This window comes from Staurois parvus, unplaced genomic scaffold, assembly GCF_062004578.1.
Source record: "Staurois parvus isolate SC_StPar_1 unplaced genomic scaffold, SC_StPar_1.0 ptg000640l, whole genome shotgun sequence".
Classification (NCBI taxonomy): Eukaryota; Metazoa; Chordata; class Amphibia; order Anura; family Ranidae; genus Staurois; species Staurois parvus.
The window spans coordinates 295,809-428,982 of NW_028318436.1; the positions used below are offsets into that span (position 1 = coordinate 295,809).

Consider the following 133,174-nt stretch of genomic DNA (forward strand, 5'->3'; position numbering starts at 1 on the left):
GATGTAGTAGTAATGATGACGTACTAGTAGAAGTAGTGATGATGATGAAGATGATGATGTAGTAGTGATGATGATGTAGTAGTGATGATGATGACAATGTAGTAATGATGATGTAGTAGTGATGACGACGTACTAGTAGAAGTAGTGATGATGATGTAGTAGTGATGATGATGTAGTAGTAAAGATGATGATGATGTAGTAGTAGAAGTAGTGATGATGATGTAGTAGTGATAATGATGTAGTAGTAATGGTGATATACTAGTACAGTGGTTCTCAACCCTCCTAATGCCGCGACCCTTTAATACAGTTCCTCATGTTGTGGTGACCCCCAACCATAAAATTATTTTCGTTGCTACTTCATAACTGTAATTTTGCTACTATTATGAATCGTAATGTAAATATCTGATATGCAGTATTTTCATTGTTACAAATTGAACATAATTAATTTTACATTTTTACATTGATTTTACATTTACCCTGTAATTATAAGTCATGAAGTGTTTTACCTCCAATACTGCTGCTTTTAACACAGTAGCTGCTCTTTACACGTGTGACTGGTCCACATAAGTACATTATGGCGCCAATCCTGTCACATACACCTGTATTTGTACGGGGTGTATGTGATGGGGTTGGCGTGATGATGTCATCACGCCAGGTACTTGTATGTGGGCATATCTGCATGTGGGCGGACCTGCCTGGAGATGGATAGAGGAGCGGTGTCTCGGTTCCTAAGACCATCGGAAATATGTGTTTTCCGATGGTCTTAGGCGACCCTTGTGAAAGGGTTGTTCGACCCCCAAAGGGGTCGCGACCCACAGGTTGAGAACCACTGTACTAGTAGAAGTAGTGATGATGATGAAGTAGTAGTAATAATGATGATGTACTAGCAAAAGTGATGATTATGAAGTAGTAGTAATAATGATGATGATGTACTAGTAGAAGTAGTGATGATGATGTAGTAGTGATGATGATGAGTAGTAATAGTGATGATGATGTAGTAGTAGTGATGATGATGTAGTAGTGATGATGATAATGATGTAGTAGTAGTGATGATGTAGTAGTGATGATGATACCGATGTAGTAGTAGTAGTGATGATGATGTAGTAGTAGTGATGATGTAGTAGCGATGATGATGATAATGATGATGTAGTAGTAATGATGATGTAGTAGTGATGATGATAATGATGTAGTAGTAGTAATGATGATGTAATAGTAGTGATGATGATAATGATGATGATGTAGTAGTAGTAATGATGATGTAGTAGTCATGATGATAATGATGTAGTAGTAGCAGTAGTAATGATGATGTAGTAGTAGTAATGGTTATGTAGTAGTGATGATGATAATGATGTAGTAATGATGATGATAATGATGTAGTAGTAGTAATGATGATGTAGTAGTGATGATGATAATGATGTAGTAGTAGTAGTAGTAGTAATGATGATGTAGTAGTGATGATGATAATTATGTAGTAGTAATGATGATAATGATGTAGTAGTAGTAGTAGTAATGATGATGTAGTAGTAGTGATGATGATAATGATGATGATGTAGTAGTAGTAATGATGACATACTAGTAGAAGTAGTGATGATGATGTAGTAGTGATGATGATAATGATGTAGTAGTGATGATGATAATGATGTAGTAGTAGTAATGATGATGTAGTAGTGATGATGATAATGATGATGTAGTAGTAGTGATGATGATGTAGTAGTAGTAATGATGATGTAGTAGTAGTAATGATGATGTAGTAGTAGTGATGATGTAGTAGTAGTAGTAATGATGATGTAGTAGTAGTGATGATGATGATGATGATGATGTAGTAGTAGTAGTAGTAATGATGATGCAGTAGTAGTAATGATGATGTAGTAGTGATGATGATAATGATGTAGTAGTAGTAATGATGATGTAGTAGTGATGATGATAATGATGTAGTAGTAATGATGATAATGATGTAGTAGTAGTAATGATGATGATAATGATGTAGTAGTTATGATGATAATGATGATGTAGTAGTAGTGATGATGATGTAGAAGTAGTAATGATGACGTACTAGTAGAAGTAGTGATGATGATGTAGTAGTGATGATGATAATGATGTAGTAGTGATGATGATGATAATGATGTAATAGTAGTAGTAGTAATGATGATGTAGTAGTGATCATGATAATGTAGTAGTAGTAGTAGTGATGATGTAGTAGTAGTGATGATGATGTAGTAGTGATGATGATGTAGTAGTGATGATGTAGTAGTAGTAGTAATGATGATGTAGTAGTAATGATGACGTACTAGTAGAAGTAGTGATGATGATGATGTAGTAGTAATGATGATGTAGTAGTAGTGATGATGATGTAGTAGTGATGATGATAATGGTGTAGTAGAAGTAGTGATGATGATGATGATAATGATGTAGTAGTGATGATGATAATGATGTAGTAGTAGTAATGATGATGTAGTAGTAGTAGTAATGATGATGTAGTAGTAGAAGTAGTGATGATGATGTAGTAGTGATGATGATAATGATGTAGTAGTAGTAATGATGACGTACTAGTAGAAGTAGTGATAATGATGATGATGTAGTAGTAGTGATGATGTAGTAGTAATGATGACGTACTAGTAGAAGTGATGATGATGATGATGTAGTAGTAGTGATGATGTAGTAGTAATGATGACGTACTAGTAGAAGTAGTGATGATGATGATGTAGTAGTAGTAATGATGCTGTAATAGTAGTGATGATGATGTAGTAGTGATGATGATAATGATGAAGTAGAAGTAGTGATGATGATGTAGTACTGATGATGATAATGATGTAGTAGTAGTGATGATGATGTAGTAGTGATGATGATAATGATGTAGTAGTAGTGATGATGATGTAGTAGTAATGATGACATACTAGTAGTGATGACGTACTAGTAGAAGTAGTGATGAGGATGTAGCAGTGATGATGATAATGATGATGTAGTAGTAGTAATAATGATGATGTAGTAGTAGTGATGATGATGTAGTAGTAGTAGTAGTAGTAATGATGATGTAGTAGTAGTGATGATAATGATGATGATGTAGTAGTAGTAATGATGATGTAGTAGTAGTAGTAGTAATGATGATGTAGTAGTGATGATGATAATGATGTAGTAGTGATGATGATAATGATGTAGTATTAGTGATGATGATAATGATGTAGTAGTGATGATGATAATGATGTAGTATTAGTGATGATGATAATGATGTAGTAGTAATGATGATGTAGTAGTGATGATAATAATGATGTAGTAGTAATGATGATGTAGTAGTAATGATGATAATGATGTAGTAGTAGTAATGATGATGTAGTAGTAGTGATGATGATAATGATGATGATGTAGTAGTAGTAATGATGACGTACTAGTAGAAGTAGTGATGATGATAATGATGTAGTAGTAGTAGTAGTGATGATGATGTAGTAGCGATGATGATAATGATGTAGTAGTAATGATGACGTACTAGTAGAAGTAGTGAGGATGATGTAGTAGTAGTAATGATGCTGTAATAGTAGTGATGATGATGTAGTAGTGATGATGATGATAATGATGTAGTAGTAGTAATGATGATGTAGTAGTAGTAGAAGTAGTGATGATGATGTAGTAGTGATGATGATAATGATGTAGTAGTAGTAGTAGTAGTGATGATGTAGTAGTAATGATGACGTACTAGTAGAAGTAGTGATGATGATGATGTAGTAGTAGTGATGATGTAGTAGTAATGATGACGTACTAGTAGAAGTAATGATGATGATGTAGTAGTAATGATGCTGTAATAGTAGTGATGATGATGTAGTAGTGATGATGATAATGATGTAGTAGAAGTAGTGATGATGATGTAGTAGTAATGATGCTGTGATAGTAGTGATGATGATGTAGTAGTGATGATGATAATGATGTATTAGTAGTAGTAGTAGTAATGATGACGTAGAAGTAGTAATGATGATGCAGTAGTAGTAATGATGACGTACTAGTAGAAGTAGTGATGATGATGTAGTAGTGATGATGATAATGTAGTAGAAGTAGTGATGATGATGATGATGATGATGATGGTCTCACAGTAGCAGTCAGTGTGCCGTGTCCCGGGTTGGCGGCAGTACGCGGTGCGGCAGTGAGGAGGCAGTAGAGAGCTGCGATGATGAGTCCCTGGGAGGGGAGAGGCGGCAGAGCCACATTCCTCCTTCACCCCCCCCCCCCCTCCTCTCCTCCCCCTCCCCCCCCCCATATTCCACTCCTCTTTCTCCCCCCAGCCTCTTCCTCCTCCATCGTCTCTGAAGCCCGGATCCCCCCACACAGCACCCAGAAAGCGGGGTGACCCCCCCTGTCATCGTCCCCCAGCGCCCCCACCATGCGCCATCCATCCGCCGGGAGCGGGCAGTGAGTGTCGGCGGAGGAGCCGGACTCCCAGCACAGCGCCCGCCGGGGATCCCAGGCGGCTTCCAGCCCGGACAGGCAGCGCTGTGAAGGACTTGTGGAGGAAGGGATCGACTTGTCCAGCCAGGTCGGAGGGGGAGGATCCGGGGAGAGGCAGCGATTGGTGGAGTTGTTGGCTTTGAAGGACAAGACTGACTGGGAGATCAGGAGGGAGAGACCGAGATCAGCCCAGGATGGATGAACAAGGCAGGCTGCTCCAGGCCAGGGGGGTCGGCATTCCAGGGCACCCCATTCATGGGGGGCCCCAGACCCTCACCCCCCACCCCATGCACGATGCCCCTGCAGACAATGGGGAGCCCAGGAAGCAGGACATTGGGGATATTCTGCAACAGATCATGACCATCACTGACCAGAGCCTGGATGAAGCTCAAGCAAAGTGAGTCCGGGGGGAAGGGGGGGGGGTGTGAGGCCTATAGAAGAACTGGATCCACTATATATATATATGTATTTGTTGTGTGATCACCTAGAGAACATCGCTTTCCATCTGCTCAGCCACAGGAGTCATACAGACACTGTAAACTTTCTACATTGTGTTCTTTTTACTTCCGAATTAAGATCAAAACTTTTTAATGTCCAAATCAAGTCACACATGCCTGGCAGAACTCATGGGGGGGGGATTATCTGTTGTTGGGGTTTTTATTTTTCTAAATTTAAAAAGCTATATTTTACCAATCCTACACTTTTGTACGTTGTTTTCTTTTTACTTCCTAGATCAGATCAAAACTTTTTAATGTCTATAGTCATACCTGGCAGGACTTTTATGGTGCAGAGAAATGTTCTCCATCAGGACAATTAATATGACAAAAATGTTCGAGGTTTTTTTTTGTTCATTTTTTATTTATTTTTTTGTAATGTCATGCAAAAGCTATTAAAAAGACATGTCCTAATGAATTAAAAAGCAACACGAGATCAGAAAATGTGGCAAGTGCTGGCCCATAGAATCACCAGGAGTCAAACACCACTGAACAGATAACATCGTGGCATATATCGAAAGTCAAACAGTATTTTATTTATATATATATATATATATATATATATATATATATATATACACAGTGTATGTATATATGTGTGTGTGTATTTATATTTATATATATATATATATATAATGTGTGTGTGTGTATATATATATATATATATATATATATGTGTGTATTAGAGATATATATGATAGAAATATAGTCTTTGTACTTTGAACAGCTATTGTGCGAAATAAAATAAAAAAATCAATTTTATTATATTGACTCTTCAGTAATATTTTTTTCTCAGCACCCTAAAAGCGCCAGCTGTTATTTTTGACTTCATAGATATTTGAATATTGGGACACAGTGCTAAGATTTGTCTCTTGGCCAAGTTCACTTCTCCAAAACTTTTTAATGTGTATATTAAATTATTTGTTGACATAGAGTCACGAAGTCATCTCTACAGACAAAGGCTGATTGGGCTAACTAGTCCCCATTATATGAAAGGTATATATTGGAGCCTGTATATTGCGCTCACCTGTTTATTATTATACAGGATTTATATAGCGCCAACAGTTTGCTCAGTGCTTTACAATATAACATTGCTTGTTCTGTATTGTGTATAGAGCATTGCTTTCCCTGGAATAAGTGTTCACCTATACTACCTTGCTTCCCCTGTAATGTGTGGTCACCTATAGGACATGGCTTCTTCTATATTGTGTGCTCATCTATAGAACATTGCCCCTTTTGTATTGTGTTCACCTATAGAACCCTGCTTTTCCTACATTGAGTGTTCACTCATAGAACAGTGCTAGGCCTCTATTGTGTGCTGACTTACAGAGCATTGCTTTCCCTGTATTGAAAGTTCACTTATAGAACATAGCTTCTCCTATATTGTGTGGACACCTCCAGAGAATTGATTTTTATATTACTTGCTCACCTATACAACATTCCTTTCCCTGTAGTTTGTGCACACCTATAGAATGCTACTTCTCCTGAAATGTGTGTTTATCTAAACAACATTGCTTCCCCTGTAATGTGTGATTGCCTATAGAACATTGCTTTTCCTGCATTGAGTGTTCACCTAGAAAACATTGGTAGGCCACTATTGTGTGCTCACCTATAGAACATTGCTTTCCCTGCACTGTGTGCTCACCAATAGAACATGGCTTTACATTTTGTGTGCTCGCCTATAGAACATGGCTTTCCCTGCACTGTGTGCTCACCAATAGAACATGGCTTTACATTTTGTGTGCTCACCTATAGAACATGACTTTCCCTATACCGTGCTCGCCTATAGAACATGGCTTTACATTGTGTGCTCGCCTATAGAACATGGCTTTACATTGTGTGCTCGCCTATAGAACATGGCTTTACATTTTGTGTGCTCGCCTATAGACATGGCTTTACATTTTGTGTGCTCGCCTATAGAACATGGCTTTACATTTTGTGTGCTCGCCTATAGAACATGGCTTTACATTTTGTGTGCTCGCCTATAGAACATGGCTTTACATTTTGTGTGCTCGCCTATAGAACATGGCTTTACATTTTGTGTGCTCGCCTATAGAACATGGCTTTACATTTTGTGTGCTCGCCTATAGAACATGGCTTTACATTTTGTGTGCTCGCCTATAGAACATGGCTTTACATTTTGTGTGCTCGCCTATAGAACATGGCTTTCCCTGTACTGTGTGCTCGCCTATAGAACATGGCTTTCCCTGTACTGTGTGCTCGCCTATAGAACATGGCTTTCCCTTTTATTGCGTGCCCGCCTATAGGACATTGCTTTCCCTGTATTGTGTGTTCACCTATGTAACATGGCTTTCCCTTTGTTTGCTCACCTATTGAACATTCCTTTCCCTTTTATTGCGTGCCCACCTATAGGACATTGCTTTCCCTGTATTGTGTGCTCACCTATTGTACATTGCTTTTACTTTTTATTGTGTGCTCACCTATAGAACATGGCTTTCCCTTTGTGTGCTCACCTATAGAACATGGCTTTCCCTTTGTGTGCTCACCTATAGAACATGGCTTTCCCTTTGTGTGCTCACCTATAGAACATGGCTTTCCCTTTGTGTGCTCACCTATAGAACATGGCTTTCCCTTTTATTGTGTGCTCACCTATAGAACATTGCTTTCCCTGTACTGTGTGCTCACCTATAGAACATTGCTTTCCCTGTACTGTGTGCTCACCTATAGAACATGGCTTTCCCTTTTATTGTGTGCTCACCTATAGAACATGGCTTTGCAAGACCCATCCCTGGGTGCTCCTTGGTTGTTCACTCAACATAATTATTTATAAACACATTATGAATGTTTATACTTTTTCAATTTTTTACTTCCTAGATAAGATCAAAACATACTTTTTTTTTTTTTTTTAAGTGTTTGCGCTTGTTTAAATTCAGTGATCCAATCCTCTCTACAAACAAAGGCTGATTGGTCCAATTTAGCTTTGGCTCAGTCCCTATTTATAAGAAAAGCATACATTGGAGCCTGTATTTTGTTCTCACCTATGTTGTGTGCCCACCTATAGAATGCGGTTTCCCCTGTATTGTGTGCATACCTATAGAACATTGCTTCTCCTGTATTGTGTGCCCACCTATAGAACATCTGTTTTCCAGTATTGTGTGCCCACCTATAGAACATTGCTTCCCCAATATTGTGTGCTGACCTATAGAATACTGTTTCCCCTGTATTGTGTGCCCACCTATAGAATGTTGCTTCTTCTGTATTGTGTGCCCACCTATAGAATGTTGCTTCTTCTGTATTGTGTGCCCACCTATAGAATGTTGCTTCTTCTGTATTGTGTGCCCACCTATAGAATGTCGCTTCTTCTGTATTGTGTGCCCACCTATAGAAAGCTGCTTCTCCTGTATTGTGCGACTCCCTATAGAACATTGCTTCCCCTGTATTGGGTGCCCACCTATAGAATGTTGCTTCTTCTGTATTGGGTGCCCACCTATAGAAAGCTGCTTCTCCTGTATTGTGCGACTCCCTATAGAACGTTGCTTCCCCTGTATTGGGTGCCCACCTATAGAATGTTGCTTCTTCTGTATTGGGTGCCCACCTATAGAAAGCTGCTTCTCCTGTATTGTGCGACTCCCTATAGAACGTTGCTTCCCCTGTATTGGGTGCCCACCTATAGAATGTTGCTTCTTCTGTATTGGGTGCCCACCTATAGAATGTTGCTTCTTCTGTATTGGGTGCCCACCTATAGAAAGCTGCTTCTCCTGTATTGTGCGACTCCCTATAGAATGTTGCTTCTTCTGTATTGGGTGCCCACCTATAGAATGTTGCTTCTTCTGTATTGGGTGCCCACCTATAGAATGTTGCTTCTTCTGTATTGGGTGCCCACCTCTAGAAAGCTGCTTCTTCTGTATTGTGTGACTCCCTATAGAAAGCTGCTTCTTCTGTATTGTGTGACTCCCTATAGAACGTTGCTTCCCCTGTATTGCGTGCCCACCTAGAGAACGCTGCCTCCCCTGTATTGCGTGCTCACCTATAGAAAGCTTATTCTCCTGTATTGTGTGACTCCCTATAGAACGCTGCTTCCCCTGTTTTGCGTGCTCACCTATAGAACGCTGCTTCCCCTGTTTTGCGTGCTCACCTATAGAACGCTGCTTCCCCTGTTTTGCGTGCTCACCTATAGAACGCTGCTTCCCCTGTATTGCGTGTCCACCTAGAAGAAGCAATGTTCTATGTATTGTGTGCCCACCTATAGAACATTTCTTTGCAAGACCCATCACTGGATGATCTGTGGATTCTCGCCCAACATAATCATTTATAAATACATCAGAAACTTTTCTACATTGTTTCTTTTTTTTTACTTCCTAGATAAGATCACTACTTTGTTTATAAATATAGTATCAGTGATTTGTTTAAATTTGGTGACCCAATCATCTCTATTGGGCCAACTTTGCTAGACAGCCCCCATTTATAAGAAAAAAAAAAAGACAGGGAGTCCCTCTCACAATGCAGGAAAGTGGGTCTATGCTGAAGTTTGACCCTTTGTGCTAGTACTGATAATAGAATTTCTACATGTGTATAAACACAAGCACATGGTCACAGAAGATGAGACATTTGGAGGGTATGCAGTCTGCTGTACAGCCTATTGTTCTATTAGCTGCCATTTTAGGCTACAGGAGGCTTAAAAGTGACAGTTGGCTGTTCTCCTTCTATTGGGTTACTAGACCGGAAGTGAGTTGGAAAATACTTCCCACTATCCTGGCTTCATTTTAAATATTTCCAGTCCAAAATTTCTTAAATTTTGTATTTATTCATATTATATATACTGTGTATGTATGTGTGTGGTGAGAAGAAGAGAAAAAACAAACAAACTGCAAGTTCCAGCTTGTCCTTTTGACACTTGTGTTTGCTGGAGGGGTCTTAAGTTACCACAAATTGTTGTCCTTCAACCCATATCATTAAACTGTCCTTATCACCCACCTTTCTCCAGGCCATTACATGACACAATGCCTCCTCATTTCACTTGCAGTAAAGATCTAATTGCATTTAAAGGGCATTATTCAAATAGGTTCCATTTGTCAGTAAATGCAGAGCATTGACGTTTTTTTTTATTATGTTTATTTGCCCTTTAAATGTGCCAAAGGCAGCTGTTTACCCCACAAAAGTGTGAAAAAGTTTGGAACTTTTAACAAGGAGAAGTTTATCTTCACAGCTGTGTCATGTAATTATATCAATTAGCATTTTAAATGAATTTGTGGCTCTAAGGACATAATGAGACGTAAATTAGTGTGTTGTGTTATGAATGGGTGTATGTTATGTACAGTATGTTGTGTGTGTGTATGTGTGTGTGTGTGTGTGTATATATATATATATATATATATATATATATATATATATATATATATATATATTTTTTTTTTTTTTTTTTTTAATTTATAATATATCTATATCATACATAGCGTTGAATGTGGGTGTTGTGGTTTTTTGTTTTATTTTTTTTTTATTGTTTTGTTATATGTAATTTTTTCAATTATTTTTTTTTTTTTTTGACTAAACTTAGCAGAACACCTAGGTTCACACTTGACTTTATTTCTAACTCTTTCTAAACGCCTCTATATCTTTCACAGGCATTAGACAAGCATTTGGGAAGCATTTTTAACGCTCCCCCAATGTCCTATGCACAGTTTTGAGGTGGTTGATAAGTGTTTGCCAAGCATTAAAACCGCACCACAAACGCCTATAATGAAGTTAAATGGTCTTAACGCCTGGCTACTGCCTTGCAACTTCGCCAGGCGTTTGAGGAGCGGCACCATAGACTTGAATGGGAAGCTTCAACTCCTCCTGGCTTGACATGAGGCGTCAATTTTTCCGCAATGCAATGCGACGCTAACGCTTCAGTGTGAACAGCACTGTGTGCTGCCATGTGCAAAATTTTCATAGGTGTTTGAAAAGCCTTACAAACGCTTCCCAAATGCCTGTCTGATGCCTGCTGACAAAGCTAGTGTGAACGGGGCCTTAGGGCCTATTCACATCAGGCGCAGTTTGTTAGCTATTCCAGCGCAGTCCCACCGCAAGGCAAAGTAAAATACCTTGTCTCCTACCTGTCCAAATTGCAGATAATCTGTGCAGCAAGCATTAGATCTTTGGCTTGATTCACACATCACGATTTGGAATTGCAGATGGAATTGCCCCGATTCTGCTTTTGAGGGCAGCACAGTGGCTAAATAGTTAGCACTTCTGCCTGGCAGTACTCGGGTCAATGGTTCGAATCCCAGCCATGGCACCTCCTGCCTGGAGTATGCATGTTCTCCCTGTGCCTGCGTGAGTTTCCTCCGGGAACTCTGGTTTCCTCCCACACTCCAAAGACATGCTGATAGGTTAATTGGATCCTGTCTAAATTGGCCCTAATATGTGTATGTATGAATTGTACGCCCCTTGAGGGTTAGGGACTGATGTGAATGTACAATATATATGTAAAGTGCTGCGTAAATTGACTGCGCTATATAAGTACCTGAAATAAATTCCAAATCGCATGGTAATTGGTGCACAAAGTGCGTTTGGGTGCCATTTGTTCTAAATGGCACCCCAAACGCAGTGCAATTTTGCCATGTGAAAGAATCGTGCTACAATCACGGCAAAACTGGTCTTTAAAAATCGCGTGAAGCTTGTCGCCCAAAAAGGAGGAGGAGCTAGTTGTGGGGGCCAAATGCGCATAGGGTAACCCATTCAAGTGAATAGGCTGCCCTATGTGTGACACACAGAGTTGTGTGAAAATTGTCCAAACACAAAATTGCGAGTGGAAACGCGAGTTCCCGCCACTCAAAGTGTGAATGGGGCCTTAATGAAATGTCACAGTGCAACTTTTGATTAAAGTTTAACAAAAAAAAAGTAAACAATGCGATGTGCCGCTGTCATCCTACCTCATGAAAGTGGATACATTGCCTTTAGGGCTCGTTCATACTATGTGCGGCAAGCACTGGATAAATGCAGGCCACCACTAGGGTACATGGGAAACAATTGTTCTCTATGTGCCTCATTCACACCACTGTGCTGTTGTGCATTGGCATGAATGAAGTTTCGCTATGTGCGGGAAAACATAGAAAAGATGATTATTCATTGGATGATATGAATGGGCCCTAAGTGAACCTGGTAACAAAAGAATCAAGATAAAAGGCTTACTAAGATCGTTCATGAATATTTGTCAAGGGGTCCTATAAGACTTTTGTTCACACATGAGTGATGCCACATTGCGTTTTTCACTTTTTGTGCATTTTTGTAACATGTTTTTGCACTGGCACCATTTATTTTGAACTCCACTACAAAAACACGCCAAAAAAACTCATGCACCAAATTTTGCAGTGTGTAATTTGCCACGATTTTCGTGCGAGAATCATGGCAAAATCACACTGTTAGGGGTGCCATTCAAAAAATAATGGCACCACACTTGAGTTGCAGGTTTTGCTCCAATTCTGGAATTTCGATGGGACAAGCAGTCTTTGAACACCTCTGACTTGTTTACTTTGGGGGTGGATTAAGTTGGGTCTGATGGGTAGTTTTGGCCTATTGCTGCTGGTTTCACATTTTAAAGGATACATAACATGTTCCCATAGCTGCAGCCACATCAAAGCCACATATCGGTGCCCGTCATTGCCTCCTATCAGTGCCCATCATTACTGCCTATCAGTGCCATATATCAGTGATGCCTTTCAGTGATGCCTGTCAGTGGCCATCAGTGCCTCCTCATAAGTGCCGCCTATCAGTGCCCATCAGAGCAGCCTATCTGTGCCTAACACTGCAGCCTCATTAGTGCAAATAGTGAAGCATAAAAATTACTTACTTACAAAATTTTTAGCAAAAAATGTTTAGCAAAAAATAAAAAACCCAGTAGTGATTAAATACCACCAAAGGAAAGCTTTCTGTCTAAAAACAAAAAAAAAACAAAAAAGCTAAAAATTTCATTTGGGTACAGTGTTGCATGACCGCACAATTGTCATTCAAAGTGTGACAGCGCTGAAAGCTGAAAATTGGCCTGGATAGGAAGGGGTGAGAGTGCCCGGTAGGCAAGTGGTTAAGATAAGCCACTGTTTGATGTTTCCACGATTCTCTCCTTTTTAGTGGCATAAACATGCTAGGTAAGTGGCCTCTAATGCCACCCTTAAAGTGAACCAGTCAGACGCTTTACATTTTTAAAATCAAAAGTCTCTGAAGATTTAGACAGACCTAGAAGGCATCTACTATTAACTTTTATTTGCTAGAAAATGACCTTTCTCTGAAACTATATCCTTTTATTTACTAGGGAATTGTCTTCCCTAAATCAAATCTTCTCTCCACCAAATGTCGTCTCCTTGTCCAAACTAAATGACTTTAGGATGTGCTTGTGGAACGAGACAATGAAGGTTGGTGCAGCTTTGTCCAGGTCAGTTACCTAAGTGACCATGTTGGTTGCTTACAAATGATATTGTACTAACCTCTCTGGTGGCTCATGTCTCCTACCATCGCTCTCTTCCAGTGTTCATTCAGACTTCTGGAAGTCTCAGATGCTTGTATTGCGTGACACACTATGGCTCCTTCCTTCGACCCCCCTGCATCACGGGTGTCAAACTGGCGGCCCTCCAGCTGTTGCCAAACTACAAGTCCCATGAGGCATTGCAAGATTGACAGTTAGAAGTATGACTCCCAAAGGCAGAGGCATGATTGGACTAGTTTTGCAACAGCTGGAGGGCCACCAGTTTGACACCCCTGCCCTACATCAATAGAGAACTCAGCAATGATGTAGGGTTCAAAGGATAGATGCACAGGACACCATGAAGGATATGGGCATCCAGCACATTTGAAAGTATGACTTCTGAAGGATGTGATGAAGGCTACAATGAACAGGGGTTGGACGTGGGCTGTCAGCTAGAGCTCTTCTATTGTATGGAAGTTACTTTCAATTCATTCAAGTGACTGATGGGGTCATTTTAGGCAGTAAAACTAGTTTCAGGGAGGCACACAGAAGAGTTGGTAGAAGGCATCTTTTGGTTTTTGCTTGGATAGCAAAAATTGATTCTAGATGTTTGCTGGTCTTCAAATGATCTTCAAAAAATCTCTTGTATGAAACGTTGATCTCTGTAACTGGGGGAGTCCCAACGTATGAACAACCGGTCTTTCTATCTTAGGATAGTCAAATGATCTAATGCCATACCTCTTGAGAAGAGGAGATTAAGGGAGATATGATCAACATGTATAAATACATCAGTGGTTCATATAGTGAACTCGGTGTAGAGCTATTCACCCTGAGGTTATCACAGAGGACAAGGGGGCACTCTTTACGTCTGGAGGAAAAAGAGATTTAATCTCCAAACACGGAAAGGTTTCTTCACAATAAGAGCTGTGAAAATGTGGAATAGACTCCCTCAAGAGTTGGTTCTGGCCAGCTCAGTGGATTGCTTTAAGAAAGTCCTGGATTCTTTCCTAGATACACAGAATATAACTGGATACTAACATTTATAGGTAAAGTTGATCCAGGGAATATCCGATTGCCTCTCGGGGTTCAGGAAGGAATTTTTTCCCCTGCAGGAGGAAAATTGGATCGTGCTTTGCTGAGGTTTTTTGCCTTCCTCTGGAAGAACTGTGGGTATGGAATTATAACTTTTTTTTTTTTAATGGTTGAACTGGGTGGACTTTTGTCTTTTTTCAGCCAGACTAACTATAACTGTGTGCATCCCCTGCACCTGGAAGCATTGTTAAAATATCTGGCACTACCATTTGTGAATTTTTTGATGCAGCTTTTTTTGGTAGAGCAAGTTGGTGGTGTTTTTGGAACATTCTGTTGAAGGAAAGATCCTCATATCTATGGCTAAGAGCCATGACACCTTCGTGATTCTGCTGTTGGTGAGAATTGCCAAGGAGACGTGTCCACTTAATGGAGTCCATTTTTGTCTGATTTTTTTGAATGCTGCAGAATTTCACCCGCTAGTGAGGATGACCTCATAGCAAAAGGATAAATGGTATGCCAGCATTTTCATTAGATTGACTACTACAACCAGGGTGCCCTTACATAGATCAAAATTTGGTCGTTCAGATATGCAGGCCCTGATTTGCCTTTCTGCTCCTCTAAATGCATGCATTTTCATTTCTGGCTGAAAATATTGTACTCTTGGGTTGATTTACTAAAACTGAAGAGTGTAAAATCTGGTGCAGATCTGCATAGAAACCAATCAGCATCCAGGTTTTATTTGTCAAAGCTTGATTGAAAAAGCTGAAGTTAGAAGCTGATTGGCTACCATGTACAGCTGCACCAGATTCTGTGTCTGGCTTATCCTGAAGTTGAATTTATCTCCGTGTTTTTTTTAGTAGAGAGATACATAGTGATCTACAGATAACCACTAGAGGGAGAATCAAAGAATGTTTGTAGTAATATGACAGGCCTACTAATATGAACCAACAAACATGTGAAAAGATAAAAAGTCACATTCAAAGACTACATTCAGGTAAAAGGTGGAGTGAAAACTTGAATGTGTAATCTTTGATGAGTCACTGTACTGCCCCTTTAAGAAGTTGGGTCACCTAGTGCTGTATTTTCTCCCGAGAACAATAGATCTTTTGTGCATGCCATTAAATCCTGGTAAAGAGCACAGCACTCACTCCGGAATCGCTTAATATAGCCTTTACTTCAGCCTGTTGGCCGCTCCAGGTATTCGGTTGCATAATTATTGACATTTAGTTTCCCCCCTATAAAGGGCATGTTGATGACAACATTACTAATCCCATAAAGCTATGTTGTTGTACCAGACTGGCAGAACTTACATTGCTGTCCTTGTAGAGCAGAGATATTAATTCACTCCATAAACCTTAAGGAACCCTCGTTGATCCTATAACATGTCTCTCACATTACTTGTGCTTTTGCTTGGTGAAGGACATGTGTTCTGTAATTTAAAGCCGAAGTTTAATCTGCTCATATTTTGCCTTCCTTTGTTCCTTCTCATCAACATGCTAATGAAATTTTTATTAAAGATTTTCTGTTTTCATTAGATACCTTATTTTAGACGCAGTAATGCCATCACTAGGTCCTGGTGCTTCTCTATGTAATGCAGGCAGATCATGGCTGGTGGGAGGGGCCAGGAGGGTACTGTACATACCGGTAGCTTTCTGAAAACTTCACAGCTTCTCCTTCTACACATCAGCCTAGGCTTACAGTACTGATGCACAAGACAGTGCTGGACCTCCACTATATGAGCTGATGACGGAGGATGATAGTCAAAAATCAAATCTAGGCTATCCTATGGGCATAGTTCACACCATTGCAGTAAAGTGCAATGCAGTAAAAAAGAAAAAAACAAAAACAAGATCATGCTGCATTTTTCTGAACTGAACCGCTCAAAAAGGCACGCAAACGCACCACCACGCATCGCAGTGCACATAGAAGCCCAAGGAAAGAAAGAAGGAAGTGACTTCACAGGAAAATGCAGGTAGAAAAATACAAGTCGGCCGCATGTAAACGCACATTAATAGGATGCAAATGTACAAAGAAAAAAAATGCGACATGCTGTACTTTTGTCACTGCATTGCAATGGTGGGAACTATGCCCCTAGGATAGCCTGGATTTTAGACTGTCTATGCCACAGGTGTCAAACTGGTGGCCCTCCAGCTGTTGCCAAACTACACGTCCCATGAGGCATTGCAAGACTGACAGTTACAAGCATGACTCCCAAATGCAGAGGCATGCTGGCACTTGTAGTTTTGCAACATCTGGAGGGCCGCCGGTTTGACACCCCTGGTCTATGCAGTTGTAGCGCAGTCAACAATACATCCCACTACAGCCCTGGCTAAAAGGTTTTTGAAAATGACACAAATATTAATTTACCTGGAAGGAAACACGAGCAGTCATCATTGCTTTGCATAAAAAGGGATTCACAGGCGAGGATATCGCTGCTACTAAGATAGCACCTAAATCAACCATTTATCGGATCGTCAAGGAGTGAGGTTCAATTGTTGTGAAGAAGGCTTCATGGCGCCCAAGAAAGTCTATCAAGCGCCAGGACCGTCTCCTAAAGTTGATTCCGCTGCGGGATCGGGGCACCACCAGTGCAGGGCTTGCTCAGGAATGGCAACAGGCAGGTGTGAGTGCATCTGCACACACAGTGAGGTGAAGACTTTTGGAGGATGGCCTGGTGTCAAGTATGACAGCAAAGAAGCCACTTCTCTCCAGGAAAAACATCAGGGACAGACTGATATTCTGAAAAAGGTACAGGAATTGAACTGCTGAGGACTGGGGTAAAGATGTTTTCTCTGATGAATCCCTTTTCCGATTGTTTGGGGCATCCGGAAAAAAAAACTGTCTGGAGAAGAAAAGGTGAGCGCTACCATCAGACTGTGCCATGCCACCGGTAAAGCATCCTGAGACCATTCATGTGTGGGGTTGCTTCTCAGCCAAGGGAGTGGGCTCACTCACAATTTTGCCTAAGAACACAGCCACATCCTCTGAGAGCAACTTCTCCCAACCATCCAAGAACAGTTGGTGATGAACAATGTCTTATCTAGCATGATGGAGCACCTTGTCATAAGGCAAAAGTGATAACGAGGTGGCTTGGGGAACAAAACATCGAAATTTTGGGTCCATGGCCAGGAAACTCCCCAGATCTTGATCCCATTGAGAATTTGTGGTCAATCCTCAAGAAGCGGGTGAACAAAAAAACCACAAATTCTGACAAACTCCAAGCATTGATTATGCAAGAATGGGCTGCTATCAGTCAGGATGTGGCCCACAAGTTGATTGACAGCACGCCAGGGTGAATTGCAGAGGCCTTGAAAAAAGAAGGGTCAACACTGCAAATATTGACTCTTTGCATAAACTTGATGTAATTGTCAATAAAAGCTTTTGACATTTATGAAATGCTTGTAGTTATACTTCAGTATATCATAGTTACATCTGACAAAAAGATCTAAAAACACCGAAGCAGCAGACTTTGTGAAAATTAAGATTTGTCATTCTCAAAGCTTTTGGCTAGGGCTGTACATCTAGTATAAATGTGCCCATAAACTGTATATTTGTTAGGTTTAACATGCAGAGTCTACAATATTTGGCCAAAATACAGTAAAGCTGGACAATAAAAGTAGGCCTATGACCGGTCATTTGAAGACACGTATGATGAGCACAAATACAGATTTGTAAACTGGGGCTCCATCCACATTCGCATCTCCAAATTCTCATGATTCAGTACGACTTTTGTGTGACTTTGATCCAACTTTACTTTGACTGGACAAACGTCACACCAAAGTAGTGCAGGAACTTTTTCAAAATTGCTGCGACTTTTAAGTCACACACATTTGAATGGGTGCCATTGAAAAAAAATGGGCTGTTACTTGTCATGTTACTTTGATGTCCAAGGTCACATGACAAGGCACACAAGTGTGATTGGAGCCTGAATGAGATTTATGTACAATTATAAAAAAAAAAAAGGGGGGGGGAGTAAGTAGTTGTAACTGGGAGGTCATACCATCAAGTAGCCCCATAGGTGTCATTTAAAGCAATATTGAGCATAAAAACAAACAATAGATATACTGCGGCTTAACCCCTTGACGCCGGCGCCTCCTGGCCCTTTAAGGGCTTCAGGAGGCGGGATTTAGGGTCATGTGACTACCGTGACACGCCGTCACATGATCGGGAAAGGTCCCGATTTGAAAAAGGAGATTGGGGCCTTTCCATGAGTACCGGAGATATATGCTGAGAGCGCGCGCCCTGCGTGCTCCCAGCACACATGTTTTTTTTTAATAGAACGCAAATGTGCGGCCGCTCGGCGTCTAGACCTAGACATTTCCGTTTGGCCGGCGTGAAGAGGTTAAAGCAGAACTCCTGGCAAAAGCTTCTTTACATGTCTTTGTTCCTGACCTTCACTGAACTTGTCAGCCATCATCCAGGTCGCTCAGTAGTTGCTCTATAATAGCCTATTCATTTCCATATCAAACTGTTAATTTTCTTTGGTTTTCTGTTTGTAAGACCAGTTACTGCGAGGCCTCCTATTCACTGGTCATGGCACATCCCTTCTGTAGTTCTTTCTCCAGAAAGCAATGATGTAATTCAGCCCACTTGCAGTTATGGGCGGACCAAGACTCTCAGATACATTCAACATGTACTGATCTAGTGTACCTGCCCACATTCACTACAATTCCTTGTGGTTGATGGGAACTGTAGTTTCCTTTTACTACAGGGAGAAGATATGGTTAAATCCTGGCTGTTACACCTCCTCCTTGGCAGAACAGATGTGGTTATCTTTTGAACTACAGAGATAAGGTCTTGAAAATTCAATTAGACTTTTATCCTAAATGGTAAGGATGTCCAAAATATTAACTGTTTAGTGTTGTGCAGGAGTAATGGGTGATTTGTTTTTTTTTGCTTAACCGAGATTTCTTCTTTAATAATCCTTCAATGTGGTGATTGTATTTTCTTTTTTGGGCTTTCTTTAAATTTTTTTTTTTTTTCATTTTATATCCCTCCTGGTAATCCATGTCTGTAACAAACTTCCTGTCTTAGGATGGCTGGGAAATGAAGACACCTTTTTGGATAGCAACATTGTCAGTCTCAGTAGAGGGTAGTTTTAGATCCTCCTTTTTTTTTTTTTTTTTTTTGCCTCTTGGGCTAAAGGTTTTTACATAAAATGAATAAAAGCTGATCATTGTAAACACCCAGGTCAGTAGTAAATGGTTTGTCTCAACCCTCTAACTGCCATGTTAGCTGGACAGCTTGACAGCGCTATATAAGTACCTGAAATAAATAAAATAAGACTTACTAGTCAGATCACCAGGTATAAATAAAATAAAAAAATGAATGTAGCCACCACATCTAAAAATAGATAATAGATGAAATATAATTTTTGGGTTTAATACAACTTTGAGAGGAGAGAGAACGTACTGCTGTACAGGTGATGACAGTTAGAGCTGGTGTTGTCCGGACAGGCTCTATGGATTTTTAACTAATGTCACTACTTACCTGTCAAAACTTACCTTTAAAGCAGAGCCCTCCAGTGGCACATTGTCACCAATGCAGAGGCTTCCATCTTCAACTGGTCTTCCTTCCGGGTTCCCAGGCTGCAGTCACTTGAATGGCCGAAGCTGCGATAGCGTCGCCCCCACATGACGACAGAGCGGTTCCCGCCTTTGTCCGCCTTTATGGTAGCGCCAGATGGTCGATTAGGTGTCCTGGTGTGACACGACAGCCCACGGAAAGGGGGATATCCCCTCCGCTGCTTGTAAAAGCGATCCAGTGGCTAGTTTGCTGCTCTGATCTTTTACAAGAGAGCCAACTGTCAGTTGTAATTCCTGATGTTTGCCCACAGCAAGGCTGAATATGAAGAAAAACTTCTTGTCTAGCTCCCGGGAACTGCATATCCTGGGCATTGGGCTATAGGAATTGCACATCCCTGTGAAGTTTAATACTTATAAAAAAAAAACAAAAAAAACAGGTAGGCTCTTGATATGAGACATATGGTGTTTCTTCTGTAAGAAGATGAACTTTCCTGACTGTCTCCTGGAGAATATACACATTTTATATTTATAGGAGGAAAGCACCCGAAAGAAGCCGGGGGGAAGATACTGGTAAAGGACCTCATGGGCATCGGACTGTTGGAACAAAGTATTTTTTACTTTGGTTTTGCATTAAGAAGGCAATAAACCCATCCATTGAACTGTTTCCAAATACTAGTGCATTCAAGGCATGCTGTGAATAACAGGCACCATTGCTTGTACTTTCAAGGAACTGTCGAGCTATCAAATGGCTGGTTCCATAACTGATCACATGTGCAGCGCCATGATGAATGCAGATCAAACAGAGGCTAAAATGGCAGCTTCCTTGACTGTCAGGCAGTAATCTCCAAACTGTAGCCAGGGGACCAGATATGGCCCCTTTCTTGCTTTTATCAAGCCCTCTGGGCACTAATTCATCCGCTGATACAAATAATAATTCCTCCCACTGTCACCAATGAAAGGGTACAATTCATACAAATTACATCGACGGGGCACAATTCCTCCTAATGACACCAAAGATGGGGCACACTTTCTCCTAATGACACAACAGTAGAGCACATTTACACCAAAAATGGGCCACAATTCCTTCAAATGACACCAACAATGGAACACAATTTCTCCCAATGGCACTAACAATAGGGCCCAATGACACCAACCATGGGGCACAATTCCTACCAATGAGACCAACGAAGGGGCACAACTCCTCCCAGTGACACCAACAATGGAGCACGATTTCTCCCAATAACACCATCAATCGGGCACAATTTCTCCCAATTACACCAATAATAGGTTACAATTCCTTCCAGTGACACCAATGACACCAAAAATGGGGCATTGTTTTTTTTCTCAGTTATGATGGGACCTTTTCTACACTTACTGGCCACAGTCTGCACTCCCCAAAGTCTGAAGGACAGTAAACTGGCCCTTTGTTTAGAAAGTTTGGATACCTCTGCTGTAAAGGATAGGAGGGTTTACTTCTGCTTTAAGTCTCAAACAAGGTTAGCAGTTCTCTCAGCTATCTTCTGTAAAGTACAAAGCAACAGTCCTCTTTGATATGGAGATGAGAAGAGGAGGAGGTGTTTGAAGTCCACATCTGGAGAGCAGCCTATGGTGACAACTCCACCATAGATGCAGTACAGCCAGTCAGCGTTGTCACTCCAGGACAGGAGTGTTAGCGGAAGGATCACCAAGTGAAAATAAAGAGAACTAATGCAGCCACCACATCTAAGGACTCAAAAGTAGAAAGTATGTCACCAGCATACCAAGGCGCTCCAAAGCTTTATTCCGTGATCACATTGTAATGACAGCAATGTTTTGGAGCCGTGCAGAACCCCTTCATCAACCTTGTGAGGATTAGTAAGCTGTAATGTAAATGTTTGTTTTTGGGTTTAAATACTGTGTAACCCAGCTCATGATAAATTATAACTATTGTTAGCCATTCTGGCCTGCCCAGGAATAATGAATACTATTCTCTATGAACAAATCATATTGGCTAGCTGGTTCCCAATGTTGGGTTGCAATTTAGATTTATTGGCCCTTTAACAAAAGAATAAAAAAAGAGTAACTTCAATTACACCAATAAATAGCATCGTCTTTACATAGTACGTTAAGAAACCATATGTTTTACTAAAAATGTAAATGTTTCCAAACTTCCAATAGGTTGGACTACGTATTGCCTCATTGTGTAACATGTACACACAAGTTACAGTGGCAGGCATTAATCCAACAAATATTGTTATAAGACTCCTTTTATTGACTCTATAAAAGTCTTTATAAGCACGCTGTGAATATTCTGTAAAACCCAGAAGACTTGTTTTACAGCATGACAGAGTGAGAGATCAATATAATAATGCACCTATTATAATTTTAGTATTTTCACACGAAGAGGAAAGTGACTTCATCCTTGTGGACCGGAGCAAGGTAGTCTGTCAGTATCCGGCTGGCACGAGGCAGCAAACCTTGTGTGGTTATGTAACAGCTGCCAGAGGTTGGCAAACCTCCTTTTAGATTTGTTGTGTCAGCATTGTGCCAGCAGGCCTAATGTAGGTGTAGCTACAGTGGAATGAAGGTTGTCAGTATGATAGTATAGCAGTATGTTGAGTATGTGAATACCTTTCCTGAAAGCGCTTGTGAAAGTGGAAGTCCACAGGTCGGGAGATCACCAGTTGGGTGAAAGTGGCAATTTTTGACATTCAGCAGAGCAGAAAATCTCAAAGTTTTTTTTTCTTTTTGCAGAGGTCTTAGATAATTGGCACCAAGGCCGGAGTGCACTATATGACTAAGAGCATGTAGACACCACACCAAATATTCAGTGTACCGTATTTTCCGGTGTATAAGACGACTTTTTACCCCTTGAAAATCTTCTCAAAAGTCGGGGGTCGTCTTATACGCCGGTATACGGCATGCTGACACTTTTTAGGGGGGCGGCGCAGTGCCGCTGCTGCCCCCCCCTTCCAACGGAAGGGAAAAAAAGTACAGGGGTGGGCAGGGGCTGCTGTTTCTTACCTGGCTCCGGTCCCATGACGATCCAGTCCAGGAAGCGCGGCTGCTCCTTCATTCAGTTCGGCCACTGGATGTTCGCATGGCTGTTCGGCTCCGCCTCCTCACCGGTGATTGGCCGCCAGAACTGTAGCTCAGGAAAGGCACACAGGCAGCCAATCACTGGCAAGGAGGCGGAGCCGAGCGGCCCCGTGAAAATCGAGTGAAGGAGCAGCCGGTAAGTGTGCCGTGCAGAGGTGCTGCTGCAACCACATATGCTGGCTGCAGCAGCACCATACTGGAACAGGGGTCAGCAAGTGTCATTGGTGTCAGTGGGAGGAATAGTGCCCCATCATTGGTGTCAGTGCTACCAGTGATGGGGCATTATTCCTCCCACTGACACCAACGATGGGGCACTTTTCCTCCCCCCCCACTGACACCAACGATGGGGCACTATTCCTCCCCCCCCCCCCCCCCACTGACACCAATGATGGAACACTATTCCTTCCCCCACTGACACCAATGATGGAACACTATTCCTTCCCCCACTGACACCAATGTTGGGACACTATTCCTTCCCCCACTGACACCAATGTTGGGACACTATTCCTTCCCCCACTGACACCAATGTTGGGACACTATTCCTTCCCCCACTGACACCAATGTTGGGACACTATTCCTCCCACTGACACCAATGTTGGGACACTATTCCTCCCACTGACACCAATGTTGGGACACTATTCCTCCCACTGACACCAATGTTGGGACACTATTCCTCCCACTGACACCAATGACGGGGCACGATTCCTCCCACTGACACCAAAGATGGGGCACTATTCCCCCCACTGATACTAATGATGGGGCACTATTCCTCCCACTGACACCAATGATGGGGCACGATTCTTCCCACTGGTGTGCATTGGAAGAGGGGTAGTCTTATACGGCGAGTATAGCCCAAACACTATATTTTAACAGGAAAAGTAGGGGGTCGTCTTATACGCCGGAAAATACGGTAGTTGTTTACAGTGATGGGTACTATTAAGCGAACCTTAAGTGTTGCAATTTTTCTCTTGTTCGGGCCACGGGATGACTGGCAGAATTATCAGTTGAGTTCCCCATCTATGCTAAACAGTGTATTGTATTCAGCAGCTGCGGCACCTACGGCTGCCTACCATGTTGCTCCCGAACAGTGACTACCTCTGAGAGGACACAGTCACTGGTCAGCCAATCATATTCCACTCGGCTCAGCTGATTGTTAAATCCACTTCTGTTAAGCCGGGTGGTGCTTGCAGAGTCACCCATGGCTCAAATTTCGGCCAATTTAGCAGGAATCTGACGAAATTTGAGCCGTCTATGGCCTTTCTAATTTCTACAATGTACAAAGATATTTTAGACTGTTGTGCACTGCCAACATTGTGGTAATGGTTAGGGAAAGTCCCTTTTCTGTACCAGCATGACCTTTCCCCTGTTCAGAGCAAGCTCAATCAAGACATGGTTTGGTTTGGAACTCAAGTGGCCTTCACAGAATCCTGACCTTAACCCTGCTGAGCACCATTGATTTAGAACACCGATTACAACCCAGGTCTTCTGATCTAACATCAGTATCTGGTTTTACTAATGGTCTTTGGCTGAATGGTTACAAATTCCCACCAACAGCCTCCAAAATCTTGTAAAAAGCCTTCCCAGAAGAGTGAATGATGATGTAGCTGCAAAGGTGAAGCTGATTCCATATTGATGTCCATGGTTTTGGAATGGGAGAACCAACAAGCTCATATAAATGTGATGGTCCGTATCTAAACTATTACCCCGTATTGTGTATCGGCAAAAACGAGCTAAATGTGTTACACATTATGCACACATAATGTGCTTGTAATCATTAGCACAAATGGGCTGTAAAGGTAAACATTGTAGTGTTGAATTGAAAGCCTTTCATTCTTTACTGCCTTGGACAGTAGAAAGTTGAGACTAGTCACCCATTTTGAGAAAGCTGACTTCTCCAGAAAGTCATCAGTTAGCCTCACTGCGTTGTGTTCCAACTGGCAGCTCTAGCATGGCCAGGCCTGCAGAGCTTTAAGGGTAGAAAATGGACATTCTAATATAGAAGACATGTTCTGTAGACTTGTTCTTAAACGTTTAACTTAGGTGAGTTCTGAACACACGGGAGTGGCACACTGTGGTGGGGTTTTTTTTAATTATATTGATAGCTGTGGAGGTTTTGTGGAACTATACAAGTACAAGTTTGATTTAGAATACCTGACAAATGAGTTCCAAGGTTTTGATTATGCAGGCTTATAAAGAAAGCAATCTACAACAACCAATCAGAATTGATCACCTATTGATCTAACTTAACCTCCCTAGCGGTCTGATTATGTCCATATTTCTGTGCTCAAAGGGGTACATTTTTTTGCATGGAAATATGTAGTTTTTTTATTGTAGGCCTGTAATTTTTAGGAATAACTCACTGAAATCTGTCCAAACGAGTCTAGTAAACATCCCGGTTTTATGATAAAATTTGAAACACCAAATCATAAATTATAATATAATAAATAATCATAAAAAATAATGATATAATAATAAATTTAATTCAATAATATAATCAAACCAAAAACACTGAAATTTGAAATATAACTCCAAGTTCGCACATCACTGAGCAAAGTCGCAGAATCATTTTCAGTGTCTGATGACGAATTTCCCCACAAATCATCACTCAATTCTGCAAGTGGTTCTGATTTACTATCGCTGTTTTCTAGCTGGTCTAAAACCGCTTTTGACCTAAAGGGACGCTTTTTGGACGCCATGGACGTTTCTCAGTTTCCAGGCAGAACGGTAAAAATGCAGACGGGACAGGACAAAGCACTAGGGAATAAATGTATGTGAAATGGTTTGGTACAGTAATGTTTTACTATGTGATTTTAGTGTATTTTAGTGAATGTCACTTTTTGTCATTTTCAAATTTCCCGTTGTTCTGTCCCCCGTACGTCCCAATGTCGCAGGGGACGGAACCCAGATGACAGATGCCGGCATTCGCCGGAGGACATTACAGGGGACACTGCAGGAGGGACATCGCGGGAGCGCAGGACAAGGTAAGTGACCGAGGGATCCCGGAGCAGCGCTGCATGGTAAGCCCGAGTGTAGCTCAGGGTTACCGCTTTTTGGTACTGAAACTTTACCCCGAGCTACACTCGGGAATACCGCCAGGGAGGTTAAGCAAACTGATGTCAGGTTGTTATGGGTTACTGGTCTTGACACACCACCATTGTTTGTTTTTTTTTTTTTTGCTGCTTTATTGAATATGCCAGTTGGGATATGGTGTGCTCTTTGACTGTCCATATGTACAAGTAATGTGCCTGAGGTGGGCGGCACCATCCCTCCAATTGTTTCAGCACCCACCACTATTGGCAAGTTCTGTTAGCCATCTGGACTGCAATGTTGACCTCATGGACTGATGCTGAAGCTAGGGATGGAACCTTTTTAAAATAGATACTGAAATATTACTGTATTATTACATGATCATTTCCACAAATTTAGATTTATCGTCTAGTCTGGTTTAAAAAAAAAAAACCCAAAAAAACAGTATCTGTGGGGAAAAAGCCATATGTTATGTCATACGCAATGAGAACATTGAGTCTTCTTCAATGGCCTACTTCCCACGCAGGTCATCAATGAATAGTAAAGGACAGTCGCAGGATAGACCGTATCTGATATGTAACTAGGACACACTTATTCAATGCAGGCAGAGTACACAGATGCTTGTTTTGCAGGGTTGGGCTGTCACGCTCCGAACCCTTAACACACCTAAATAGTACAGAGAAAACACAAGAAGTCGCACTCTTTGTGCATTACCGAAATAACAGATTTATTAAAAGATAGGTCACAAAATAATACTCACAAGCAGACTATAAAAACAGACATAGAGCCAAATCCTTCAGTCCCAAACAATGGCGTCCTGTCCCAACGACTGCCCGGTTGGAATAACTGACGTGTTTCGGGAGAAGAATTCCCTTCCTCAGAGCTGAATCGGAAGGGATTTCTTCTCCCAAAATGCGCCAGTAATTCTAACCGGGCAGTTGTTGGGTCAGGACCCCTTTGTTTGGGACTGAAGGATTTGGCTTGGTCTGTTTTTATAGTCTGCTTGTGTGTATTAATATGTGACCTATTTTTTAATCTGTTTTCATGGTAATGCATGAAGAGTGCGCCCTCTTTGTTTTCTCTTGAGAGTTCCTAGATTCCTCGATCTATAGAGGGCTGCAGTTTTTCGTGTGATACTAAGGAACACGAAGATTTGAGCGCTGTTGTGTTTTTTTTTTTTTTTTTTTTTTTTTTTTACCTCCACCCAACCCTACTGCACTAGCATCTGGTCCTCCGCCCCCTTAGTGTCTCTACCTACCCTTTTATGTGGCTGCCAGGAGAGCCAAGAGAATGCAACAGAGCAGCCATTCTCAACCATGGTTCCATGAAACCCTAGAGTTCCTTCAGAGGGCTCCTTGAATTGTGACTGATTATCCTCTCAGTTGATGGTGCCTGCCTATTTCTGGATCCAGCATTGCTTGGCAGAGCACTTTTGACCACTACTGTAAGTGGGGCATTCTTACTGGCATATGGGGCATATTTCCACTAATTATCCTATTGGCCACCAATGAAATGGGTTTATCGGGGATTCACCAAACCTGAAAATTATTTCAGGGTTCCTACGGGGCAAAAAAGTTGTGAAAGGCTGCTATAGAGTGCCACTTGAGTCTGCTGGGGGTGCCAACCTCACATGCAAGATGGTGGCACCCAGTAACAGTCTCTATGTCTTTGGATGTCTTCACAAGGTATGCTTTTACAGGTAAATAACATGACTAAAATACATTAAATGCACATAGAATGTTAGGAGAAGATTTTTGTTGAAATGAATGGTCTGGCAAAAGGATCTCTTTAACAAAGCCATGCAGAGAGCATTGATGCTGTGGAATAACTCCTAGCAACCAACCAGCCAAGCCCTCGTTCATACCATACGTGCAGAAAAACTGATGGAAACTGATGCGTAGATTTCACTTGCGGAGACATCAGTTTTCATGCATTCTTCCATGAGTTTTATACACATATGTGCAGAAAAAAATCTTCATGTGATACTAGTGTTATGGTGTGAACAGGGCACATAGAGAAAAATTGATTATGTTGTGCGCTTGCAGAACGTGTGCAGAAAAACTGATGTCTCTGCAGCATGGTGTGAACGAGCCCTTACCCTTCTCTGACTGGACGTCAGTAAAATGAAATCTGAGTTAGTTGCTGGTACAGAGGCCTACTACTAGACCACAGTGTAGAGAATTGAGATTTTTGGTTTAGTTGAGAACACTGGTTTATGATGCCAGTGCCTATATGATCTACCCTAGATCCAGGTATGCAAAGGCCAAAAAAACTAGTAATAGAAAAGACACCAGCATTTGGTCATTGATTCTTCATCGATATTTTACTATTATGCAGCTAAAATCCAGACATGACTATGAAAACGGGTTTCGGCCAACGAGGTGTTATTCATAGCTGTGAATGTGCCCAGTTATGAATAAGACCCCATTGGACAAAAATGCATTGGCATCATTGTCATGTCAAGATTTTAGTGTGATAATAAAACATCCAAGGGTCAATTACCAAGTAGCGTCATCTTTAACCGCTTGCAGGAGTCACTGGTGTCCCATCCTAATTGTACTGGGTGGAGGAGGTTTGAGTTTTCCTATGTTTTGTGCTACAATGAAACTAGAGCCTGTGTTGCCATTGGGCTTCTAGTTCCAGTATTTCCAGCAGGCTGCAACCATACCACACTGAACATGCTACAGGACAGTTAGGAACTTTTCATCCTTCAATATATGGTGACACCAATATCAATAATTCCATGACCTTCAGACCTTATGGACAACCCATTGACTTCCATATATGGTGGAAAAACAAGCACAGACATGCTATACAAGCCATTGTCTGGTTCAGTGTTCAGCATTTTGCTTCATTTCTGAGCGATGTGATTCCTTCACTGAGAATTGATTAGCTTATTACTGACCAAATTCACAAAATGGCTGCCTGTTCTGTGATTAGACAGTGGCCCTACCTTCATTTTCCTTGATCCAATACTCACAAGAGGTTGATTTTATTGATTACCGCTGTGCTTCCCATATATCAGAACTGTGCCAGTTTATTACCAAAAATGTATATTGGTCCTCTGTTTGTAGTTACTTACTATATATGAAAATTTCAAGAATTTAGTTTAGTGGTAACCTCTGTCCAAAACATTTAAACATGCCCTTCCTGGCAAAGATCACTTTTTTTTTTTTTTTTTTTACTTGCCTTTTCCCAAGCGTCTTGGATTCCTGTTTATTGCCGACATATTATCATCTCCGGGGCCACTGAGGTCTTCAGGCTGTCGGAGCCAAGAGGGAGCTCTCTGTTGCTTCTTCCATAAGAAGGACTTGTTCTTGGATCACATATTGGCCACTGATTAGCAGGGAAGAAGATGATCAACTGTGACAACACTGATAACTCTCCCCTGCGTACAAAGTAATGCAGCCCTGTGTAGATTCTATTGGTGACAACGTTTGTTCTGAATTCACTGCATGCCCTGCAGCATTGCCACCATCCTGGAGGTGGACCTGGGGGCTAAGATCACCAGGTAGTTTTGGGAAAAAAGGAAACAAAATTTGGTAAGTATGATTTTGAACTTTTATGTAATTTCTTTCTAGGAGTACATGGGAGATTTTCAAATTTTGGGATATAATTGTCAGGGATCAAGTCTGAGAGTTGCTAATCTGTCCATTGTATAACCTAACACACTGTTTCCCAACTTCTGAGAGTGCATAACATTGTCAAATTATGGAGTCCCTTAGTCGGGAAGAATGTAAACGACCACAGAGCTTTGAGGCTTTGTTCACTCTTCTGCCAGCTGTGACCCCATTCCTCTGCCTTGTTGACCCTTGTCCTCTGCCCTGCCAGTGGTGACCCCTGTTTTCTGCCTTGCAGACCCCTAACCTTGGCTCTTCTGACTCCAATCCATCACACTGCTGACCCCCAGTACACTCCCCTGCTAACTCCCCTGTTGACCTCCCATCCTCTGCCCTACTGATCCCCATTACACTGCCTTACCAATTCCTGTATACTGCCCTGCTGACTCCTGTACGCTGCCCTTCAAACTAATGGCCCATATACACTGACCTTCAAACTGCTGACCCTATCCTCTGCCTTGCTGACCCCCATACACTGCGCTGCTGACCTCCCATCCTCTGCCCCCCAACATTTTTTTTTACTGCACCCCCACATTAGACAGGCTAGATCTGGCCCTGCAATGGTTTTTTTTTTGCACGCTATGATGCATTGGCAACCCATTCGTTTTGAATGAGCTGCCTTATCGCAACTCACATTAATGCACCGCAAACTAGCAAATGGGCCCGCATGTTTTCATGTTGCCAGTAATGAGGACTGTAAAACACAGTATGACTTGGCGTGGATGTATCTGAGATCATTCATGTTCAAAAGCCCGTTTCGGCATCTGTTCAATAAATGATGTGCGTGTCTTCCCGACTCTTTTTCCAGAAACATTGACCTAATTATACTTTTATCAAGACTGTTGTCCTAAATATACCAAGTCATTAAGCTTTGCCTATGGCAGCAGTTTTTCTAATGTATTCACAAGGGTCCCCTAAGTGCACCTGAAGAATTATTAGCCGGTCCGAGGCATCGGATCCTACAGAATATTCTATCATTATCTTTCCAGCTGCTGTTCGAAAGAGTTCTGTGTAGTAAATAAAATACAAATAAGCAGTGACAGGCTCTACAAGTATAGTTCTAAGAGGCAGTGCTGGGACCTGTGGTGCCAGCATAATTTTTTGGGGGAAGAGATTTTATAGTGCTTTGATCTTTACAATGGTTTGGTCATTGCTCAACTGGGATGGCAGTATGAAATATCCAATAAAAAACAGTATAGCTTCTGTTTTATTTTACTGGGCCTGGATAGAACAAGAAAAGGGAGAAGGTAAAAAGTATAACTTTACACTGCAGCTTAGGTGATAGGACAGTGGGGGAGAAGGTGAGGGTAACGGAGGGTCATTTGCAGGCAATTGGTGCACTTTTCCATTTTGGTTAAAGTGGAGAATAGTTAAAACCGCACCAGTTTTTGCTATGTGTGTCCCATTGGGCAGATTTCCTTTTACTACCTGCACTGTAGACACAACGGGAAGTAGGAAGAAACTCTCTAAAGTCTCCCTCTTAGATATTGCCGGAACAAGTTTCCCTATTTGAAGCTTTGGTGACAACTCAAAGGGGTCTAGAAAGAGTGTCTCCACCTGAAACCCCCCCCCGTTTTACCACTGCTGACGTGCCCATAGGGGTAGGACTCCCCAAATCCTTGGGAGCAAATCAGAAGTGGTGAAATGCGTCAAAGAAAGGTTGGTTTTCGGGTGGAGAACCTATTGTATGCAGTCACCTTTGCTGGCAATTAACCTTCTCGGCGGTCTGATTATTTCCGATTTTTTTGTGCTGAAAGCGGTACCATTTTTTTGCATGGAAATATGTAGTTTTTTATTGTAGGCTGTAATTTTTAGGAATAACTCACTGAAATCTGTACAAACAAGAGTCTAGTAAATATACCGGGTAGGATAAAATTTGAAACACGAAATCCTAAATTATAATTTTATAAATAATCATAAAAAATAATATAATAAATTTAATTCAATAATATAATCCAACCAAAAACACTGAAATTTGAAATACAGAGGCAAATTCGCACATCGCTGAGCAAAGTCGCAAAATCGTTTTCAGTGTCTGATGACGAATTTCCCCACGAATCATTATCACTCAATTCTGCAAGTGGTTCTGATTTACTATCGCTGTTCTCTAGCTGGTCTAAAACCGCTTTTGACGTAAAGGGACGCTTTTTGGACGCCATGGACATTTCTAAGTTTCCAGGCAGAAAGAACAGTCAAAATGCAGGCAGGGCACAGGACAAAGCAGTAGGGACAAAATGTATGTGAAATGCATTGAAACAGCAATGTTTTACTATGTAATAATCATTTTTAAAAAAATAAAATTTTTTAAAAAATTTCAAATTTGCCGCCGGTTCCGGCGCCCGTACGTCCCGCCGTTACAGGGACCGGAACACGGAAGCCGGATGCCAGCATCGGCCGGAGGAGATGGCCGGGGACGCTTCAGGGGGCACATCGTGGGAGCGAAGGACAAGGTAAGTGCTGCAGGGACTCCCTGAGCCACGCCGCATGGTAAGCCCGAGTGTAGCTCGGGGTTACCGCTCTTGGTACTCAAATTTTACCCCAAGCTACACTCGGGAATACCGCTAAGGAGGTTAATAAATACAGCAAGAGGAGTAAACTTTGGAGTGCAGCTGATTTTTAAAAAAAATATTTTTGATGGAGAGTGTAAACGTATAGTAGCCAGCATCCCGATTGTCCATGTATGATAAGAGGAGCAAATCTTTGGATTTGGGTAAGCGCCTGGATAATGTTTTATGTCAAAATGAAGCATCATAAGCCCCAGTAGACATGTTCTAGAGAGACTTGTGTGTGTTTTGTGTATGTGTTTTTTTTTTTTTTTTGCCTAGGATGGCAGCCAGCACTGAGCAATACCAAGAAATCAACAAAGGTAGCTCCAGCTTGGAGTCTTGTACCAGCCATACATGAATCGAAATTCCATGGGTTCAGTAGGGACCGCCAGATTTTGATCCATGTTTGGGCAGGCTGGTTGTACAGAAGTTGATCTGCTGATTGACTTCTGTGCAACCAGCCTGTTGGAAAATTTCTGCAAGATCAGCACCACTAACTGTAGCCGACAGCGCTGATTAGTGTATTCTGATGGTGGGGAAGTCTTCTCGCCATCAGAACACAGTAGCTCAGTGGGAGTGATTCCCCCATCCACCCAGAATGTTTGTTTGGATGGGGCAATCATGCCAACCTGCTGGTTTGAGGGGGAAAAAAAAGACTAATATATAGGCTGCCTTGGGAGTCCACACTTATTGCTTTTAATGTTGAAACAATATGAAGATAAATGAGTCAACTTGTTTCAGGGGCTAATCCCCCTTCATCAGGGCTTAAAATCGAAATAAAGAAAGGCTTCCTATAGGACTCTTATCGTTAATGGCTCCTAGAAAGTGTCAAATATCAAAATGAAGCATCATCAGCTCCAATGGACGTGTATTAGAGACACTCATGTCTTTATTTTATTTTTTGTTGCCTAAGATGTCAACCAGTACAGAGAGATACAGCAGTAGTTCATAAATGTCAAATATCCTGTTGTATAAGCACTCTTAGAAGAAGATTTATCAAGTGAGTTACTGAAACAATTACTTATTCTGTGAAAATCATGCTCTTTGCGATTTGCAGCAGTTTCCATGCGTCTGGGACCCCTGCGTGTGCCGTCCCGCAGAGCTGACTGCTACAGTTTTGAAAACATCTGTGACAGATTTATCATTACACTTTTTGTCGGTTTCCAGCTGAAACACGTGCACGCCTAAGAAGTGGACAGGGACACGTTTTATGTTAGCGCAATGCTACGTCTAATCATCAGGCTGGGGGGAATTTATGAATCAAGCTGTGATCTAATAGTAAATCTGTCTCATTTCGGTCTCTCTGCTCCTGTGTTGCAATGCTGCGCCGTACAAAACTGATAAATCTCCTCTGTAGATGGGAATATAATTTGTAGCTACTTCACATAAGGTAATGTTCTCCTTTTTATATTTTGTGGCCTTTTAAAACGTACCTGAGGTAAAATAAATAAAAAAAAAAAAACCCTACCTTGTATATTCTGCTGCCTTACAGAAATTATAAAAATGTCAAAATTGAATCATAAATATTTAATATATACAGTGTGTGTATGTATGTATGTATATATATATATGTGTGTGTGTATGTATGTATGTATGTATATGTATATATATATATATTATTTATTTATTTATTTTTTTAAAAATAGGATTTTGGGGTAAAATGTAAGTTCATTTTTAACCTGGTATTTTCTGGTTTTATTTACAGTTCTTTAGTTTACAAATCTATAATGCAGAGGCAACCTTTAGCAGAGCATTTTATATTTAACTGACTAAATAATGGGAAAATATTTTTTAACGCCAGTGCCTCCTGGCCCTTTCAGGGATTTCTGATGCCGGGAGGTGGGGTTCATGATCATGTGATTGGCTATCACATTGGTCACATGATCAGAAAGCTCCCTATCGCAAGTAGCAATCGGGAACATTCCGATAGATGCCATCAAGGCTCCATCCACGCTGGGCGTTTTGATAATGCTGGTAACGTTCACTGTGTAAAGTCATGTAAAAAACGTGAGTTTTTCCGGTTTTTATTTTTAGCGTATTTGCATTAGTGGTTAGCGGCGGTTTTCCCTGCGTTTTTTGCTTTTTTTTTTTTTTGTCCAAAAAAAAACGCTAAAAAAAGCTTGTTTGTGGTGTTTTACCACATTTTGATGCGTTAGAGCATTTTTACAGCTAAAAACTCCTCTAGAAACCCACTAGTTCTGGGGTTTTTTTTCTAGACAAAAATCGTCCCAGCCAAAAAAACATTGATTACAGTCTATGTGTGCATGGACACATAGGATAACATGCTGGGGGGGTTTACTGGCTGTAGAAAAACCCCCCCCGTCAAAAACCAAAAACAGCCCCTGTAAAAACGTCAAGTGTGCATGAAGGCATGGTGCACTCTCTTTGCACAGCTTTGTTTATATTTTTGTACGCATATACAGGTGCATCACACTAAAGTAGAATATCAAAAAGTTAATTTATTTCAGTAATTCAATTCAAAACGTGAAACTTGTATATTCTATAGATTCATTACACACAGAGTGATACATTTCAAACATTTCCTTCTTTGAATTTTGATGATTATGGCTTACAGTACCAAAATTAGAATATTACATAAGACCAATTAAAAAAAGGACTTTTAATACAGAAATGTTGGCTTATGGAAACGTATGTCCGTGTACAGTATAGTATGCACTCAATACTTGGTTGGGGCTCCTTATGCATTAATTACTGCATCAATGTGGCGTGGCAAGGAGGCGATCAGGCTGTGGCACTGCTGAGGTGTTATGGAAGCCCAGGTTGCTTTGATAGTGGCCTTCAGCTGGTCTGCATTGTTGGATCCGGTGTGTCTCATCTTCCCCTTCACAATACCCCACTGATTCTCTATGGGGTTCAGGTCAGGCGAGTTTGTTAGCCAATCAAGCACAGTAATACCATGATCATTAAACCAGGTACTTTTGGCAGTGTGGGCAGGTGCCAAGTCCTGCTGGAAAATGAAATCAGCATCTCCATAAAGCTAATCAGCAGAGGGAGGCATGAAGTGCTCTAGAATTTCCTGGTAGAGGGCTACGCTGACTTTGGACTTGATAATACACAGTGGACCAACACCAGCACATGACATGGCTCCCCAAATCATCACTGACTAAGGACACTTCCCACTGGACCTCATGCAACTTGGATCCTGTGCCTCTCCACTCTTCCTCCAGACTCTGGGACCTTGATTTCCAAATGAAATGCAAAATTTACTTTCATCCGAAAAGGGGACTTTGGACCACTGAGCGGCAGTCCAGTCCTTTTTCTCTTTTGCCCAGGTAAGACGCTTCTGTCTCTGATTCAGGAGTGGCTTAACACAAGGAATGCGACAGTTGTAGCCCATGTCCTGGATACGTCTGTGTTTGGTGGCTCTTGAAGCACTGACACCAGCCATAGTCCACTCCTTGTAAATCTCCACCAATTTTTGAATGTCCTTTTGCTTCACAATCCTCTCAAGATTGCAGTTATCCCTGATGCTTGTACACCTCTTTTCTACTACACTTTCTATTAACATGCTTGGCTACAGCATTCTGTGAACCGCCAGCTTCTTTAGCAATAGCCTTTTGTGACTTACCCTCCTTGTGGAAGGTGTTTTCTGGACAACTTTCAAGTCCACAGTCTTCCCCATAATTGTGTAACCTATTGAACCAGACTGAGAGATCATTTAAAGGCTCAGGAAACCTTTACAGGTGTTTTGACTTAATTACCGGATTAAAGTTTGACACCATGGGGTTTATTTACTAAAGCTGGAGAGTCCAAAATCAGACTCCCTTCTGCATAGAAACCAATCAGCTTCCAGGTTTCATTGCCAAAGCTTCATTGAACAAGCTGAGGTTAGAAGCTGATTGGTTTCTATGCAGAAGGGAGTCTGATTTTGGACTCTCCAGCTTTAGTAAATAAACCCCCATGAGTCTACAATATTGAACTGTTTCATAATATTCTAACTTTCTGAGATACTGAATTTTGGGTTTTCACTAGCTGTAAGCTATAATCTATCAAAATGTAAACGAAAAACGCTTTATAGATCACTCTGTATGTAATGAATCTATATAATATGAGTTTCACATTTTGACTTGAATTACTGAAATAAATGTAACTTTTTGATGATATTCTAATTTGAGCTGCACCTGTATGCAGTCTCTCAGTGCCAAGGCCCACCCACCAAGAGGCCGCATGTATGGGTACTCTCAGCACCAACAAGTTAAATTATTTTTGTCCTTTGTGCCCCCCTCACACTAATGCCGGCCATAGACGGGTCGAAAATCGGCCGATTTTTTTTTTTTTTTTTTTTTTTTTTTCCTGCACTGTTAGTGGGTTAATTGGTCTGCCATTTTTCAGGTTTTTTGTACAGTTTTTTTTTTTTTATCTGTCATGTTGGAAAATTCGCGGCTGATTTTGACAATCGGCCGATTTTCCCGGCGGATCGTTTTACCGTTAAAAAATACGCGCATGAGCCGTGACCTGCAAGGGACAGAAGTTATGGGGTGAACTTTGTCGGCCGATTTTTTTTTTTTTTTTTTTTTTTTTTTTTTTAATATACCGTTGGTAACGTCGGCAGAACGAATGGCCGATTTTTTTTCCTTTTTTTTTTTTTTTGAAAAATCGGCTGATGTTCGACCCGTCTATGGCCTGCATAAAGCTTTTTTGCAATAAAAAAAATGCTATAAAAAATATTTCCTCCTTAAATCCTTCACACCACTGTGCTGCTGGTGTGGTGCATTTTGAAAAAGTCCTACATGCTGCGTCTTTTGTTGTGCTTTTAAAAACTGCAGCTTCCCATAGAGATGAATGAAAACACATCAAAAATGCATCACGGTTTAGTTTTGTTGAGTTTTTTGAGCCGCATGTCCATGTTTCACAGGTGCATGCTGGAAGTCAGGCACCCCAAACAATGTGCCCAAAACGCATCACATGCAGTGCAATCAGCAGTGGCAAATGCCAGTCATGTACAAGTGACACCATGCAACTCACGGTATCGCTCAGCCTCCCCCCATGCTCCCCATTCTCCCCACGTGTAAAGTAGTCTTCTACTCTCCGAGTTTTTTAGCTTGGCATATTAAGCACAATAAAATCAACATTCCCCAGTAAAGTATTTGCTTGACCCCTTGCACTTGGGGCTGAAAGCTGTACTGATTGGTATCCTCATTTAGGGCCCTGCGTGTTCAGGGATGACGGTACGCAGGTCTTCTTCATGTCTGGAGGCACAGGTACCACTCAGTCCAGTGTCCGGCCCAGTCCAGTGTCCGCCTGCTATGGACTTTGACAGGCTGCCTGCAATGGGGCCGACGCTGCGTGTTCCTCCCCGGTGCTCTGCAGTGGGACAGCCCCGTATACAAGGGGCCTTAATATTCTTACCCCAGCAGTTGTAGTTTAAAGCTTTCAATGCTGCTGGCCTCTGCTGTCTCAATGCTGCTTCCCTGAACTTGTGGGCTTCACACAAACGAGTTAACAATGATAGTGCAGTCTGCAGCCAGTCTGTTGTTAGCTTGAAGAAGGGAAAAATGAGGAGCAGGTGAGTGCCTTGCCATCCTAAGCTATGGGGCTGTGTGTTTCTATTGATGTACACAGTGTAGGTAAGCAAAACTATATACAAAGGCGAATTCATAGGACACTGCAAGAGAAAGGAGCCACCCGGAAACCTGGGGGAGAGGTGCCATGCGGTAACAGTGAACACACCGAATCCAGTTGCAATAAGTTTGAAACTTGTATTAAGCAGAATGCCAACGTTACAGAACTCTAGTGGGAGAGCGCCGCTTAGGGAAATAACTTGCAGTTCAATGTAGCTCAAGAAGTGGCTGAAGAGAAATGCCAACAGTGTCTGTTTCAGTGGTCTCTCCCTACACTAGCCACTCGCAGGAAGCTCCCCATTTATGCACCCTTATCTAAACCTTGCTGACTCAAAATGGCCATCAAGGATCACATCGGTGCTGTGTGTTTCTATTGGTGTACACAGTGTAGGGAAACACAGCTCTAGTCCCTGTATACAAGGGTGGCTCCATAGGATGCTGCAAGAGAAAGCAGCTACACTGAAACACCTGGGGCAGCGATCATGGCACCGGCTTATACCGGAGCATAGGCAAGGATTAATAGATAAAGAAACTGCATACTTGGTAAGTGATTAAATTAGCTGCTGAAATTGATTTAAAAAAAATGAGGGTTTAATATCAATTCTATAATATTGATAATCTACCTAAAGGTAATAGGCACATAGTATAGTAAATATACAAATAAACCATTGCTGAGGACTGTAGCAGTTGAGTTGGCCCAGCAGATAAAATACTGATAGTATATACACATCTAATGATCAGACTTCACTGTATAATGATATGGAGTCTGTATAGATGAATAATTGCCCCCGTGGTACAGACACACTGCTATGATGATAGGCCGTCTCTCCACTCCGATAATTACCCAGACCCCCTCCAACTGCCACATACACTGTATAATAAGTCTTTGTTTATGAATAATGATTGTGCCGGTTGTATCATTTAACAGCATCCCTGTACACTGATAATGAGCACGCTGCGCTGGACAGTAACGCGGGATCTATACATGAATCATGATCAGTCTGAACTGTATGAGATCAAGTCTCTATACACAATGCACATATATTAGAGTGGCGTGGTGGCTTTGTAGTACGAATGCTTGATTTGCAGTGCTGGGATTCTGGACCCAACTCCCACTGAGAGCCCTACCTGCTTGGGGACTGCATGACTGTGTTGAAATTGCATACAATATGCGCAAGCAGCTTGTATCATAAACAACTGCCATCTTTTTTAAAATTAAACTAGAAATCTCTCTCACGCTCACTCGCTCTTTTTGCTCTCTCTCTCTTCTCTTCTCGCTCTTCTCTCTCTCACGCTCTTCTCTCTCTCACGCTCTTCTCACTCTCTCTCTTCTCTAGCTCTCTCTCTTCTCTAGCTCGCGCTCTCTTCTCTAGCTCGCGCTCTCTTCTCTAGCTCGCGCTCTCTTCTCTAGCTCGCGCTCTCTTCTCTAGCTCGCGCTCTCTTCTCTAGCTCGCGCTCTCTTCTCTAGCTCGCGCTCTCTTCTCGCTCTCTGCGCTCGCTCTCTCTTCACGCTCTCTGCGCTCGCTCTCTCTTCACGCTCTCTGCGCTCGCTCTCTCTTCGCGCTCTCCGCGCTCGCTCTCTCTTCGCACTCTCCGCGCTCGCTTTCCTCTCTCTTCTCGCTCTCTGCTCGCTCTCCGCGCTCGCTCTCTTCGCGCTCTCCGCGCTCGCTCTCTCTTCTCTCTCTTCGCACTCTCCGTGCTCGCTCTCTCTCCTCTCTCTCCGCGCTCGCTCTCCACGCTCGCGCTCTCTTTGCGCTCTCTCTTCGCGCTCACTCCTTGCGCTCGCTCGCGCTCTCTCTTCGCACTCGCGCTTGCTCTCTCTTGCTCATGCTCGCTCTCTCTCGCTCGCGCTCACTTTCTTCTCGCTCGCGCTCACTTTCTTCGCGCTCTCTTCTCGCACTCTCTTCTCGCGCTCTCTTCTCGCTCGCGCTCTCTTCTCGCTCGCTCTCTCTTCTCGCTCGCGCTCTCTTCTCGCGTTCTCTTCTCGCTCCCGCTCACTCTCTTCTTGCTCGCGTTCTCTTCTCGCTCGCGCTCGCTCTCTCCTTGCTCGCTCTCTTCTCGCTCGCGCTCTCTCTTCTCGCTCGCGCTCTCTCTTCTCGCTCGCGCTCTCTCTTCTCGCTCGCGCTCTCTCTTCTCGCTCGCGCTCTCTCTCCTCGCTCGCGCTCTCTCTCCTCGCTCGCGCTCTCTCTCTCCTCGCTCGCGCTCTCTCTCTCTCTCTCCTCGCTCGCGCTCTCTCTCTCTCTCTCCTCGCTCGCGCTCTCTCTCTCTCTCCTCGCTCGCGCTCTCTCTCTCTCCTCGCTCGCGCTCTCTCTCTCTCTCCTCGCTCGCGCTCTCTCTCTCCTCGCTCGCGCTCTCTCTCTCCTCGCTCGCGCTCTCTCTCTCTCTCTCCTCGCTCGCGCTCTCTCTCTCTCTCCTCGCTCGCGCTCTCTCTCTCTCTCTCCTCGCTCGCGCTCTCTCTCTCTCTCTTCTCGCTCGCGCTCTCTCTCCTCGCTCGCGCACTCTCTCTCTCCTCGCTCGCACACTCTCTCTCTCTCCTCGCTCGCTCTCTCTCTCCTCGCTCTCTCTCTCCTCGCTCGCGCTCTCTCTCTCCTCGCTCGCGCTCTCTCTCTCCTCGCTCGCGCGCTCTCTCTCCTCGCTCGCGCGCTCTCTCTCCTCGCTCGCGCGCTCTCTCTCCTCGCTCGCGCTCTCTCTCCTCGCTCGCGCGCTCTCTCTCCTCGCTCGCGCGCTCTCTCTCCTCGCTCGCGCGCTCTCTCTCCTCGCTCGCGCGCTCTCTCTCCTCGCTCGCGCTCTCTCTCCCCTCGCTCGCGCTCTCTCTCCCCTCGCTCGCGCTCTCTCTCCCCTCGCTCGCGCTCTCTCTCCCCTCGCTCGCGCTCTCTCTCCCCTCGCTCGCGCTCTCTCTCCCCTCGCTCGCGCTCTCTCTCCCCTCGCTCGCGCTCTCTCTCTCTCCTCGCGCTCTCTCTCTCTCCTCGCGCTCTCTCTCTCTCCTCGCGCTCTCTCTCTCTCCTCGCGCTCTCTCTCTCTTCTCGCGCTCTCTCTCTCTTTTCGCGCTCTTTCTCTCTTCTCGCGCTCTTTCTCTCTTCTCGCTCTCGCGCTCTTTCTCTCTTCTCGCTCGCGCGCTCTCTTCTCGCTCGCGCGCTCTCTTCTCGCTCGCGCGCTCTCTTCTCGCTCGCGCGCTCTCTCTCCTCGCTCGCGCTCTCTTCGCGCTCTCTCTTCGCGCTCACTCCTTGCGCTCGCTCGCGCTCTCTCTTCGCACTCGCGCTTGCTCTCTCTTGCTCATGCTCGCTCTCTCTCGCTCGCGCTCACTTTCTTCTCGCTCGCGCTCACTTTCTTCGCGCTCTCTTCTCGCACTCTCTTCTCGCGCTCTCTTCTCGCTCGCGCTCTCTTCTCGCTCGCGCTCTCTTCTCGCTCGCGCTCTCTTCTCGCGTTCTCTTCTCGCTCCCGCTCACTCTCTTCTTGCTCGCGTTCTCTTCTCGCTCGCGCTCGCTCTCTCCTTGCTCGCTCTCTTCTCGCTCGCGCTCTCTCTTCTCGCTCGCGCTCTCTCTTCTCGCTCGCGCTCTCTCTTCTCGCTCGCGCTCTCTCTCCTCGCTCGCGCTCTCTCTCTCCTCGCTCGCGCTCTCTCTCTCCTCGCTCGCGCTCTCTCTCTCCTCGCTCGCGCTCTCTCTCTCCTCGCTCGCGCTCTCTCCTCGCTCGCGCTCTCTCTCTCTCTCCTCGCTCGCGCTCTCTCTCTCTCTCCTCGCTCGCGCTCTCTCTCTCTCTCCTCGCTCGCGCTCTCTCTCTCTCTCCTCGCTCGCGCTCTCTCTCTCTCTCCTCGCTCGCGCTCTCTCTCTCTCTCCTCGCTCGCGCTCTCTCTCTCTCTCCCCTCGCTCACGCTCTCTCTCTCTCTCCTCGCTCGCGCTCTCTCTCTCCTCGCTCGCGCTCTCTCTCTCCTCGCTCGCGCTCTCTCTCTCCTCGCTCACGCTCTCTCTCTCTCTCCTCGCTCGCGCTCTCTCTCCTCGCTCGCGCACTCTCTCTCTCCTCGCTCGCGCACTCTCTCTCTCCTCGCTCGCGCTCTCTCTCTCCTCGCTCGCGCTTTCTCTCTCTCTCCTCGCTCGCGCTCTCTCTCTCCTCGCTCGCGCTCTCTCTCTCTCTCCTCGCTCGCGCTCTCTCTCTCTCTCCTCGCTCGCGCTCTCTCTCTCTCTTCTCGCTCGCGCTCTCTCTCCTCGCTCGCGCACTCTCTCTCTCCTCGCTCGCGCACTCTCTCTCTCCTCGCTCGCGCACTCTCTCTCTCCTCGCTCGCGCTCTCTCTCTCCTCGCTCGCGCTCTCTCTCTCCTCGCTCGCGCTCTCTCTCCTCGCTCGCGCACTCTCTCTCTCCTCGCTCGCGCACTCTCTCTCTCCTCGCTCGCGCACTCTCTCTCTCCTCGCTCGCGCTCTCTCTCTCCTCGCTCGCGCTCTCTCTCTCCTCGCTCGCGCTCTCTCTCTCCTCGCTCGCGCTCTCTCTCTCCTCGCTCGCGCGCTCTCTCTCCTCGCTCGCGCGCTCTCTCTCCTCGCTCGCGCGCTCTCTCTCCTCGCTCGCGCGCTCTCTCTCCTCGCTCGCGCGCTCTCTCTCCTCGCTCGCGCTCTCTCTCCTCGCTCGCGCGCTCTCTCTCCTCGCTCGCGCGCTCTCTCCCCTCGCTCGCGCGCTCTCTCCCCTCGCTCGCGCGCTCTCTCCCCTCGCTCGCGCTCTCTCTCCCCTCGCTCGCGCTCTCTCTCCCCTCGCTCGCGCTCTCTCTCCCCTCGCTCGCGCTCTCTCTCCCCTCGCTCGCGCTCTCTCTCCCCTCGCTCGCGCTCTCTCTCTCTCCTCGCGCTCTCTCTCTCTCCTCGCGCTCTCTCTCTCTCCTCGCGCTCTCTCTCCCCTCGCTCGCGCTCTCTCTCCCCTCGCTCGCGCTCTCTCTCCCCTCGCTCGCGCTCTCTCTCCCCTCGCTCGCGCTCTCTCTCCCCTCGCTCGCGCTCTCTCTCTCTCCTCGCGCTCTCTCTCTCTCCTCGCGCTCTCTCTCTCTCCTCGCGCTCTCTCTCTCTCCTCGCGCTCTCTCTCTCTCCTCGCGCTCTCTCTCTCTTCTCGCGCTCTCTCTCTCTTCTCGCGCTCTCTCTCTCTTCTCGCGCTCTCTCTCTCTTCTCGCGCTCTCTCTCTCTTCTCGCGCTCTCTCTCTCTTCTCGCGCTCTCTCTCTCTTCTCGCGCTCTCTCTCTCTTCTCGCGCTCTCTCTCTCTTCTCGCTCGCGCGCTCTCTTCTCGCTCGCGCGCTCTCTCTCCTCGCTCGCGCGCTCTCTCTCCTCGCTCGCGCGCTCTCTCTCCTCGCTCGCGCGCTCTCTCTCCTCGCTCGCGCGCTCTCTCTCCTCGCTCTCTTCTCGCTCGCTCTCCCTCTTCTCGCTCGCTGTCTTTTTTTTTTTTTTTTTTAATCTTTGGTATGTATTAGCACTGCTGATCTTTTGCAGCCACTCCCTGTCTACATTCGCTCCAGTGATGGCTGCATGACATTTCTTAGCTTGGGTTTCCTGATGATAACCGCAGCGGACTATGGCTGTGCAATATGTGTTGAAATGAGCATTTTAAAGTGTTTGTAAAGGCCTGTAAAACACCTGTGTGCAGCAGTGCCCCCAGCCCCCTCAATACTTACCTGAACCTCATCGCGATCCAGCAATGTGAATGATAGCCTCGGCTGTCCTGGGTCTCTGCCTCCTCATTGGCTGAGACGGCCAAGCCACAGCTCCATATGTGAATGGACAAACGAAGTAGCGGGTGCCCCCTTAGCAAGCTGGTTGCTCTGGAGACACCCGACAGGAGGGAGGGGCCAGGAGAGACTGCAGGGAGCCCTGAGAAGAGGAGGATCCAGGCTGCTCTGTGCAAAACCACTGCACACAATAGGCAATTTTATTTATTTTTTTTTTTTGTTTTATTTCTTATTGTATTTTTTTGTTTGCAATCTTTGTTTTACAAATAAACATTTATTAGACAGCACAATTATGGGTTAGCTGGGGAGACATGACAACAGATGTTGCTTGTTTTGCAGGTTTTTTTGCCTGATTCCTTGCTACACTATATTGCCAAAAGCATTGGGACGTCTGCCTTTACACACATGAACTTTAATATTAAACCCTACGGAATAGGACTGGGATGACATTAAAGTTCTTTTGCGTGTAAAGGCAGACCGACCAATACTTTTGGCAATATAGTGTAGCAAGGAATCAGGCCTGCCCTTTGCAGCTATAACAGCTTCAACTTTTCTGTGAAGGCCGTCCACAAGGTTTAGGAGGGTGTCTATGGGAAGGTTTGACCATTCTTCCAGAAGCAGATTTGTGAAGTCAGGCACTGATGTCGGGGGAGGAGGCTTGGCTCGCAGTCTCCGCTCTAATTCATCCCAAAGGTGTTTTATTGGGTTGAGGTCAGGACTCTGTGCAGGCCAGTCAAGTTCCTCCACCCCAAACTGGCTCATCCATGTCTTTATGGACCTTGCGTTGTGCACTGGTGTGCAGTCATGTTGGAACAGGAAGGGGCCATCCCCAAACTGTTCCCACAAAGTTGGGAGCATGAAATTGTCCAAAATATCTTGGTATGCTGACGCCTTAAGAGTTCCCTTCACTAGAACTAAGTGGCCAAGCCCAACCCCTGAAAAACAACCCCACACCGTAATCCCCCCTCCACCAAACTTTACACTTGGCACAATGCAGTCAGGCAAGTACCGTTCTCCTGGCAACCACCAAACCCAGACATGTCCATCAGATTGCCAGAGAGAGAAGCGTGATTCGTCACTCCAGAGAACACTCCTCCACTGCTCTGGAGTCCAGTGGTGGTGTGCTTTACACTACTGCATCCAACGCTTTGCATTGCACTTGGTGATGTAAGGCTTGGGTGCAGCTGCTCGGCCATGGAAACCCATTCCATGAAGCTCTCTACACACAGTTGTTGTGCTAATCTGAAGGCCACACAAAGTTTGGAGGTGTTTAGCTATTGACTCTGCAGATAGTTGATGACTTCTGCGCACTGTGCGCTTCAACATGCGCTGACCCCGCTCTATCATTTTACGTGGCCTACCACTTGGTGGCTGAGTTGCTGTTGTTCCCAGTTGCTTCCACTTTGTTATAATACCACTAACAGTTGACCGTGGAATATTTAGTAGCCAGGAAATGTCACGAATGGACTTATTGCATAGGTGACAACCTATCACGGTACCACGCTTGGAGTCACTGAGCTCCTGAGAGCGACCCATTCTTTCACAAATGTTTGTAGAAGCAGTCTGCATGCCTAGGGGCTTGATTGTATACACCTGTGGTCATGGAGGTGATTGGAACACCTGAATCCAGTGATTTGGAGGGCGGGCCCAATACGTTTGGCAATATAGTGTGTGATGGCTGGTTAATATTGGGCTTCTTTGAGGGTTCTATCAGCAAAGATACAATGCTGAACATAAAAATAGAAACAAGTACGCCGCCTGCTGGCTCTAAAGGAGAATGCAAGATAATATTTAATATGTCCTGGGTAGATGTTTAGCACTTCCGCCTGGCAGTACTAGGGTCGTTGGTTCGAATCCCAGCCATGGCACCTCCTGCCTGGAGTTTGCATGTTCTCCCTGTGCCTGCATGGGTTTCCTCCGGGTACTCTGGATTTCTCCCACACTCCAAAGACATGCTGGTAGGTTAACTGGATCCTGTTTAAATTGGCCCTAGTATGTGTATGTATGAAAGTGAGTTAGGGACCTTAGATTGTACGCCCCTTGGGGGTCAAGGACTGATGTGAATGTACAATATATATGTAAAAGCACTGCGTAAATTGATGGCGCTCTATAAGTACCTGAAATAAAAAAATAATGTCCTAACTGTCTGATTCTGTTTTATTTTTGATTTAGTCCTGACCATAATCAACAAAAGAAATATGTAGCAAATCACTTGATATTCACTTTTTATTTTATTACCATCCTCTACATAGGAATTATTAGTAACTCTATACTTCTCTCTCTATACAGGAAGCACGCCTTAAACTGCCACAGGATGAAACCAGCCCTCTTCAGTGTGCTCTGTGAGATTAAAGAGAAGACGGGTAAGTGATATTCACCCTCCATATCATGGGTATTTACTGTACAGAGAGTCAGTGCTGCCCATTCAGTACATGAGCAGTGGTGTACCATTTAGATATAAACGATTCATATGATCCCAGACCAGGATCCATATAAAGTCTTTGTATACAGGTGGGAGAAAAAGATCAGTTGAATGACTGACATGTAAAGTTTTGAAGAACATAGAATCTTCTAGATGCACAATTCCGGAATCAACTATATAATAAAGGGGCACACTTGTTACCCTGTAGAATCCCATAATAAGAACTCTCTATTGAATAGAGTATATCAGCATTATTCTACTATTCCGTCCCCTACACTCCACCGAAACTGCCTTACTCAAACTCTCCAACGACCTGCTAACCGCCAAAGCTAATGGCCACTATTCAGTGCTCCTACTCCTTGACCTCTCTACGGCCTTCGACACAGTCAACCACCCCCTCCTCAAAAAAACTACACTCCCTTGGCCTCAGAGATTCTGCTCTCTCCTGGCTCTCATCCTACCTGTCACAACGCTCTTTTAGCGTTATCTATAATGCTACCACCTCCCTCTCACTCCCCCTCTCTGTTGGGGTCCCTCAAGGCTCTGTCCTCGGGCCCCTTCTCTTCTCCATCTACACCTCCTCCCTTGGCCAACTCATACACTCTCACGGCTTCATCTACCACCTCTATGCCGACGACACACAAATCTATCTCTCCACCTCCCACCTCACCCCCTCGGTCTCCGCCCGAATCACACACCTACTGAGCGTCATATCAGACTGGATGTCGCTCCACTTCCTTAAACTGAACCTCTCCAAGACCGAGTTTCTTGTCTTCCCCCCAGCCCAGACACCACCCCCCATTGACTTCTCTATCACATCGAACAACGCTACCATCAAACCCGCCCCGCAGGTCAGAGTACTTGGTGTCATTCTGGACTCCAACCTATCCTTCCAGCCCCATTTTGTACAGCAGCCATTCTGTTGAAGTCCAACCTTCCCTATTGGATCCTTGTGTGGTAATATGATTACCATAGATGGATGTTGAAAGCTTAGGCGAGTTGTAGCTGGGTTGTTCCTTGTCTTGGTAACCAGACAAGGAGCAAACAGTGAAACCCTTCTTGCACCCATATAAAGGTACTCGTCCCATGTTGGTGGTGCTGGCTGAAGTCCTACTGAACCGGTGATTGACCGCTGCATTATAGCGCAATAAGATCCACACGCTCCCCATGTACTTAATGTGCTCTGAAGCCTGGGGCCAAAAAAAAAGTTATTGCGTTGAATGGCTCAATGCAGCCAAGCAATAAGGAGAGCTTTCATTTAAAGCATAACTTAAGCCACCGATATTCCGAAAAGCATGACATTCAAGGCACACCTCTGGTCCTAACTGTCTCGGGTGCCAATTTAAGCATAGCAGCGCTCAACTTAAAGTTGGACTAAAGTCTGTAATACTTACCTCTGCTTCAGCGGTCCAATGCCTGCAAGGTCCGTCACCAGTGTAGGCGTCTTCTCCCCGGCTACTTCTGGAAGATGGTCTTCAGCCATCTTGCTTGGCTGGCACAGGATGACACACAGGGGTTCAGTCCTCTCCGCACACAGGCACCATGCCGGAATGTCACATGCAGCTCAGTGTACATTTGTGGGAACACTGTGCTCAGGCCGGTAGATTTACTTTACTGAAGAAGAGACAATACATGCATTTTTTTTTTTAATTTGAGACTTTGCTCTAAAGCAAAAAAATTGAAGGCATACTATAAGTCCATGGAGGTGCATGACACCTCCTGGTCTCATCTCTATATTTTGCATCTGACAGTTTTATTGCACTCTGGCTGTTTGTATTTCTGGAAGCCCAATACTGATGCTTCAGGTCTAAGCATCTTCAATATTCGAGTCGGTGCAGCTGCTATGCCTGCCCCTCTCCTCCTTTTGTCCAATCACAGAAGCCTTTGTATTATGTGAACTCATTTACGAAATACAAAGGCTTCTCTGAGTGTGCAGTGGATGAGAGGTGCAGTTATAGCTGCTCTGTGTGCCTTTCTCTCCTCACTCACAGCCCCATTAAACCTGTCAGATATAAATATCTGCCTTGCGCCTCCTTTGACTTAACTCATAGTGTGCCTGCACTTTTTACAAAGTGGCTGAATTCCTGGAATTGAGCTTTAAGCTGCCCTTCGCTGCAAAGGATAGGGGGCTTTAGTTCCACTTTAGGGTCATTCACACTAAGTGCATGCTTTAGTCTACATTATGGCCAGCAGTTATAATTTTCTTTTAACTTTATTGAAATGTCAAAGTGACATATTATTATTATTATTTTACAGGATTTATATAGCGCGAACAGTTTGCGCAGCGCTTTACATTACATACATTTCTGTGCACCGTAGCTGTGCTAGGCTGCTTTCACACTGAGGAGTTTTTCAAGCGTTTTTGTGTTAAAGCGCCTGAAAGGCTCAAGAAAACTGCTTCCCTGTGTATGTAAATGTATATCTATGTTTTCACACTGAGGCGTTTGTGGTGCTGTGTAAAAACTCCTGCTTGCAGCATCTATGGGGCATGTTTGGGGAGTTAAAAAAAAAAAAAAAAAGCCCCAAAAACACCTCTTCCCATTGAAATAAATGGAAAACACCTCTGAGAAGTGGTTTTGGTGCAGTTTTAGGTCAGGTGTCCTTTAAAAACCCACGGTAAAAACTCCTATGCGTTTTTGCGGCGAATCAGTGTGAAAGTAGCCTTACGGACAGTGACTTCAGGTGAGCTCTTGTGTGCAGATTATGTGCATTTATATGCAACACGCACTGCAACCCAACGTAAGGCATCTTGATAGTGTAAAGTAGGGAACCAATTGCCTTCTATGTGCCCATGTGGTGACTGGGATTGAGCAGGTGCAGAGAAAGGACCGTCACTGCCTATAGTGTGAATGAAAGTGGAACTAAGGACCTGTTCACACTGCGTTTTTTTTTTTATATCTGCACCTGATTATTATTATTACAGGTACTTGTATAACGCCGTCAATTTACATATATATTGTACATTCACATCAGTCCCTAACCCTCAAGGGGTGTACAGTCTAAGGTCCCTAACTCACATTCATACATACACATACTAGGGCCAGTTTAGACAGGAGCCAATTCACCTACCAGCATGATCATCACCACTCACTGTTCACACTACAACGCTGCCTTGTGTTGAGTCGCAGTGCATTGCAGAAATATTCAGACGTGTTGTATTTTTCTGCAACGCACCAGGTCACCCAAATTCACCGTAGGTTCCACACCAGAGGAGCAGCGGTGCATAGGTATTAATGGATTGTCGCTTTGACATTCCAATAAAGTTGAAAAAAAAATTAAAGTGAATGTGAAGGTTTCTTCTTTCTTTTTTCTTTCTTCTTTCTTTTTTTTTCTTCTTTCTTCTTTCTTCTTCCTTCTTCTTCCTTCTTCTTTCTCCTTCTTTCTTCTTCCTCCTTCCTCCTTCCTTCTTTCTTCTTCCTTCTTTCTTTTTTTTGTAATAACAAACATGTTATGCTTACCTGCTATCTGCAATGGTTTCACACCGAGCGGCCCCAATCCTCATCATCTGGGATCCCCTGACGGCACTCTGGGCTCCTCCTGTATGCCCCCTTAGGAAGCTGCTTCCCGTGGTGCCACATATGCGGGCTCAATCCTGTGCCGCGCTGTGTGTGTCTATTGACGCACAGTGCGTATCGGCCCTACTCCTTGCTCTCTCGTTACTGGATTTGATTGACAGCAGCAGAAGCCAATGGCCAGTGAGGAGGGTGAGAGAGTGAAAGCTCACTGAATTGGGATCAGGCTCAGGTAAGTAATAAGAGGGGTTGGGGGTGGGGAGCTGCACATAAAAAAGGGTATTTTTAACCTTAAAGTTGATCCAGGGAATATCCGATCGCCTCTCGGGGGATCAGGAAGGAATTTTTTCCCCTGCAGGAGCAAATTGGATCGTGCTTTGCTGGGTTTGTTTGCCTTTTTCTGGATCAACTGTGGGTATAGGATTAGAACTATTATTTTATTTTTTTTTATGGTTGAACTGGATGGACTTTTGTCTTTTTTCAGCCAGACTAACTATGTAATGCAGACCAATCATATCATTTCTTTAAAAATCTTACTAGATATAGAAACACTTTTCAGTTGATGTGACTGGTAGCTGATGGCAATGCTCCAGTGTGATCAGCCACAATGGCTGTGCGCTTCTATAGAGGACACCGTCTTATCCTGAACGTGCTGCATGCTGCTCGCTGCTGTGGTATTTGTATGCACACAGCGGGGTGGCTCTCTTTGGCCAGAATCCATTTTAACTGCTCAGTGACAGCCAGCATGGGGCACAGCATGTGGGGTGCAGGCATGTTGCTCTCTAACCTCTCCCCCCCCCCCCCCCCTCTGGCTGCCATGGCAACAGAGGTGACATGCGTGCCCTCTGTCATGTCGCTTTAGCAGGAGAGCGGTGTCTGGCGGTTCACTATTTGGAGTGACGTTGAGCACAGCCCGTCTCTACAGAGCGTTCGGGTGAATAGGAGTCCTGGGATATCATCAGCAAGGTGTATGGTTATTCACCACTGAATGGGGATCATTGGGCAGCTGTCTTGCAGCGCCGGGTTCCAGAGCCCACTTCCCATGTCACCATTTCACTTCTGCCCTTCCCATGCCAGAAAATATTGTGCTTTGATTGGATGGACTCCTGTCAGATCACTTTTCTGAGTATTTTTTCAGATTAAATAAAAAGTTAGCTCTCTGCTGGATAGCTACAAAGCGCTTGTGCGCAGCAGAGCAATCATTTCCTCCAGATCCCCTGACAGTGGGCGATCGGAGACTTAGTTTTTATCAAAGACGTATTTTTACAACACTGCTGCATCAGACGATTGCTGTCCAATGATAGTAAATTGTTTTAGCTTTTATATTGCTGCAGGATAGATCATAAAACCACACGAGTCTTTGCTGCAGAGAAGCTTACAATCTAATTTTATTACTATGATCATACTACCGGTAGAAGGTAGGTAAATTCGCCTGCCAAGCCGACGCCAGCGTCTTCTTCCGGGTTCACAAGCTTCGGATATCTTGAGTGGCAGGAATGATATAATCCCATAGGTGTGCATGGGATTTGACTCATTCTGGCACCAACTTGTGCTGAGAATATACATTGAACTGTGCATGAGCAGCTCATTGTCCATTCTAAAAGCGATTGTGAGACGGAAACTACATTGGTATTTTGTGTCTGTATTTTTTGTTTTGTTTTTTTATTTAGTGGTGTTCATGGTACATTGGTTTTATTTTAGGAGAGCAAGCATGTCCATTCTGCAATAAAGACCAGGTTCACAATTTTAGTTTTTTTTTTACAGTTCTGCTTCAGGAGGCGCCGTTCGTAAAGTTTAGTACATAGACAAGTACCGGTACCTTCATTTTAGCCATGTGACTGTAATTATTGAATCACGTTAGAGTCCACTGAAACGAACTGTCACTTTTTGTGACAGTTATTCTGATGTGTTAGTTTTATGAATTGAACCTGAGGGCATGCAGGCCATACATGGTTCGAATTCCGAGTGATTTTTCATCCGAAAATCGAAAACGTCTATCGCGCAGTAGTCCGATGGTGCCATCAACGATTTCGAAAATCGGCCGACCAAGTCATAAAGGTCATCCCATATAACAGGTGAAACTTCTGTTCCTTCCAGGTCACGGCTCATATGCATATATTCTTTTTGGAAAAACGATCGTACGATTTGATTGAGTGAAAATCGGTCTTTTTCACAAATTTTCCAACATGCCGATCACCGAAAAGGGGAGGACCACGAAAATCGGCCGGTGCCATTGACCCACTAACAGAGCGATAATTGGCCGATTATTCTTCGGCCGAAAAATCGGTCGAAGTTCGACCCATGTATGGCCAGCTTTAGATTAGGTGTCAAGTGCAGGGACGAACTGACAACTCATGGGGCCCCCGGGCAATAGGGGATCATGGGGCCCCTGTGTCCTTGCCCAAACGCAAAAAAGCCTATGAAAAAAGTACCAGGGGCATCTCATGGGGCCCCCTACTGAACCCGGGCCCTCGGGCAGTGCCCAAGTTTCCAAATGGTCAGTCGGCCCCTGGTCAAGTGTACAGTTAAGATAGGGTTAAGCTCCATTTACATTTGTGCGACTTGTCATGTGACTTTGGACACATAGGGGTTGATTTACTAAAGGCAAATAGGCTGTGCACTGAAAGGGCAGTTGCTCTAGATCTGAGAGGAACATGCAAGGAAAAAATAAATAAAACTGTATTTTTGCTTGCAGATGATTGGATGAAAGAAATCATCAGAGCTTCCCCTCGGATCTAAAACAACTGCACTTGCAGTGCACAGTCTATTTACCTTTAGTAAATCAACCCCATAAAGTCTCATGACAAGTCACAGCCCATGTATTTCAGCAGAAGCCAGTCAAATCTATATGACTTTTAAAAGGGTGCAACTTGAGTGCCATAGACTGCAATGTAAACTCTAAAAAGTTTGTTTGAAAGTCACATCTTAATGTCATCAATGCGACAGTTGTGCAACAGGCAAAGCCAAAGTCGCATTCAAAGTTGCATTAAAGTGGCAATGTAAAGTTGCAATGGCAATCACATGACTATGGAGTTGCACAGGTGTGAAAGGAGCCTTAAGTGTTGTTTTACTGTCGGAGACACTTTCCAGGTTAGACTTAAGCTCACTACACACATTACAATCAAGATTGTACAATCTCCTTCAGATTTGCCAACAGCAGAGGGCTGCCTGAGTGGATAAAAATTGATTGGATACAATAGATGGTATTCTAGTACATAGCTTTAATAAATCTAAATTTGATTATGAAAACATTCTATGGTCAGATTGTATCAGATTGTGTATGGTAAACCCTAATGCAGGCCATAGACGGCCGAATTTTCGTCCGCACGAAATATCGGCTGATATTTACGCCGTTAGTGGGGCCAGCCCGTCAGCCGTTTTTCGCAGATCTTCGCGTTTATTTTTATGGGTCATGCTGGAAAATCCACGAAAAACCGCCATTTTTCGTGGAGATTGGTGGCAGCATCGGCAACAAGGCCAACCGATTTTTCATTTATCTGCTGTCAATTCGACCGATAAACGGCCCGTCTATGGCCTGCATTAGGCCAGCCATACAAGGATAGAGTTCTGTCATTCAGCCCATGAACTCAACAAGAGAAAACCAATTGGTTTCTCCATCCATGCTAAACAGCTTGGATGGATGGATCTCCCATGCTGGCTATTGGATTCTGACAACTGGCACCAGCGGCTTCCAATTACACGAACAGCGGCTGCATCTGTTTGGTTGCACACACTGTTCAGCTGACAATTTTCCATTCGCCTTCTTTGATTTCCAGAGGATGTCAGATGGGAGGGTGCCAAGAGGGTCACTCATGGCTTCAATTTTAGGTGGAATTTGCTCTGTGTACCACCAGATTAAAGCCTAGTACACATGATCAGAAAATTGTACGGAAAAATTACCGCTTTCAAAGCGATCGTAAGATAATCTGATCGTTCGTGCACAGCTTTCATCCTATATTATTTGAAAGGGACAAGCACAAATATTTTTCTCGTACGATACCAGATCATACAATTTTTATTTAACCAGTATAGTTCGTCCGAAAACACAATACAAATTAATGACATCACTTCCAATTTTATATTCTGTCGTTCAAGAATTTTCATAACTTTAGTAACCTCTTCACTTTCGATATGAGACTAGCATGAAAAAAAAAAAAGACAATTATTCGTCCGATATTCTCATTGTGTGTATGGGGCTAACCATACACGGTTTGATTTCTCTTGTTTTAGCCAGCAGGCTCAGCAAGAAAAAATCAATCTATTTCCTCCCAAAACAGTATGGAAAAAGGAACCTTCACAATTATTGATGGATGCAATCACTGTTTGGCCAATATTTTCCACCCAGACTTTTGTCAAGCCAGGTGGTTCATGCAGGGCCACCCACGGCTCAGATTTTATCCCGATTCAGCAAGCATCTGCTGAAATTTGAGCTGTCTATGGCCAGATTAGGGTCAGGGTACTTTGCTCTTTAGACTTGTGTTTAGTCCCCAAAGCCCCACGCTTAAAACCAAAGCACCATTGGCTGGACCAGGAGACAATGTCATGTCTGTGGACAGCAGAAATCATCTACAGCTGACAGATCCCACGTGGGTGAATGGCCTAATGGTACCATGCCCTCTTCTATTGACTTGATACACATCCTTAGCTCCCATGTTTCGAGCCATCTATGGCAAGTTTAAGGGCAGGGAACTTTGCTCTTTAGCTAGGTGCCCCGCACTTCAAGCTAAAGCCTTAGTTGGCTGAACGGGAAACAATCTCACACCCGTGGACAGCAGAAAACCTCTCTAGCATGCCCTCCTCCAATAAATGGATGTGCACCCTCATCTCTCATGTTTCAAGCCATCTATGGCCAGTTTTAAGGTCCAGGAATTTTGCTCTTTAGCCTTGAGTTCCAGATGCCCCGCACTTTAAGCCAAAGGCCCAGTTGGCTGCACCAGGAAACAAGCTCATGTCTGTGCACAGCAAAAAAACTCTCCAGCTGATAGATCTCAGCTTCGGGGACAGTGATCAGACAATAGACCAATAGCTTACCCTAAAATAATTGGTACCAGAACTGTCTGCTCGCATGCCCTCCTCCATTCACTTGATGTGCATCCTCATTTCCCATGTTTCGATCCATCTATGGCCAATTTTTCAGCGGAGTTCCAATCACACTGTAAAAAAATAAAGGTCAGCAGCTACAAAAACTGTAGCTGCTGACTTTTAAAAAACAGACACTCGCCTCTCCCACGATCCCACAATGTCCACCCCGCAGCCTGTTTCAACGGCTGTCTGGTGTTCCCGATGCCAGCATCTTCAGTGTGGTCACCTGGCTGTGACAGCTTGCGGTTTCACAGCCGGGTGCCCACTGCACATGTGTAAGTAATGCTGCACTTTCTGAATGGTCCTGTAGTCTTCTGGGACCTGTCACGTGTCCCAGAAGACTATGGGGAGGGAGGTGGGGGATAACGTCCGCTTCCGATCGCCTAGGTAATCACAGAGAAAGTGGGAGCGGGTACCTGTCAATTCCGGGTACACGCTCCTCAAAGGTGCCAATCCTTAATGGGGAGTAGGGGACCAGTCTTTAAAGTGGAACTTCCTCTTTTGGCTGGAGCTCTGCTTTAAGTTTTGGGAACATTTCTCTTTAGCCTTCAGTTCCAGACGCCCTGCACTTTATGCCAAAGCCCCAGTTGACTGGACCAGAAAACAACTTCAGAAAGTCCAGACTGTGGCCAGTGAAAGTAGAAAAGGTCTCAGTCTTGGTGGTCAGTGGGGGTAAAATAATTACATAACACCTGTGGGCAGTAAGAGGTATTTATATTAGTGGAAAGAATAATCTCCATTGTTGATGTCAGTGGGATAAATAGTTCTCCATCTTTGGTGTCAGTGGAAGGAACAGTACCTTGTACCAGTGGAAGGAACAGTACCTTGTACCAGTGGAGGGAACAGTACCTTGTACCAGTGGAGGGAATAGTACCTTGTACCAGTGGAAGGAACAGTGCCTTGTACCAGTGGAAGGAACAGTGCCTTGTACCAGTGGAAGGAACAGTGCCTTGTACCAGTGGAAGGAACAGTGCCTTGTACCAGTGGAAGGAACAGTGCCTTGTACCAGTGGGGGGAACAGTGCCTTGTACCAGTGGGGGGAACAGTGCCTTGCACCAGTGGGGGGAACAGTGCCTTGCACCAGTGGGGGGAACAGTGCCTTGCACCAGTGGAGGGAACAGTGCCTTGCACCAGTGGAGGGAACAGTGCCTTGCACCAGTGGGGGGAACAGTGCCTTGTACCAGTGGGGGGAACAGTGCCTTGTACCAGTGGGGGGAACAGTGCCTTGTACCAGTGGGGGGAACAGTGCCTTGTACCAGTGGGGGGGAACAGTGCCTTGTACCAGTGGGGGGAACAGTGCCTTGCACCAGTGGAGGGAACAGTGCCTTGCACCAGTGGAGGGAACAGTGCCTTGCACCAGTGGAGGGAACAGTGCCTTGCACCAGTGGAGGGAACAGTGCCTTGCACCAGTGGGAGGAACAGTACCTTGCACCAGTGGGAGGAACAGTACCTTGGACCAGTGGGAGGAACAGTACCTTGGACCAGTGGGAGGAACAGTACCTTGGACCAGTGGGAGGAACAGTACCTTGGACCAGTGGGAGGAACAGTACCTTGGACCAGTGGGAGGAACAGTACCTTGGACCAGTGGGAGGAACAGTACCTTGGACCAGTGGGAGGAACAGTACCTTGGACCAGTGGGAGGAACAGTACCTTGGACCAGTGGGAGGAACAGTACCTTGGACCAGTGGGAGGAACAGTACCTTGGACCAGTGGAAGGAACAGTACCTTGTACCAGTGGAGGGAACAGTACCTTGCACCAGTGGAAGGAACAGTACCTTGCACCAGTGGAGGGAACAGTACCTTGCACCAGTGGGAGGAACAGTACCTTGTACCAGTGGGAGGAACAGTACCTTGTACCAGTGGGAGGAACAGTACCTTGTACCAGTGGGAGGAACAGTACCTTGTACCAGTGGGAGGAACAGTACCTTGTACCAGTGGGAGGAACAGTACCTTGTACCAGTGGGAGGAACAGTACCTTGTACCAGTGGGAGGAACAGTACCTTGTACCAGCGGGAGGAACAGTACCTTGTACCAGCGGGAGGAACAGTACCTTGCACCAGCGGGAGGAATAGTGCCTTAAGAGCCACATTCGGCCCACAGGCTGCAGTTTGGAGACCACTGAATTAGAGAATAGTTGGATCAAACCATATACTGTACATGGCTGCTGATCTGTCTTAGATGAAATTTACTATTGTGATCTCTGGTATTCCCCCAGAAAAAGCTTAGTTTATTAGTAGGCGCTATTTTTCTTTTTTGAATCTGCGGAGGTGACCCAAAACAAAAACCCATAAGTGAACAAAAAAAGTTCACTTGTAGGTGCTATGCAGTAATCAAAAGAAAAGGGTTGCGTTGTGGAGTCGCGATCGTCTACCACCTGGTGACCAACTTCCGACTCGTAACCAATTTTGCGTTCATACATTGAGAAACTGGTCACTCTTGGTTTCTGCTCTTTTCACCTCTAAACTGATTGTTTGTTTTCTTATACCATATAGAAGTAGGAATCTTCCAGGATTGCCCCGTTCTCTTAGGCCTAGCAAAAGGCTTACATGTTCCACAGCAAACAGCAGCGGAGTGTTTACACATGTATACAGTGGAGCTGAGGGCGTCCATTAATTTGTATAACAATGTAGGATGGTTCCCCTCCTCCTCCTGCTTCTTCTCCTTCTTCTCCTTTTATTTAATGGTAGTCCCCTCACCCCCCCTGCTGCGAGGCTGGTAATGGAGGGGGGGAGGGCAGCAGCGGATCAAATGTCTGACACTGCACACACACTCATATAATCTGGTGTGCTCTCCCTTCCCATCAGCCATTGCTGCTTCATTTGCTGCCCGCTCTTTCACCGCCGTGTCCTCCTTGTGTTGTCTTTTCTGTTGCTCTACTCTGGTGCATCTCTAGACTATTGTGTATTAATAGTTATATTTATTTTTTTTATGATCTGCAAAAAAAAAACTGGAAAAAAAAAACACAAAGCACCCACCACCGGTTCTGACATCCTACAATGAGAACCCCTCTAAAGCGGACCATACGTGCTGCTATTTGACAGAGCGATAGAACCTTCCATTCCAAATTTTGGTCAGAATTGCAAAGCAGTCCTTGACCCAAAACTGTGGTTTTTATTGTTTAGAAACGGGATGGGATCACATCTGCTGATCAAAAATAAACAGATGGCTTTCAAGGAAATTTTCATTGTTTTTTGCATTCTTTGATGCGTTTTAATCTTACAATATGGAATTTGCAATGTATTGCCCAGTTTTCACTTCAAAATTCACCTAATTTATTTATTTATTACAGGTACTTGTATAGCACCGTCAATTTACCCAGTGCTTTACGTGTGTGTATGTGTATATATATATAATTTATTTATTACAGGTACTTGTATAGCACCGTCAATTTACGTGTGTGTGTATATATATATTGTACATTAACATCGGTCCCAAACCCTGAAGGGGTGTACAATCTAAGGTTCCTAACTTACATTCATACATACACATACTAGGGCCAATTTAGACAGGATCCAATTAACCGGAGTAGAAATAGAATAGAGTAGAATAGAAACCGGAGTACCCAGGGGAAACCCATGCAGGCACAGGGAGAACATGCAAACTCCAGGCAGGTAGTGCCATGGTTTGGATTCGAACCAGCGACCCTAGTACTGCCAGGCTATATATATATATATATGTGTGTGTATGTATGTATGTATATATATATATATATATATATATATGTATGTATGATGTGTGTGTGTGTATATATAGCATGTCTTTGGAGTGTGGGAGGGAACCTGAGTACCCAGAGGAAACCCAGGCAGGCACAGGGAGAACATGCGAACTCCAGGCAGGTGGTGCCGTGGTTGGGATTTGAACCAGCGACCCTAGTACTGCCAGGCTACATACATACATACATACATACATACACACACATATATATATATATGTTTATAGCATGTCTATGGTGCCGTGGTTGAGATTCGAACCAGCAACCCTAGTACTGCCAGGCAGACGTGCTAACCATTTAGCCACTGTGCGGCCCACCTAATGCTGGTGGTCGATCAAACTCATGGGCAGTAGAACATTTTATTTCTAACAGTTTTGTTTGCAGTCCTATTTGCTTTTTCAGGTGACTCAATTGTGGTTGCTGTGGACTGAAAATGGCCGCCACATGTATACCCAGCTTTTTAGGGCTCATTCACTCATGTGACCAACAAAGCCACTGCTCTGAAAAGCAATCCACCACAGGGCAGTTAGGAGACAATATGTTGCCTGCTCACCGCCTGCTTTAACCCTCTAAAAGCCACACCATTACGTCTCAACCATATAATTGCAGGGCAGTTGCGACGCGGACCCATTCACTTGACTAGGTCGTGTTCAGAGGCGGTATCACCTGCCAAGTGCAACATGCTGTTTTAACTTCGGCTGCAAAGGCAGCATGGGTACAGAATTGAGTTTGCTGCTTTGCCATTTTTTTATGTGGGCAGTTGGGGGGGGGGGAGTTAAAACCGCAGCTTAACCACCTGCTTTTGCCGTCACCCGAGTGACCAAGCCCTTATGCTTATTGCCAGCATCCTGTTGATATGCATTAAAGGGGAACTGTAGTCTTTTTAAGGCCTCATTCATATAGAAGCTTAGAGGTACAGGAAGGGTCTGGTGTAACAGTCCTGGCATTTTCCCACAAGTGTTGTGTTGAGCCGTCCATGGAGGTGAATGGCTGTATGCACTTGTCCTCCTATAAAGGTGATGCTTTTTTGCATCTGCATTTACCCACACACACACGTATGGCGTATTCCCCCAAACATAGACGTTTTGTGTCCAGAACTTCCACATGAAGTATATTTTCACAATGGGCCCTGTTGATTAAAATTGAGTTTTAAAGTGCTGTGCAGTTTATCCACCAAATACAAGTCTTCCAGCCTCTTAGCAGTCTCTAATGACATGAAACTCTCACAATGCCTCTGGTAGCCAGAGACCATGTGACTTTTTTATGCCTAGGCTTTAAGTCATGGGTAGGAGTTTAAGAGCTGTGTTTTATATTCATGGCAAGAATGTGATTTGGTAGGGAGGACCTGCGCTCTTTGGAAAGTGATATTTGTTACTAAACCCACAACAGTAAAATCAGTCTGTATATGCAGCAAAGCATGCTTGTTATACTCACTGTAGAACCTAAAGGGTTAATCTGCATCTGTAAAAAAAAGCTGTTTGATCCTGTCTGCTCTGATCCTCCCCTTCTTCTACTGTCCTCAATCCATCTGCCATAGTTAGAGCAACAGTAGCAAGTCTGCACATGCTCTGCTTAGTGTGTATTGCTAGAGAGGTTTTCTTTTTTTTTTATTTTGGGGGGGGAGGGTGCATGTGATCCACACAAGGCCAATCAGGACTGTCCAGAGGGTCAGGGGTTATGCAGCATCCTAGAACAGTTGGAGGAGAATAAAAACACTTCCTACAAGATTAACCAGTGTTCTGCCAGACACTGATAGATGTCACAAGACTGTTATATATTGCTGATGAGAAAAGGTAATAGCAGTTTATATTTACTAAAATAATTGCATTTGTAGTGTGGAAGGCTGGAAATAGCGAATGCAGGATCCTGGGTTTAGGAACACTTTAAAATGATGTTAAGCCCAAGATTAAAAATGTAATATATTGCAGTTTACCAATCATTAAATATGGTGGCTGCATTTGTTTTTCTTTTCTCAGGCTTTTTTCCCTCCTGTTTTCCAGTAACACATCAGCTGTATTAGAGTGCCCTCACTCTGGATGAAGGAACACGGGGCACAGCAGAGAGCAGCATTGTTAATCTGGGGAGAGGGGAGTGTTAGATGGACTAGCAGATATAAAGTGGAGTTCCAGTCTTTTTTTTTTTTTTCTTTTTTTTTTTTTTTAAAGCACCTCCGTGACAGTCGCAGCTTATGCAAATTGGCATAAGCTGCATGTGTAATTGTTTGTCTTCCTTGTTTTTTTTTTTAAAGATACTCACTGGCTCATCATGAGCCTGTTTTTTTCCATCTTCACTGTGGGCATCTGAAGCCCCAGACGCACTTTCTTTCGGGATACGACGCAGCTGGCTACTCAGCCTGCACCTCCCGATTGTGCTTCTGCGCAATGTGAAGAAAGCACGGTGCACTCTTTGCAGAGTGAGGGATACCCGTTGACTTCTGGGATTGATGACAGATACATCGCAGGAACCAATAGGCAGGAGGATGTGACATACCTCGCCGTGACGAGGTACATCAGAAGTGCAGTGCTTCAAGTAGCCAAAAGGTATGAAAACTTTAGGCGAAAAAAAAAAATGTTCCAAACATTGATGGGACAGCAGAAAGCAATACATGGGGCCAAACTTTAAAAATCGGGTGGAACTCCACTTTAACCCCTTTACAGCAGCCGCACACAAATGTGCGGCCTCCCTGCGTCTGGGCCTAGACGCCGAGCGGCCGCAAATTTGCGTTCAGGTAACAAAAACCATGTGCTGAGAGCGCGCGCCGTGCGCTCTCCCAGCACACATGTCCGGTACTCACGGAAAGGTCCTAATCTGCTCTTTCGATCGGGACCTTTCCTGATCATGTGACCGCCGTGATGATGCGTCATGGCGGTCACATGATCCCTAAACTCCACCCCTCCCCTCCCACCTCCTGGCTTCTGAAACTCTTAAAGGGCTGGGAGACGCCGGCGGGAAGGGGTTAAATACCCTAACAAATTGAAACTGAACTCCAGCTCACACTGATGTCATACAAGTAGTTACATAGTTAGTCTGGCTGAAAAAGACAAAAGTCCATCCAGTTCAACCATTAAAAAAAAAAAAAAAAAAGTTATAATCCTACACCCACAGTTGATCCAGAGGAAGGCAAAAAAACCCAGCAAAGCATGATCCAATTTGCTCCTGCAGGTGAAAAAATTCCTTCCCGATCCCCCAAGATTCAATCGGATATTCCCGGGATCAACTTTACCTATAAATAGTTTAGCTTTTTTTTGATAGTTTTACATAACTAAAAGCTGATCATTGTAAGCACCCCAGTCAGTAGTAAATGATTTGTTTCAACACTCCTAACTGATACATTTGTAAGAGAGCTTGCTCATTTGAAAAACAACAGACTTACTGGCTAGATCACCAGGTGAAAATAAAAGAAAGAAATCCTAAAAAAGAAAGCTAATGTAGCCATCACATCTAAGAATTGGTAAGCTGCAATATAATGTTTGCTTTTGGGTTTAAAGCGATAGTAAAGTCCGCTTTGTGATTTTTACCTACGGGTATGCTTATAATAAGGCTTACCTGTAGGTAAAATTAATATCTCCTAAACATGTTTCTGAGATATTCGCTCTTTTTGGCAGCCAGTGCAAGCGCTCTGAAGGAACGGTATACCTGGTCCGTGGCCCGTGACTCCTGCGCGCATGCACAGGAGTGACGTCATCGTGGCTCGGCCATTCAGGCTGCCGCAGCCTGCATGCCCGGAAGACAGAGCGGGTGAAGATGGAAGCCCTGTCAGCGGTGACAGCACACCACTGGAGGGCTTTGTTCTAAGGTAAGTATGTCATAATGTGCTAGAATGTGATGCATACAAGCACATTATGCAATTGCCTTGCAGGTTGTTTTTTTTTTTTTTTTTTTTTTTTTTTAACTGCAGTTTACTGCCTCTTTTTAATATTGCTTTTATTATTCCTTAAATGTCTCTATTTTGCTACAAAAAAAATAAATCGATGGCAGTACTCTTACTTGGGGAATACTATTGGACAATGTACTTAATAATAATACTATTTTACAGGATTTATATAGCGCCAACATTTTGCTCAGCGCTTTACAATATAACAGGAGATAATACAGCAACAATACATATATAAAAAAGTATACAGGCGAGCGCTAGTGAAATTAATGAAGCAGCTGGCACTATAGGTATAGGTAACAATACCAATGAGTATAAGTAAAAAAGAAGTGCAGCACTAAAAATACACAATCAATGAATAAAGTGGAACAGTCAAGTGCAGCATAAATGTGTACATAACTTTGCGCAAGTATAAATACAGCAATAAATAAATGTCCGTGAGTGATCGTGACAATCCGTGTACTAAAGTGCAAAAATTCAATGATAACGATCAAGGTTCTTACATATTAAAATACTATTCCATCCAACAAAATAGCTCAAATAGTGTCCTTAATGTTGATGAAGTGCAATACTTTCAATGTGCAGGATGTGAAAGTGTGAACAATCACAGAAAGGAATCCACCACCTTGGACTGGTGTAACAGTTTGATTAACCCCCTGGCTGCCGTTTCACCTCCAGATGTGACATATATATATATATATATATATATATATATACCAGGGGCAGACTGACAACTCATGGGGCCCCCGGGCAATAGGGGTTCATGGGTCCCCGGTGTCCTTGCCCAAACCCAAAAAAGCCTATGAAAAAGGTACCAGGGGCATCTCATGGGGCCCCCTACTGACCCCGGGCCCTCGGGCAGTGCCCGAGTTTCCAAATGGTCAGTCCGCCCCTGATATATACCTGATAGCATATACATTCTGGTGAGTGTACATCCGTCTAAGGTGGTGGATTCCTTTCTGTGATTGTTCACACTTTCACATCCTGCACTAAAGTTCAAAAATTCAATGATGATGATCAAGGTTATTACATATTAAAATACTATTCCGTCTATCAACATTAAGGACACTATTTGAGTGACTTTGTTGAAGTGCAATACTTTCAACGTGCAGGATGTGAAAGTGCGAACAATCACAGAAAGGAATCCACCACCTTGGATGGATGTACACTCACCAGAATGGATATGGTATCAGGCATATATATGATATGTCACATCTGGAGGTGAAACGGCAGCCAGGGGGTTAATCAAACTGCTACATCCGTCCAAGGTGGTGGATTCCTTTCTGTGTCCAAGGTGGTGGATTCCTTTCTGTGATTGTTCGCACTTTCACGTTCTGCTTGTTGAAAGTATTGCACTTCATCAACATTAAGGACACTATTTGAGCTATTTGTTGGATGCAGTAGTATTTTAATATGTAATAACCTTGATCATTGTCATTGAATTTTTGCACTTTAGTGCACGGATTGTCACGCTCACTCACGGACATTTATTTATTTATTGCTGTATTTATATTTGTGCAAAGTTATGTACACATTTATGCTGCACTTGACTGTTCCACTTTATTCATTGATTGTGTATTTTTAGCGCTGCACTTCTTTTTTACTTACAGCAACAATACAGTTCAATACAAGAGGGTAAGGAGGGCCCTGCTCCTTGGAGCTTACAATCTAAGAGGAAAATGGAAGTACCATGTGACCGCAGTCTTGCGATCACAGGTCACGTGGCCATTGGGCTGTGAAATTCAAAGTGTGTCATGAAGATCTGATCATAGATCTGACACTGATCATTATTATGTAACTAACAAAACACATAAATTCATGGTGTTATATAAGTATCTGTAATAAATAAAATAAATATTAAATGGATCTGGGGCAATCAGGGCTCTGCTCACCAAACTGTAAGGGGCTCTACTATACTCCCATTTCGATCAGTCACTGGAGCTTCTACTACTCTTTGGCACCAGGATTATCTGGAGGTGGAATGGTAACATATAGCTGCAGCATTGAACAGTGGTGTCACCCTCTGCCTATAGCAGCTTTTCTCAACCTTTTCAACACAGAGGTACCCTTGAATTAACTTTCCGGTCTCAGGGAACGCCTGCTAAAAATTACTTTTTCTACAGCTCATGATACATTAGTGTGATGGCTGGTGATGCTCCTTACACCTGTGGTCATTAGGAAGAATTACCTCCTTACAGATGGCTAAAACAAAGGTGTCAGTGGGTACTTATCTGAGAGGTAGAAATTGTTTCTTGCTCAAGGAAACCCTAGGAACCTCTGAAATAACCCTGATTGAGGATCCGTGGTGCATGGGTGTGTAGATTGTAAGAATGGCTGAAGAACATCAAATATAAGCAGGTAAAGCATTCCACATAAACGTATTTTGACTGTGAAATTGCTTTTAGCCACTCCAGTAAAAATGTTCATTAAAAGATTTAAAAAAAAAAAAAAAATGTTTATGGAAAATGTCACCTAATTGCATATCATGGTCGGTGGAAATGATTAACTGCTTCAGGTTCAGGCAGTGCAATTAATTGGTAGCACTGAGCAATTAAAAATTGCCGGTTCAGCTCGCCCCCCTATCAATCAAATTGATGCAAGCGGCCCGATTATTAGCGAGCGATTAATCTTGCACGTGTGAGTGATCAGACATCGCAGTATGGCTCTTGCTTTATGTACTGTGTGTCTCTGATGTGCTACAGCCTGGAAAAAAGATTCCGGGGGGGATGGAGTCTTTGGCACGCTTTGTCTTTCGGTGTTGGGGTTTTGGCATGAAGCATTCCTTGCTTTGACCATCTCCCCTCTTAGGCTGGGCCACGGATGCCACCCTCTCACAGGTCTAAAAGGAGAAAAAAAATAAAGATATATATATATATATATATATATATATATATATATATATATTTTTTTTTTTTTTTTTAATTTTTAGATACGTGAATTGGGTATAAAAACCTATAACAATAAACGTGAAGTTGTTTCATGTATGTTGCACCCCATAGTTTTAACATGTATTTATATAGCATGGACAATTTATACAGCACATTACAGATTGTGCATTCACATCAGTTCCTGCCCTCAAAAGAGCTTACAGTCTACGGTTCCTATCGCACATGCATACATATACAATGTGCAAGCACAGGGACAAATGCAAACTCCATGCAGGTAGTGTCTTGGTTTGAGTTTGGTCATTCAGCACCCAGGGCAAAGATGCCTAAGTGCCCCCCCCCCTTTCATGATGTGCAAGCTTAGTGGATCCTACACTCAGGAGTCACTTATCTTGATCTGTCAGTCAGGTTTTGCATTGTCTCACCCACTCACCCTTTGTCCCAGCCCTTGTCTCACCCACCTACCCCTTGTCCCAGCCTTTGTCTCACCCACCTACCCCTTGTCCCAGCCCTTGTCTCACCCACCTACCCCTTGTCCCAGCCCTTGTCTCACCCACCTACCCCTTGTCCCAGCCCTTGTCTCACCCACCTACCCCTTGTCCCACCCACCCCTTGTCCCAGCCCTTGTCCCACCCACCACTTGTCCCAGGCCTTGTCCCACCCACCCCTTGTCCCAGCCCTTGTCCCACCCACCCCTTGTCCCAGCCCTTGTCCTGCCCACCCACCCTTGTCTCAGCCCTTGTCTCGCCCACCCACCCCTTGTCCCACCCCTTGTCCCAGCCCTTGTCTCACCCACCCACCCTTGTCCCAGCCTTTGTCTCGCCCACCCACCCCTTGTCCCAGCCCTTGTCTCGCCCACCCACCCCTTGTCCCAGCCCTTGTCTCGCCCACCCACCCCTTGTCCCAGCCCTTGTCTCGCGCACCCCTTGTCCCAACCCTTGTCTCGCCCGCCCACCCCTTGTCCCAGCCCTTGGCCCACCCACCCAGCCCTTGTCCCGCCCACCCACCCAGCCCTTGTCCCTCCCGCTCACCCACCCCTTGTCCCAGCCCTTGTCCCGCTCACCCACCCCTTGTCCCAGCCCTTGTCCCGCCCACCCACCCCTTGTCCCAGCCCTTGTCCCGCCCACCCACCCAGCCCTTGTCCCTCCCGCTCACCCACCCCTTGTCCCAGCCCTTGTCCCGCTCACCCACCCCTTGTCCCAGCCCTTGTCCCGCTCACCCACCCCTTGTCCCAGCCCTTGTCCCGCTCACCCACCCCTTGTCCCAGCCCTTGTCCCGCTCACCCACCCCTTGTCCCAGCCCTTGTCCCGCCCACCCACCCCTTGTCCCAGCCCTTGTCCCGCCCACCCACCCCTTGTCCCAGCCCTTGTCCCGCCCACCCACCCCTTGTCCCAGCCCTTGTCCCGCCCACCCACCCCTTGTCCCAGCCCTTGTCTCGCCCACCCACCCCTTGGCCCAGCCCTTGTCTCGCCCACCCACCCCTTGTCCCAGCCGTTGTCCCGCCCACCCAGCCCTTGTCCCACCCACCCACCCATTGTCCCAGCCCTTGTCCCACCCACCCATTGTCCCAGCCCTTGTCCCACCCACCCATTGTCCCAGCCCTTCCAAGGATCCCAGTACTGATGACCGTTAAGCCACCTTGATGTCCATACAGAGATTTGTGTCATGTTTTGAGACCTTTGTTTGACATTTGCTAGTGGTGCAACCAATTTGAGCACCTCTTGTAGTGTTCACATATTGCATTAGAATTGTAGCATCAAAGTCCAACTGAACTTTCACATTTAAAGCAGAACACCAGAATTTTTTTTTTTTTTTTTTTTTTTTTTTACAAAAAAGGAAGTCCAAAAGTCTCAAAGTTCAGCTTAAAATTAGCTACATATATTCTAGGTGCATCAAACCAAAGGGTGTGCAAAGTATTTTCTTTGGAAAGCAGTCACAGCCTTTGTGCAGGGGTATCCCCCTGCCGAATCTGTGCTAGAGCTCTCCAATCAGCAGGGAGCATGAGTTCCATCAGTGGCAAAACTCTGCAGAGAGACCACTGCTTCCACAAAGGGAGCAAGAAACACTGAGGGCTGGTTCACACCTTAGAAACGTAGTCCAGATTAGGGTTGCCACCTCATCCCTTTAAAACTGAACACATTACTCAAGTTCTGTGGCTGAATAAAGTGGTAATTAAACTCACTTAGTGCCTTACCTACATTAAATTAGCCTGTGTAATTAATATGGTTGGTGGCAACCCTAGTCCAGATACGTTTATGCATGTGCGTTTGACACATTTGTGGCGCGTTCCAGTGCATTTTTGATGCTTTCCAGTTCATTTTTTTCCCTCTTTTTCTTCAATTTAAATAGGGAAATTTGCGTTCCAGTGCGGTTTTTGTGGTTCAGTGCGTATTTGATGCGTTTTACCACATTCCAGTACAGTTCTGTGCAGGAAAAATGCAGTCTGTTCTCCTTTTCTACTGCAACCGGAACACACGAACTGCAAGCACTGATGTAAGCTGGGACATGTACAACCATATTATAACCTACTTTCTATGCATTTTGGATGCAGGAAAAAAGCAACTGAAACACATGTAGTTGTGAACTGGCCCTAAAGGCTGTTGCTCTTTGACTTCAGGTTCACTTTAAAGTCATCCTGTGCAGAGATGAGCATAGCATCTGCTGCCCTTCTTCTGACAATTCAGGACAAGGACCCTGTATATGAGAGCTACTATCTAGTGGGAGGGTCAAGTGTTAGAAAAGGTAAAAACTGTGGGGAGATGAGTTGATGGAGAACGTTTTAGGAAATGGTGGGATTGGCTTCCATGAAGAGATGAGTTTTCAGGCATTGCCTAAAGGCAAATAGATTGGAGATAGCTGGACATATTGGGAGGAAGTGAGAGACCCTGAAGAAGTCATAGAGATGGGGGCTAGAGAGCAGGAGGTCTTGGGAGGCACAAGGAGAAGAACAGTGTGGATGATATTTCATGATGAGGTTGGTGATGTAGTTTGGAGCAGAGTTGGTACTGCATGTGCTCTCAGCCCAAGTTTTCTTTAAAAGGATAAGTAACTTGCCTATAGCTCTAGTCTCCTGCCTGTGCTCTGTACATATGAGTGGGTGACTACACGGAAGCAAAGACAGGAAGTGTGGTCCAGTCCAAACAATGACCTGCATATCCAGACCTTGTCCCCCAGCCCTCTCTAAGCTCTAGGGTCTTTTTTTGTGGAAGGAGAACATGGGTGCTGGCTTATCTTTTAAAGCTAAAATAAAGATTGGAGAAGATTTCAAACAGGTGGAGGGGGGTGGTGGAGTTTCTGTCCTGTCATAGACCAAAGATTATCGTTGAGTCCTCAGAAAATGCCTGAGTGCAGGGGCGGACTGACCATTTGGAAACTCGGGCACTGCCCGAGGGCCCGGGGTCAGTAGGGGGCCCCATGAGATGCCCCTGGTACCTTTTTCATAGGATTTTTTGAGTTTAGGCAAGGACACAGGGGCCCCATGATCCCCTATTGCCTGGGGGCCCCATGAGTTGTCAGTCCGCCCCTGTCCCTGACTGGCATGACTTGTGTTGGGTCTACGTCTAGCCCTACCCCGGCCTTTACCAAAGGTTGAAGACTGTATGGTGGGAAGACTTTTCCATCGCACAGCTGCCTTCCTGTCCAATTATTCCCCCCCCCCCCCATATACAATAAAGCACAGAATATAATTTGGGTTTTTATAAATGAGCCTCATTATGTTCCTCTTTTTCGAGCAGGGCAGCAGTTGTGAAACGAGCAGACCGAAATGGCAGGATTATCCGGGCTGCCAGTTAGCGCGTGTTTTATATCCGTGCACGCAGCTGTGCCCCTGCCATGTGGATGCGTGTGTGAGTTCATGAAGACATCCGCGACACACCGCTGCCCAGCTTCCCCATTAATATCTCGGTGTTAATTACATAATTGTGACAGGGCTGTGAGGAAGGGGGGCAGTGTAATTATCTGTTATGAATCTGCTTCATCAGGGAGTGTAAACAAGGAGGATCGTTAATCAGTTCTTGTTAAATGCTGGACAGCCCCCTGAACATACAAACAAAACCTTTATTTGGCGGTCGGGTACTCACGCGATTGGCCACGAGTATCTGCCACTGTGCTAAAGGGTTAAGGGTTGACCACGAACCATCTGTGTCTAATGTATGGCTTGACGCTTTTGCAAAAATAAAAAAAATCTAAAATATCAGGTTTGTTTAATATGGCAGAATCCTTTTACTCTGGCTAAAACAACGTCCCCCTGTCCCCCCCCCAAATGCTTATACCACCAACCTTCCCGCAGCATAGAGGGAAACGGCATATTTACTGCCATTGTTCTGATCAGTGTTGGATACGTCTCAAAGATCCTCACTACATTGTCAAGTTTAATTCTTGCTTTCTGCTATTCCTGTCCCCCATGTGACACCGGTTGGCCACCTAGGCACCAAGTGGTTTATGGTTGGGTGACCAATGGCAATCAGAACAACAGGAGGGAGAGGTACGTTTTTAAACACCAGAGAGTGCCCACTAAACCCATGAGAGTTCTCCTTTCAAAAAGCTAACCTCCTGGGGTAATTACCCTTGTAGTTGGGCAGGCTCCTCCTGCGCTTCAAGTGCTCATTTATGTATAGGGCAGGGGTCTCCAAGCTATGGACTGCGGGGCACATGCAGCCCGATACAAGATTTTATCCGGCTTGAAGCTTATGTACACCGTCTCCATTCTGATGGTCACCTCAATGTAGGGGGACCCTGATGTAAGGTTGGAGTCTGATGTAACCGGAACCTTTGATGGGGACTCTAATGGTGGCCTCTGACATAATGTGGAATCTGGTGTAAGGAGGAACTTTGATGGGGATCCTGATGTGAGGGGGGTTGGGATTGTAGTATACATGCAAATATTTGTAATATTTATGATGTGACCCTCATACTGAAACATTTGGAGTTCCCTGGCCTAGGGCACCATTAAAAAGCAGGTTTGCTTTTCTTTTTCCTTGCTCACCCAGCAGCCTATGCTCCTATCTCTCCAATGTGACATCCTCACTTACAATGCAGCTTTGCTGGCACTGCATTGTACCTGATGATGATGGAGTACCTACGACCAATGGAGCACTGAAGAATAGCTTTTTCAGGGGATCGGTTGCACGGAGAGGAGGAAGCCTGCAAGAGCGAGGAATAAAGTAGGTATTTCTCCTTTTATAATAATACTCTAGAAAAAAATAAATCAACAGATAGATGCATTTCCTGAAAAGGATTGCAAGAGGACTACAAAGTTTTGCAGGGAATTTTCCCAGCTAATGCTGGCCATAGACGGGTGGAATTTCGAATGGAAATTCTTAGGACGAGAAGGTTCTAAGAAAATGTGTTTATTTTTCCAATCAGTGTGTCAAATCAACGCTTGTTTTCGACCACAGTGATGAGAAAATTCAAAGGAGCAGATTGGAAATTTTTTCTTGAACAAACCGTGTATGTGGTTTTTGTCTAATAAAGTTCCTTCACTCCAAAATCAAATGTTAAAATCAAACAAAATCTTTTGAACGACGTTCAATTGTTCAGAGAATTTTCTTAAGACTTTTCCTAAGAATTTTTGATTTAAGGTATATCTATCTATGGCCAGCCTAACAGTTGCTTTTTGCTACATCCCCTACCCTTGGTCATGTGATCTGACGTACGACTAGGTTAAGAGGACGCATGCCATTACACCCCAGCACTGTGCGACAGCTGTCTATAACTTTCTGACTTTTTCCTTTGCATGCCTTGCAAAGGTTTATTTGTGGGTTGCAAGGATGGGTGGGTTGTCACGCTCCAGACTTTGCAGTGGATTCACTTGATATGTATCTACACCACTTCTGCTAAGGGTGACATTGCTCAACTGCCTTTGATTTGGATATTACGTAAATGCAAAGAAAAAAAAAGTTCAGGAACCAATCAAACTTCATCTGTCAGAAATCTGGAAAACTGAAAGTTACAAGGGACATCAAAACTTAGATATAGACTTGAATTCTTATAATTGATTTGATGTTTCACCTTTTTCTACCATAATTTCCTAATGAAAAATGTAGACATTGATCATGTAGATTCTTCTTCTGGTGTGTTGTCAGAGAAATGCAGTTATCACAGAAGGCTGACGGTTGAACTTTTAATTGAGGTGGTGTTTTTAGTTTTTTGGTTCTTTTTTTCCCTGCTTGGTGTTATCTCTGCCTAATTATTGTATAATCTGGTTCATAAAAACTAGCATATGAAAACGCAGAAGAGTCCACAAAATCTACCAGATGTTTCCAGCTGCTTTAATAGCCCTCCTAGACATTGTCTAGTTTCCGTCAGTGTGAGCAGACAGTGCTTTTCACTAAAGACCTTAGGCTCTCCACAGGCAGCATGGAATGTACGATTTGCTAATTCGTCTACCAAAAAAAAATAAAAAAATTCTCTCCCCTTACACCGTAACTCTGTTGTGAGAATGTTTTGCAGAGAAAAATCAGTTGGTTAACCAAATGTATTTATTTATTTCAGGTACTTATATAGCCCTGTCAATTTACGCAGCACTTTACATATATATTGTACATTCACATCAGTCCCTAACCCTCAAGGGGCGTACAATCTAAGGTCCCTAACTCACATTCATACATACACATACCAAATGTTTTTTTGTTTACCTTTTTTGTCTTTTGAATAATCTTTTTAGGTGTCCACTTTTGTATTTTTAACATAATGCACCACTTATAAAGCACATACTCACGCACATAGACATCACAATGCATGGGAGTGTTGAGTAGCAAAAGGTTGGAATACTTTAAAAATACAAAGAGAAAACAGAGTACCATCTCCAGTGATATTTAAGACTTCCAATTTATTTCTTGCCAGTAGTAAAGTTATTGTATTTAAAAGGACCTGTAGCCATATAAGCGCCCTTACCAGTACCAGCAGCCAAGTAAGCGTCATTACCAGTACCAGCAGCCAAGTAAGCACCTTTAGCAGTTCCGGCAGCCAAGTAAGCTCTGTTAGTAGTTCTGGTAGCCAAGTAAGCACCCTTAGCAGTTCTGGTAGCAATACTGGCAGCCAGGTAAGCGCCCGTAAGAGTACCGGTAAGCGCCCGTAGCAGTACTGGCAGCCGGGTAAGCGCCCGTAGCAGTACCGGCAGCCGGGTAAGCGCCCGTAGCAGTACCGGCAGCCAAGGTGAGCGCCCGTGGCAGTTCGGGCAGCCAAGGTGAGCGCCCGTGGCAGTCCGGGCAGCCAAGGTGAGCGCCCGTGGCAGTCCGGGCAGCCAAGGTGAGCGCCCGTGGCAGTCCGGGCAGCCAAGGTGAGCGCCCGTGGCAGTCCAGGCAGCCAAGGTGAGCGCCCGTGGCATTCCGGGCAGCCAAGGTGAGCGCCCGTGGCATTCCGGGCAGCCAAGGTGAGCGCCCGTGGCATTCCGGGCAGCCAAGGTGAGCGCCCGTGGCATTCCGGGCAGCCAAGGTGGGCGCCCGTGGCAGTCCGGGCAGCCAAGGTGGGCGCCCGTGGCAGTCCGGGCAGCCAGGTAAGCACCTAGTTTTGAAAGCATGTACTTTATGTACAAATTATTTTTTGCAAATTCAATTCTTGAGGACCTACCTTTTTGATATACTTATATTCCTTCTGTAGAGGTACTTGTTACTACTATCAAAGAAGAGAATTTTAAAATGATGTCCACTACAGGAACGACCAATATTCTAATGACTGGGGCAGGGAGTGGCAGTTCGAATTATTTTGAACCACGCTCGTATCCCCATATCTCAAGACCAGTGTCTGATGTCTGTGGGTTATCAAGGCACTGATTGCAACATTCTGCATTCCTGCTGTTCTGTATCCTGTCATCCGCATACCTGCTTGGCCATAGAGAAAAGACAGAGTTGTCTACATCACAGATGCTTGAACTTGAAGAGCACCATCCAATCCAACTACACAGTATATTCCTTTAAAATATCATTACATTTATTTTTAAATGCAACTAGTGTACGTACCCGGCTTTGTCTTTCATATTTGCTTCCAGCACAGCAGGACAAACACTTGAAAAAGAGAGGGCAGCACTGTAAGTCAATCTTGTAACACTGCATCTAACATGGGTGGCATGTTGTCAAAAGGAGAGAGAGAGCAGAAGGAACAGCCTGTTGACTTTTCAGTGTGCTGATGCTCCTTCACTGTCCAATCAACAGGGTGGGAGGGAGGTGACAAGCTGTATCATTTAACTGCACCAAAGATGAGGACGGTATAGGAACCCAGCAGGGAATCCTAGGTCACAAGGCTGGTGGAGATTTAACAGGGAAGACCATTCACATATATTTAGTTCAATTGTGTATTTAGCCATGTGGCCTAATTTAAGGGGAAAAATAAAGCACAGTCACAGTGAGATATGGCTACCCCATGTACAGATTTATGATACTGTGAATACATTCAATGTCACTGGCTTTTTGGCCTTTATTAAAGTTCATGATACGCTCCTCTTGTCCATAGAAAACCAATCCCATTCTTCCATTCAGTCTAATATGTAGTGCATTAAAAAATAAGTGATTGCTATAGGCAATAAGAACAATTCGTTCTCTAGGCACTTCGATAAAAATAAAAACACTCCAAATAATCGCTGCTCTGTTTCAGAGCCTCCGGGCTGTTCATATTGTAATGAAGGGATAACGCACTTGTGTAAATAGCACCTACTTCACTACAGATGCAGTGTTCAGACCCCTGACAGCTGCCGTGTAATGTCTAATTGTGGGCCCGCACGGCAGCTGTCAGACAGGCGTTCGGGAAGGGTCTACCGTCCATAACCCTGATTAATAAACATGAAGCTCTTTATTCTTCATGAATGCTCTGGCCTTTCATAGTTTGCTTAAGCTCGTACACCATGCAGGCTTGTTTAACCCCTTTGTGACTGGAGTTGTATATACATTGTGCCTAGAGAGATTTGAATCTGAAGCAATGATGGTCAACCTGGAACCTGTGCACCGCTATTTGTGTGTTGCCAATCTGTTCATCCTAATTCACTGTTGCAGTAGTGGGTTACGCATCCGCAGGAGCCTGCGAGTTGATTGATTCAGCTTTCAGGCTTAGTGCTGGACCACTTAATGCTGGTTGAAGAGATAAAGCACTCCATCCTGATTGGGGACCTGGACCACATGCTGAGTCATGACAGGACACATGTGGCCCACTGAGGGTCTAAAGCAGCCATTCTCAACCAGGGTTCTGTGGAACCCTGGGGCTCCTTCAGAGGTTTCCAGGGGTTCCTTGATCTGTGGCTGACTGACCACCTATTTCATGATGTCTGCATAATTTTAAGGCAAATGCCACCTGGCAGAGCCAGCTGGATGCCACCAGTAATTGTTTTGGTTGTCTGTGTAGTGCCCCTCTAGTTGGCCAGAAAGAGCTAGCTATGTTTTTTTAGTTAGAGGCTGGATAGCAGCCTGGGATGAGTCAACCTTGTTAACATTAGGTCAGGGCTGAGGGCTCTACAGGTCAGTTCCTTGATAGCTCCCTCTGCTCTAGAAGCTTCAGAAGTTTCTAGAAAGCAGTGGGTGGCGGTGAGGAGGGGCTGAACGTGACCAATCCCCAAGCAGGAGGCTTGGATGGGGTCAGGGCAGGCCTTAAGTATTGGAGAACCTGAGAGGAGTGGGTCAGTTTAAGTAGGGTGGAAGGTGGTGTGAGAGGGCTGGAGAGTGGAGCCTGGGAAGGGCCTACCTGCAGGCAGGAGATGGGAAGGAAGATCTCAAAGAGAACAGCCTGGGAAGGAGCCAGCCCACCTTAAAGCCTGAAGGCAGCCACCAACCCACCAAGCTTACAGGAGAGAACTGAGTGAGTAATCCTACATCCCTTGGGCCAGATAAGGGGAGAGGGCAGTAATGTGGCAAACCCAACTAGCTCCTCATCTGGGACAGCTTTGCTAAAGTGGCAGTTTCTGGGTCCCCTTTCCTAGGGATCCCTTCAGGCAGCTGGGTGAAGATTAGGATTCATCTGGGGTCGGAGGTGGTACACCAAGGGCTCTTCAAAGGAGAGACTTTCAATCTTTTTGTCCACATCTGTACATGGTTGCTAAGGAGTTTGTCCTCAGATTTCTACAGTTCCTTGGGCATCCCATACACCCCTCAACCCCATCCAAGTTCAATACCCCTTAATAAAACTACAAAAACAAGCTCAGGGACTGTTTACCATCTCCAGTGTGCAAGTGTGAAAAAAAATGTGTGTTGCCTGGCTGTGCAGGACTATAGGGGGACCCTCCAAAATATCAGGGATTCCTGTGGGGGTAGTGCTACATGTGTAAAGAGTGCATTCTGACTTCCACTGTACAGGGTTACTCGGGACATTCTTAGCACTGGCCACAAATGTAGGGGCATTTCTCCTATTGACCCTTGATGTATTGGTTTCACAAGAGTTTGCCGAGACCTGGAAATGTTTTCAAGCGTTCTTCTGGAGTAAAAAGTCTGAGAAAAGTTGGTCTAAAAGCATTAGCTTTTTATTTTTTCAGTTTTTTAATTTTTTTTATTTACTTGGATATATTGCGTCAATTAATCTCTCCCTCTGCTGCTACACGGTAAAGGAACAAGCAGCCCTGAGAGATCCAGTCTGTGTGCAGCAATTTTATTTGTGTAGAAGACCAGGAATTTTTACTTTTTCCCGATCTGCATACTTTTTCCAGTTTAATAGGTTCCCACCTGACTAGTAAAAAAGGGACCTGTTACCAGCATGGAAAAGGAGGTCATAAGCTCAGTATTTTTCTCCAAGAAAAGTAAGAAAAGGTGACAAGCTAACAGTTTGTGATGTAGAAAGTACTGAAGTCAGCAGATCAACATGTCATCCAAATAAATAACTTTTCAAAAAGAGGTCTTCACTGGCGGGCCCTGTGTTTCTTGTTGTGTGCAGTGCTCCTTGCTGATTGGTTGCAAAGAACTAATCCCTCTGAGTTCACTGGGAAACCAACACTTCTAGAAGTGTCAAACTCTTAGGTCTTCCGCTGCTCTCACTGGTTCCTTCTGTTGACCTCCACGTCTTTGGGATGTTGGGATTTTTATATATATATATATATATATATATATATATATCAGGATCTTTTTACTATGTTGCACATTTTTTTTTATTTTGTAGGTAAAATTATTTGGAGAACATACCACTTGGTTAATAACACATCTTCAGTGCATACCACTTAATACTGAATTTCAGGTGTTTTTTGTATAGTTACGTTGGTCCAGCTTGCACCAATGTACGTATTTGTCATACCTGTGGAATCCCCTTGAAAGCTGGAAATTGCTGTACGCTGCTGCTGTAGACACTGCTACTACAGTGGTTTCCATTGCGTTCCAAGTCCTGTGTCTCCACCTCATCCAATCAGAGAACACTTTGCATTCATTGAAAACATGGAAAGCAATCTCTGAATGGTGCCCATTCCGAGCAAGCGGCCTCATGTGTCTAGTAAGCAGCAGAGCAGCTACTTGGCACAGAACCCAAAAGCTAATGGCAAGCTTCTAGGGGAATTCACCTTTAGGGCTTGGACAACAGTTATTTTTGTTGCTTTATTTTGCATTTTTTTTTTCTTTTTGGCATATCTTAACACAACTTTTTTTTTCTAGTTTTGGGTGGAATGGGGGAGTGGTAAAACCCTTGTCAGATATTCTATTATTGGGGTCTGTGTCCCATCAAGCAGCAGGGACCAAGAAGAATTTTGTCCAATGTGAGGAATACTTTAAAAAGGCGCTCCAGCTGTGTTAGTGTCTATTAAACGTCAGCAGCTACAAAAACTGTAGCTTTTTTAATTAAACACACACTTACTGTACCTGTCCCAGGGTCCAGCGATATGCTCACCCACGCGGTCCCTTCTTTCCGCCACAGTGCCGGCTTCTCAAAGTTGGGCACCCGGCTGTGACAGCTTGCGGCTCCACAGCCTGGTTCCCACTGCGCATGCAGGGGTCGCGATGCACCTCCCAATTGGTCCGGCAGTCTCCTGGGACCTGTGAAAGTTCCCAGAAGACTGTGGGAGGGAGGAGGAGGCCAAACGTCTGGCTCACTTTGCCGCAGCGAACTGAGCCGGAAGTGGGAGCGGGTACCTGTCAAAAACAGGTATCCGCTCCCCCCCCCAAAAGGTGCCAAATATGGCAGTGGAGGGGGGGGGGGAGGCAAATACGTGGAGCTTGCGTTTTTCAGTGGAACTCCGCTTTAGGGCGGCAGTAGACGGTTCAAAGCAGCAGGGACCGGCAAAGATTTGAACCATCTATGGGCAAACTGATTGATTGTACAACCAGCATGTTGGATTTTTACATGTGATTTTTTTTTTTTTTCTTTTTTTTCTTTTTTTTCGCCAGCAGCTAGAGCCGCTTGCCATAATCACTGTGTTCTCCCTGCATCAAACATCCAAACCCCCCCCCCCCCCCCCCAGCCAGGAGAACACAATAGCTCCACAGGAGGGATCCCCCCCCCCCCCCATCAACACTGTCATTAGCATCAATGTGTTGATGGGGAGAATTGAGCTTTCCTGCAATCTGTGGAAATATAACATGATTTACGGCCTGCCTTACAGTTGTCACTGCAGTAGGTGTCCCCATCAGAACATTTTCTCTTTTCCTGTTTCAGTGAGAGTTCAAAATTTTGGCTTTTTAGCTCCTCTGATAATGGTCACCATGACAAAAGGGGGGGGGGGGGTGAATCTCCCCAGCAGGGACATAACACTATAAAAACATGAAAGCATTCATAGTCCCACACTGCTCTATCCAATTGGCTTTAGGTACACTTTAAAGGACCTTTTTTAAATGGCCATCTTCCATAAAAAGATCCCCTGCTGTCACTTTTTTGTTACATCTCTGACCATTAAGTTTTTTTTTTTTCCTCCAGCTTATGCCTGGAGGCAAATGGACCCAGGTCAGGCCTATGGGTAGGCGGATGTAAATGGAGGTGCATCCGTTTACATCTTTAACCTCTAATCCATCATGTTTAGGACTGGAAAAATAGGAAGGGACGCAAATCATTCTGTTTTTTTGGACCTAGGCAGTCGGATGTAAAACAGATGCATGTCTGCCCATAGTCTTAACTTGAGCTTCATGAATGAAATCATGAATTATTATTACAGGTACTTATATAGCCCTGTCAATTACCGCAGCACTTAACATCCTATATCTCACATTCACATCAGTCCCTAACCCTCAAGGGGCAATCTAAGGTCCCTAACTCACATTCACACATACTAGGGCCATTTTAGACAGGAGCCAGTTAACCTACCAGCATGTCTTTGGAGTGTTGGAGGAAACCAGAGAACCTGGAGGAAACACACAGGTAGGGGGTAGGTAGGGTCTTCAGGAGGGGAGGGGTTTTCTCAGCTATGCATGCCTAAAGCTGGCCATACACGTATAGATTTTCATTCCAGAATTTTCATTTCAAAAATATTTGTTTGATTTTCTAATCGTTATTGGGATCAAATCAATGTTCGTTTTCGACAGCAGGGACTGGGAAATTCGAAGGGGCAGGAAGGAGAACTTTTCTCGATCAAATGAAGTTTTGGCCAGTGTATATGGTTATCGTTCAGAAAATACATTCCTTTTAACATTGAATGTTAAAAGCAAAAGACAATTTTTGAACAACATTCGTCCATTCATCGAATGTGCAAAGAATGTTCATACGACTTTTCTTACGAGTATTCTCGTCTGAAAATCTAAAGCGCTTTACATATATATTGTACATTCACATCAGTCCCTAACCCTCAAGGGGTGTACAATCTAAGGTCCCTAACTTACATTCATACATACACATACTAGGGCCAATTTAGACAGGATCCAATAAACCTACCAGTATGTCTTTGGAGTGTGGGAGGAAACCTTAGTACCCGGAGGAAACCCACGCAGGCACAGGGAGAACATGCAAACTCCAGGCAGGAGGTGTCATGGTTGGAATTCGAACCAACGACCGTAGTGCTGCCAGGTGGAAGTGCTAAAAGCTCTTTACTGTGTTCCAAAGATGAAGGCCATTTACATCTATGGTTGGTCTGACAGTGACAGCATGTAGCCATGATTAACCATGATAGTGCAAAGCATGAGTGTATGTGTCTAGTGACCAAGTCTGGTGACTTGGTATAACCCATGAATGATCAGTTTTCTGCAGATAATCAGAGATCTTCACATCTGTCATTCTTGTGACTGCATATAGCCAGAGGCGGCTCTAGGCTTTGTGAGGCCTTAGGCAAAACTTAGACATAAGGCCCCACTCACAGCCCTAATGGGAACACAATACAGGAGATGGTTACTGGATGCAAGTATGGCACAGGAGATGGTTACAGGCTGCGAAGATGATGTGGTTAAAATCTCAGGACCACTCAAAGTCAGTGACACTGACAGATGCCCAGTGGGTGGCTCTCCCTCCTTCCCATCCAGTCCTCCACTCTGGCCACTTGGCTGTTGTTCATAAAAAGGCGTCAAGTGGCGCCATGACGTCACCACATGCTCCCCCTACCTGAGCCCAGTCGCCGTCCCGCAAATGGACATTTATGGACAGGCCATAAATTGTGAAAATGTATGGACTGTCTGTAAATTTACGAATGGTTGGCAACCCTGAGCCCAATCCACCTAAGAGACAGCCCAGTCCAGCTAGGAGACAGTCACAGAGGGACCCACATCCAAGTGCAGAAGCATTAATAGACAAGGCCAACCCTCTGCCCTGCAACATTGCCAAATGCCAATCAATGCCAAGCCATATTTACCTTTACCAAGGCAAGGTGGCTGAGTCTGTACAACTTCTGTGGGCTGGCTCTGCTGTTTTCATAGTCACACCACAGTGCAGCAAGTCAATGACTGTCTGAGGCTGAGCACTAGTGCAAACGGCGTCGCTCTTCCACTTCCACACAGGCTGCTCTCACCTCCTGGGTCCCGCGTATAACTGTGGCCAACAAGGAAGGACACTTTCTGGTTTACAGGGGGAGAGAGGAGGAGTGCGGTTGATATCACTCTGCCTCCCTTCCACTGCCAATGCAGTGCAGCTGAGCCGCCACTCCAGAACTATGGAAGCTGCTGAGCCGACTGGAGCCTGGCCCCTAGACATCACGCGGCAGCAGCACAGTGGCCACCACTCCACTTACTTTTTAGCAGCTCTCCAGAGTCCAAGCCAGCCCCAAAAAGTTAATTAGGCAAATTAGGCAGCCAGGAGACCCCTGTAAGCGCGAGGCCTTAGGCGACTGCCTAACTTGCCTAATTATAGAGCTACGTCTGCATATAACTCTGATTTCCCACAATGGCGCACTGGATCAATGTATTTGATTAGCTGCAGATCATCATGGTTACATGTCATTGTCCTTTGTTGGTAGAAGTAAATGACTGCAAGTCATAGCAATCAATCATGGGAGATGTTGAGGACTATTTCGGTCACATGGCTCGCGCTGCCCAAAACCTTTCACCTTAAAGTGGCTAAGTGGTTAGCCTTCCGCCTGGCAGCACTAAGGTCATTGGTTCAAATTCCAACCACAGCACTACCTGCCTGGAGTATGCATGTTCTCCCTGTGCCAGTGTGGGGTTCCTCTGGGTACTCTGGCTTCCTCCCACACTCCAAAGACATGCTGGTAGGGTAATTGGCTTCTGCATAAATTGGCCCTAGTATGTGTATGTATGAATATGAGTTAGGGGCCTTAGATTGTAAACAAGCTACTTGAGGGCAGGGACTGATGTGAATGCAAAATACACACACACATAAACACACTATTGCCAAAAGAATTGGGCCGGCCCTCCAAATCATTGGATTCAGATGTTCCAATCACCTCCATGGCAACAGGTGTATAAAATCAAGCCCCTAGGCATGCAGACTGCTTCTATAAACATTTGTGAAAGAATGGGTCGCTCTCAGGAGCTCAGTGACTCCAAGCGTGGTCCCGTGATAGGTTGCCTCCTTGTGCAATAAGTCCATCCGTGACATTTCCTGGCTACTAAATATTCCACGGTCAACTGTTAGTGGTATTATAACAAAGTGGAAGCAACTGGGAACAACAGCAACTCAGCCATGAAGTGGTAGGCCACGTAAAATGGTGTAAAGCACGCTGCCACTGGACGCTAGAGCAGTTGAAACGTGTCCTCTGGAGAGGAATCATGCTTCTTTGTCTGGCAATCCGATGGACATGTCTGGGTTTGGTGGTTGCCAGGAGAACGGTACTTGCCTGACTGCATTGTGCCAAGTGTAATGATTAGTGGAGGGGGGATTATGGTGTGGGGGTGTTTTTCAGGGGTTTGGCTTGGCCGCCTAGTTCCAGTGAAGGGAACTCTTAAAGTGTCAGCATACCAAGACATTTTGGACAATTTCATGCTCCTAACTTTGTGGGAAGAGTTTGGGGATGGCCCCTTCATGTTCCAACATGACTGCACACCAGTGCACAAAGCAATGTCCATAAAGACATGGATGAGCCAGTTTGGGGTGGAGGAACTTGACTGGCCTGCACAGAGTCCTGACCTCAACCCCATAGAACACCTTTGGGATGAATTAGAGCAGAGACTGCGAGCCAGGCCTTCTCATCCGACATCAGTGCCTGACCTCACAAATGTGCTTTTGGAAGAATGGTCAAACCTTCCCATAGACACCCTCCTAAACCTTGTGGACGGCCTTCCCAGAAGAGTTGAAGCTGTTATAGCTGCAAAGGGCGGGGCCAACTCAATATTGAACCCTACAGACTAAGACTGGGGTGCCATTAAAGGTCATGTGTGTGTGTAACGGCAGGCCGATCAATACTTTTAGCAATATAGTGTGTGTGTGTAAAGCACTGCATAAAGGCAAAGTTTTTGTTTTTTTTTGGGGGGGGGGTTGTGTTTTTTTTTTTTTTTTGTTTTTTTGTTTTTTTACTTTTCTTTAGAGTGGAGATGGATTAGAACACCCGTCAGTTTTTATTGCAGTCTGTGCCCCTGTTAGAGAGATTCATCCTCTCTATTTGTCCTGTTTACTGTTATTGAAAGTAAAATTCTTGGTTGTCCCCAGGAAAGTAACAGAGGGGAAATCTTCCAATGGGGACACTAGTTCTGGTGACCAGGGGGGCTCCCAAGAAATAACCTTAATTAGCAGGGATTTCCTCTCACTTCCAATGTTGGCTACAGGACAGGACATGAAGGGAAATCTTCCCAATGGGTACAGATGGCAAAAAAGCTGACAGCGGTTATAATCCTCTATTACCCTATTCAAAATGAAAAACGTTTTGCCTATAGTTCTACTTTAATTTGTACACTGCCAGATTACCACTAGAGATGCAATTGTGAAGCCTGAAAATATTGGCCAGTGTACAGTGCAGCTCTTGTTCAGGATGGCACATTCTTTAAAAGGAACTTGACCTTGCTAAAATTTTATTTCTAGTCCCCGTTGATAATTTTTCCTATATTTAAAGTGGAACTTCATGCTCTCAATCAGCACTGACTATTTTAATTCTTCTACTGCTAGCATTTTATGTTCTACATTTCTTCAGTTACTTCCTGGTTTCTGGCCTAGGCAAATGATGTCATACATCCCACTGGGATGATCCCAGGAGTCTTCAGGAGGGGAGGGGTTTTCTCAGCTAAGCATGCCTAAAGCTGGCCTTTACGCAGCCCTTTATATTGTACATTCACATCAGTCCCTAACCCTCAAGGGGCGTACAATCTAAGGTCCTTAACTTACATTCATTCATTCATACATACATACATACTAGGGCCAATTTAGACAGGATCCAATGAACCTACCAGCATGTCTTTGGAGTGTGGGAGGAAACCCACGCAGGCACAGGAAGAACATGCAAACTCCAGGCAGGTTGTGCCATGGTTGGGATTCGAACCAACGACCCTAGTACTGCCAGGCTGAAGTGCTAACCATTTAGCCACTGTGGTGCCCATGAAACCCTACACACGTACAGACACACTATGGGTCTCCATCAAGCCTATGGGACCTGCCAGAGAGCTGCAACATTGTCTGCACATGTGGAAGCTTGCCCCACACATGCGCAGACCTTTGCGATTCTTTGGCAATACCCATAGGCTGGTAAGATAACTGCAGTGATCAGCGCATGCATGGGGGGGGGGCTGCTTTGTTTCTGTGCATGTGTGAGCCTATTGAAACACCAAAATGCTGCCTCCGGGAACATGATGTAGACCTCCTAGGAGGAAGTGGGTAGGTGAACATGTCCTCCTCTGCCTAGGTGAGGATGCACCCATGCAAACAGAAAAAGGTATTTCATGTTAAAATTGTCTTTTTTCCAATTCTGTAAGAGGAAGAGGGGGGGGGGGGGGGGGGCGGAAGAGAGGAAGTGCTATTTGTCGGCAAAGGTCCTTTTTAAGGTCATTGTAGCCACATTAGTGCACTAGCAACAACAATTGATTTCTGTTACTTTATTTGTACTAACAGCTACAGTTTCAGGACAAGCTTTCATGGTCTACCACCTTCTTCCTGGTCCCAGCAACACTTCCTCGAAAGCTTGTCCTGAAAATGTGTGTGTAAAAGGATCCCGGTCAGATAACACAGAAAAATGTGTGACACAAGGATCGGACACGGCGAAACTCATGCCGCCATTCACAAAAATGCTTGCATTTCCCAGATATACATTTACTTTACAGGACATTTGGCTCTACCTGTGATGGAGCCTGCCCCTCTCCTCTTCGCCCCGTCACTTCTTCCCTCCTTCCTTCTCCCAATTTTTCTCCAGCCCGTCTCTCCCGCCCCCCCTCCTCCCGGTTGCTATGGCAGCCATGTTTCCTCTGCTGTTGCTGTGGCGGGAGAAAAGGTCGTCGCTAGGTCGTCTCCACAGCGACGGTGGCTGGGAGCCTCTCGCTTGTCTGAGAGAGGGGATTGGCTGGGAGGGGGGAAGGGCTGGTAAGCCAGGAAACACTGTGCTGGGATAATGTGTGAAACTTATCTGGATAATGCAAAGATTAGCAGGATAAATGCAACTCATTATCCACATGGAATGCTTCAGGTGAGCTGCATGGAGGCAGCAAGATGTCTTCTAGGGCCTGTGCATGGCTGTTGAGCAAGAACAAAATTTCTGTGAAATTACGAGGATGCGTTGGAATTTTTGGCTTGGGAACAGGCAGACTCTAATTACCAGGGAACCTCAAATCCCAGCATGCATTGCAAGACCATACATGGTTAAGGATGATTCATTGCCATCTCTGTAAATGTCTATGATAATCAAGTCCCTCAAAATTTCCTAGTTTTTACACTTCCTTTTATTCTTCTACTAAAGGTTGCCAGAAACTGTTTCAGATTCAATCTGTTAGATCAGGGGTCTCTATACTTTTCACAAAGGACCAGTTAACTGTCTTTCAGACTTTAGAAAGGCCAAATTGTGGCAAGTGGGGGTAAAAATGTCCCGGGCCCAGAATCGGTGAGAATAAACATGGCCTTAGGGTTGATGGTCAGTAGGAGGAGGAGGGAGTGCCCCACCATTGGTATTAGTAGGATAAATAGTGCACCATCATTCATACTAGTGGAAGAAATATTGCCCTATTGTTGGTGTCAATGAGAGGAATAGTGTCTCATTATTGGCAGGAATAGTTCCCCAAGGGCTGGATAAAAGCTAGCAAAAAGCCACATCAGGCCCCAGTGTGGAGACCCCTGTGTTAGATCAAATTTACCAACCACTATGTAGAGTGATGGCCTCCCTAACCCATCCATTCCAATGATATCCCTTTGCAAAACAACCCCCCACACACCTTGCTACAGGCCTTAGCAGCCAAGAGATACATCCCTGATAGGTATGTGACCAGTAGATGAATCATATACACATCTACATGTAATACAGTAATCAAAATACCAAACGGTATAGAAATGTAAAATTCACATAAAAAATGACTTTCAGATAAATGTTGCATTAATAAAATGTATGCTTACTGAGAATATTCTATGGTTTCCTTTAGTCCCATTTAGGGCAATTCTGTAGTTTACCTTTTTTCCCCATTTAGGGCAAGGTGACATGTAAGGGTAGAGTGATAGGGTGGATGTCATGTTCTCCATGTCCCTACTCATTGGTCGCCAAGCAAGGGTCACATGAGAATCCTACCCTGAGGTCTTCTGGGCTACGTTAGGCACTTTGGTTAGGGTCACTGCACTTATCTCTAATAAACTCTCTCAATGTTTCTGTACGTCACCATGGTCACTTGTGCAATTAGAAGGGACACGCAAGAGCCTTTGCCTTCTCCACCTGTCCAGCATATAACCGCTACTTCTCTCCCAATAACTGTACGGGGTCCCGCACTGCACCTAGCACAGACTCCATACCTGCACTTCACTTAACTCTTTTTCTTATGTACCTGTGCACAGGTGGAGGGCCGTAGCAGTGGAGATCTGCTCCCTTTGCTATGGGAGAAGGATTGCTGTGAAGGAGTACCGACAATATCTCTCTCACTGCAAGAGGCTATCTCACCTGTCACATGTACACACTTAAAGACTGTTCCCACTGCCCCTAGCCAGTGGGAACTCTGACTTCGGCACATTACTGGAAATCCCTGACTTTGGTAAAGGCAGGGAACAAGTCTGACAGAACTGAACCAGTAGAACAGCAAAAAGAACCCCCCTCGGCCCCCAGGGTCTAGATTGACCTTCGTTACCCCACTTGTACCTTCGCACTGTATGAACACTTATATCATGCATTTCATACCCCAGTATGTTTAGTGACCAGAGCTATAGACTGTTTGTGCCGGTTACTTGCATTACACCCCTTGAGAAAATTCAGACCAGGCAAAGGCAAGGTTTCAAAAGCTTTACTTGAATAATTTAACATGATGACACAGACAGATAACAGTCCGGAATAAAGTGCAAAGGTTTCCCTGACATACCTAGTCCCTAACTCAGGCTTGTGGCTGCCCTAGCATACCTGCATAGGAAAGAGTCCATCTTTGGCAGAGTCCACAACTGATGTCCTCAGGAGGGACTGCAAGCCCCAACAATCCCCCTAGGCAGTTGGAGCTCTGACTTTGGCACATTACTGAAAATCTAGACTTTGATAACAGCAGGGAACGAGTCTGATCAATCCAAACTGGCTGGAATCGAACTTTTAGAACAGCAACAAGACCTCCCCTCGGCCCGCAGGGTCTGGACCTCCATCCTTTTTATAGCACACAGGACCAGGAGGGTTGGACTCAGGAAAACCCACCATGAAAAACCCAGGGAACACAATTAACTCCCAACTTCCCGGCTCGGGCATCGTTAGCCACTACCTGCCTATAGACGGGCTTCTTGCAAGAGCAACCTATCACAGGTTGATCTTCATTGCCCTAATGGAATTCTTCCAAATTTGAGGAAGCATGTGACCTCTTCGACTTCCTCCAAGATGCAAAGGTTGGGTCTGAGCAATTTCTAGGCCCAGACATGGGGAGAAGAGGAAGTCATTAACCATGTGTAAGCCCTGATATCACCTGATATGGCTCTGATAAGGAGCTTAGGCTTGGTTTGTACTCCCAGCTCCAAAAGAGGAACAGAGTAGCGTGGGAGCCTAAGAATGAGGAGTATAAAAGGGTGGAGGGTTATTCTTTACCTGAATGGGCAAACTGACATGGTCTGCTGGCTGGTTTCTGAATTCTACAGAAATTTGTCCACTCCTGGTTTATCATTTTGCAATGTTTTAGTGAATCTTTGTAAATGTTATTTACATATTTCAGTACATATTCCTAACTCTTTCTAGCTTTTCACCTAACTCGAATCTGGTCTCCACTTCTCCAGGGCTAAGTATTCGAAACACTCAGGAGGAGGAACCCGTGGACCCTCAGTTGATGCGTTTGGACAACATGTTGCTTGCGGAAGGTGTGGCAGGCCCAGAGAAGGGTGGAGGATCAGCAGCAGCAGCCGCGGCCGCCGCAGCCTCTGGTGGTGTCTCGCCAGATAACTCCATAGAACACTCAGACTACAGGAACAAGCTGTCCCAAATCCGACAGATTTATCATGCCGAGCTAGAGAAGTATGAGCAGGTGAGAGAAAACAAAAATTCTGAGGAGGGTAGAATTTTTTTTATACCATGTCAACTTATCCTCCATCTTTGAATTATTTTCCAACATTCTTTCAGTTTCTACCCCTACCTTTCTAATTCTCCACTCAGGCATGCAACGAATTCACCACACATGTCATGAACTTGCTGAGGGAACAGAGCCGAACCCGACCCATCTCCCCAAAGGAGATCGAAAGGATGGTGGGGATCATTCACCGAAAGTTCAGCTCGATCCAAATGCAGCTTAAGCAAAGCACGTGTGAAGCAGTCATGATCCTTCGGTCAAGGTTTTTGGATGCACGGTAAATAACAAAGAGCTTGTAGAAGACATACAGTGGTCCAAATGTACTCATACATGGGCTCATAATGGCCCAAGATAATGGCTAATTGGCTTCTCTGTACCTGCTAGCTTTGGAAATCCACACATATCCTTTTGGCTATTGAAATTCTCTAATGGAAGATACAGTTGTAGACAGGTGCATGTATGCAGCTCCCATATAAATGTTTCTGTTGTCCATCGTGTAAAATAAGTGTCAGACACCCATGAAGAAGAGATGTCACGTTCGATAACAAAATCTGCTGTAGATCAGTTTTCCCAAAGCTGAGGAAGAGAGATGGTGGATGAAAGGCATATAGCCTACTACAGCCAGCCATTCATCATACAATATGCAGATGTAGCCCACTGTTGTTACCATCAGGAAATCCACCATGAGAAATATCATGTAGCCATTGCTGGAGCGCATGTGGGCAGGAAATTGCAGCAAAGAGGCTGCAGGAGATCCGAATCTTTGAGTTGCAACAAAGGATGGAAAAAAGTCAAAACAAGTATTTTATTTTTTAAAAGCGTCCTTTTATAATACACTGCGGTTTCAGCAAGGGATTACATCTTCTGTAAAGAAAATGCTTTGCTTACGTTACCAAACCAACCATGATTTTTTTTTTAGCTCTTTCAGTAGAAAGTTGCTTGTTATGTTCTAAATATATAAATATCTACTTTTATTTTAGGCGGAAGCGAAGAAACTTCAGTAAACAGGCGACAGAAGTGTTGAATGAATACTTCTACTCACACCTAAGTAACCCTTACCCCAGCGAAGAGGCTAAAGAGGAGCTTGCAAAGAAATGCGGCATCACTGTGTCACAGGTAAAATTCAAGTACCATGGCTATTGGCTAATTGGTTATCTAAATCTGTGGACATGCAGATAGTAAAGAGTTAAGTGTTTAACCACTAGCCTACTGGGCACTTATACCCCCTTCCTGCCCAGGCCAATTTTCAGCTGTCGCACTTTGAATGACAATTTCTCGGTCATACAACATTGTACCCATATGAAATTTTTATCATTTGTTTCACAAAAGTAGAGCTTTCTTTTGGTGGCATTTATTGGTTGTTTTATTTTTTACGCTATAAACCAAAAAAGAGCAAAAAAAATATTTTTTTTTCTTTGTTTCTATTATAAAATATTGCAAACAGGTAATTTTTCTCCTTCGCTGATGTGCGTTGATGAGGCAGCACTGATGGGCACTGATAGGCGGCATTAATGATGTGGCACGGATAGGCAGCACTGATGGGCACTTATAGGCGGCACTGATGATGCTGCACAGATATGCAACAATGATGGGGACTGATAGGTGGCACTGACTGGCGGCACTGCTGGGCACTGGTGGGTGGCACTGTCCGTAGCACACAGAGATGGCCAGGTGCGCACCCCCAGGAGGATACAGGAGGGCGGTTTCTGGGAGGAAGTCATATGACGCCCTCCCAGAACTGGAAAACCGCGCTGTAGCCGTCATTTGGCTATAGCCCGGTTGGCAAGTGGTTAAACTACCTTTGTGAAAGAACTTGGCACCCAAACCAAACTTGTGTATTGTCTAGGCTATTATTTATGCTTTACTTATTTCTACAACTCACCAATCAATGTAATGTACAGTGATCTGCAGATCAGAAAGTAATTTCAGGTGTTCACCCAAGACCTGAACATTTTTTTTTTTTTTCCCAAGGGTTCCTTATGGGTAAAAAGTTGGAAAAGGCTGGTATAAGACAGTACAGGGACATAGGATAATTCCAACCCCATAAGCCTCTCTCCACCGTTCCTGCTTTAATACACCCAAATGTTGGCAGTCGGATAATGATGAACATCTGGGGTCTTATTTGTCATTATACAGGAAAAGTGATGGATTACTGTCTTCACAAAGATCTCTGTTTCAGCAACATTAAACATTCATTATATGAGCAAAAAAAAAAATACATATATTTATTTAAATTTTTTTTTTTGCTCATATAATGAATGTTTAATGATATATATATTTATTTATTTTTATATTTATATTTTATTTTAAGGTGTTTTTGTTTTTTTGGGTTTTTTCTAGAATGTATGGTTACGGTTTTTTCCTGTTTTTGCCCTTTTTTTCCTCTCCCAAAGACATAACAAGAAATGAGAAAATTAGTGGAATTACCATCTTAGACACCTGAACATTTGTTCCTGGTTGAAGGCCTCCCCTTACCTCTTGCTCTGCTGACAACGGTTTACATTTCCCATTGCTTTTCTTGTCCCCTGCATAGACACAGAGAGAATAAAGATAAAAACTTGACAGAAGAGCTAACCCTGTATCAAAAACTAAGAAGAAAAGTTTTGTCTTTACATACACTTAAAAATGGAAAGTCCTCCTAAAGCAAACCAGTTAGTTTTACATTGAGGATGATATAGAATGTACATATTACACATACAACGTTTGGTGCATTTTCCTCAGTCCTCCTTTCTGAAAAGCCCACATCCACTGCTTCTATGTAAGTAAGCATGGGAGAGGATTTTGAGGTTGTTAGCACAGGCAGAATATCCATGTGGTAAATAAGGTGCTGTGTTCAGATGCACTGTTTATAGATACATACCACTATGATGTAATATATACTTGATCTTGACTGGTTAAATGTGAACAATTAATTTTGAGTGAGCTGTGAGATCTTCTAAACCATTTCTGCAATGACTACCATGAGTCTTTGTCTCCACCCAGGTATCCAATTGGTTTGGGAATAAAAGAATTAGGTACAAGAAAAACATTGGAAAATTCCAAGAGGAAGCAAATATTTATGCAGTGAAGACAGCAGTCAGCGCAGCCCAGGGAGGTCACAGTGGAGCCAACTCTCCAACCACCCCAACCTCTGCAGGTAGGTTCACTTCCTCCTTCTGGACCAATTAGGGGGACTTGATCTATGAATATGGTCTATAGAGCTGCCAGTTGTAGAAGTAAACACCATCTATAGACAACCACCTTGCACCTGGGCGGCTAGTTAACTTACCCATAACATTAGGCTGCAGTCCCATCTAACTACTGTTCTTTGTTCTTTCTCAATTCTTTGCTTTCTGCATCCTTGACATTTGTATTCCTTATTCTCCTTCTCTTTGGCACCTTAACCCTGTGACTCTTTGCCTTGTAAAATCCTTCTCCTGACCCCTTCCCTCTCTCTTCAACCCTATTTTTCCTCAACATCAACTGTTGATTCCAACTCAACAACCCACTAACACTTGATTCCTTCTGTTTGTCTTCTCAACCCCCGAATGTTTCTGTATGTTCCCTCAACCTGGCTAACATGCATTCCATCTCCTTAACCATAATTTCTATTGCGGCTTCAAACAATTGATATCTTCTCAACTAACTGCCTCATTCCATTAATTTATCTCTGCAACTCTTATTTTTGTTTTATTCCCAATTACCACATGCTCTGGTATTTATTCCATCCTTCTGTCTTCTGAATCCACTTGATTTATTTATCTCTTCTTTGTCTCTTGATTCATTCTGTCCTGTCTACATATTGTTGCCTCACTTTTCTTCATTTTCTCCACCTTCTGACTTTTGTTTCATGTTAACATTTCATTAACCCTTGGACATTTGTTCATCTCCTCTGCTCTCCATCTCCACTCTAACTCCACTCTAACTCGGACTCATGTTTCTACAATACTACACCTATTGTTTTCATGTCAATATCTCCTCACCCTTCTGACATCTCTCTGTCTTCTCAAATCTCCAACCTTCTGACACTTTGTTCTGCCTTTGTCTAAACCTTCTGACATATTGCTTCTTACTCTCTACCTTTTAAAACTCCATCACTTTGCTTCCTCAATCCTCTATATTCTCCTCTATCTCGTTCTTCTCTCAGGTTCTGGTGGCTCATTCAACCTGTCTGGATCTAATGACATGTTCATGGCGATGCAGGGCTTAAACGGGGATTCTTATCCCCCTTCACAGGTCAGTTTTAGGTCCCCTCCACTGCTATAATTTTTTTTTTCTTATTTCTCACTTTTTTCCTTTCTTGCTCTATATGTCTTCTGCTAACCTTTCCTCTGTTGTGTTCAGTAGATTCTTCCCTATTTGTCATTCAGGTGTACTTCTCCATCACACCTTTTATCAAATTTTCTTCACATCTCATTTTTCCTATTCCCTCCTTCTGTATACTTGCTCTGGTTCGCCTTTTTTCAAATTGTCTTCATCTCGTAATCTTTATTTTCTCAAAGGTGGAGTCCTTGCATCACACGATGGGCCCTGGTTACAATGACAGTTTATCAGCAAATCAGATGTACAGCCCTCGGGAGATCCGGGTAAGAACCCAAATATTGATAAGCCCATTTTTCTTTTGTAGTAAACCATAAGTTGCAAAGTAGAAGACTAGGGACAGTAGGTATGGCCCTTGTAATTTTATGGTATGATGGTTTTAGTGCATTTTGGGCCACTTATTGTAGCATTGGCTCCTCCTACATTAAGTCTCACCTCCCTTGTGTACATATATTACCAACATAGGTCAGGGCAGTGAAATCTTAGTGAATTCCTATGTGTAGTCTAAGGTAGGCCCTGTTTTACACTTGAGCTCCATTTACATACCAAAAGCATCTGAATCTGATTTCATGTCTGCCTCTTGTAATTCCCTGTACAGCAGGAAAAGGAAAGGGTATCCAGTAAGAGGAGAGAATAGGGATAATGGCATCAACATCTGCTGCTAATTCAACATCCAGTCACAGACTGGGCAGTTCCAGGACCTGGCTAAATTGTTTATCTGTAGTGTAGTCTGCAGGAGGAAGGGGATGTCCAGAGCCTAGAAGTGCTGTCTGCCTTAATTGTAGAACTAGTTACAAAGAATTGCAAAACAGTTGACATGAATGGTTATCATATATGTGTTTTAACTTGATATTTAATTGTTTTTCTGGAGATCCTCCTAAAAACATATACTGGGGAATTCATAAAATGTGTTGTAGACACTCACTGGAAGTCCCTTGCTCCTCCGAACAACAAATGTCAGTGACAGATTCATGTACCTGTTGGAAACAGGTACATGAATCTCCCAAGAAGTGGGGGGCACTGAGACTGCAGTGATTATACCATAGACCAGGGATGGGCGATTCTTTTTCCCAAGGGAAACTTGGATTGTTGTGGAAAGCCGAACTTAAGTCTACTCAATATTAATTTTGGAACTGGGAAGGTTCGCAAGTACATAAACTTAGAAAACAAACATCTGGCTCTAGAAATAATAGGTCATGAAATAGGCCTTTTTCAGATGGGCGCTTGGGGGCTAATAACAGATGGCTGATTCACGTTTGACCACCCGAACTGACAGGCTAAGGAAGGCATGCTGACAGTGGAAGCAACAAGGGCCAGATAGGGCCAACCAAAGGGCTGGATGTGGCCCTGGGGCCACAATTTGCCAAGGTCTGCCATAGACACACCTTCCTCGGTGCATGTTCAACCCCTTGTTAGCTAGGACACCCCCAGATGTGCAGCCAACAGAATCATAGCAATAGATGACTCATCCCCATTCAGTCACTACTCAGGAGAAAGATGAAAGTAAACAATGGTGAGCACGACACTCAATAAAATGGAATTTGTAAAAAAAAAAGTGGCCATTGCCACTGTAGGAAAAGTATGTCACCAGCATCCAAACATCTTTGTTTACTTTCAGCGGTCGGCCAGGGAATCTTCAGCTGACAGATGAATAGGGGTCAGGGATAAATCATCTAAAGGTGTTACAAAGCTGCTAGCATCCTAGCAACCACGAGCCCTGTGGTGGAAGCTGACACAGTGACACACATGCCTAACATATAGCTATGATCATGCAAGCAAGACCTTTAAAAAAAAAAAAGAAAAACTTGTCTCCAGTGCATCATTATTTGTACCAAGTCCACTTGCAATCTATTTTGTATTCAACAAATGTCTCTCTTTTTGTTTATAGGCCAACGGAGGGTGGCAAGAGGCTGTGACTCCCTCTTCTGTCACTTCCCCAACAGAAGGACCAGGCAGTGTACATTCTGACACTTCTAACTGAGCACTCTCCTCCTCTCTGGGTTTCTCCTCTCTCACCCCTCCGGCAAGCTACGGTCTCTCCTTGAACTGATCTTGGGTCAGCATAGGACAAAAAAGTGTTGGGATTTTCCCTCTTCACTTCTCGTTCAACCCATGCTTCCTCTTACCTCTCTCTTCAAGTGAGCCTCAATACTATGAAACTGATCCAAGACAACAATGACTTTAAAACCTTAAGAGGTTATCTTCTGTAAATGGAGTGCTGATACAGGAGAGCCAACCTAAAAAAAAAAAAGAAAAACCTTGTCTTGGCATTTGTACCCAAAGAGTAACTACACATCCTTTTGGCTGTTCTAAAAAGAAACATGACAAGTTGGAGTAACTTAAGATGGTCACTCTAGAAAAGGACATATTCAGGTATCCAGAAGAAAGGGGAAATTCAAATGTCTCCAAACCTGTTTTCCAAAAACGCCCTCCACTTATACTGTCCAGTGGAGCAATATGAATGTATCACATCATCCACTGTACCAGGGTGACGTTGACAAAGAATAAAAACATCAGTTTGAGAACATAAAGGTGAACATGAAACCCAAATACAGAGTAAATGGGAGAGAGGAGTCGCCGGCAGAGGAGAAATTTAAGAGTGGATTTATGAATAAAAATAAAACAGGTTACATAAGGTGGCGATCCTAAGAGGCAAAAAGGATGACATTTGAGATCGAGGGAAGGAGAGGGGTATGGAAAAGGAAGAAAGTGGAATGGATATGGGAGTAAAAATACCAGAGAAAAGCAACACAGAGGAGGAAAGACAGAAAGTAAGACTTTAAATCTCCTCGCTCCTTCCCTCCAGAGTCTACCCAGAATCCTTTGAGGCTCAGCCAATCAAAGAACAGCGTTATTACCTCATAGCGGCTCACATAACCAATAGAGAAGACTTTTTTTCTGTTTTTTTTTTTTTTTTTTCTGAGTTTTCTTTATGTTCACACGTTCGCAAGTTTGACTACCTCCGAAGGGAAAATAAAATTATATATATATCTTTCACTTCTGCACGGGGGGTGGCAGTAAGGTGTGTGAGAATTTTTGTCTCCCCAAGCCTCTGTCCCTATCCCCCTTTTTTATTTTATTTTTTTTTTTTGTTGGGATGCTGGGCTACGAATACAGTTGATACTAGGAACTTTGTGTTTATGACAGGGTTGGGAGGGGAGGGGGGGGGCTTTATTTTTTCATAATGCTGTTGGAGATAAAGTTACAGAACTGCAGAGGGGGTCAATGTGTGTGGATATCCCTGTTGATTGATACTTTAGTACATACATGAGTGTGTAAAATTGTGTGAATGAATGCTTGGAGAACGAATGTATATTTTTTATTAACGTATCTGATTTCATCCATTGTCTAGATGTCCTAAGCGTACTACAGAAATGTTGTATTTGTGGATGTCTTCTCAAAACTTTTTTTTTTCGGTGGATGCTCAATCACTCACTCACTTTGTAGACCCTGGCAGAAAGTTGTCTACAAATTACAAGCTCCACCTGCCCGTTATGGATGTCCCTCCTGCCGCTGTTTTGGGATATAAGCTGCGAACCGTACAAGGATATATTGGGTGGTTCAACCTTTTCAGTGTCTTCCCAAATCAGTATATTAATTGTGCTTTTAGGCTTTTGTCTGAATGAACTGGTATGATATAGAAACACTACATATGTAAACCTAGATGACAAAACCTATTCCTTTAGACCGCCTACATGTGGGGTTTCAAGGGAAAACTTGGCACTCGTTCCTGGTGGGAAATCCCAATTCTAAGTTGGAAATAGCGTGTTAAGACTAAAAATTCGGCGCACAACGTTTGGTTTGCACTCTGGTGCACCCAAAAACTTTCCTTGAGTATTTGGGCTGTGCCTGATACTGTAGACCTGTTTGTTAACATTACACCCCTGAGAGCACCCCATCCACTAGGTGAGTTTTAGTAAGCTAGGTGCAACTGGTGCACAACACAGAGGTATAAAGTAGTGCAGAGGTTTTGTCAAGTGATGAAGATCTGTTTATTGCCAGTTAGCTGAGGTTTACTAATAGCTAGATACACATTCTACTGTCTATAACAGGGGTCTCCAGTTTTTTTTTAACAAAAGGCCAGTTTATTGCCTTTCAGGCTGGAGGAGGGCCAGACTCAGGCCAATGCGGGTATAAAATGTCCTAGCATGATTGGGAGGAATCGTGCCCCATCATTGGTATAAGTGGAAGGAATAGTGCCCCATCATTGGTATCAGTGAAAGGAATAGTGTCCCGTCATTGGTATCAGTGGAAGGAATAGTGTCCCGTCATTGGTATCGGTGGAAGGAATAGTGTCCCATCATTGGTATCAGTGGAAGGAATAGTGCCCCGTCATTGGTATCAGTGGGAGGAATAGTGTCCCGTCATTGGTATCAGTGGAAGGAATAGTGCCCCATCATTGGTATCAGTGGAAGGAATAGTGCCCCGTCATTGGTATCAGTGAGAAGAATAGTGCCCCATCATTGGTATTAGTGGGAGGACTAGTGCCCCATCAATGGGAGGAATAGTGCCCCATCAATGGGAGGAATAGTGCCCCATCATTGGTATCAGTGGGAGGAATAGTGCCTCATCATTGGTATCAGTGGGAGGAATAGTGCCCCATCATTGATGTCAGTGGGAAGAATACTGCCCCATCATTGGTGTCAGTGGGAGGCATAGTGCCTCATCATTGGTATCAGTGGGAGGAATAGTGCCCCATCATTGGTATCAGTGGGAGGAATAGTGCCCCATCATTGGTATCAGTGGGAGGAATAGTGCCCTATCAATGGGAGGAATAGTGCCCCATTGTTTGTATGAGTGCAAGGAATGGCACCCTATTGTTAAAGGAAGGACTGGTGCCTCATCACTAGCGTCAGTGGGAGGAATGGTGGCCCAATATATTGGGGTCAGTGGAAGGAATGCTTCTCCATCATTAGTGTCGGTGGGAGGAATGGTGTCCCAGCATTGGTGCCAGTGGGAAGGATGGTGCCCCAAGAGCCTGGATAAGGGCAAGCAAAGGGCCACATTTGGCCTGTGAGAGACAATTGGTATATAGGTACAGCTCTGCACATCACAATGCAGTTTATCTCTTCTCCCCTACAGGATCACACCATACACTAAAATTATATAAATTATCCCATGTGCTGGGAGACCTTCAGCTGATGGGGCATACTCTAATCAGTTCAGAATTTGTTTCCAATACACTACTTGAGTCTTGCAAATGATGCTTGGGTATAATGCTGTATTCATTGGTTGTTGGCTGGTCAGATTCGGATAGTCAGAGTCACCTGTAGAAAGTCTATGTAGCTCCAAAATCCTACATAGCACAGGTACGTAATATGGCTGTTGAACTATGACAACATGAGGCTCTTCGAAAGCTGAGATTCCCTTAACCCAAATACACATTCTACTGTTGACAGGTTCAACTATGTATGGGTTACTGTTTGTGGCCTGTGCACATCATGTTAAATTTGCTTGATAATCCAGTTCAACCAAATGATAAACTACCTATAGACGTATCTGATAAAACGTGCAAGGAACAAAGTACGATAAGCCAACCAACCAGAATTTGCTATACAGGAGCTAGAACAGCACAAGATGAATTCTGATGGATACATTTCTTTGCTCATTGCACCTTTTTACTGGATAATATCCTGTAAATTTTTGATCGAGAAAGGGCCTGTTATGGCAACTTGAGGATGGCTATGGAAGGGCAGATTTCTCATTCTGTGTTTATGAGCACCCTAATTCTGGCCGTATGCTCTGTAATTTTGGGGCTGTCATCTTCTGTCAACCACAGCAATCTGACACTTAAACTTGCAATCGTTTGCCAGTTTCAATTGACTAAACAATATAAATTGGCACAGAAAATGGTTAAAATTTTCTTTTAACTGGTAATGATAAATTGGTTTTCATTGTAATTTCTTAGTTGCTAAAAACTGGGGGAAAAAGTAAAGGGGTGAGCAGCAGATTGCCGTAGGTGAAAGCTAATGGTGACACTGAAAACTTCCAAGTGAATGGCCAGTAAGTCGGCCTTGTTCACTTAGGTCACTTTAGTGCACTGCCCAAGGCAGGCCATAGACTGCAAATTTCTTTCCTGCAGCGAAGGAAAGAAATTTGCTTGATTCCCCCATCAACACAGACAGTGTTGGAAAGGGGAATCCCTCCTGCCGAGCCATTGTGTTCTCTTGGCGAGGGAAGCCGTCCCCTCCTGGAAAAGACAGTGATTATTGGTAGCGGCTAGAACAGCCGCTAGTGATAATCACATGTAAAATCCGGCAGGCTGATCGATCGATCAACTTGCCTACATTCAGCCTACCCATACATGGTTCAGATCTTGGCCGATTCCTGCTTAACCGGCTGAGATTCCAACTGTGTGCGGCCAGCTTAAGGGCGCATTTATACAAACATGGCATGGTAAGGCATAGCACATAATTTTGAATGGCAATGCACTAAGGCAGCACACTCACTTTGCACCATGTTGCAACACGTGCGTTGCATTACAATAAAGCGTTAAATCTGATTTTTTTTTGGCACGTTTATGTTCATTAGTACCCCAATTATTTCAATGGGTTGTCTTAATCTATGTGCATTGTCACACCAAAGAAAGTAAATTGGCCCCCCCAAAAAAAAGTGTGAATTGTAAGGCCTCTTGCACACAGGGCATTTTTGCAGCCACTTGTAGAGGCGTCAGGTGTTTTTTTTTTTGTTTTGTTTTTTTTGGGGTTTTTTTTACTGCTTCCAAACGGCCCTCCATGTTATCCTATGTGTCAATGCACACACAGACTTTTAGAAGCTTTTAGTAGCTTTAGCGTTTACCAGCAGAAAAAAAAACCCAGGAGCAGCAGCGTTTTGGCAGAAAAAATGCTTGATGCGGCTAAACGTGCCTAAACACTTGGCGCGTATAGCGCTTGAGTGTTCATTCATTTCAATGGCCAGAATAAATTGTTCTGGCCAATTAAATGAATTAATGCCCAAGCACTCGATGCTTGTAAATGTGCCTAAATGCTTGTAAAAGCGTTACTTTTTAAAAGTGTCAGGCATTTGTTTCTGCACAAACGCTGCTGCCAGAAGGACAACTTCTAGTAGATTTTTTTTTTTTTTTTTTCACGTCCTGTGTACATGAGACCTAAAGTGTTAAAAAAAAAAAAAAAATTTAAAATCAATATACGTAAACTCGTGTTAATAATGCAAATGTTTTAAAACATGGCTATTTAATTCCCATACTCACATACACATGGGCTTTACTTCCTTCATGAACAATTGGATGATGAATCAGCATAATTAACTCTGTCTAGTTGGCAGGGAGGTGATACAGGAAGTAGTACAAGTTAATCAGGAAGTAACTGAGTGATCATCTTGGCTGTGTAAATCGTTAGACCGGATGAGCAGAGTTACAAATCATTTGGTTGTAAACATATATATGAATGAGCTGTGCTTTCCTTTGCCTGGAGATTAACAAAGCCAAAATATGTTACAATTTTAATTTAAAAAAAAAAACAGAAGAAAAAAAACTTTTTTACATTTTCATCAATTTTTAGGCAGCTCTTCAAGCAAAAAAAGGAAAAAGCCTGTGTGTATGAGCTTTATTACAGCATGTTTGTTCAATGTACATTTTAGTACATATTCTGCTGTATTTTGTACATTTAAAAAGCACATCAGTGAAGCAAAACCCATGGTAAAACCATGCGCTGCTTCTAAATAGAGGCCATAACAAGGCTCCATGCACACGGGGCGCTTTAATAACGCTGGTAGCATTGGCTCTGTAAAGTCACGTTAAAAATGCATGTTTTTCAGCGTTTTTGCATTAGCGTTTTACTGCATTTGTGGTTTTTACACAAAAAAGTTAATTTTTTGCAAAAAAAAAGCCCAAAAACGCAGTTTTACTGCGTTTATCAGTATTGGAGCATTTTTACAGTTAAACTCCTCCTAGAAATCTACTAGTTCTGGGGGGCTTTTCTAGCCAAGAAATGCTGATTAACCACTTGCCCTCCTGGGGATTTACCCCCCTTCCTGACCAGGCCATATTTTGCGTTCCGGCGCTGCGTTATTTTAACTGACAATTGCGCGGTCATGCAGCGCTGCATCCAAACGAAATGTACATCCTTTTTTTTCCCCACGAATTGAGCTTTCTTTCGGTGATATTTGATCACCTGTGCGGTTTTTTTTTTCGAGCTATAAAGGAAAAAAAAAAAAAAACCCCGACCGACAAAAAAAAAAAACCAATGACTTTTTGCTATTAAACATGCCCAGTAAAAAAAAAAAAAAAAAATCAAAGTTCATCATAAATTTACGCCAAAATGTATTCTGCTACATGTCTTTGCTCAAAAAATATCCCAATACATGTAAATTAATTGGTTTACGTGAAAGTTATAGCGGTATATATACTGGGATTATTTATTTTTACTAGTAATGGCGGCGATCAGCGACTTATAGCAGGGCTGCGGCAGACTTTCTGACACTGGGGGGAACTGACTTGGTGTCACTGATATCCCCAGTAACACCAATACAGTGATCAGTGCTGAAAAAAAAAAGGCACTGACACTACTAATGGCACTGGGCAGGAAAGGGTTAACATGAGGGGTGATCAAAAGGGTTAACTGTGTGCAGGGAGTGTTTTACTAGGGGGCGGTGTCTGTGTGCTTCACTGTAATCACACTACTCTGGATGGCTGTGCTGTGAACAGCCATCCAAAACAGTGTGCCCGAGCAGGGAGGAGGACTGTTAGTAAACAAAACAATTCTCCCTGTCGGAGATCTTCGGAAATCACTGGGCGCAAGCGAGTAATTACCGGCCAGAACCCGGTGATTGACGGCCACGAATGGCAGCGTGGGTAGGCCCCCTTACCCGGAAATGCAAAATCACACATATATATATATATGTGTGTGTGTGATTTTGCACACCCGTGCCGCCCTGTAGCAGTATTTCTGCTATAGGGGGGTCAGGAAGCAGTTAAAGCCTATGTATGCATGGGCACATAGAATAACATGCTGACGTGTTTACTGGCTGTAGAAAAAAAACGCCAAAAGCCAAAAACAGCCGCTGTAAAATCATCCAGTGTGCATGAGGACTGTTAATTTTATCTTGCAACAATTTTCTCCTCCAAAATTTCAGTTCATATAGATAAATATCCCATAGGCTTGCATTTCTTGTTCTCTCCATGTAACAACTGTAACAACTGCTTATTTAACTAGTAAATATTTTGGACTAATTGATTCTCTTAGAATCTTCTAGTTGGCAAATCTGGGTGTCCTCCATTGTATCCTCTTTCCACAGGACCTAATAATTAATGTTGCTCCATAGCTAGCAATGCCGTAATGGCTCTTTCACATGGGTGACCAAGGGGCAGTTAAAACAGGGGGCTGAGCCATGGTTTTGCTGCCCCCACCTGGAATTCCAACAATAAAAGCCTGACAGGTATGTTCACATGCAGCGGTCGTGATGCTTTGCTTAGCGGCCGTGACATTTTTAACTCATGCTGCAGAGTTTGATAAGTGGTGCACTGCTCAAGTAAAATCTCCTAAACCACGGATGTCAAGCTGGCGGACCTCCAGCTGTTGCGAAACTACAAGTCCCATCATGCCTCTGCCTTTGGGAGTCATGCTTGTAACTGTCAATCTTGCAATGCCTTATGGGACTTGTAGTTTGGCAACAGCTGGAGGGCCGCCAATTTGACACCCGTGCCCTAAACTGTGCACGTGCAGGAGCTATATACTGTATCTACAGGTAGGCCTTATTATGGACTTGTAGGTACAAGAGAAAAATAAAATTACTTTACTACCACTTTAATGGGTGTCTCAAAAGCAACATGCCATCTTCTGGATTCCTGTGTTGTGGGGTGAAAATCCCACCATGTTGGAACCGTGTGCATTAGACAGTTGTGGCACAGTGTGGCGGTGATACCATCTGCTGTAAAACAAACATATGGACAACCATCTATTTTTACTGCCCATGTGCACGAGGCCTTAGTAAAACTGAGGCAAAACACTGCTAACCAGTCAAGTAAGGTTGCCATCTGATGAAAATTGGACTTGGCGACAGTGTTATTAAAGTGGAACTTCACTTTCTCAACCAATATTGACTATTTTGAATACTGCTAGCAGTAGTAAATAGATAGGAACATATATTTACTTCATTTAAGCTATTTTATTTTTTGTTTCTTCAGTTACTTCCTGGTTTCCTGCCTAGGCAAATGATGTCATACATTACAGGAGTCTTCTAGAGAGGAGGAGGGGTTTTCACATTTAAGCACACCCTCCTGCTTGTATGCCTGAACTAAGGGCCTATGGATTCTAGGAAGTCAAGGCTACATGAATTATTTGCCCTTACTCAAGATGGCCACAGCCGGAAATGCTAGGGGGATGTTTTTCAAAGTTCTCAGCAAAATGAAGCATGGAGACATGGATGGATGAGGGAATTTGGCTTTGAATATCAAAAATTGAATGAAATCGCATTTTTGCTTTGTGGTGCTCAGTTCCACTTTAATAGTAAGGAGACCTCAGGGCCATGATTTTTTTTTTCCCCCAGTATAGGTAACAACCCATAGTCTAGGAAAAATGAGAAATCTGGTAACCATTGAAAGATCAATTTTTGTTTACCTTTTCATATATTAAGTCCATATTGTCATATATCATACTGCGGCTATTTTATGGAAACTACAAGTGGAGCCGTTGCCCATAGCAACCATCTTTCAAAGGAAGCGAGGTGTCTGGTTGTCATAGGCAACGGCTCCCTGTTTCAGTTTCATAAACCAGCCCTTTGTTTGCTTTGAAGGATGAGATTTGGTTGCTACGGCCGACAGTGGCTACTACGCGCCATCTGTGTAGAGGATACAGTATGGTGGATTCGGGCCTAGGTGAACACGAAGCCTGCGTGCACCAATACGTGAAGCGTGTGTTGTGGTGTGTACATGTATATACAGAGATAAGTGAGCTTGTTTGTGCGCCTATCTCCACACACAGCCCCCTCTCCCCTGTACAAACAGCCCGGGCCTGGAGAATCCTGGGCTGTCGAAGGCTGAAGGCAGCCATTTTGATGCGTGTTTATTATCATTATCGATTTCTGTTCCTCCCTGTTTTCGTTGGGGGTCTTCTTGGGATTTTTTTTTCTTTGGATTGTTATTTTATGGGGGGGTTTTTAGAATCAGGATATTTTTTTTTCCTTTCACATTTATTAAAAGGAATCACTGAGAAGCCGTGTCTTTGTCTCCTCTTTTATTCTGGCCTCGTACAGAACACATCCCATTGTCTTCCTTCATTTTTTTTTTTTTCCTGCTTTTTCTTGGTCTATATTACAACCCCCTTCTGAGCTCCTATTTTCTCCCTCTCTGTCAGTCCCTCTGTTTATTCCTCTCTCTGCCCCCCCCCCTTTCCTCATCCCTGTTTCTTCTAATGATTTTAGAAATTGCCTCCCTGGTTTCCATGGCGACTGTCACTGTCTTTAGATTCCTTTGTATGAACGCACCCCTCCCCTGTTATTAACCCCTTCGCCACCGCCGGTAAAAAAGACAGCCTAAGTGGCTTCATCTCTTTTTTTTTTTTTTTTTTATTGTTTTAGAATCTGCCTCAATCTTGTCGCTGTATAATGGTCGTTAAAGGGGTAGGACTGGATTGGGGTCGGCTTCAAAAGGCAGCCTCTGTTCACATTTACACTAATGGATCTTTTAATAAAAGGGGCAGAAAGGGTGAATGGCAGCGGGGAACTACCAAGAGACTTGTAAGAAATGCGATGTGGATAGTCCGCATGGAAGAGCGCTCTGGGGGGGGTCAGTTTAAGGGTGGTCTAGGAAGTGTAGAGGCCCCTTTTATATCCACAGATTACATATATATATATATGTAGTGCCCCTTTCACATGATCGATCCGTGTCTGTGTCCGCTACCCTTAGGTAGACATGGACACAGCATGCTCTGCTCTATGGGCAGTCACTGCATAGAGGAGAATGGAGGGTCTGATCGGGTCCACCTGAAAAACAGACAGGCAGATCTGATCGAACTCTCTATGGAGTGACGGATGTAAACAGACTTGTCCGTTTACACCCGCCTACCTCCAATCTGATCCGCTAAAAACAAATGGAAAGGGATCCGTTCCCCTCCACCTGGATGGTTCGGATCAGAGGGCAGTCGAGTGTAAACGGACAGCAGGTCTGTTTACATCCCACCGCCCATACAGCAGAGCAGGCTGTCCACTCTGCATAAGGAGAGCTGACACAGATCTGTCATCTGCCCTCTCCGCTCAGAAGGGGGATCAGCGGACAGTTCCTTCACTGAGCAAGCAGATTCTTCCTGCTGGTTTTTTTTCTTGGGTTCTTCCCGACTGCACACAACAACCTGGACAGTCTTACAACTCAAAAAACAGGCAGGGAATATCATCAGGATTTAGGCTGCTTTCACAAAAAAATCTGCTTTTCTTCTGCTTTTGCGTTAAAACACGTATGACCATGTAATCCTATGGAATGCTTGACACTGATCCGTTGCAGGTCCGCTGCTTTTTTAAATTCTGATTGCTGCATTTTTAGTGTGGTAAAAAATGCACTTCCCTATTGAAATGAATGAAAAACGCATAAAAAACACACCTGCATTGTGGTTTTCGTGCACTTTTTTTCAGCCGCATGTCCTTCAACCACTCGCCTACCTGGCACATATACCCCCTTCCCAACCAGGCCAATTTTCAGCTTTCAGAGCTGTTGCACTTTGAATGACAATTGCGCGGTCATGCAACACTGTACCTATATGAAATTTTTATCATTTTTTTCCACACAAGTAGAGCTTTCTTTTTGTGGTATTTACTCACTGCTGAGTGTTTTATTTTTTGCGCTATTAACAAAAAAAGAGCAAAAAATTTGAAAAAACAAAGTTTTTCTTTGTTTCTATTATAGAATTTTGCAAACAGGTAGTTTTTCTCCTTCACTGATGTGAGTTGATGAGGCTGCACTGATGGGCCTGTATAGGTGGCACTGCTGGGCACAGGTTAGTGGCACTGCTGGGCACTTGTGGGTGGCACTGCTGGGCACCGATCATCAGGGCACTGATCATCAGTGTCGATTCCTGATGATCAGCGCCGATTCCTCGTCTGACTGCCTGTCCTCGGCAGTACTTTGCTCACGCCGTGGCAGACAAAAGGAGAGCAAGCAACTCAAACTTGAGGGACAGGAACAGTCCCAATTCAGCAAAGCTGGAACAGATGCTCAAGAGTTAGAGCAACAGTCACTAGAATCCTACACTCGGGCCTATATTCACAATGGCCCTGGATATTTGGATAATTCCATCCAATATTGACCAGACACTTCTGTGAACTCCAAGGCCAGATCCTCAGTGAACCCCCTTTGATTTGGCGCCAACTCCTTTCAAAAAGTAAGCGCCACAGCTCCCACTGCAGACTTGGGCAACACTGCCCACAAGGGCAGCAGCTCTTCAGGCTGGGGTCTTCTCCTCCTGGCAGGTGCAGACTGACCATTTGGGAACTTGGGCACTGCCTGAGGGCCCAGGGTCAGCAGGGGGCCCCATGAGATGCCTCTGGTACCTTTCATAGGCTTTTTTGGGTGTGGTTTGAGTGTGGGCGAGGACACATGGGCCCCATGAGTTGTCAGTCTGCCCCTGCCTCCTGGACAACAACCCTGCTGTTCCAGCCCGCAAACTATTTAAGCTGTCCTCAGCCACCTACTGGGCATCCTCTTCCCAAGGAATTACCTTAGACCATTTGAATATTCAAGCCCATGGTCTGCCTCTTTCAACCTACATTCTAGAATCCACTAGAAGGCAGACAGAAGCAATCGAGCATGCAGCCACTGACACCCAGAACAGCCAAACATAATCGCACACCCCTGCAATGATCACAGAGGAGCTAAAGAACTAAATTTACCTGAACCTCTCTCATCATGCATTACCGTGGTACACCATGTGTTTATTGTGTAAACAAATAGATGTATACTCACAAATCAAAGGAAAATAAAAATCAGAATATGTAGTCCGCAAATGGCAGTCAATACAATGCTGTGCCCTATTCAGGGACGAGCTGATGTGTTTCGGGAGACGAACCCCTTTCTTCAGAGCTCCAGATTTCCCAATCTTTGAAGGGCTGCACCTCCTCAGCTGGCATTCAGAATTTCTTCCAGTTTGCATGAAGATTTCAGCGCTGGTTTCGTTTGTTTTTGGAACCTCTATAGCAGCCTATTCTAGGAGAGTGTTGCGTATAATAAAATTACTTCATTGCAATAATGCAAGGAGTCAAGTGTCAAGGCCTCATTTACACGGGTGGTAAAAACAGACGGTCGACCCATGTTTTTGCCACCCTCTTAATACCTAACATGGTAGCTGGAGTGGCTTCATGCCTGTGCCATGACTGTAGTGCCTTGCTTCGTAGCCTCAGCAGATTTAGTGCGGTCAGTTCCAGTTCCACTGGAACAATGTGTCTGCACTGAACTGTACTGACACATGGTAAAACACATCAAAAATGCACCAGAACGCACCTAAACACACCGCAATGCACATGTTCTTCTTTAAGATGAAGAAAAAAAAGGGAAAAATTGCACCAGAATATATATATATATATAAAAAAAAAAAAGCATCAAAAACCTACATGCATCCAGAATGCATCCGAACTGCGTTTCTATGGTGTGAATCAGCCCTAAATAGGCAGCACAGTGGCTAAATGGTTAGCACTTCCGCCTGGCAGTACTAGGGTCATTGGTTCGAATCCCTGCCACGGCATCTCCTGCTTGGAGTTTGCATGTTCTCCCTGTGCCTGCGTGTGTATCCTCCGAGTACTCCGGTTTCCTCCTACACTCCAAAGACATGCTGGTAGGTGAATTGGTTCCTGTCTAAATTGGCCCTAATATGTGAATGTGAGTTAGGGACCTTAGATTGTACGCCCCTTGAGGGTTAGGGACTGAAGTGAATGTACAATATATACGTAAAGTGCTGCGTAAATTGATGGCACTATAGAAGTACCTGAAATAATAATAAATGGGTCCTGTGCGTCGCACCCATGGCAATTTTAATTCTCCATGTGGCATTTGACAGGTGGCAATGAAGTCAATGGGACTGCGCCAGTACGCAGAAGCTCTGGGATAGCGCCTAAATGTTTTATCGAGACAATCACATCTCAGCATAAAGTAGCAATGTTTCGGGGCTGCACAGGCCCCCTTCTTCAGACATCTGTCACATGCCTGAAGAAGGGGCCTTGCACAGCCCCGAAACATTGCTACTTTATGCTGAGATGTGATTGTTTTGCTATCTCAGAGATCCTTGGTGTGCTGGTGACATATCACCTAATCTATGCTGTCCCCAGCCAGAGGTCACTGCAACACCCTTTTTCTTTTCAGTCATTTCCAGGAACTTGTGCGCTGGGATTGTTTATCTGCAACCATGAGAAAATGCTTGGCCCATGGTTGTAGCGCCATATTGCCATGCATAATCCCTGGCAGGGAAAAAAAAGCATTCAAGAAGTGGCAGTATCACCTTCTGAACCGCTTCACAACCGTCTCTGAAAAGTGATCAACCGTGGATTGTTTATGAGGGAGGCAGTTAACCCGGCTGTTGCCCGTGTGATAGAGACCTGAGGATGTTCACACAGCTTCTATAAGAGCGCTCTGTGCGAAGTATCTGCAAAGCTTTCAGCTGGCTTCTAGCAGCTTTCTTGAAGACTTGAAAGCAGCCTTCAGCTCTAGTTTGGAGATGTTCAACACAGATCTTTATGGGAAGGCAGGCTGTCAAGCTGCTAGGAGGCTTCAGTATACTTCAGCACTGCTTGAAACTTGACTGATGCCTGCCAGCAGCTTGTTTAAAGTGACAGCCAGCATTTCTATTTAGATCTGTTTAACATCCTTGAATTAAAGCTGAAGGTTGCTTTTAAAGCTGAATTCCAGTAACTCAGCTCCTTTGTAAAAAGTGCAGGCATAGTATGAGTTATGTCCAAGGAGATGCATGGCATCTCCTGGGTTTATCTCTATTATTTATATCTGGAACTTTTATTGCACTCCTGAAAGATAGCTATCATATTTCCAGGTGCAGCTGCAATGTCTGCCCCTCCCCTCCTCCGGCCCAATCACAGAAGCCTTTGTATTAAGTGAACTCATTCACAAAATACAAAGGCTTCTCTGAATGGGCAGCGGAATGGAGGGGCAAGCATAGTTGCGTGCCTCTCTCTCCTCACTCACAACCCCAGTGTCAGTGTATGCTCACACAGAGCAATAAACCTGTCAGATATAAATAATAGAGATAAGCTCAGGAGACGTCATGTACCTCCTTGGACTTAACTCATATTGTGCCTGCTTTGTGTCAGTGGGAAGAATTGTGCTCCTGTCAATGGGAGCAATAGTTCCCAATTTTTGGCATCCATAGAATGAATTCTGCCCCATCCCTGGTGTTATTGAGAGGAATAGTACCCCATTGTTGGTGTCAGTGGGAGGACTAGAGCCCCATTCTTGGTGTCAGTCAGAGGACTAGTGCCCCTTTGTTGGTGTCAGTGGAAGGTATAGTGCCCCTTTGTGTCAGTGGAAGAAATAATATCCCTTCCTTGGTGTCAGTGGAAGGAATAGTGCACCTTCGTTTGTGTCAGCGGGAGGAATAGTATCCTATGGCTGGCGGTAGTTGGGAGGAATAGTATCCCATGGTTGGTGTCAGTGGGAGGAATAGTATCCCATGATTGGTGTCAGTGGGAGAATTAGTGCCCCATCGTTGGTGTCAGTTGGAGGAATAATGCCCCATAATTGGTGTCAGTGGGAGGAATAGTATCCCATGGCTGGCGGTAGTTGGAGGAATAGTATCCCATGATTGGTGTCAGTGGGAGACTTCGTGCCCCATCGTTGGTGTCAGTGGGAGGAATAGTACCGCATCGTTGGTGCCAATGGGAGAATTAGTGCCCCATCATTGGTGTCAGTGGGAGGAATAGTGCCCCATTGTTATCAGTAGAAGGAATAGCGCTCCATCATTGGTGTCAGTGATTAGTGCCCCAAGGGTCAGATAAAGGCAAGTAAAGGGCTTTGCTTTATTTATTTATTTCAGATACTTATATAGCGCAGTCAATTTACACAGCACTTTACATATATATTGTACATTCACATCAGTCCCTAACCCTCAAGGGGTGTACAATCTAAGGTCCCTAACTCACATTCATGCATACACATACTAAGGCCAATTTAGACAGGAGCCAATTAACCTATCAGCATGTCTTTGGAGAGTGGGAGGAAACCGGAGCACCCAGAGGAAACCCATGCAGGCACAGGGAGAACATGCAAACTCCAGGCAGGTGGTGCCGTGGTTGGGATTTGAACCAGCGACCCTAGTACTGCCAGGCAGAAGTGATAACCATTTAGCCACAGAGCTGCCCATGGAGGCCTCTGATATATAGGATGCAATATAACATTGTCTCCTTTAACAACAAGGTTTCATCTTTTCTATTGTAATCTCTGCAATGAAAATGGCGGCTGGTAACAGTCGCTCTGAGCGCCGTCCCTGCGATCTTTTGCCTAAATTGTTGGGGTTTTTTTTCTCTAGAAATGATCTGGGATCTCCCCATATATAACACGGGGCTCTGTGTATAGCACACCTGGGGCCTCTGCTCTCTATAGCTCCAAGGGGAGCGCTTTTCCTGGCACAAAACGGCTCCATAATGAATACTAATTATTCCACAAGTTCGTCATCACCAGTCCTCTAATTGCATTTTAATTAGGCATGTTAATTAGCCTAATTAGCAACAAATAGCAGTGACACTGACACTTCTGATAGCAGGAAGTGATAGATACATAAAACATGATGATATCGCAGACAGATACGGTCTTCTTTAATAACAGGGGAAAGCGCTAGGAGCAGTTAACCATGACAGCCAATCAGAAATTATTTATCTTCCTTCTGATGACATCCACTTGTTATGGGTGTCGCTACTCTTTGCTGCCTTCTAGTGGCGGAGGCTCTTCATGGTAATTAACCATTTGCCTACAGGGCACTTTTACCCCCTTCCTGTCCAGGCCAATTTTCAGTTTTCAGCGCTGTCGCACTTTGAATGACAATTGCGCGGTCATGCATCATTGTACTCATATGACATTTTTTATCATTTTTTCACACAAATAGAGTTTTTTCTTGGTGGTATTTAATCGCTACTGTGTTTTGTTTTTTTTTTAAACTATAAAAAAAGGGCAAAAAAAAGTTTTTCTTTGTTTCTATTGTAAAATTTTGCAAACAGGTAATTTTTCTCCTTCACTGATGTGCATTGATGAGGCTGCACTGATAGGCAGCACTGATGAGGTGGCATGGATAGGCAGCACTGATGGGCACTGATAGGCAGCACTGATGATGCTGCACTGATATGTAGCAATGATGGGCACTCCTAGGTGGCACTGATGGGTGGCACTGACTGACGATACTGACTGGAGGCACTGATGGGTGGCACTGCTGGGCACAGGTGAGTGGCACTGCTTGGTACTTGTGGGTGGCACTGCTGGGCACAGGTGGGTGGCACTACTGGGCACAGGTGAGTGGCACTGCTGGGCACAGGTGGGTGGCACTGATGGGGGGAACTGCTAGCCACTGATGGGCACAGGTGAGTAGCACTGCTGGGCACTGGTGGGTGGCACTACTTGGCACTTGTGTGTGGCACTGCTGGGCACAGGTGGGTGGCACTTGTATGTGGCGCTGCTGGGCACTGCTGATCAGTGCCGATCTGTTTTCTGACAATTGCCGGTTATCGGCAGTACTTTCCTCATGCTGTGACAGCGTGCGGAAAGTGCAGCCAATAACCAGCAACTGCATTTATCCAGTAATCTGCTGTGTCATTGGACACATCTGATTACGTGGTAAAAGGCTGCTGTGATTGGCCTTTTACCACATCACATGATCAGCTGTGTCCTTAGGACACAGCGATCACGGAGATCGCCGGGGGCGTGCGGGAGGACGTGATCTGGGAGGACGTCATATGACACCCTCCCAGAACTGGGTAACCGCGCTGTAGCCATCATTCGGCTATAGTGCGGTTGCCAAGTAGTTAAAGCCTGGAGTTCAGGCAAATATAAAACATCAGATAATGCAGTATTCATTAAAAAACAAATTTATTTTTAAATCCGGTTAGCATAAGTAACTGAATCTGTCTTCCTATCAGCTTACTGCACAAACACACTAGAGTTACAAAAGGAGGAACAGCCTTGGGAACCAATCATAGCATGTTACAATGCCCATTTGCTGATAGGAGGGAAGAGCTGAGAGATGACTAACCTTCTTCCAGAATGAGGGTCTTGGATGGAGTTTAGGGCAAACAGGCAGTGGTGTCAATAGAGTTGGTGTCCCCAGGTGTCGGCCCCGCAAGTGCGACCTTTGTGACCCTGGTAGTTCCACCACTGGTACCATAGCTATAAGGTAGTTGGTTAGATAGTTCCTAATGGCTTTTTCTGTAGTGGTGGTAGCAAGTAGAGGCTACAAGGCCCTCTCACCAGATCCAGCAGCACAGCATCAGTGGTCTCTTCAAACAGGTTTCCACTCACTCTGGGCTTCCCATGAAGACTCCAGTAGGCAGTGCAGCAAGATCCGTATGCTGGTAGTGGCTTGGCAATATGCAGTGCCTTGAAAAAGTATTCATCCCCCTTGAAATTTTCCACATTTTGTCATGTTACAACCAAAAACATAAATGTATTTTTATTGGGGTTTGATGTGATAGACCAACACAAAGTGGCACATAATTGTGAAGTGGAAGGAAAATGATAAATGGTTTTTAACATTATTGACAAATGTATATCTGAAAAGTGTGGGGTGCATTTGTAATCAGCCCCCTGGAGTTCATACTTTGTAGAACCACCTTTCACTGTAATTACAGCTGCAAGTCTTTTTGGGGATGTCTCTACCAGCTTTGAACATCTAAAGAGGGACATTTTTGCCCATTCTTCTTTGCAAAAAAAGCTCAAGCTCTGACAGATTGGATGGAGAGCGTCTGTGAACAGCAATTTTCAAGTCTTGCCACAGATTCTCAATTGGATTTAGGTCTGGATGTTGACTGGGCAATTCTAACACATGAATATGCTTTGATCTAAACCATTCCATTGTAGCTCTGGCTGTATGTTTAGGGTCATTGTCCTGCTGGAAGGTGAACCTTCTCCTCAGTCTCAAGTCTTTTGCAGACTCTAACAGGTTTTCTTCTAAGATTGCCTTGTATTTGGCTCCATCCATCTTCCCATCAACTCTGTCCAGCTTCCCTGTCCCTGTTGAAGAACAGCATCCCCACAGCATAATGCTGCCACCACCATGTTTCACAGTGGGGGTGGTGTGTTCAGGGTGATGTGCAGCGTTAGTTTTCCGCCACACATAATGTTTTGCTTTTAGACCAAAAAGTTAAATTTTGGTCTCATCTGACTAGACCACCTTCTTCCACATGTTTGCTGTGTCCCTCACATGGGTTCTCGCAAACTGCAAACGGGGCTTCTTATGGCTTTTTTTTCAACAATGGCTTTCTTCTTGCCACTCTTCCATAAAGGCCAGATTTGTGGAGTGTACGACTAATAGTTGTCCTGTGGACAGATTCTCCCACCTGAGCTGTGGATCTCTGAACCTCCTACAGAGTTACCATGGGCCTCTTGGCTGCTTCTCTGATTAATGCTCTCCTTAGTAGCAAGGAAATGTCATGGATGGACTTATTGCACAGGTGACAACCTATCACGGTACCACGCTTGAATTCATTGAGCTCCTGAGAGCGACCCATTCTTTCACCAATGTTTGTAGAAGCAGTCTGCATGCCTAGGTGCTTGATATTGTACACCTGTGGCCTTTGAGGTGATTGGAACTGGCTGGCCCAGTACGTTTGGCAATATAGTGTACATAGCGTGTGCGTTACCCTCCCAGCCCCCATTTTAAGGTGGGCCTTGTATGTAAATACATGTAGAGCGTACACATACAGTGGGCCTTTAAAATGAAAAAACTCAAGGCAGGATTGGTAAATCTATGTCTTGGCTAGGCACATTAAATAGATTTATTAACATAAATTTTTTACTTCCTTTGCATGTCAAAGCTTCAAATTTACATTTTGGAAAACATACTTTAAATGTGCGTTCCTTTTTAATGATTGTACATATATTTCCATACATACATATTTTACAGAGTTCAGACAGAATGTATACATATATTTCCTGCCTAAGACAGCCATTGGAACATTTAAAGCTGAACTCCAGGCAGATATAAAACCGCCATTTAGTCCACATTATACTATTCATTATTTAACGGTTGTTGCTTTATTTGAAGTGTACTTAAAGTGATTGTAAAGGATCTTTTTTCTTTAATAACAAACATGTCATACTTGTGTAATGGTTTTGGACAGAGCAGCCCCGATCCTTTTTTCTGGGGTTTTACACCAGTGATCTTGACTTCTCCTGCCTTCTGAGTGCCCTCCCAGGAAACATGGGGTACTCATGCAGGTTCAATCCCAAGCCGCACTGTGTGTGTCTGTTGACACACAGTGCAGCTCTGCCCTACCCCTCGCTCCCTCTTCACTGGATTTGATTGGCAGGTGACAATGGCTCCCACTGCTCTCACTGAGTTTAATGAGGAGGGAGAGAGAGAGAGAGCAGTGTCCGCTGTCCTTGGGCACTCCTCCAGATTGGGATCAGGTAAGCATTTGGGGGGGGGCAGCTGATTACAGAAGGTTTTTTTACTTTAACGCAGAGAATGCATGAAGGCTCCATGCACACTAGCAACCCCAGAACCACTCAAAAAAAATGCTGGGGAAAATGCTAATATTAGCTTCTTATTGCCAACATTTTTTCAGGTCACCACTGACAGCTGAATGTAAACAAAACAGTTGCTAGCAATGAAAACATGAAACAAACAAAAATAGCGTAGGGGTCCCCCCCAATCCTTACCAAGCCTTTATCCAAGCATACAGCCTAGCAGGCCTGGAAAGGGGGAGATGAGCAATCGGCCCCTCCCTCCTGAACCATACCAGGCCACATGCCCTCAACATAGGGGGATGCTTTAGGATTCCCCCCCAAAGCACCTTGTCCCCATGTTGATGAGGACAAGGGCCTCTTCCCAACAACCCTGAGGATCTGCGGGTGGGGGGCATATCGGAATCTGAAAGCCTCCTTTAACAAGTCTCCCCCCCAAGCGAATGAGTATGGGGTACATTGTACCCCTACTCATTCACCAAAAAACTGTCACAAATCAATAAAAACATAGAGACAGTTTATGACAAGTCCTTTTAGTAACTGCTTTCCCGCCGCACTATAGCAGATATACTGATACTGTGCGGCAGGGGTGCGCGAAATCACGTATATATACGTGATTTAGCATTTCCGGGTAGGGGGCGTGCGTACTACACGCGCCGCCATTCGCAGCCACGGCTGTTTATCACCGGGTCCCTTGGGTGATTACCCGCCGGCACCCGATTACTGAGCATCTCTGACGGGGAGGAGGACTGTTTTGTTTACTAACAGTCCTCCTCCTTATCAGCTCGGGCACACTGCTCTGGATGGCTGTGCACAGCCATCCAGAGCAGTGTGCTTACAATGAAGCACATGGAAACTGCCCCCCAGTAAAACACTCCCTGCACACAGTTAACCCTTCCTGCCCAGTGTCATGAATACAGTGTCAGTGCTTTTTTTTTTTTTTAGCACTGATCACTGTATTGGTGTCACTGGGGATGTCAGTGACACCAAGTCAGTTCCTCCCAGTGTCAGAATGTCTGCCGCAGTCTCACTATAAGTTGCTGATCGCCGCCATTACTAATAAAAAAAAATCCCAGTATATATACCACCATTTGTGAATACTTTCACGTAAACCAATTAATTTACATGTATTGGTATTGTTTTAAACATGTCGCAGAATACAGTTTGGCCTAAATTTATGCTGAAATTTGATTTTTAAAATATTTTTACTGGACACGTTTTGTTCTCTAAATTGTTGGTCTTTTTGTTGGAACTGTCTTCAGTTCCTGCTTGTTCTTGGGGCATTTTCCCTTCAGTTTTGTCTTCAGCAAGTGAAATGCATGCTCAATCGGATTCAGGTCAGGTGATGGACTTGGCCATTGCATAACATTCCACTTCTTTCCCTTAAAAAACTCTTTGGTTGCTTTTGCAGTATGCTTTGGGTCATTGTCCATCTGCACTGTGAAGCGGCGTCCAATGAGTTGTGAAGCATTTGGCTGAATATGAGCAGATAATATTGCCCGAAACACTTCAGGATTCATCCTGCTGCTTTTGTCAGCAGTCACATCATCAATAAATACAAGAGAACCAGTTCCATTGGCAGCATACATGCCCACGCCATGACACTACCACCACCGTGCTTCATTGATGAGGTGGTATGCTTAGTATCATGAGCAGTTCCTTTCCTTCCCTTCTCCATACTCTTCTCTTCCCATCACTCTGGTAGGATTACAATATTTGCTTTTAGGAGTAGAGAAAAAACGGCTCATAAGTAGCTGCCAGAAGCTTAAAAATAAGTTAGTGTGCATGGAGCCTTCTAGCCTTTTCAACCATTTTAAAGTAGAACAAAAGGCAAAATTTTTTTCTAAACTTTGGATAGAGTAATGGCGGGTTATAACCCCCGTTTATTTCCCATCTGTATCCTATTAGGGAGATTTTCCTTCACTTCCTGTCCCATAGCCAAAACTGTAAGTGAGAGGAAATCCCTCTAAATTCTTCAACCAAACGACTGATTTAGACATCGAGCAAGCGAGATAGAAATGGCATGACCAAGCGATGAGCAACAGATAGTGGCGGTTTCCATCAACTCAAGTCAAACAATTGTGGTGGGAAACAATCAACTGTATAGGGTCGATCAACTGCGTTTGTGCACCCTAAATATAATGTTTGTTTACGTGTACACCAATTGTAAGTGATCCACAAGGATCCCTGTATGATCGGTTTTTTTTTTCAATTTGGGTAGATTAAAGCCATGTCAATTAGTTGTGCCTGAAAAAAAATCAATCATACAAGGTAGATCAATGGTCTTTATTTGTGTCCTTGTGAATCACGATAGGTAAACTTGTAAATAAACATGTTCCATAGAGGACACAGAAAAACGCCATTGATCGACTCTGTATGTTTGTTTGTTTTTTCTGCCGCGACCAAATGGCTCAGGCCGCTGGAAACTGTCACTATCTGTCACTCATCACTCAGTCATGCCATATTTGTCTTGTTCGGTTGATGTCCAATTCAATCGTTTTGTTAACCTGGATGTCAAATGTTTAATTTAGCCACACTGTGTATGGCCACATTCGTTGTTTTCAGAACACCTTCCACTCAATTCTTTTCCAAAACATAGGAGGGAGGAGGGCTGTGGTCCTCCTAGGAACAATAAGAGTGAAGCACAGACATCACAGGAAGTCAGCTTGTAAGAGTAGGGTGGTGGTTGTTCATCAGGTCCTCCATGTTTCCCTCCTCGTTGGTTGCCATGCAAGAGTCACATGAGAGGCCTACCCCAGGGAGGGTTCTTCTGGGCTACACTAGGCACCTTGTACAGGGCCTCTCCCTCTACTTCACATGCATGGAGTACCTTTGCTTTAATTCCGTTTTCACCAATTTCCTGGGACAAGGCTGAGGTTGCCATCAGGGAATACTTGACCTTAAGGCAGGCCATAACCCTTTGAGATGAATGTACACCACACACAACAACTGTTCTCCAGTCACTCTCGTCCTTGTGTAAATGTACATCTTACCACTGTAGGTTGCAATTAGGCAGGGCGTGCCGAACACTGACCTCAGCCACCTGGCCAGCGCTACCCACTACCAGTCCCGGTAGCAGCATGGAACCCTGCCATTCACATTGGGTGGGCTCCAAGGTGCACTTAACTTGACTTTAAGTCTTAAACTTCCTTCCCTCTTTACAGGATGGAGACCTCTGCAGTGCAGTTCCATTCTGGTTGCTATGGGAGACGGAATGCGGCATAGGGAGTGTTGACAACATCTCCCATGCGGCAAGAAGTAGTTCCACCTATAACAGGCACATGTTTTGACCTTCTGATGCTTGTGACAACCACATGTATACCTTGCACTAGAATGACTTTGAATGTGTTGACTCTTCATACCCCATGTAACAGTGACCCAAGCTGTAGACTAAGTGTGTGACAGTGCCAGTGACTTGCAGTGCACCCCTTTCAAGGACTTCAGTCCAGACAAAAAGGCAAAGTTTCAACGCTTTACTGGACAAAGTGCAACATTACAAGAAGAGTCCGAGTAGACATGACAGTCCAGGACACTTCATAAACAACGGTTAACATCCCAAGTCCCTAGTGCCTACTCCTAACCAGGCTATGTATTGCCCCGGCATACCTGCAGAGGTAGATTCCATATACACAGAGTCCTTCCAAGGCATTCTCCAGCACTGGTGTCTTCAGGGTGAACCCCAAGTTGTGACGACTTCACATCTTGATGGCAGTGTCATCTTTAGGCTCTTTTCGGGCATAGTTCTCGGGGAGCCAGGAAAGCAGGCAAGACCGCGTAACGTGGAAGAAGCAAGGCCAGGCAATCAGCCCCCGATGGTTGCTGCTGCTGCTCTTGAATTACTGTTCGCTTTTATATATACAGATGTAGTGGGTAGAACCCCAGGATCCCACCAAAAAAACCCAGAGAGCTGGGAAAGCATTAATCCCTACCCTCCTGTCCGGGGTAACACCTATCTAGCTAATTCCAACCTACCTACATGCTAACAAGATTTCTGGCAGGATCAACAAGTATTTTGCTGCAGTAAGGATAAGTTTACAGGTGCAGCTAGGTTGCTGATCTGCCTTCGCACCTCATTTCAGAGGCATGCCACAGGTAGCGAGGAGGGGATATGGTGCCTCCTTACGGCCTCTTTTAACTCTGTAAATGCCACAATGATGAGCTGCAACTGTGTTACAAGGTGTTTGCAGGGCATCCCCATTCACTTATCCCAGGGTAGATATTTATTTGGTGTGGGCACAAAGCATAGCTTCAAGATCGCCGCATGTGAACACCGCAGTCCGCTGCCTTCGCAGCTTACTGCAAGTCTAAATGAGCCCTTATTAAACAGATAGAACAAAAGACTAGACTGATAGACTTTGAACTAGCGGGGGCCCTTGAACTGAAAACAGCCAGGGGCCCAAGGTAGAATGAATCCATCGCTGTTCAATAAGGAAATGTCTGACTATATGAAAGAGCTGATAATAATATATACGTCATAAATGGTATTGATCACGTCTCTTGCATAAAGCAGCCTGTAATTAATGTGCAGTGTTCTGATCCTGCAGTGAGGAATGAGCCCACACTTAATATATGATATAATTAAAGTATATGTAATCCCTCACCTTGTAAAACAACCCATTCCATTTAAAATAGAAATAAAAGGCAAAACATTTATGAATATATATATATATATATATATACAGTTGTGTTCAAAATAATAGCAGTCAGACATCACTAACCTGATCAATCACTGTTTTTGGTAGAAATGATATTTCTACGTGGCAAATAATTTACTAGCAGGTGTAGTAGAGTAATAGAAATCCAACAGACTCAACAGTCATGACATGCATACTGCTGATTCTGTGTAATTGAATCACTAATTGAAAGGGACATGTTCAGAATAATAGCAGTGTGGAGTTCTATTAGCGAGGTCATTCATTCTTTGAAAAACAGGTGGCAATGATTGCCCTTATTTAAGGAAGGAAGGCAGCAAATGTTGTACATGCTGGTTACAGTGCATTTCTCTCTGAAATTCTGAGGAAAATGGGTCGTTCCAGACATTGTTCAGAAGAACAGCGTACCTTGATTAAAAAGTTGATTGGAGAGGGAAAACATATAAAGAAGTGCAGAAAATGATAGGCTGCTCAGCTAAAATGATCGCAAATGTTTTAAATGGCAACCAAAACCTGAAAGACGTGGAAGAAAGCGAAAAACTACCATTCGAATGGATAGAAGAATAGCCAAAATGGCAAGGACTCAGCCAACAATCAGCTCCAGGAAGATGAAAGAAGGTGTAAAGTTACCTGTGAGGACTGTTACAATTAGAAGACGCTTATGTGAAGCCAAGCTATCTGCAAGAAGCCCCCGCAAAGTCCCACTGTTGGAAAAAAGACATGCGCTGAAGAGGATACAATTTGCCAAAGAGCACATTGACTGGCCTAAAGAGAAATGGAGCAACATTTTGTGGACTGATGAAAGTAAGATTGTTCTTTTTGGGTCTAGTGGCCGGAGACAGTTTGTCAGACGACCCCCAAACACTGAATTCAAGCCACAGTACACTGTGAAGACAGTGAAGCATGGTGGTGCAGGCATCATGATATGGGGATGTTTCTCATACTACGGTGTTGGGCCTATTTATCGCATACCAGGGATCATGGATCAGTTTGAATACATCAGAATACTTGAAGAGGTCATGCTGCCTTATGCTGAAGAGGAAATGCCCTTGAAATGGGTGTTCCAACAAGACAACGACCCCAAACACACCAGTAAACGTGCAACATCTTGGTTCCAGACCAACAAGATTGACGTTATGGAGTGGCCAGCCCAATCCCCGGATTTTAATCCAATAGAAAACTTGTGGGGTGACATCAAAAATGCAGTTTCTGAGGCAAAACCAAGAAATAGAGAAGAACTGTGGAATGTAGTCCAATCATCCTGGGCTGGAATACCTGTTCACAGGTGCCAGAAGTTGGTTGACTCCATGCAACACAGATGTACAGCAGTTCTCAGAAACAGTGCGACTACAACTAAATATTCATTAAGTGATTCAAAGGAAAGCAAAATCTTCAAACATTTTTCAGTTTATATAGTGAATGTTTGAGTTTGTAAAGAAGAATACAAACACTGCTATTTTTTGAACAGTCTAATATTCACTTTTCTTCAATTTTTTTAGAGGAACAACACAAATTTGATCTATTTTTCTTCATGTTGTGATTTGGAATAGAATGTGTCGTGTTCCCAATGCATTTGTGTGGATGGACATAAAAGCTATTAGAAGGATTTTGAGCTTTATTCACTTTTTTTCAACACACTGCTATTATTTTGAACTCAACTGTATATATATATATATATATATATATATATATATATATACAAACACTTAAAATACCTTCTTTTTTTTTTTCAATAAGAGATCACATACCCACTGTTCTCAGCTGCACGACAGGCTTGGAGAGCTGGAGGAGGAGGAACAGCAGTACACTGCTCTCCCCAGTGAATGGGGTTGTGTCAGCACAAGTCTGACCAAGACTAAACCAACACATGTATGCGCATGAATTCTACTGGCTACCAGAATGAATTTAAATTTGTACCCATCTAAACCCTGTATGCGAATTCAAGCGAGTACTTCACACACCGCTGTGCGTGTTTTATATGCTGGATCTTTCTGCCAGCTTCTGGCAGAAAGAGGGATAGGGGATTTGGTTCCAAATGGGGGACAGTGATGAGCTTGGGTTTGGTCTTCACCTGGCTTGTGACATCATTGAAATTATATGGTAGTGCATCCCTGGCCATTGGTATATGCGCAGCTGCGGAGCAGGGAATCTCCCACCTGCAGCTCATTGGCCTAAAAATGACAGTTGACTTCTGGATTCAGACTGAACCCAAGCTCGTCCCCAGTAAAAGACAGTTATGCAGCAGCGTCCCTAGGTGGGTGTGGGGGGTGCACGCCACACCGGGATGACACCAAAAAGTTTTTACAGCAAGCCGACGATCCCCGCAAGATGGATCGGATCTGCGGTAATACATGGTGTCACCCCTCCAGAGGTGGGCGGTCCCTGTCGTGCACACACAGCCTGGCTCTTCCCCTCCTTGTGTCCCCGTCGCACCCCCTGGACCGGTGTTGCAAGATCAGTTAACCCCGTATAGGTTGCAAGCTGACGATCCCCGCAAGATGGATCGGATCTGTGGATTGGGGAGCATAATGGATTGGAGTCCAATCCGCAGATCCGATCCATCTTGCGGGGATCGTCAGCTTGCAACCTATACGGGGTTAACTGTCCTTGTAACACTGGTGCAGGGGGTGCGACGGGGACACAAGGAGGGGAAGAGCCAGGCTGTGCGTGCACAAGAGGGACCGCCCACCTCTGGAGGGGTGACACCACGTGTTACCGCAGCGGGTGACCCCAACCCTAGGGACGCCCCTGCAGTTATGTATAAAATGTATCCAAAAAGTTAAAAAATTATTATAATTTTTTTTTCCTCTATTAAGTCTTCATGCACACTAAGGCTTTTGGGCGTTCAAAAATGTGCCTAAGATGCATTTTTGCAAACATGTTTAGGCACATCAGACACTCGGGCATTTGTTTATTAAATACGCATACGCAGTGCAGCATGCATACGCAGTGCATTTGCGCAGCAGGTCACATGGCACTGCAGCACCATGCGATTTGGTGTGGCGCGTTTTTTAAAAGTAGCGGATGCACTGCTTTTTGTGCTTTCCGGTACAATTTGCAGGAAATGCAAATAAATGGGTTGTGAAATCGCACTGCAGGAGAACGCGCAGGAACGCGCACCATGTTCTTGTGTGATTCTGGTGTGAAACAGCCCTAAGGGATTTTTTTTTGAGAGCTTAGGTCGAAATGAAGTTCCTCTTTAAAGTGTTTCTGAACCCAGGACCCTGCATTCACTATATTGGGTCTCCCAGAACCCTACATTCACTATATCTGTCTTCCCGGACCCTGCATTCACTATATCTGGTCTCCCCAGACCCTGCATTCACTATATCGGGTCTCCCAGAACCCTACATTCCCTATATCTGTCTTCCCGGACCCTGCATTCACTATATCTGATCTCCCCGGACCCTGCATTCACTATATCTGGTCTCTCCGGACCCTGCATTCACTATATCTGGTCTCCCCGGACCCTGCATTCACTATATCTGGTCTCTCCGGACCCTGCATTCACTATATCTGGTCTCCCAGGACCCTGCATTCACTATATCTGGTCTTTCAGAACCCTGCATTCACTATATCTGATCTCCCAGAACCCTGCATTCACTATATCTGGTCTCCCAGGACCCTGCATTCACTATATCTGGTCTTTCAGAACCCTGCATTCACTATATCTGATCTCCCAGGACCCTGCATTCACTATATCTGATCTCCCAGGACCCTGCATTCACTATATCTGGTCTCCTCGGACCCTGCATTCACTATATCTGATCTCCCAGGACCCTGCATTCACTATATCTGGTCTCCCAGGACCCTGCATTCACTATATCTGGTCTTTCAGGACCCTGTATTCACTATATCTGGTCTCCCCGGACCCTGCATTCACTATATCTGGTCTCCCAGGACCCTGCATTCACTATATCCGGTCTCCCCGGACCCTGCATTCACTATATCCGGTCTCCCCGGACCCTGCATTCATTATATCTGGTCTCCCCGGACCCTGCATTCAATCTATCTGGTCTCCTCAGACCCTGCATTCACTCTATCTGGTCTCCCCGGACCCTGCATTCACTCTATCTGGTCTCCCCGGACCCTGCATTCACTCTATCTGGTCTCCTCGGCCCCTGCATTCACTATATCCAGTCTCCCCAGACCCTGCATTCACTATATCTGGTCTCCCTGGACCCTGCATTCACTATATCTGGTCTCCCCGGACCCTGCATTCACTATATCTGGTCTCCCACAGTACACAGAACATGGAAATGCAATTATTTTTGTACATATAAACTGCTAAATACTTTTTCTCATCAGTAGTTAGAGCAGTCTTGTTACTTCTATCTGTGTCCGCCAGAGCACTGGTTAAATCTTGTAGGAGGAGTTTTCATTCTCCTCTGACTGTCCTATGAGGCTGCATAATCCCTGACCTGCTGTCTGGACAGTGCTGATCACATGCAGGGTCCCAAAAAGAAACTTTCTAGCCATACATACTAAACTGATCATGTGCAGACTGCCTCCTAGGTCTCTGTACTATCAGCAGATGGATTGAGGACAGTAGAAGGGGAGGATCAGAGAAGACAGGATCAAGCAGCCTTTTTACACAATGCAGTGGATTAACTCCTTAGGTTCCACAGTGAGTATAACATGCATGCTTTACTGCATCTACAGACTGATTTTACTGTTGTGGGTTTAGTAACACTTTAAGTAACTAAATATTTACAATGTATCAAAAATCCTTGGAGAAACCACTGTAAGGCCCGGACGTTCCATTTTTCATCTGTCCGTTACGAACGAAAAACGGACACCCGTGTATTTCTATGGACTAGTGGATGTAAACGGATGATCATCTGTTTACATCTGGTAATGTCCACATCCATTAACATCTGTTTTTTGAATGCAAGAAAACCCTATTTTTCTCCCGTTAAAAAAACCCCAAAAGGACGAAAACCTGATGTAAACGGACAAAAATGGATGTAAACTGACAAACACGGATGTAAATCGATGGCAACGGACACAAAACGGATGAAACCGGATGCAAACAGACAAGAAGGATGAAAAACAGATGAAAGAACGGATGAAAAACGATGTAAACTGATGAAACATTGATGTGAACCGATGAAAAACGGATGTGAACTGATGAAAAACGAATGTAAACGGAAGAAAAATCGATGTAAACGGATTAAAAACACATGTAAACTTATGTGAACTGATAAAAAACGGATGTAAACGGATGAAAAACTGCTGTAAATGGATGTAAACTGATGAAAAACTGATGTAAATGGATGTAAACTGATAGAAAACGGATGTAAACTGATGGAAAACTGATGTAAACAGATGTAAACGGATGAAAAACTGATGTGAACTGATGAAAAACATATGTAAACAGATGCAAAACTGCTGTAAACGGATGTAAACGGATTAAAAACACATGTAAGTGGATGAAAAACTGCTGTAAACGGATGTAAATTGATGAAAAACGGATGTAAACTGATGAAAAAGGAGGTAAACTGATGGAAAATGGATGTAATCCAATGAAAAACAGATGAAAAATGGATGTAAACTGATGAAAACGGATGTAAACGGATGAAAAACTGATGTAAACTGATGAAAAACGGATGTAAACAGATGAAAAACTGCTGTAAACGGATGTAAACTGATGAAAAACAGATGTAAACTGATGAAAAACTGATGTAAACTGATGGAAAATGGATGGAAACTGATGGAAAACAGATGAAAAATGGATGTAAACTTATGAAAAACTGATGTAAACTGATGAAAAACTGATGTAAACGGATGAAACATTGATGTAAACTGATGAAAAATGGATGTAAACTGATGTGAACTGATGAAAACCAGATGTAAATGGATGAAAACAGACAAAAAGCGGATGTAAACGGACAAACACATGTAAATGGATGGAAACGGGACACTAAAATGGATGAAAAACAGATGAAAAACAGATGAAAAACGATGCAAATTGATGAAAAACTGATGTGAACGGATGTAAACTGATGAAAAACGGATGTAAATGGATGTAAACTGATGGAAAATGGATGTAAACTGATGGAAAAAGGCTGCAAACTGATGAAAAACGGATGAAAATGGATGTAAACTGATGGAAAACAGATGTAAATGGATGTAAACTGATGGAAAATGGATGCAAACTGATGAAATACGGATGAAAATGGATGTAAAATGATGGAAAAACTGATGAAAAATGGATGTAAACTGATGAAAAGTGGATGTAAACTGATGTGAATTGATGAAAACTGGATGTAAACTGATGAAAAACTGATGTAAACGGATGAAAACCGGATGTAAACTGATTTGAACTTATCTGTTTTTGTTTTTTCGTAAACATGACTGAACTGATGAAAATAAGGGAACGCCCGTGTGAAAGGGGCCTAATATTTACCATGGCAGACAAAAGATCAGGACTAGAGCAGATACAAATCTGACAGTTATATAAAATGTTTACAAATACAACATCTGAACATATAATGAGGGTTATTTACTGGAGAGTACAAAACTTGGTGCAGCTCTGCATAGAGACCAATCAGCTTCCAGGTTTTATTGTCAAAGATTCATTGAACAAGCTGAAGTCAGAAGCTGATTGGCTGCCATGCAGAGCTGCACCAGATTCTGAGTGCTCCAGTTTTAGTAAGACTCCCCCATGACGTGTATAATATGTACATGTATGTGTGTGTATTATATATATATAATGTATTTATTTATATTGATGTATTTGTGTGGAAAGTCTGCGTGTTGTCCTCGTCTGTTCACCGGTGGCCTGTAGATCTTCTCATGATGTATGCAGTAAAGCGACATTGAGGACAGGAGGCCATAGTATCACACACAGGAAGTGTACATACACAACACACGTCACACGCACAGCACCATCCCTCCCCCCACACGGCGTATGATATCATCACACACCACGCTGGCCAAGTGCTGCCATCTGGTGACGTATCTTAGATGTAGCGCAAAGTAATAAAAACAAAATGTATAAAAGTAAATCTCAAACTGATCACTTTAACCGCTCGCCCTCCTGAGGTTTTACCCCCCTTCCTGGCCAGGCCATTTTTTGCGATACGGCGCTGCGTTACCTTAACTGACAATTGCGCGGTCATGCAATGCCGCATCCAAATTACATTTATGTCCTTTTTTCCCCACAAATGGAGCTTTCTTTCAGTGGTATTTGATTGCCTGTGCGGTTTTTATAAAAAGAAAGACAAGTTTGAGAAAAAAACAATATTTTTGACTTTTTGCTATTAAATATGTCCAGTAAAAAAAATCTAATTTTGTCATAAATGTGGGCCAAAATGTATTCTGCTCCATGTCTTTGCGGGAAAAAAAATCCCAATACATGTAAATGAATTGGTTTACGTGAAAGGTTTATAGCGTCTACAAATGGCGGTATAGATACTGGAATTTTTTGTTTTCCTAGTAGTAATGGCAGCGATCAGTGACTTTTAGTGGGACTGCGGCAGGCATTCTGACACTGGAGGGGAATTAACTTGGTGTCACTGACATCCCCAGTGACACCAATACAGTGATCAGTGCTAAAAAACAGCACTGACACTGTACTAATGACACTGGGCAGGGAGGGGTTAATGTGAGGGGCGATCAAAGGGTTAACTGTGTGTAGGGAGTGTTTTATTAGGGGGCAGGGGGTGTGTGCTTCATTGTAAGCACACTGCTCGGGATGGCTGTGGTGTGCACAGCCATCCCAAGCAGTGTGACCAAGCTGACAGGGAGGAAGATTGTTTGTAAACAAAACAGTCTTCCTTCCCGTCGCTGATTGTCTGTAATCACTGGGTGGCAACGGGTATTCACCGGCCGGGACTCGGTGATTGACATCCACAGCCGTGAATGGTGGTGTGGGTAGGGCACACGCGCCCCCTACCTGTAAAGGACAATCATGTATATATATGTGATTATGAGCACCCGTGCTGCCGTGTAGCAGTAAATCTGCTATACGGCAGCGGGAAAGCGGTTAAAGATGTAAACCTAACATTTTGCATTCCTGCATTGAATAAAGCTCAAAATCCTTCTAATATCTTTTATTTCCATCCACACAAATGCATTGGGAACACCACACATTCTATTCCAAATCAAAACATGAAGAAAAATGTATCACATTTGTGTTGTTCCTCTAAAAATAATTGTAGAAAAGTGAATATTAAACTGTTCAAAAAATAGCAGTGTTTGTATTCTTCTTTACAAACTCAAACATTCACTATATAAACTGAAAAATGTTTGAAGATTTTGCTTTCCTTTGAATCACTTAATGAATATTTAGTTGTAGTCGCACTGTTTCTGAGAACTGCTGTACATCTGTGTTGCATGGAGTCACCCAACTTCTGGCCCCTGTGATCAGGTATTCCAGCCCAGGATGATTGGACTACATTCCACAGTTCTTCTCTATTTCTTGGTTTTGCCTCAGAAACTGCATTTTTGATGTCACCTCACAAGTTTTCTATTGGATTAAGATCCGGGGATTGGTCTGGCCACTGCATAACGTCAATCTTGTTAGTCTGGAACCAAGATGTTGCATGTTCACTGGTGTGTTTGGGGTCGTTGTCTTGTTGGAACACCCATTTCAAGGGCATTTCCTCTTCAGCATAAGGCAGCATGACCTCTTCAAGTATTCTGATGTATTCAAACTGATCCATGATCCCTGGTATGCGATAAATAGGCCCAACACCGTAGTATGAGAAACATCCCCATATCATGATGCTTGCACCACCATGCTTCACTGTCTTCACAGTGTGCTGTGGCTTGAATTCAGTGTTTGGGGATCGTCTGACAAACTGTCTCCGGCCACTAGACCCAAAAAGAACAATCTTACTTTCATCAGTCCACAAAATGTTGCGCCATTTCTCTTTAGGCCAGTCAATGTGCTCTTTGGCAAATTGTAACCTCTTCAGCACGTCTTTTTTTTCAACAGTGGGACTTTGCGGGGGCTTCTTGCAGATAGCTTGGCTTCACATAGGCATCTTCTAATTGTAACAGTACTCACAGGTAACTTTACACCTTCTTTGATCTTCCTGGAGCTGATTGTTGGCTGAGTCCTTGCCATTTTGGCTATTCTTCTATCCATTCGAATGGTAGTTTTTCGCTTTCTTCCATGTCTTTCAGGTTTTGGTTGCCATTTTAAAGCATTTGCGATCATTTTAGCTGAGCAGCCTATCATTTTCTGTACTTCTTTATATGTTTTTCCCTCTCCAATCAACTTTTTAATCAAGGTACGCTGTTCTTCTGAACAATGTCTGGAACGACCCATTTTCCTCAGAATTTCAGAGAGAAATGCACTGTAACCAGCATGTACAACATTTGCTGCCTTCCTTCCTTAAATAAGGGCAATAATTGCCACCTGTTTTTCAAAGAATGAATGACCTCACTAATAGAACTCCACACTACTATTATTGTGAACACGCCCCTTTCAATTAGTGATTCAATGACACAGAATCAGCAGCATGCATGTCATGACTGTTAGGTCTGTTGGATTTCTATTACTCTACTACACCTGCTAGTAAATTATTTGCCATGTAGAAATATCATTTCTACCAAAAACAGTGATTGATCAGGTTAGTGATGTCTGACTGCTATTATTTTGAACACAACTGTACCATGTACTTGTATAAAAAAAAGTATCCAGTTCTTTTTGTATTGCTTCCTTTGTGTGAAATCCCTGGTGTTCCTGACAGTCCCTCTGTTTCCTATTTTTAAAAAAAACTGACCACACTAGGCAGGAGAACACACTGTGGTCAGTTCTCTAGCTGTGCTGAGAACTCAGCCTGCTCTCCTCTGATGATCAGACTTGGCTTGACACACAGCTAGTATACTGCTGTTTCTCCTCCCCCAGATCTTATGGAGCTGAGAACAGAGGGAATGTTATCACTTATGAAAAAGGGAAAAAAGGTATAACTTTTTTATACCTATACACAAATATTTTGCCTTTTATTTTGTTATCTTAAACTGAATGGGTTGTTTTACAAGGTGAGAGTTTACATACACTTTAACCACTTTATCTTTCAGTCCTTGCCTATGCTCCAGTTTAAGTGTGTGTGTACCAGGTGCAGTCTGTTTTCTCCACTGTAGGTGGCGCTCGGTCTGAGTGGTACCACAGCCTGGAGTGGAAGTCAAAGGGAAACATTATTATTATTATACAGTATTTATATAGCGCCAGAAGGTTTGTTGAGCGCTGTACATTATAGTGGGGGGACAGAACATGAGACAATACAGTAACAAAACAATCCACGAGGGGTTCGAGGGCCCTGCTCTTTTGGGCTTACAATCTAGAAGTGAGGGGGTAGAGGTACAGGAGGAAGTGGCTGTGGGGGATGGAGTGGTAGGAGAAGTGGAGGAGATCGGCTCTTAAGTGAGGGCGGGGTAGGCTTCCCTGAAGAGATGGGTTTTCAGGGTGCGCCTAAAGGTGAGGAGGGTAGATGACAGTCTGATGGATAGGGGTAGTGAGTTCCAGAGGATGGGGGAAGTCCTGGAGAAGTCCTGCAGTCGGGCCAGGGAGCTAGAAAGTAGGAGGTCTTGTGTGGAGCGAAGAGTATGGGTTGGGTGGTATTTGGGAAACATAGTTTGTTTATGGTTTTCTGGGTCCGTGGAGCAGTGTTCCGGTTGGCTATGCTGCACTCATGTGATCCTTGATGGCCATTTGGGGTCAGCAGGGTTTAGATAAGGGTGCATAAATGGGGCACATTTTGCAAGTGGCTGGTGTAGGGAGAGAGACCTCTGAAACAGACACTGTTGGCATTTCTCTTCAGCCATATCTTGAGCGATGTTGAACTGCAAGTTATTTCCCTAAGCAGCACTCTCCAACTAGGGTTTCTGTAATGTTGGCATTCTGCTCAATACAAGTTTCAAGTTTATTGCAACTGGACTCTGTGTGTTCACTGCTACCGCACTGCTCTGCACCTCTACACAGGTACCATGACCGCTCCCCCAGGTTTCTAGGTGGCTCCTTTCTCTTGCAGTGTCCTATGAATTCATTCTTGTATTTTCAGTTGTGTTTCCCTACACTGCGTGCATCAATAGAAATACACAGCCAATAGCCTAGGATGGGAAAACACTTCCTTGTTCCTCCTTCCTTCTCCAAGTTAAAGTGGAACTTCAGTCTCTCAATAAACTGTGACTATTTTTAATTCTTATGCTGCTAGAATTAGTGAATGATAGAAAGGCATATCATATTTACTTGTTATAAACTTTTTTTTTACATTTCATCCTGGTTTCCATACCTATGCAAATGTCATACATCCCAGCAGTCTTCAGGAGGGGAGGGAGGCCAATGCCTGAGCTAACAGCAGATGGATCCCAGGAAGTAAATGCTACATGAATCATCTGCCCTTACTCAAGATGGCCACTGCCAGAAATGCTGGGGTGTGTTTTCCAAATTAATTTCTCAGCAAATTAAAGAATGGAGATATGGATGGATGGAGGAGTTTGCTTTGAATATTAATAATGAATTAAACAGCATTTATGGTTTGTGGTGCTCAGTGCACTTCCACTTTTAGAAACTGAATAAAGACTGCACTGTCCACTATTTCCTGGAAGTTCAGAGAAGCAGCACTGACAGAGCAGGAGCCAGCAGTATTAGGATCTCATGCACACTGGACGTTTTACAAACTCTCCTAAAAGCCTTTCCTCCTGGTAGTAGCATTTTGGCAGAAAAAAAACTCATGCCACTTGTAAAAGCGTGTAGCGCATGAAGGCGCATTTATAGATGTCAAGCGCTTGGGCATTAATTCATTTCATTTGCAGAATAAATCATTTATTCCGGCCTTTGTAATGAATTAGCTCAAGCATTAAATACGTCTAGTGTTAAGCAATAACACAATAAGCATTTTTGTTCTGTCAAAACGCTGCTGCTTCTGGAGTCGCTGGCAGTGGGGTTTTTTACTGCCTCTAAGGCTCCATTCAGACTGAGCTGAGCGGTTTTTTTTTCATGCTTTCTTGTGCATTTTTTTTAAACAGATTTGCAAATATTACAGTTTTTCAGACGTTTTCATTTAGGCATTTTTACTGAGGCCAATAGAAATAGAAACAGCGGCTGTTTGAACTGAAAAGGCCTGAAAAATTTTTTTTTTTTTAAAAAAACACTCATTCCCACTGTTTAGGTCTTTTCCATTCAAGTCTATGTGGACAAAACGTTCAGATCTCCCTGAAAAGTAGCTCATGTATTGCGCTGTCACCCAATCACATGAGCCCCTAGTGGAAAAAAACCTGGTAATCCTGCCATGAAAGGCCTTGTTCAGGCATTTCCTGTAATGAGGTGACAACTATCTCCAAAATGGGTTACTATGCTGTCAACCATTCAAATGGGCCCCTAGTAGAGAAAAACCTGGTGATCCTACCCTGGAAGGACCTGGTTCATAGGCTTCCTGTAATGGAGTGACAGCTGTCTCCAGATGGGTTCCTGCGCTGTCACCCAATCACACGATCCCCTAGTGGAGAAAAACCTGGTGATCTTGCCATTGAAAGACCTGGTTCCCAGGCTTCCTGTAATGGGGTGACAGCTGTCTCCAGACAGGTTCCTGCACTGTCACCCAATCACATGGTCCCTAGTGATGAGAAACACCTGGTAATCCTGCCATGAAGGGCCTTGTTCAGCTATTTCCTGTAATGAGGTGACAACTATCTCCAAAATGAGTTTCTACGCTGTCACCCAATCACATGAGACCCTAGTGGAGAAAAACCTGGTGATCCAGCCGTTGAAAGACCTGGTTCATAGGCTTCCTGTAATGGGGTGACAGCTGTCTCCAGATGGGTTCCTGCGCTGTCACCCAATCACAGGAGTCTTTAGCGATGAGAAACACCTGGTAATCCTGCCATGAAGGGCCTTGTTCAGGCATTTCCTGTAATGAGGTGACAACTATCTCCAAAATGGGTTACTATACTGTCAACCATTCAAATGGGCCCCTAGTAGAGAAAAACCTGGTGATCCCGCCTTTGAAGGACCTGGTTCATAGGCTTCCCATAATGGGGTGACAACTTTCTCCAAAATGGGTTCCTGTGCTGTCACCCAATCACATGACCCCTAGTGGAGAAAAACCTGGATATCCTGCTCTTGAAGGACCTGGTTCATAGGGGTGACAGCTGTCTCCAAATTGGGTTCCTGCGCTGTCACCCAATCACATAATCCCCTAGTGGAGAAAAACCTGGTGATCTTGCCATTGAAAGACCTGGTTCACAATCTTCCTGTAATGGGGTGACAGCTGTCTCCAGACAGGTTCCTGCACTGTCACCCAATCACATGAGTCCCTAGTGATGAGAAACACCTGGTAATCCTGCCATGAAGGGCCTTGTTCAGCTATTTCCTGTAATGAGGTGACAACTATCTCCAAAATGAGTTTCTACGCTGTCACCCAATCACGAGACCCTAGTGGAGAAAATCCTGGTGATCCTGCCCTTGAAGGACCTGGTTCATAGGCTTCCTGTAATGGGGTGACAACTGTCTCCAAAATGGGTTCCTGCGCTGTCAGCCAATCACGAGTCCCTACTGGAGAAAAACCTGGTGATCCTGCCCTGAAAGACCTGGTTCATAGGCTTCCTGTAATGGGGTGACAGCTGTCTCCAAAATGGGTTCCTGCGGTGTCACCCAATCACATGAGCCCCTAGTGGAGAAAAACCTGGTGATCCTGCCCTTGAAGGACCTGGTTCATAGGTTTCCTGCAATGGGGTGACAACTGTCTCCAAAATGGGTTCCTGAGCCCCTAGTAGAGAAAAACCCGGCGATCCTGCCCTTGAACGATCTGGTTCATAGGTTTCCTGTAATGGGGTGACAGTTGCCTCCAGATGGGTTCCTACGCTGTCACACAATTACGAGCTCCTAGTGATGAGAAACACCTGGTGATCCTGCCATGAAGGGCCTTGTTCAGGCATTTGCTGTAATGAGGTGACAACTGTCTCCAAAATGGGTTACTACGCTGTTACCCAATCACATGGGCCCCTAGTAGAGAAAACCTTGGTGATCCTGCTCTCCATTTCAATGGACTGTCATAAGCGCAAAAAAACACGGCAAAGTGGCTCATGCACCTTTTTGAGCTTTGCGTGTTTTTTAATGGCGTGCTTTGCCACGTTTGTTGCACTTTTTTTGCACAAAGCTGTGTCTGTTTGGCTTTTTTTGGGGGGACATATTCAATGAGGTTGGGATGACATCTGTGCCAAGTGTGTTGTGCAGTTTTATGTTCATGTGTGTTGCAGTAGGCAGCTCATTCAAATGATGCTCATGGCATCTATAGCACACCAAAGAAGTGTATGACCATTTGTTTCAAATCGGGCAGCAGTGAAACTCATGGTACTTTGTATTTCTTTCTTATTCATACTATATTTATTTTTTGTTATTGTTTTTTTTCTCTTGTATTTCAGCATTATTATTCAGTGTCTCCTGTCTTCTTCCTGTTTTCAAATCACTCTATTATCATATATACACACCTGATTCTTTTTTCACCATTGATGCATATATACACCATATTGCCAAAATATTGGTCGCCCACCTTTCCACACACATGAACGTTAATGGCATCCCAGTCTTAGTCTGTAGGGTTCAATATTGAGTTGGCCCCGCCCTTTGCAGATATAACAGCTTCAACTCTTCTGGGAAGGCCGTCCACAAGGTTTAGGAGGGTGTCTATGGGAAGGTTTGACCATTCTTCCAGAAGAGCATTTGTGAGGTCAGGCACTGATGACCTGGATCGCAGTCTCCGCTCTAATTCATCCCAAAGGTGTTCTATTGGGTTGAGGTCAGGACTCTGTGCAGGCCAGTCAAGTTCCTCCACCCCAAACTCGCTCATCCATGTCTTTATGGACCTTGCTTTGTGCACTGGTGCGCAGTCATGTTGGAACAGGAAGGGGCCATCCCCAAACTATTCCCACAAAGTTGGGAGCATAAAATTGTTCAAAATATCTTGGTATGCTGACGCCTTAGGAGTTCCCTTCACTGGAACTAAGAGGCCAAGCAAAACCCCTGAAAAACAACCCCACACCATAATCCCCCCTCCACCAAACGTTACACGTAGCACAATGCAGTCAGGCAAGTACCGTTCTCCTGGCAACCGCCAAACCCAAGCACGTCCATCGGATTGCCAGAGAAGCGTGATTGGTCACTCCAGTGAACATTTGCCCACTGCTCTAGAGCCCAGTGGCGGCGTGCTTTACACCACTGCATCCAACACTTTGCATTGCACTTGGTGATGTAAGGCTTGGATGCAACCGCTCGGCCATGGAAACCCATTCCATGAAGCTCTCTACGCACTGTTGTTGTGCTAATCTGAAAGCCACATGAAGTTTGGAGGTCTTTAGCTATTGACTCTGCAGACAGTTGGCGACTTCTGCGCACTGTGCGCTTCAGCATGCGCTGCTCTCGCTGTCATTTTACGTGGCCTACTACTTCATGGCTGAGTTGCTGTTGTTCCCAGTTGCTTCCACTTTGTTATAATCCCACTAACAGTTGACCGTGGAATATTTAGTAGCCAGGAAATGCCACGGATGGACTTATTGCACAGGTGACAACCTATCACGGTACCACGCTTGGAGTCACTGAGCTCCTGAGGGCGACCCATTCTATGCCTAGGGGCTTGATGTTATACAGCTGTGGCCATGGAGGTGATTGGAACACCTGAATCCAATGATTTGGAGGGCGGGGCCAATACTTTTGGCAATATAGTGTATGTAACTATGTAAATGAGATGGGAACATTTTCATTTAGTTGCATAATAATTCTGCACACTAATAGTTGCCCAATAATTGTGCACAGATAGATATTCTCCTAAGAAAGTTAAAACCTCACTTTTGCTTTC

At 44.2% G+C, this 133,174-nt stretch overlaps 1 protein-coding gene across 2 annotated transcripts; it reads left to right on the forward strand.

Annotated features, from left to right (window-relative positions):
- Nucleotides 1–4,251: 4,251 nt before the first annotated feature.
- On the forward strand, nt 4,252–102,274 carry PBX2 (PBX homeobox 2). Of its 2 annotated transcripts, XM_089693916.1 has the most exons (9): nt 4,252–4,828; nt 45,711–45,784; nt 86,518–86,762; nt 86,891–87,081; nt 87,785–87,920; nt 89,787–89,940; nt 90,931–91,019; nt 91,286–91,369; nt 92,992–102,274. In XM_089693916.1, exons 1-9 carry the CDS (start codon nt 4,626–4,628, stop codon nt 93,082–93,084), a joined length of 1,269 nt encoding a protein of 422 aa, XP_089550042.1. In that variant the 5' UTR covers nt 4,252–4,625; the 3' UTR covers nt 93,085–102,274. The 2 variants fall into 2 exon arrangements, with proteins under 2 accessions (XP_089550042.1, XP_089550043.1); XM_089693917.1 differs by lacking the exon at nt 90,931–91,019.
- Nucleotides 102,275–133,174: the final 30,900 nt, after the last annotated feature.

Bases quoted from the DNA above. Each gene is read 5' to 3' on its own strand.
- PBX2 (XM_089693916.1), top strand. From the start codon at position 4,626: ATGGATGAACAAGGCAGGCTGCTCCAGGCCAGGGGGGTCGGCATTCCA. The intron at 45,785-86,517 runs GTAAGTGATATT...CCACTTCTCCAG, and splicing joins TGAGATTAAAGAGAAGACGG to GGCTAAGTATTCGAAACACT. The intron at 87,921-89,786 runs GTAAAATTCAAG...GTCTCCACCCAG, and splicing joins GCGGCATCACTGTGTCACAG to GTATCCAATTGGTTTGGGAA.